Source organism: Muscardinus avellanarius (assembly GCF_963383645.1).
Source record: "Muscardinus avellanarius genome assembly, chromosome: 9".
Taxonomy (NCBI): domain Eukaryota; kingdom Metazoa; phylum Chordata; class Mammalia; order Rodentia; family Gliridae; genus Muscardinus; species Muscardinus avellanarius.
The window spans coordinates 24,827,020-24,971,198 of NC_137795.1; the positions used below are offsets into that span (position 1 = coordinate 24,827,020).

At 36.2% G+C, this 144,179-nt stretch overlaps 1 pseudogene across 1 annotated transcript; it reads left to right on the forward strand.

The window, feature by feature from the left end:
• The first annotated feature begins 112,306 nt into the window (after positions 1–112,306).
• LOC308267036 (heterogeneous nuclear ribonucleoprotein A3-like) lies at positions 112,307–113,437 on the forward strand (annotated as a pseudogene). Its single transcript has one exon. The product of its transcript is annotated as a heterogeneous nuclear ribonucleoprotein A3-like (transcript).
• Positions 113,438–144,179: the final 30,742 nt, after the last annotated feature.

Here is a 144,179-nt window from a genome sequence, read left to right on the forward strand (position 1 = left end):
TTGATTTTTGGAACAATTATCTGATAGCTGAACTTTATCCCATTATCTTAAGTACTTTTTGAACTTGTCATCTTGAATAATAATAGTTTGAACTACAAACAAAGGTGCTTCAAATATCTCCTGAAATGTTATCCTCTTTCTTTCTGTCTCTTTGCATTGTGAGTATTAGGTGTATTTCAGCAAGAATACTAAGCCATTATGGACATAAATTAGGTCATTTTAAAAATTGTCAAACCTGTACTACATATATTTATGATTTCCTAGGTTTAAAAGAAAAAATATTCTTATATATTTTCTTATGACAATGGTTATATTAATTTATGTTTTTTACCCTCCACAAGATCTGGTCTTTGGCTTCAACTGGGACATTTAACTGAAGCTCAGTCCTCGCTATCAAGTAGATGAGATTTGGATATTGTTATCTAGTAATTTGCTCTATGGATTACCAAAGGAATAGATTGAGTTTTCACTGGAAAGAGTTTGTGTTTACTCAGACTGATGCCTCCTTCTTGGAGGCCTGTGGGTCACCAAAATTGAGTGTTATAAAATGTGACCCTATGTATACTCATAAGAATGCAAGGCTGCGATGCTGCCTTTGGAATCAAGCACAACTTAAGTGAGGCTCTTTCTTGTGCGTGTCCTGCCCAGTGAATTGCCACCGGCCTGACCATAGTCACTGTGATTTTAACATAGAAAAGGAGTTCTCTCCCTGTCACCTAAAAAAATGAGAAGGAAATGCCTGCATTTAGGGACATTTTAAAACCCATTACAAAGGAGATTAAATTGTATTCCTTTATAACTTCTACTCATAACAAATAAATGTTCTCATCAAAGTTACCTGTGCCAAGTACGTCCCAGTTGTCGGACATTAAAGTTGTCACTTTTTATTCTTCAAAAATTGTTAACTCTAAAATATCTTTGTAGGCCTATAAATATCAATTTAGATAAGTGTATTTTTTGGTAAATGACAATATAGAGAAAATGCGTTTTTAAAATGTAGATAAAACAAGCATGTCTTGTGGCCAGAACTATCTGATATTGTTTGTATTCAACCCATGAGCAAAGTAATAACTCACTGTTCTCTTCTCTTGGTGTTCCCTACCTTTCTGTCTAGCCTTTATCCGGGCCAACTTTGCATGGGGGATTATGAAAACACTGGAACAGATGACACCCTTATGATGTGATCTCAATGACCTGCAAATAACGGTTCAGTCTTCGATCTAGAACAAAGCAATACTCTCGAGTCTAGGAGCTTCCCCTGAGAGTTGGCATGTTTTAATAAGAAGAGGCCGTCCTCACAGAGATGCTAAGTGGATGATGACTGCTCTAGGGTGTATCTGTTCTGTAAAGATATTTCCTTCCTTCTGTCATCCTCTAGGCTCTCTGGCCAGACCTCCCTGTGCCTTGACCCCCTTGCTCTCTCTCCGAGGCTTTAAATCTGGCTGGATCTTTCTCTCCGACTGGAGGGAACAGTGGAAAACTCCATTAAATATTAAAGACTTGACATCTGGCTTTTCCTCCATTTTCCCTCCTAATATTTGTTGGAATCCAACTATTAGTGGCAACTTGTTCTTCAGGAGACTACAGGTATTCACCTCTGCTACTTGGCATATACTTGGTGTTAACTCTTTAGAGAGAGGAAACAAGATAAAAGTAAATTATCTCTAACAAGGACTATTTCCCTATTTATATTAAGGGCGATATGCTAGCCCCACGGAGGCATGCATTTGTACCTTCTGCATTTTGTTCCAAGTACATAATATACGTGCATGTCTCTATTATGATTTTTTGTAGCATCCAGTCTAAAACTACCTTAATTTAATCAATCTCTTGAATGATTCATTTTATTGAAAGCAGTAAATTTTATGACCAAAAATAGCTATATCAGATGCAGGGAGCAGTATATAGGTGAAACAATAGAATAAAAGGTTGATTTTACTTTTTCTCATTTTATATGTAGTTATTAAGACTGTTGCTATTACCCAAATACCATATGATTCATGTGTGGACTCTCCTGATGTTAAATTCATAGCAAATATGCATGTGTGGCTTAGACATTCACAGAAAACCCAAATGATCAGTTTCACTGTCTTTCTAAGAATTGTGTTTGTGAAAGCAATGAAAAAAGGCAGGCATGGTGGCACATGCCTATAATCCCAGTACTTGGGAGGCTGAGACAGGAAGATCCCAGGTTTCAGGACAGCCTCAGCAAGTAGTAAAACTCTCATTGGCCTAGAGAAACCCTGTTTCAAAGTAAAAAATAAAATTGGTCTGAGGATGTAACTCAGAGTAGAATTCCCCTGGATTAAAAAAATTTAATCCCTGGTAGTGCACGCGCGCGCGCGCACACACACACACACACACACACACACATGCATGCACGCACACAAACAAACTTTGACAAAGTCAGTCCCTTGTCATTAAAGTTAATTAATGGTGGACAGGTGTGGTGACACACACACATTTATGTAATTGGAATACTTGGAAGGCTAAGACAGGAGGATCACAGGTTCCAGACTAGTCTCAGCAACTTAGATAGACTCTTGGCAACCTATCAAGAGCCTGTTTCAAAAACAGAAAGAAATAGAAATGGCTGGGAGTGTCCCTCAGCAATAGAATGTCCCTGATGCAGAAAGAAAGAGATAAGAAAGAAAGAAAGAAAGAAAGAAAGAAAGAGAGAAATCTAACTAGTGTGAGCTATTTTTAGCCCCATTATATCCTCCAGAGATCATCTAATGAAAAAGTCCAGTCAACTACATTAGCCTTAATTCTTTATTCTTGAGAGTAATTGCAGTTTTAATGAAAAAGTGTTCTTGACTTTACTGGGAAACATTATAGAATAGTGAAAAGACTTCAGAGATGTGTGTGGTGGCCCATGCCTATAATCCTAGTATTTTGGAGGCTGAGACAGGAGTACCACAGATACCAGTAATGCTTCCAGGTTAAATTCCAACTTGACCCCAGGTTTAATTCCACACACATGCACATACACATGCACGAAGCCTACTGTATTTCTCATCATTCCTGTGATCAGCTGTGAGTTTCACCACCTTCCTGAGCCTCTATTTCCACACATGTTAAATGAGAATCAGGATACTTGTTGCATCTCAGAGTTGGTATGATGATTAAACAATACAAGATGTACCAAGAATAGGTCCCACAGCAAGCCGATCAAACCTTTATCATCTGTGAAATAATTTCAAATCCCTCTACTAACACAAAGCAGAAAATTTAGGAGAAAGCACAAAATATATGTTGCTGCAGATATGTGATGATTTTTATTTGTTTGTTTGGTCTTCCCAATTTCACAAGATATAGAGACTATTTATTTCAATGTTTGCAGGTATTGCCCTCCTTAATAGAGAAAGGAACTGGCATCTTTAGGCTTTGAATTTCTCACAGAACTTGAAAACTTGCTAAAGAGAATACATATGTGTAAAACAATAGAATATTGGTTTTATTTTTTATTTTTAATTGTTGCAAATATTTAGATACATCTTGTAAATACATACTTACCTTCTTTGTAGATGAAAACCATTTCCTCCAGACATGTATACTTCAAAGTAGATTTATTGATATCATAATGGTAACTTTTTCTATTCTGTAAAATAATTAAATGCTATTTCTAATACTGTATACAGGGAATAGATTATTATTGCCTCTAGAAAAAATTTTTTATCTAAACTAAGTTTTGCAGTCCCTTGAAAGATGAACTTAAACCAATCAGAAGGTATTTAACCTAAAGTTATGCTTCTTCCAAGTAAATGCGTATTATTTGAATAAATGGAAAATGGAAAACTTAAAAAGAACACTTGTGCCTTTCTATATTACACACCAGTAACTTCATATATATATATATAGTTTTTGGCCAGTATCATTAAAGGAAAAAATGGGATTAGAAGGAGTTTTCATGAAATATGTTTGAGAAATAAAGACTCACATAAGGTTTTGCATGGTGGTGCATGCTTGCAATCTCAGTACTGGGAAGGCTGAGACAGGAGACGGCAGGATGAAAAACAGCCTCAGCAATGTAGCAAAACTCTCAGCAAAGTAGTGAGACCCTGTTACTAAACAAAAAATAAAAAGGACTGGGCAAGTAATTCAGAGATATAATGTCTCTAGGTTATATCCAAAGTTCTCACCCTGCAAAAAATCACATATTATCTATTTTCTACAATCTAACGAACTCAATTTGGGAATATTCATTATCAAATACATACATATAAAACTTTTTATAAAAAGAGTGAAAGTGAAAAAAATGTTTTTTTGGTGGTACTGGGGGTGGAACCCAGAGGCTTTCTACCTCTGGGCTATGCTCCCAGACCTATTTTACATTTTATTTGGAAACAGGGTCTCACTAAGTTATTGAGAGCCTCACTAAGTAGCTGAGGCTGGCTTTGAACCTGTGTGATCATCCTGTTTCAGCCTCCTAAGTGCTGGGATCACAGGCATGTTCCACCATGCCTGGCTAAAAAGAGTGAAAATTTAGGACCAAGAATTTTTAAAAGTAATGGATAAGAAAAGAGAGAATCGATGAATTACTATAATTGGTATAATTTTTAACTAGTACCCTTAGATTCAATCTGGATAAAAGAAGTGGAAAATACCAGAATAAAACTTCACTAACACCCTAACTGAGGGGTCTTATACAAAAAGAGATGTGCAAGTTCTTAGACAGTGGTTGTGAGAAAAAAAGAACGCTCTGGAAATTAGACCCTCTTGTTTAACAACATCTCACTTGAGCTAAAATCACAAAAGTGGACAAGACTCCCAGCATGAGATTTGAGTCACCTTGAGTTGTAATCTCTAATAGTAAACAGGCATTTGATGGAGAGAAGAGAAAATAAAAACTCAAGAGGAGTGAGTTCTGAGGGGAAAATATGTCCTAGCCAAAAGAAGAAGAAGAAGAGGAAGAAGAAGAAGAAGGAGAAGGAGAAGGAGAAGGAGAAGGAGAAGGAGGAGAAGGTGCTGCTCAGTTAAAGAACTCCCTCTCCTTCTAACCTGGAGTTGTGCCACAGCCATGAGTGGTACTAAACTTTGCCCCATACTTGTTGGGAGGCATGAGGACAGATGTTGAGAACCATAGAGGAAGTAGGTAATCAGAACACTGAGAGATACTTACATGGTTTTGAGGATCCACCTTGATGGGGAGAGAGAGAGTTCCTATCTCTCAAGGTGACCCAAAAATAATGCAGAGGTATCCTGGTTGAAATGAAGTAAATTTCATAAAACTCCTGAACAAGATCATCTGAGGTAGAGCAAAGATCCAGGACTTTCAGCCAGTGACTAGACATCATCTTCAACAAATGATTCTGGCAAAACTGGATATTCATATATAAAGAATGAAGTTACGTTCCTATTTCCTGGGGCTGAGAGCTTTACTGAAAGAGCTTTTTTTTTTTTTTGCCTACATTTTTAAGCATAGAGAATGCAAGAAGGACTGTAGCAATACCAATGATGTGTTTCACATAGCTAGGAAAACAATCCTAAAGTTCATATGAAAACACAAAAGATCCAGAATAGCCAAAGCAATTCTGAGCAATAAGAACCTTGGTAGAAGCATTATAATATCTTATTTCAAATTATATTTACAGGGCTATAGTAACAAAAATAGCATGGTATTGGCACAAAAACAGATACATAGACCACTGGAATATAATATATGGAAATAAATTCTCACATTTGTAGCAAGTTGATTTTTTAAAATTTCTTTTATTGGTGCATTGTATTCATACATCATAATGGGGTAAAAGACTTGTATGGATATACATGCACACATCACCCATTTAGCCCCCATCCAATTCCCACCCCATTTCCTTCCCATCCCTCCTTCCCATGTTTGGTTTAGTGGTTGATTTTGATATGCTTAAGTAAATTGTGTGCTTTAGAGATTTCCTTCTTCCCCCCTCCCATTCCCTCATTTAGGTTGTCTTGTTTGCTCCTCTATAGGATTTCCTTTTCCATCTAGAGTTCCTACTATGACCCGTTTCTCCTTAGCTGTCTTTCCATTTATTCAGGTCTTTCTTTTAAATGCTCAGTAATGTTACATAGTTTTTTATATACAAGTTGTATACTTCTTTTTATATATACATATATATTTTTTTAATTTTTTTATTGGTGCATTGTATTCATACATCATATTGGTATAAAAAACTTCTATGTACATACATGAACACATCACTGATTTAACCCCTACACAATTCCCACCCCATTCCCTCCCCATCCCTCCTTCCCTTGCTTGGCTTAGTGGTTGAATTCGGTATGTTTAAGTACATTGTGTGTTTTAGAGATTTTCCTTCTTCCCCCCTCCTTCCTCCTCCTTTAGGTTCTCTTATTTGCTCCTCTATAGGATTTCCTTTTTCATCTAGAGTTCCTCCTATGACCCATTTCTCCCTAACTCTCACATATTAGGGAAAGCATCTGATTTCTTATTTTTTGTGACTGACTAATCTCACTTAGCATAATGTCCTCCAGTTCCATCCATTTCCCTGAAAATGGTGTAATTGAGGTTTTTTAATGGCTGAGTAAAATTCCATTGTGTACATATCCCACAGTTTTGTAATCCATTCATTTGTTGATTAACAAAGCTAGAAGATATATATTTTCTGATTTCAAACCATATAAAGCTACAATAATTGAAACAGTGTAGTAATGTTCTAAAGGCAGATATATAAACCATTGGAGTTAAATACAAGCCTAGAGCTAAATTCTTCCCTATATTGTCAAGATATTTTTGACAAAGTTTCCACGAACATTTGGTGGTGGAAATAATAATCTTTTAACTAAATATTGTTGAAACATAATAATTAAATGGAAAAGAATAAAATTGGGCCCTTACCTAATCCCATATACAAGTATTAACTCAAAATAGATAAAAGACCTAAATATAAATCTTAAGACTATAAACTTTTAGAAGAAAATCTGGGTCATAAAACCTCACAACATTGAAATTGGCAGTGATTTCTTGGATATGATTTCAATGGCACAGGCAACAGAAGAGTATACAAACTCCCTAAAAAATAAAAAAAAATATTGTATATCCAAAGACAATGTAAACAGAGTTAACAGTTACTAATAGAATTGGATAAAATATTTCCAAATGCTATATCTGAAGGTATATTAATATTCCAACTAGGCATCCTAAAAATTAACAACAATAAAGGCAAACAATACAACTTAGAGATAGGTAAAAGACTAACATAAATAATGAATCTCCACAGATAACCAATCTTAGTTGTCTGTTGGATGGAAAATCTTGTTTCTCTGGTTCTGGTGTGTGTTACCTATTTCTTCTTTGTAGTTAATCTCTTTGAGTATTTTCTCTAGTGCTGGTTTTGAAGACATAAATTCCTTCAGTTTCTGTTTGTCATGGAAGCTTCTTTTTTCTCCATCTAATTTGATAGAAAGTTTTGCTGGGTAGGAAATTTTTGGCTGGAAGTTGTTTTCTTTAAGAGTTTGGAATATGTTACTCCAAGCCCTTCTGGCTCTCATGACTTGCTTTGGGAAGTCTGGAGTGATTCTAATTGGTTTGCCTCTGAATGTCACTTGGTCCTTTGTTTTTGTTGCCTTTAAGATTCTCTGCTTGGCTTCCACATTGGTCATTTTGACAATTATGTGGCGTGGGGATCCTCTTCTCCGATCCTGTCTAAAGGGAGTTCTATAAGTTTGCTGGACCTGTGTATCAACCTCTTGCTCTATGTTTGGAAAATTTACTGCTATTACTTCCTTGAAGAGATTGTTGATCCCTTTGGTTTCACTTTCTTTTCCCTCCTCTATTCCAATTATTCTTAGGTTAGCTCTCTTAAAATGGGCCCATATTTCTTCAATATCAGATTCCTGCTGTCGGATATTTTTTTCTAGATTGGAAACTATGCGTTCATTTTTGGAATGATCATCTTCTAAGAGCGAGATTCTGTTCTCCATGTGGTCTAATCGTTTGTTTGTGCTTTGAATTGAGGCCTTTACTTCATTAATTGCATCCTTTATCTCTTTTTGGCTCTCTCTGAGTTCTTTTCGAAGCACCTCTATTATTTCTACAGTTATTTTCCTGATCTGATCTTCTAGCAATCTCTGATTTTCTGTTTTATCGGGTTCTGATGTTGTGGGGTTGTGGACATTCATTGCTCCAGTGTTATTCCTCTTTCCCATGATTTCGGAAGTTTGTGCCTTCTCTGGGTTCTTCCCTGAGTCACTACGGCTTCACTTAAGGTGCTCTGGTTCTCGAGTCTGTAGTATCTCAGACCCCACCACTCCTTTACTGTGTTGTATCACAGAGTCTCCGACCCAGGGAGTCGATAGAGACTGCTTTAAACTATGGGGGGTGCCAGGTTGCACGTTCTCCTATGGTGTGATATCTCTGCCATGCCACTCCCACACTGGGTCAAGTCCCAGGGAGTACAGTACTGGTATTTCTCCTCTGGGGCCCGCAATTTGACTCACTGTTCTTGAGTTCGCAGATGTAGCTGTACTGGACTCGGTGAATTCGCTGCTACTGCCACTGGTGGCAATATGGCGCCGCTGCTACGCCCTTGGCCGTGAGGCTGGCTTATTTCTTCTTGGTTTTAAGTTCCACTCTGAATCCCTGCAGCGTGTGCTGAGCTCAGCCACTGGGAGCTTTAGATGCTCCCTGCACTGAAAAATCCCACCTGGCTCTTCCATAGCGGCTCACCTCGGCTTGCTGTAGCCATCCGGTGAAGTCGCCGCTGCCGCCGGCAGTATGGCGCTGCTGCCGTGTCCTCGGGCGTGAGGCCGGTGTATCTCCTCTGTGGCTCTGAGCTCTGTTCTCAGTCTGCTTACTCTCTGGAGCCTGGTGATTTTTTGTTTCTCTGGTGATGGTGTTTTCTGGCTATGAAAGGCGCTGATTTTGTGGTAATGGAGATTGATTGTTAGCGGGGCTCTTAAGCCCCGCTTTTCTCAGTTGCCATCTTCCCAGAAGTCTAGTGCTGGTTTTGAAGACATAAATTCCTTCAGCTTCTGTTTGTCATGGAAGCTTCTTATTTCCCCATCTAATTTGAAAGATAGTTTTGTTGGGTAGGAAATTTTTGCCTGGAAGTTGTTTTCTTTCAGAGTTTGAAATATGTCACTCCAGGCTCTTCTGGCTTTCATAACTTGGTTTGGAAAGTCTGGAGTAATTCTAATTGGTTTGCCTCTGAATGTCACTTGGCTTTTTGTTTTTGTTGCCTTTAAGATTCTCTCCTTGGCTTCTACAAAGCTGCTGTTTATCAAAGCTGCGCTAGTCCCTTTGTATGCAGTGCTGGGATTTCTTCTGCAGGGGCCCCAATTTCACTTACCTTTTTGTTGCATGCTGGTCAGTAGCTCTCATGGGTGTGGTGCACTCATTGCAGCTGCTGGTAATATGGTACCACCACTAAGTTCTTGGTTGTGAGGCTGGCATATTTTTTCTGGTTTTGAACTCTATTCTGAATCCCTAGAGGGTGTGATGAGGTTGGCTGCTGGAAATTTCAGAAGGTCTTTGCACTGAAAGAACTGCTAATTACAATCAACTTATCCAGAGCTGCTTGCTTCAGCTCCTTGTTTACCTTTTTCTCTCTGGAGCCTGGTGCTGTAGAGCAAGATAGTGCTGGCCTGGCACCCGCCTCTGCAAAGCTGGCAGGTTTCTTTTCTGCTCTCTGGTTGTTCTTCTAGTCTTATTTTTCTCTGTACCTTGTATTTCTAGTTTTTATTTCTCTACTGATATTGTTTTCTGGCTATGTAAGGTGCTGATTTTGTGGCAATTGAGATCGAGTGTGAGCAGAACTTTTAAACACTGCTTTTCTACGTCACCAGCTAGAAAAGCAGCGTTTAAAAGTCAAAAACATATGCTGGAGAAAAGACATCATTTTCAACAAGTGCTGCTGTGAAAAATTGATATGCATTGGTAGAAAAATGACATAAGATCCCAATCTCTCACTCTGCATAAAAGTCAAATCAAAATGGGTCAAAGACCTAGAAATTATACCAGAAACTTTCCAATTTCTAGAAGAACTCATAGGAGGACCAATTCTCCAACTTCTGGACACTGGTAGAAACTTCCTCATTAAGACCCCCAATGCTCAGAGGAAAAAAACTAAGAATCAATAAATGGGATGGCATCACACAAAAAAGTTTCTGCATAGCAAAGAAATAATTGATAATATAAGGAGAGAGATTATAGAATGGGAGAAATTCTTTTGCCTGCTACATTTTTGGTAGAAGGCAAATGTCTAGAATATATAGAAAGTTAAACAACATAAAAAAACATATAACCCAATGAAAATGAGCAGCTTAACTGAATAGATACTTACCAAAAGAAGAATTACAAATGGCCAAAAAAGTATATGAAAAGATGTTCAACACTATTATCAATCAGGGAAATGCAAGTCAAAACTACACTAAAATTTTATCTAGCTCCAATTAGAAAGTCAAAACTAGAAATGGAAGCAACAGCATTTTTCAAAAAAAGTATTTTTTAAAAAAGTAATTTTCTAGTATTTTCCAGAATATTAGAGTGATATATGTGTGTTATCACAGCACAGTTCACAAGAGCCAAGTTACAGAACCAACCTCGGTTGTCAACAGATGAACAGATAAAGAAAGGGTAGTATACACAAATAATGAAATTTTACTCGGCCACAAAATTATGTCATTTGCAAGAAATGGATGGAATTGAAGAATATTATGCTAAGTCATATTAGCAAATCTTAGAAATTCCAGGGTCATATCTGTCATAAGAAAAAGCTAGAAAGAAAATGGGAGTGGGAGGACTACAAGTAGAATAGTAGAAAGGAGGTGGTGGAAGGAGAGGAGAGGTGAGGAGAGGAAAGGAAAATTGTTGAAGGAAGTAGGTCAAATCATTATGTGTCCATATAAGAAGGTATCACTATTAATCTCACTAACGTACAGGGAGGGCAGGGAGCAGGGTAATAAAAGAATGAAATACACCAAGTGCGATGTGCATGTACTTTTATATGACTTGGACCTTACTATGATGTATAACTGCAATTGTACAAATAGAAGTATAAAAATAAATTAAGAACAAAATAAATGTGTTAATACTACATTTAAAAAATAATCAGGCCTTCTAAATACATTTGCCTTTTGAGGTAGAAAAGTTGCCTGCCCTTACTCCATCTAAGCTCTTAAAAAAAGAATGAATCATTCAAAAATCATACAGTATCCTGACTGCCCATGAAGCTCTAAGGATTAAGGCAAGAACATAACAATGGCCAGGAAGATTCTTCAGAATAAAGACTTGATAGATTCTAGTCTCTGAAAAGCCATTTTATGGTAACTATTTACATACTATCTATATATTATAATAACTAGTAATACACTGGAAAATATTTGACAACAAGTTCTCTGGAGGAATGAAAACAATGTGTTGCCTCTGCTAATCTCCATGGTGTAAATACTTCCACCTAGCAAATTTCATCCTATCAAAGTGACACTGCTGAATGCAGTGCTGGGAAGAGACATAAACATCTATCATATGACTCTCATGGACTGGCAACTCTGATGGTAACTAAGGGGAAAAAAAGCCCACTGCAATAAGGATTTAAAAGCAAAGAAAATATAAATGGACTAATCTCATTTACAAATAGTCAAAGATCTTTAGAAAATAGCAATTAAAATTCAGTAACAAAGCTGGGAATGGTGGCACATGCTTGTAATCCTAGTACTTGGGAGGCTGAGACAGGAGGATTGTCCTTTTAAGTACAGCCTCAGCAAGTAGTGAGACTCTCATCAAACTAGTGAGACCCTGTTTCAAAATAAAAAGTTGAATAGTGCTGGTATGCACTTGAAGGTAAAATGACTCTGAGTTCAATTCTAAGTACTATAGTAAATAAGTAAATAAATAAATAGGAAAAATTTGGTAGCACCTTGAAAGAAAATAAAATATATATTTTCTCATGAATGTGATTTTTTTGTGTGTGCCAGTATGTGTAAAACTATACATGCATGTGAATAAACACATACAATGAAACCCACTACTGTATTAAAGTACTAAACACATTCTTATTAAATATTAAGAGAGATATCCTCTGTAATTACTCTATTTAAAATTGCTCTGCAAAAACTAGAAAATACAATTATACAACAAATATAAATAAGGTATAATAATTGGAATGCATATACAAATATTATCATTATTTGCATAACATATTGTTCAATATTTAGAAAGCCCAAGAAAATCAAACAAAAAGCTATTTTAAAAAGTAAAATTATTATTTAATCAGAAGCTAGATAAAATGAAAATGAAAACTCAATAGTCTGCCTATGTTGTCGGGCATAGTGGTGCACGCTTATAATCTCAGCATTTGGGAGGCTAAGATAGAAGGATTTCAATTCATGGACAACCTCAGCTACTTAGTGAGGCCCTCTGCAACTCAGTGAGACCCTGTTCCAAAATAAAGAATAAAAAACAGGGCAGGGGGTGTAGCTCAGAGGTAGAATGCCCCTGAGTTCCATCCCCAGACCTGCAAAAATAAAAAAAATAGTCTACCTATGTGTAAACAATATTCAATTTATGTTTTCATTTATTTATTTTGCAGTACTGTGGATGGAACCCAGGGGCATGCTACCTGAGTTACATCTCCAACCTATTTTTTATTATTTATTTTGAAACACGGTCTCACTGAGTTGCATAGGGCCTCACTAAGTAGCTGAGGCTGTCTGTTAACCATGATCTTCCTGTCTCCGCCTCCTAAATACTGGGATTACAAGCGTGTGCCACCATGTCCCACTAACAATATTCAATTTAAAAAAGATCAGAAGGGAGGCTCAGACAGAAGGATCAAAGTTCGTGGCCAGCCTCAACTACTTAGTAAAGTCCTCAGCAACTTAGTGAGATCCTGTTTCAAAATAAAGAATAGCTGGGAGTACTGGTGCAGGCTTGTAATCCCAGTACTTGGGAGGCTGAGACAGGAGAATCGAAGGTTTGAGGGCAGCCTCAGCAAGTAGTGAGACTCATTAACCTAGTGAGACCCTGTTTCTAAATAAGATATAAAAAATCAGGATAGGGGTATAGCTTGAAAGTAGAATGCCTCTGAGTTCCCAGTACCACAAGAAAGAAGCAAGCAAGCAAGCAAGAAAGAAAGAATAAAAAGTAGGGCTGGGAGTGTCTTAAAGGTAAAATGTCCCTGGTTTCATCCCCAGTACCACAAAAATTTTTTTAAAAAAATTTTAAAAAGAGCTGGGCGTGGTGGCGCACGCTTGTAATCCCAGCATTCAGGAGGCTGAGACCAGAGGATAGCAGTTCACAGACAGCCTCAGCTACTTGCTGAAGCTCTCTGTAACTTAGTGAGACCCTGGTTCAAAATAGAGAATAACAGCCGGACGTGGTGGCACACGCTTGTAATCCCCGCTCTTGGGAGGCTGAGACAGGAGGATTGCACAGGTTCAAAGCCAGCCTTAGCTACTTAGTGAGGCTTTCAGCAACTTAGTGAGACCCTGTTTCCAAATAAAATATAAAAAAGGTCTGGGAGTATAGCCCAGGGTAGAAAGCCTCTGGATTCCACCCCCAGTACCACCAAAAAAAAAAAAAAAAAAAAAAAAAAAAAGAATAACGAATAGGGCAGAGGGTATAGCTTGGAGGTTGAATGCCCCTGGGTTCCATCCCCAGACTTGCAAAAAAAAAAAAAAAAGTATCCCAAATACATGACTTGGATTATTTAAATAACTCACAGTTTGTGGAGGATTTTTTGCTAAGAAAATAAAAAAATAATTTTATAATTCATTTGGCAAAAGTTGATGTTGAAAATTATTCATAAAAAGAAGGAAAAGAAAAAGTCAAATCTGAAATTAACATATCATGAAGGTACCATCATCAATGTACTTTCATACTGGAGTAGATCATGTGAATATGTGGATTTCAGTATTTGACAAATTCTGAATTCTAAATCTATTGACAATATAAAATAGTCAATGAATAATGTTGAGAACTGGCTAGATATTTGAAACATAAATGAAATACTTGTGAATTCCTGTGAGATTCTATACCAAAATAAATTTCAGGTTTTTTTTATAAAGTACACATCACAACTGGTCATGGTGGTGCATGCTTGTAATCCCAGCATTTGGGAGGCTGAGACAGGAGGATCACAGTTAGCAAAGAGTCTCAGCTACTTAGTGAGGCCCTTTGCAACTTAGTAATAGGGCATACCCTGGAGCTAGAATGCCCCTGGGTTCCATTCCCAGTACTGCCAAAAAAATAAAAGATACATATCACAGTAAACTCTCAAAAGGTCTAAAAGGGAATATGGAGGAAATGCATGTGTTTATATGTATGTTAATGTGCTGCAGTTTGGATCTTAAGTGCACCTCAAAGGTAAATGTGATAAACACTTGGTCACCCTGGGGGGCACTACTTGGAACTAATAGAAACCTTTGGAAAATAGTATGAAGGATCCTCAGAAGAATGGGAATGAACCTACCATATGATTCAGCAATACCACTTTTGGGTAGATACTTTTGGGTATCTACCCAAAATAATGGAAACCAAAATATCAAACAAATGCATGTGTATCTATGTTCATAACTACATAATTCACCATTGCCAAACTATGGGACCAGCCAATATTTCCATCAACAGATGAATGGATTACAAAATTATGGGATATGTACACAATGGAATTTTACTTAGCCATGAAGAAGAAGAAAATTACATCATTTGTGGTGAAATGGATGGAACTGGAGAACATCATGCTAAGTGAGATTAGTCAGTCACAAAAAATAATAAGTCAGATGGTCTCCCTAATATGTGGAAGCTAGGGAGAAAATGGGTCATATGAGGAACTCTAGACCAAAAAGAATAAACTACAGTTGACCAAATAAGGCGACCTAATTGAGGGGGATGGGAGGAGGAAGAGGAAAATTCCAGAATGTACATGATGTACATTCACAAACATGTCAGAGTCAATCACTAAGCCAAACATGAGGAGGGAGGGAGAGGTTATTGGGTGGGAATTGGATAAGGGCTAATTGGGTGATATGTGCATGTATGCCTCCACCATCTTATACTCCATTAAGATGTACAACTACAATACACCAATAAAAAAATAAGGGTGCACTAGTAGGATGCTTTGGGATTGTTGGGAGCTTTTCTTCAAAGGGTATTGTTGGTTGGACCTGAGACCTCTCTTCCTCCTTCTTTTTTTTTACCTGTCTATGAGGGAAATGGCTTTGCTCCACCTCATACACTTACCGCGATGTACTGCCCTGGGCCCAAAGCAATGGGTTAACTGATTATAGACCCAAACCTCCAAATTGTGAGCCAAATAAACCTTTTAGCTATATAAATTAATTTTCTTGGGTATGTGTTATACTGATGAAAACTGACTAACAATACTTCTATGTGTTAAAGTACAAAAAGTCTTGTAATTCCCATGCTTGGGAGGTGGAGACAGGAGGACTGCGAGGTTTGAAGCCAGCCTCGCTGGCATTAAGAGACCCTGTTTCCATATAAAATGATAAAATAGGTCTGGGAGTGTAGCCCAGAGGTAGAGGGTTCCATTCCCAGTACCTCCAAAAAAAAAAAAGTACATAAAATCTTTATATGAAGATATCTAAATCATGACCCTATCAAGGAAAACATTAAACAATAAAATTAGAGCTAACATTTTGTACAAATATAAAACTGAAATTAAGAGAGATAAAAACTTGAAAAATCTTAATGCAGGCATTTATGATTAGAGGTTAATTTAATAGAAATTGAACATTTAAAAATATAAAAATACTAACAACCTGATAGAAAACAAGATACAAAAAACAAATAAATATACAAAAACTTGTTCAACTCTACTTTTGAATTAAAATATGCAGTCAAAAACAATTTGGTAGGCCAGGCGTGGTGGCACACGCTTGTAATCCCCGCAGCTTGGGAGGCAGAGACAGGAGGATCACGCAGGTTCAAAGCCAGCCGCGCTGGCTCAAGAGGCCGTTTTCAAATAAAAAAGTATAACAAATAGGTCTAGGAGTGTAACCCGAGGTAGAAGGGTTTCCAGGAACCCCAGTACCACCAAAAAAAAAAAAAAAAATTTTTTTTGGTTACTATTTTTGAACTAGTAAACTACCAAAAATAACAATTAATAATTGATTATATCCAGAGGTAGGAAGTTGTGAATATGAGTTGTATATTTCTATAACACACATTTCTATGAACATATTGAATGTAGTTGGGCCCATTATTATAATCCCAGTATTTGGGAGGTGGAAACAGGAGAATTGCATGTTCATAGTCAGCCTCAGCAACTTTTTGAAGCCCTGTTTACAAATAAAAAATAAAAATAGGGCTGGGGATGTAGTCAGAAGTTCAATCCCCAGTAATACACACACACACACACACACACACACACACACACAAATTAAAATGTTTTTACCACTTGGTGAATTTGCTGAAAACAGTATAAAGATTAATAAGAGATCCAAAATCTAACATATTACAAATAGACTTATAATTTAGTGAGTAAAATCTGTTTTCTTCAATAAATGATGGTCATATAATTAGACATTGATATAGAATAAAACAAGGTTTGGATCCCTACCTCACAGTGTATAAAATACATTAAAATTTTCAAATGTTAAAAATGAAAATAATAACTTAAGAAACATTATTTGATTGTGCAATTCCACAAGTAGAAATTTACCACTTTTAAATACATTAGCAAAATATTCCCAAGCATTGTTTCTAGGGAAAAAAACGAGGAACATTCAAATATCAATAATTAACAAGAGTCTAGCTGAGTTTTTAAACTGTGCATCCATACAATAAAGTCTAGTCTGGCTATTAAGAAAGAAGGAGGCAGATCTGTGTTTATGAGAAAAGAACTTGCAGGTATTTTATTTGATGGAAAAAAAGATAAATAACAATGTGTTTAGTGTGTTCATGTTTGTATAAGTTTTAAAAAGGAGTTGCCATAAATAATAATTACATTAATTATAGCAATAATAATAAAATAATAATACCTAGTAGTTATGTAATTGTCTCTGTGTGCCAGCTACTATTTTAAATACGTTAGGTGCCTTATTTCTCAAAAACTGTAGTAGATAGACATGTCAATAGGCCCTCTGTGTCTCAGAAAGTCCAAGTAAATTGCTCTTGGTCTTAGTAAATGGGGTAGTCAGGATTCAAAGCCAGGCAGTCTGACTCCAAATCTGCATCATTAACCTTTACTACACTTGATTTTTTCTGGATACAAAAAAATATATTAGTTGTAGTGTTACCTGGGGTAGAAGAGTTAAGGTTGGGTCCTGGAATATAAGCCATTTATAGTCATTCTATAGCTAACTTTCTTTCTTTGATTTAAAAAATCAACAGGATTTTATATTTTTGATAAGCAAATAAGAAACTTTAGCTAAATGAAGAAAGGAAGGAAGGAAGGAAGGAAGGAAGGAAGGAAGGAAGGAAGGAAGGAAGGAAAGAAGGATGGATTCCCAAGCATCTTCAGGAACTTCAGGGAAAACTGACCCTGGCTGGCATAAGCATCTGTCCATGGCACAGAGCAATGAAACTTGAAGTTGCTGACCCTGACAGCAGCAGGGCCTTTGCCTCTGTGCTGCCTTTTGTAGGCTGACTGACTTGCTGGAGAAGAATCTGGGCGCCACTGGGTTGCATTTCCTATCAGCAAAGACATCAGAGAAGGATGCTGTCCTCTTCATCAAGTCTCTCCTATCTATTGATCAGATTCTCCCCTTTTCTGTGTGACTGACACCATGAAACTTAGAAGCTCTCAGAGTGCTGTTGGACTTGGGACAAACAACAATGCCAGGAAATGCTCACTTACAATCCCCTGAGAAAGGTGGCCTGAAAGCAGGCACTGGTTGTCTAAGTCCCTGGCAGAAGGGCTTGGTTTCTTTGGCAGAGAAGAAATCATCATATGTCTCCAGACACTGGTTAGTTTGCTACCTCCAAACGGGAGTTAACTATGTCCTTCACTAGTAGACTCTGGTGTCAAGCATGCTGGCAAGCTTCCTGGCTTGCTCCTGGCTGCCACCTAAAACCTCTAAGAAATAGGCATTGTTCTTTTCCAAGTCCTGAGGGAGAGAGAGACCTGGCCACTATTGTTGGGACACAGAAAAATGAAATCAGCCTTTCTGTAAGCCCACAGTCAGTGTGAACTGATAAAACCCAGTGCAAGGGGAAAAACATAAATAAACATATGGTTCTCCAGTTCTTTTCTCTCATGCATTGTTCAATAATGTTTTTCTAGCATCGTTCCTTAATTTCTCTAGGTGCTATAAGGACTGGGTGCAAAAGCTTTTGTTCTACCAGTGAATCTGTGACTCAGAGATGAGTGGTCAGAAAAATTACAAGTGGAGGATAGGCAATAACATTTGCATGGTGTGAGCATATGTGTGTATACTCTGTGTTTGTGTGTGTGTGTGTGTGTGTGTGTGTGTGTGTGTATGTATGCGTGTGTGTGTAAACAAAGAATTTACTATATTCTCTTCCAGAAGCAAGCCTGAGAGTACAGGTATACATTTACAAAGTCAGAGTATGGGAAGAAAGTGCAGAGGCAGATTTCACAAATTCAAGACGAAATACTTTGGGAAAAATAAACATAGTATTTTCATATATTATTTTGTGGCTGCTTCATGAATTAGACTTCTTTTAAAAAAGCAAAGTTAAGCTGGGCGTGATGACACATGCTTGTAATCCCCGCGCTTGGGAGGCAGAGACAGGAGGATCACACAGGTTTGAAGCCAGCCACGCTGGCTTAAAAGAACATGTTTCCAAATAAAAATAGGTCTGGGAGTATAGCCTGGAGGTAGAAGGGTTTTCAGGAACCCCAGTACCACCAAAAAAAAAAAAAAAAAAGGAAAGTTAACCGACTCATATTAGATTTTTGGCTTATTTTATAAGAAATATTTGATGTAGGTCTAGTTTACTGGTTTTCAAACTGTTTGGTCTCAGGACCACTTGAATATTATTGAAGAACCCAAAGAGCTTTTGTTGATATGTATTACATTTGTCTTTGTTTATCAAATTTTAAATTACAACTTAAAATATTTAAAAAATGCAATGGACTATCAAAATATCAATGACATTCTTCATATACCTAGAAAAATCAGTCATGATTTTTTTGGAGAAAGAAAAGACTGAGAATTTCCAAAGCAATTCTCAGCAATAAGAACCATGCGGGAGGCATCACAATTTCTGACTTCAAATTATACTACAGAGCAATAGTAGTTAAAAAGCATGGTATTGACACAACAACAGGCCCACAAATCAATGGAAGAGAATAGATATTACAAAAACAAATCCACACAATTATAGTTAATTGACCTTTGATAAAGGGCCAAATTTATACTGGAGAAAAAACAGCCTTTTCAACAAATGGTTGCTGGGAGTACTGGCTATCCATTTGTAGAAAGATGCAACTAAACCCTTACTTCTTACCATGCACAGGAATCAACTCAAGATGGATCAAAGACTTGGAAATTAGACCAGAGACTGTGAAGCTATAAAAGGAGGGCATAGGCTCAACACTCCAACATATAGGCACAGGCAACAAGACCTCCAGAGCACAGGAAATGGAAACAAGAATTAACAAGTGGAATGGTATCAAACTATAAAGTTTCTGCTCATCCAAGGAAACCATCAAGAATCTAAAGAGAAAGCCTACAGAATGGGAGAAGATCTTTACCAGACATCACTCTGATAGAGGGCTAATATCCAGAATATACAAAGAGCTCCAAAGACTCTACACTAGCAAAACAATTAAGCCAATCAAGAAATGGGCAACTGAACTGAATAGACACTTCACAAAGGAAGAGATACAGATATTTGTAGAAGAATGTCCAAGATGGCAGCATCTGCGGTTGGCTGCCTTGACGACCGCGGCCACCAAAAAGGACATGCATTCCTCAGAGAAGCCCTGGACACCAGAATTTGGTTTAATATGTGATTGGGACAACTTAAGGAAGCATTTCCGGCCGTGACTTCATATCTAAAATTCAGGAGAGAGATGGATAATGGCAAAATTAGAAGCAAGTTGACAAGGAGATGCACGCCAAGCAAGAAATGTGATTTTTGGAAGAAAATTCCAGAAGAGATTAGAGAAAAGACCACTTCAGCCGCACATTCTGGGGACTCTTAAAAACATACCTTGTAAGAAAAATTATCCGGGTGTGATGGAGGGAGCCGAGCAGTGCCGGGCGGGAAGCTGGGCTGTGCCTCCCAGGAAGCTCAGCGTGCCTGACCACCACACTTCTCTGTGCTGCGCTGGGGTTCCTGTTGTGCTTGGAAAAGCAGATCCCGCTCTACACAGTGAGGCTGTGGCCTCCTCTCTTGGAAGGGAGATAAAATTGCTGCTGAGTGTTCGATCCCACAACCTTTTCAAAACACACATACTGTCTTCTCTTATTAAAGAAAAATATTGGAGAGGGGCCAAGATGGCGGTGGTGGTAGTAGCCAGGATTCAGGAGATGCAGACAAATCCTATTCATTTCACCTGAAACAGTTGGAAAAAAATCCTGGTGATGGCGGACTGCTCTGGCCGCACATGCTTAAGAATTCTGGTCATGGGGCCTCTGAGGCCGGGATTGGAGCCTGCCAAGGCGTGAGGCTGGTGCTGAGGCCAGTGAGGCCAGGATCGGTCCTGCTGTGAGGCAATGTTGGTGTTGGGACCTTCGAGGCCAGTATCAGAGCCTGCCAAGGGGCAAGGCTGGTGCTGGGGCCAGCGAGGCCAGGATAGGAGCCTGCTGTGAGGCAAGGCCGGTGCTTGGGCTTTGGAGGCCAGGATCAGAGTATGCCAAGGGGTGAGGTCAGTGTTGGGGCCAGCAGGGCTGTGATTGGAATTTGCTGTGAGGCAAGGCCAGTGTTTGGGCCTCCGAGTCTAGGATTGGAGCCTGTCGACGGGGGAGGCTGGTGTCGGGGCCAAAGAGGCCGGGATCGGAGCTTGCCATGCCTCGAGACCAGTGCTGGGTTCAGCAAGGCTGGGATCGGTGCCTGCCATGCCATGAGGCTATAGCTGGAGCCAGCAAGGCTGGGTTCAGAGTCTGTGGGTGGCCAGGCCAGTTCTGGGGCCTTCAAGAGTGGGATTGGATCTTGCAGTGCGGCATATGCAGAGAAATATCACAGAAAATAAAAAATCAGATGCTTTTCCTAATATGCAAAAACTAGGAAGAAATGGGAAATAGGAGGAAATCTAGTGGAAGAAAGGGCCCTATGGAGGAGCAATTAAGGTGACCAATCAAAGGGGATGGGATGGGGGAAGATGGAATCTCTTTAAAACACATGATGTATGTAAACAAATATGTCGAAGTTAATCACTAAATCAAGCATGGAATTGAAAGAGGGGGAGGGAGAGGAATGGGGATTAGATAAAAGCTAATTGGATGATGTGTACTTGGATATCCTCACAAGTCTTGTATTCCATTGTGATGTTTGACTATAATGCACTAATAAAAATATATTAAAAAAGAAAAAGAAAAACAAGAGATACAGGAGGCCAATAGAAAAAAATGTTCAACATCATTAGCCACCAGGGAGATGTAAATCAAAACTACACTGAGATTCCATCTAACCCCAGAGTGGTAAGCATAAAGAAGTCAAATAACAACAAATGCTGGTAAGGATGTGGGGAAAGAAGAACTCTTTTACACTGTTGGTGGGAGTACAAAACAGGTCAGCCACTATGGAGATCAGTGTGGATATTCCATAGAAAAATAAGAATGGATCCACCATATGATCTGGCTATACCACTCCTGGTTATCTTTCCAAAGAGGTTGAAATCAGAAAACTACAGTAACATATGCACATACATGTTCATGCACATACATGTTCATAGCCAAAATATGGAACAAACCTAGGTCTCCATCAACAGATGCATGGATTGCAAAATTATGGGAAATACACACAATGGAATTCTACTCAGCAATAAAGAAAACAAAATCATGTAATTTGCAAGAAGATGGAAAAACCTGGAGAACATTATGTTAAGTGAGATCAGCCAACCACAGAAAGAGAAGGGACATATATTTTCTCTAATATGCACAAACAAGGGAACATTAGAGATACCAAAGGGTCCATTTAAAGGAGGGAAAACCTCAGCAAAGCTAGAAAGGAAGGGTAGGGAAAGAAGGAGGCCAATATTGATTAATCAAGGAGTTACATTCTAATATGTATGAATGTAGCATGGTTGACCTGGACATTCATTGGGAGAGGAGGAAAGGGGAAGCAGGGGCAGAGCACCAAGTACTGTTTGAATGTATACCATTATCAATATGATTCACATTATGATGTGAGACTATATAGTGTACCAATAAAATAAAAAATTTTTAAAAATTATCCAAATCCTACAATAAAAAGTAGTAACTCAATAAAGTAACAATAGCACATGTTAACATAATATTGTGTGTTAACATAAGTAACTTTGAAAGAAATTAACTATATTCTAAACAACAATAAGATCAGTGAGTAGTGGCATTGTTTTATGTTTCTCCACTTTATTTATTGCATGCTTTCATAGAAGACAATTGGATTCTTATATCTGCTTCTGCTTTCAATCCATGGTGTTACTGCATCCTTTGGGGAAACTTCACTGTACAGTATTTGGTGGAGGAAAGAATAAAAAGACAAGTCATGCTTTATTACTCTGACAATAGTTTTTACTACAAAGACCCTTCAAAAAAGTTTCAGGGACCCATAGAGATCACCAGGTCACATCTTGAGAACTACCACTCTGATTACAAAGCAGGTAACGAATTAAGTGATGTGAGGTATGTTAAAAATAACTGGGATTGTGGCTTGAATAAAATGCTATCAGCGTTATTATTTCCAAAGCTACTCACTGGATGATGAGTGCTCTAGATTTGAAGAAGGCCAATTATGATTTTTAAAATCAAGCCATACAAGGCTGGGTTTTGGGGAAATTATGTAGGAAAAAAAAAAAAACATGTTCAGTTCAACAACAACCTTGATAACCTGAGACACTATCATGGACAACCTTCAGTTAATATCTAGGCAATGGAATAATTTCTAATGAATTCAAAAGTTGAGAGCTTGTAAGCTTTTAGAAATTGGAAATCTAATGATTTTCCTCCTAAAAATAAGTGTTGTATTTGACGAACTGTGCCAAGGTTATTTTTGCATAAATAGTACTGCACTTGTAATTCAGCCACAGGTTAAATTGGACAGGACAGGACTTTTGGTTAAAAGTTTACTTTTATCTCTCAAGGATTTTTACAAAGATGATGAGGAACATAAATGGAAAATATCATTGGGAAGTCAGTGCAATAAAATGTAAGATTTATTTGTTTATTTCTGTGTTTGGTTGAATTTTGGAAGAGTCTATGTGGGATAATTGCCATGTAATGTCCAAAATCTAGTCTTCAGGGAATATATAGACCACACAGGAGTCTGACCCTCAGGGAATATATGTACCACACAGACAATCAAAAATGGAAGTGAGTTTTAAGAAAATTAACATACTAAGATTCAGTAATAATTTCTCACAATATCATCAATCTGAAAAATATGAATTGGTTTATAGAAAATAGACCCAAATAAACTATACAAAATACTAGATTATTGGTGATAATGATTTATTTCCCTTCCTAACTAGAGAGACTTCTATACATAAAGAGAATAGTGGATCTGCCGCACAATAATCCCAAATAATGAGAACGTGCGTGTGTACACACACACACCATCTGTGTCTAAATCTCCCAGTTTTGTAGGTTTGTTCAACCCCAGTCTTTCTATAGCTTCTAGATTCAAACTACTGAGAGAAAAACATAAAGATTTCTCATTTCTACCAATAAGCACAGTCTCATTAGTTTATAACAATGTTTACTAAGTTAATTGACCTATGAAGACAAATTTTATCATAAGATAGGTATAGTGACATATTATTTGCAGAACTTGGAGAATTCAGTGAGATTATATGTGCAAAGATCTTAGCTTGTTGTCTGGTACTTAAGTACTCAGAAAATTCACTTCACCCCCATCCACCCCACCCATCTGTTCCAAAGGAGAGAACAATCCATAGTCCTAAAATGCCTCTGAACTTTGTATTTTGTCCAGAAGATTCTCTGTAGAAGATACTTTCACAGAAATAGGAGGCATTAAAATTAATTCCTTTGTATTTGGAGATTTAATTTATAAATTAGAGAAAATACTGCTTTGGGATTTTATTGAAAGACATTGCTAGAGAAATAATTTGTCAGGAGAAATATGAAGGAAACTCATGTAGTTGAGGATTGGGTGGAATGTTGTAATTGTAGGTAATTGCATTATTTACACTTGTAACTGGTGTAAAATGTAAGTTTAACCGTGTGCAAGCAAACCAGACTAGATATGCTATTTTTCAGTCTTATTACAAGTACTTAAAATATATGTGTCAAACAATGCTTAAAAAAAATTGCACGATTATCTAATGTCAGTTCAAAAAAGGACTTTAAAGTTCATCTATACCGTTTTTCAGTTAAAGGAGTCCTGTCTTTAGCAGATTTGTATTTACATGGGGACTCTCTTATTGTTGGAAGGAGGGCTGCTAATACTGTACCAAGAGCTTCAGATGCTAGGTATACAAATTGTCTTGTAGGTAGGCAAGAGGCTTTGCCTCATTCTAAATACAAAAATCATCATTTCTTTAGACATTCAGAAGATTGGGGCACTTGCTTAATTTCCTAGTGCCCCAGAGGACTACTTGGTGAAATTAGGACTAGAATCTTTGGCTTGTGTACTTCAGTGCTTAACCTAGTAAACTTCAATAATCATGTTAAATATGTGCTCGAATTTTGGTGAATGAGAATTCTTACTCTAAGAATAGCACAGTACAATGTCTTATAGTTTAAAAATATTTTAGACTATTGTCTTGGGAAAAATAATTTATATAAAATGTTTCAAAGTTAAAACATTATTTACTGTGTAGTTACTTGCATATTTCAGTTTAAGGTTTGTTTCTGTTCTCCAGGTTGTGTAAGAGAGACCTGTCAGCTTCCAACCACAAAAATAAGAGATGAGAGCTAAAAAAACTAAAGTAATTTTGTGCTGTGTGCCATCTTGTTTTATATACTACATAATCAAATGTAAGTATTATTTATAGTTATTACTGAATCTCTGGCATACAAAAAGTTCCCAGTACACTTTTTTCTTCTGTGGTACTGGTGGTGGAACCCAGGGGCTTTCTACCTCTGAGCTATACTTCCAGACTTATTTTATATTTTATTTGGAAACAAGGTCTCACTAAGTTGCTGGGAGCCTCACTAAGTACCTGAGGTTGGCTTCGAATCCATGTGATCCTCCTGTCTCAGCCTCCCAAGAGCTGGGATTACAAGCGTGTGCCACCACGCCTGGCTGAGTTCCCAGTACTTTGTGTATATCAATATTTACCTGGTTAAAATAGCTGTTAAATGAGTCAGTGCATTTTGTTAAGCAATATTCTGCATTTCTGGGTTTTAATCTGTAAAACCCACAAAGACAGGACGTGTGGAAAACGCAAGAACAACTCAGGTGAATAAAGTTTTCTGATTATATAACTTCAGAGATAAAAACCACAACTCAGTTGCTAGAAGGACAGAAAAATGGGGATCAAAGTCTGGGCCAGGTATCTCCTCACTCAGCCTGCAAACTGTGAATCCTGTGGCTCAACCCTGTGCATGAAAATAATTCCCAGCTCCTTAACTGAAAAACCAGAAATGGAGACTCCACTAGTGAGGAAGGAAAAATAAACTGTTCAACCCCAGTCTTTCTATAGCTTCTAGATTCAAACTACTACGAGAAAAACATAAAGATTTTTCATTTCTACTAATAAGCACAGTCTCATTAGTTTATAACAATGTTTAATAAGTTAATTGACCTATGAAGACAAATTCTATCATAAGATAGGTATAGTGACATATTATTTGCAGAACTTGGAGAATTCAATGAGTATCATCTGTTGGTGGATTTTTCTCTTTTAGAGTTATAGATTAATTTAAACTTTAGACAATGTTTATTCTTGACTAGCTAGCATAGGGATAAATTTTTTTTTATTATTTTTTGGAGTATCTAGCTGTGATTTCTTTCTTATTAGGGAATGACAGGCTGGCATACAGGTAAAACGGGTAACTATTAAATTTGTTTAGTATTGGATGAGGAACCCATGGATGACAAGTCAGTCATGACCTTTACACTTGCTTTATCTGCTGTATTTTTATGATTTTATCAGTCAGAGTAGATCCTTGAGTAAAAACTAGTGCTATCTAATGGTCATCATAACCTGGCAATATTAATCGGCACTATACCTGGCCAAGGACATCAAATGCTAATATTGTCACGGCCAGGTTCAGAAGAAAACCTGAGATGAGCCAGATGCGGTGTATTCCTGTAATCCCAGAACTTGGGAGGCTGAGACAGGAAGAGCACAGGCTGGAGACCAGCCTCAGCAACTTAGCAAGACTCAGCAACAAATGAGAACCGATTTCAAAACAATTAAAAAAGGGAGGATCTAGCCAGGTGTAGTGGTACATGCTTGTAATCCTCAGACAGGAAGATCACACAAGTTCGAAGCTAGCCTCAGCTACTTAGTGAGGCTCTCAGCAACTTAGAGAGACCGTTTCCAAATAAAATATAAAATAGGTATGGGAGTATAGCCCAGAGGTAGAAAGCCCTGGGTTCCACCCCCAGTACTACCACAAAAAAAAAAAAAAAAAGGGAGGATCTGGGGATAGAGCTTAAAGGTAGAATGCCTTCAAGTTCAACCCCAGTAACACAAACACACACAGACACAGACACACACACACACACACACACACACAAACACACACACACACATACCAAGAAGGGACCTCCAACATTCACTAATCCACCCAGAAGCTCCAGAGCCTTTTCTTTATTTTAGCCTTACTTTGATCATTGTCTAGTGTTCTAAGTATTTGTCTTTTCCTACTACTACCCAATTCTTTTTGCATATAATCTTTCAGTGTTTTTTCTCTTCTCTAATTTCTGTATTAACTAATCATGTTATGAGATAAATACTTAAGATAATTACATATCTCAATATGGTATTTCCCTTAATCTTCCTTAACATAAAATGTTTGAATATAGCCCTATATAGTTTACATTCTTCCTAAATAACAATTTTCTATTCACTGAACACTCCCTACATTTTCACACTTTTGAACATATTGCTAGAAATGGCCTTTCTGACCTGTTTCTGTACTGACTGATATACTACCTATGTTTCAAGGCTCATTTCTGATGTCACCTTCTACCTGAAGTTCTTTGGAATCCTCTTGAAAGTCTTCCTTTAGGTGCTCTCTGTATTTTCTCATTTGGTGAGCTAATCTGATCTCCTTACTTTATTTACTACTATGTTTATTTTTGTGGTACTGGGGATTAAACTCAGGGCCATTCTACCTCTGAGCTATAACCCCAGTTCTATTTTATTTTGAAACAGGGCCTCACTAGGTTACAATGCACTGGCCTTGATCTTCTTGTGTTAGCCTCCTAAGTATTTGGGATTACATGAGTGCACCACTGCACCCAGCTTACTGTGAGAAGTACTCCAATCTACAATTCTAGATCTAACTTTGATTCTAATTTATTATCTCATTAGTGACCAGCTTATCCCAGAGGACAAATTCCCAATAATACACCAGCAACTCCTAAATTTGTGTACACACACACACACACACACACACACACACACACCCACCCCAGGATATAAATGGACATATTTAGCTGGGCATGGTGGCGCACACTTGTAATCCCAGCATTCGGGAGACTGAGACCAGAGGATTGCGGTTCGTGGACAGCCTGAGCTACTTATTGAGGCCTTCTGCAAGGGGATGTAGCTTGGAGTTCAAATGCCCCTGGGTTCCATCCTAAGATCTGCAAAAAATTAAAATAAAAATAAATAAATGGACATATTTTCCATCCCATCCTTAAAAGTAGTTGAAATAAATTTATGCACAATTGTTTTTAAAACTCTATATGTTCCAAGGGGAAATAGCAATTTTCTGAGCTGTCCCTTCTCTCCCTAAACTCTGAGGAACCTCCATCCATCCACAGGAGTTCTGAGCCTTTACATCTATTAGTAGAGCTGTGCCTTGGTAATGCACGAGAGTGAAGGATGAGATGTTCCGGGATGTTCCCAACACTCTAATATTCTGTCTGTAAAGAAGTGTCCAGCCAACTTAAAAGCTGTCCCTCATGAGCCAAACTATCAGAAACATAAAAGCCACAACACAGCTGGGGGGAGTGTGTTATAGATCACACCTTATAGACAAAGAGGTTAGACTGACACGCATCCCTAGTGCCTTCCAGATATACAACAAATAAATGGAGTCTCTTTTTATTGAAAATTGCTATGGTGCTCTCCACAAATAGTTGCTTGTGTATCCACACTTAATATGTCTGTCTGTGTGGCTACTTATATTTTAAGAGGACTTGCAAGCCTAAATGAAACTAAGGTACTCCATTATGTTCTTCTCTTTTATTAAGTGAACTATAAATTCATTATTTATTGATCATTTCTAAAAAGCTTTAAATTATGTGTTTAAACCTGAAGAACTAATAGAAAATTTAAATTTTCTATCATTAGTCCATACTTTGTGAGTTTAAAGCCAACTATGAGTGGATTTGTTTAGTTTTTAATATAATCAATCTTTTCTTAAATTACATTAAAAATCGAACAAATACATCCCATGTACATATGTAGTAAATAAAAACCAATAAACAAAAAAACTGTTAATTTTATCATTTGGTCTCAAACTTGGAATACAAAAATTTACTCAGAAGAAAGAAAATATTTTAAGAAAATTATTTTTGACAGATTCATGTCATTTAAATATGTGTGTTTGTGGGACCATATGAGGGATATTCAAGATGAGAAGTTTATTTCATCAATTCATGTCAAGATTTCTCACTACCACTTTCAAGCTACTTTCTGGATTTCTGAAAAATGCATTTATTTCTTTCATTAACTCCCTGAGAATCTTGAGAGATACTAGCTATGACTGTCCTATTTGATTAAAATATCAAATGCATCACTTGTGTAAAAATGTATGGCTGCACAATGATATAATGGTTTAATTCTCAGTCTCCTATCCTTCATGCAGTAGAAAAGCCAGTTTTATGAATAATTTCCAGCAATGCCCAAGTTAAAATCTTCTGGTGTGTTGGAAGCTAACACTGTGGATGAATCATCATATTGGTGAATGACCACACAAAGTGAGACCACACAAGACTTCAAACTGGACCTAAAGTAGGTCAAAGAATTGTCAAGTATTTTCAACTTCCTTGTTAAAAAACATTAATTGTTAATATTTTAAACTTATAATCATGAAGAACTGACAGATTTAATGTCTTTTCATGGTTATTTCCCACTCTCGTGGTTGGATTCAGTTAAATGACTGGTAAAAGTTACTACAGATTTGTTTTAAGTAAATAGTCTTTAAAGGAATGAAATTTTTCCTCTCCTTCAAAAGCTTAATACTGTAGTTTTTAACTCTTGTATTTGTTATATTCCATATTTTAGTTAAAATTATTTAAAGACTCAAAATCCCAATAGTAAATTGTATAGTAAAAATGCATGTAATATTGTGACATATAAGGTTTTTTAAAAGGAGGAACTGACCTATCAAGACCCCATGAGTCATTTATGGAGAGATGTCAGGACTATTATTATTTCCATTACTGACTGCAGTTTGGATCATATTACTTCTAAACTGGAAGACATTATTTGTAAGTTGTATTCTAAAATGATTGCATGAATTGTAATTTTTAAAAACTTAAGGCCTTGTAAGATTATTTATTATAATATATCATAACATTTGAATCTGTTTGTCATTCATAGTTGTACTTGGTCAAATCTCAACTTGTTAACTGTGGTTAGCTATTGCTTTTCCCTGGTACTTTTCTCTAGAGAGCTGTATTTTAAACTTCACAGTAAGGCAAGTGGGTACTTCTAGGCTTCAAGGGCCAGTGAGTCCCATTTATCCTAAAAATGTAAATCACACTAAGTATTTTTTAAAATAAATTTTAGAGCCGGGAATGGTGGTTCACACCTATAATCCCAGTACTTGGGAGGCTATGGCAGGAGGACTGCAGGTTCAAGACCAACTTGAACAACATAGCAAGACCCTGTTTCAAAATTTAAAATAAAAATTAAAAGGGCTGGGGGTGTGTAGCTAGGAGGTAGAATGAACCCTGGGTTCAATTCCTAATACCAAAAATAAATAAGACTTTTTTCTTAAAGAAGTTTTAGGTTCACAGAAAAAATGAGCAAGGATTTATCATACATTCCCCCCTGCCCACATATACACACCTCCAGCTTCTCCCATTGCACTATAAACAAGTATGTTGGTACATTTTTACAAATAATGGTCCTACATCAACACACCATTGTCACCCAGAATCCATTTACATTGCTGTTCATTCTTGTGTTGTATGTTCTATGGGTTTCAACCAATGTGTAATGACATACATCAGACATTATAGTATCCTACAGAATAGTTTCATTGAACTAAATGCCCTCTGTGTTCTGCCTATGCATTCTTCCCTCACATATTCCCTTTGCATATTTAATCCCTAGGAACTATTGATCCTTTTTCAGTATCCATGACTTTATTTTTTCCAGAATGTCATATAATTGGAATCACAAACTTTTTATATTGGCTTCTTCCATTTACCAATATGCATTTAAGGTTTCTCTACATCATTTCATGCCTGGAAGCTCATTTATTTTTAGTGCTTAATAATATTACATTGTCTGAATGAACCACAGTTGATTTATCTGTTCAATTAATGAAATACATCCGGGTTGATTCCAAGTTTAAGCATTATGAATAAAACTACTATACACATCTCTGCACAGGTTTTGGGGTCAACATAAGTGTTCAATTCATTGGAGTTAATAGCAAGAGCAATTGCTAACTCTTAAGGTAAGAGTATATTTAGCTTTGTAAGAAACAGCCTGTCTTCAAAGTGGTTTTATCATTTTGTATTATCATCACTGAAAATAAAGTTCCTCCAGTTCCACACCTTCACCAGGAGCTGGAGGTGTCAGTGCTTCTTTTTTATTTTTTATTTTGACACTGATTGAACACAGAGGCATTCTACCTCTAAACTCTGTCCTAACCAGATTTTTTATTTCTTGATTTGCAAACAAGGTCTCACTAGGTTTTGAGAGCCTTGCTACATTGCCAAGGCTGGCTTTAAACTTGCTATCCTCCTGTCTCAGCCTCCCAAGTAGTGGGATTACAAGGTGTGCCATCATACCCCACTGTCAGTGCTTCTGATATTGGCTATATAATAGGTATATAGGAGGACTTTGTTGTTTTAATTTGCAGTTCTCTATTGATACATTATCCTGAATAATATTGAGCTTTTAATGTAGGTTTACTTGCAATTCATTTATCTTCAGTGATGGTCCTATTAAAATCTTTTGCATATTTTAATCAAATTATTTATTTTCTTATTGTTGATTTTAAGACTTTTTATTATGTTTTATATTTCATTTGTCAAATGTCTCTTTGTAAATATATTCTTCTAGTCAGTGGCTTACCTTCTATTTCTTTTCAGTGTATTTTACATGGTGAGTTTTTAACTTTAAATAACTATAGCTCATAAATTACTTTTTTCAGGGATCATGCTTTTGATGATATATCTAAAAGTTCATCACCATAGAGATTTTGTCCTATGTTATCTTCTAGGAGTTTTATAATATTGCACTTAGGTCTATGGTACATTTTTAGTTAATTTTTGTGAAGTGTTTGTGGTCTGTGCCTAGATGATGATGATGATGATGATGATGATGATGATGATGATGATGATGATTACTTTGTGGATGCTCAGTTGTTCAGTAAAATTTGCTACATTGGAAAATATATATTATTTCCATATTGCATTAGCTTTGCCCCTTTGTCAAAAATCAGTTGGCTCTCTCTCTATATATATATATGGATCTATTTCTAGACTTTCTATTCTGGCCCGCTGATCTGTTTTTCTATTCTTTTGCCCATACAGTGTCTTGATCACTATAGCTTTATGGCAATCTTGGTCCTCCAACTTTGTTATTGTCACTCCATATATAATGCCAATCCTTACCTCTGATAACTTTCCTTCCTTTGATCTGAGTGTATTCAATTTATTTACTTTTATCTTCTTTTTATGTTTATATGATATATTTTTATGTTTATATGATATATCTTTCTCCATTCTTTTATTTTTAATCTATATTTGTTTTTATATTTAAAGTGGTTTCTGATAAGTAGCCTATAGCTTTTTTTTAATCTACACTGACAGCCTCTTTTAATTGGTATTTTAGGCCATTGATAGTTAAAGTGAGTATTGATATAGTTGGATTAATATGCTACTCTTTTCTATCACTTACTCTTATTTTTCTTGTTATTTTTGTTTTTCGTTCTTTTCCCTCCTATATTGTTGTTTTTGCAGTGCTGAAGATCAAACCCAAGGCTTTACACATGCTAAGAAAGTACTTCACCACTGAGCTATACTTCCATCAGTTTTGCTTTTAACATAGTTGTTTTGTACAATTACATTTTCTCAGCTTTCTTAGCATATTGATTATACTTTTGTCTTTATTAATTGTTGTCTTATATTTCACAATATATTTACAGCTTATTCACTTTAAATAACATTACAGAGATTCACAGATAGTGTAAGTACATTATAATAGCAAATTACTCCTAATTCTTTCCTCTCTTATATCTTCATTTCATTTATACAAAAGCATGTAAAAACATACATACACATATCACATATATATTTGTAATATATACATGCATATACATAAATAAATAATCTGCTACTATTATTATTTCAAAATATTATCTGTTAGGTCAATCTAAGACAATGAAATGTTTCTATTTTGTCTTCATTTGGTCTTTCTACAATGCTGTTCCAAGTTTTTCAATGAATATATGAATTTTTTTTTTGGGGGGGTCTGGGGATGGAACCCAGGGGCATTTGACCTCAGAGCTACACTCCTTGCCCTATTTGTTATTCTTTTCTTTATTTTGAAACCAGGTATCACTGAGTTGCAGAGGGCCTCACTAAGTAGCTGAGGCTGTCCGCGAACTGCGATCTTCCAGGTCTCAGCCTCCCGAATGCTGGGATTACAAGCGTGCACCACCACGCCCGGCTGAATATGTGAATTTATGATGTGCATTATTTTCTTTCTTTCTGAAGAATTTCTTTTAACATGTTTTGCATTAAAATCTACTGACAAAAATTTCCTCAATTTTACTTGTGAAAGTATTCATTTCTCCTTCACATTTGAAAGATAATGTTAAAAAGAACAGCATTCTACATTGGTACTGTCTTTTGCTCTCAATACTTTTAAGTATTTCTTTCTACTATCTTTTTACTATCTAACTTACATGTAACTACCTTTGTCAGTAAGTAAGGTGTTTTTACTCTGGCTTCCTTCAAGATTTTTTTTAATCTTATTTTTGCAGTTTAAAATGATATGTGCTGATAAAGTTTTTAGACATTTATCCTTTACAGATATTTACACAGTTTATTGGGTCTATATTATGGTATCTGACATTATTAATTTGGAATAAATTCTGTCATTAATGCTTTTTTAATGACAGAATTTAAAAAATGGTCCTTTTTCTTCTTTCTCTCTTTCTTCTTCTTCTGGTATTTCCATTACTTGTATGTTACATTTTTTGTCCCATAGTTGTATTTGCCTTAGAGTTCCTGGATATTCTACACCATTTTTTCCAGGCTCTTTCTTTACTTTTCTACTTGGAAATTTCTATCGACATATTCTCAAGCTTAAAGATTCTTTCCTTTACATTTTGTTCCTTAGTATATTAAACATAAGTTTTAAAAATCCTGATCTGATAATTCTAACATTCCTCTCATATCTCAGTCTGGTTCTGATCTTTTCTGTCTCCTTGAAGTGATTTTTTGTTTTGTTTTGTTTATTTTTGCTTTTAAATATGCTTTGTAATTTTTTTCTTGAAAACTAGGCATGACTAGGTAAAGGGAGTTGTGGTAAACTTTTTTAGTATGAGGATATGATGGGGAGGAGAGATGATCTAAGAGCTCTATAGTTTTCAGTTTCTTAGAACCTTTGCCTCTGGTCTGTGAAGTTCACAAGTAATTCTGAGTTGACATTCCTTCTCCTCCAGGTGAGAAAGATTGGCTAGAGTGGACTGCTTCTGTCTATTTTTCCTATGGAAGATGAAAAGAATCCAGAGTTAGATATTTTCTTTCCTTCAAGTCAATTGAGCTTTGTTTAATCCCCAATAAATAATAGTCTCATTAAATAGTTTCTCTTAGGAAGAGGTCTTTATATGAAGGACAAAATGTTCTGCCATATTTAAAAATGGTTACTTATCCCATTTTTATGAACTATGGCCAAGGAGTTTTTCTTTTTTCTTTTTCTGATCATTACTGTACAAACTGGTAGAACTTCTGGAGATAAAATTTCAAAAGTGTGAATGCTCCTCTTAGAGTTTGTATTTCTCAGATTTATCTACTTTGAGCCTCCAGAAACTCATCAATTCTGGTTTGGATTTTCCTACTCTTGCACTGGTTCCAGTGGAGATTTTTGATATTGAGATTTTCCTCTAATTATCTATGATTCTCATTCCCCTCCTTCCTGTTTCTTCAATTTTGGAGGCTCAAAAGTCAAATCAATAATATGTATCTTGCCTGCTTGCTCTCAAGAGCTTTAACTTTTACTAACGACCTCTGCTTTGTTTTATCTATAACATCCATCCATCCACCATGTTGTAAGCTGAGCTTGCTCTTTTCCCTCTAAACCTTTATTTGTGCTCTTTTGTTCAGTTAGTGTTATTATCCCTAATCAGCTACCTTGGAAAAAGAGGTATCTTTCATTTTTTAGCCCCAATATTCTATATTTACTTAGTATTCAGTTTTTCCTGTTAATTATACCATTGGTGTTTCTCAAGTTCCTAATGTCCATCCATATTTATTCTCACCACCACAGCCTTACTTGAAGCTCTCATCATCATCTTCTTTGAGTATTACACTAGCTAGTTTTAGGTTCACCTCTAGATGAGATATTTAACCATCATTGTCTCCACATTCTCAGTGTTGATCATAGCAGACTCAACAGAATTATTTACTCTACTCATTAAATCAAGATCATTTACCTTTCACTTGAAGGCAACATTCTATGGTTCCTCTTTGGCATATCTCAATTTCCAGAATCTTTATTCTTAAGCATTGGAGACATTCTTTAAAAAAAATGAACATAACTTGAACACATATGTACTGTGATAACATGAAATAACTACCAGGTGTGTAGCATATACAGTGTGGATACACTGGAAAAAGGGATGGTTCTCATTCAGGAAAGTATAAAGCAGGTTTGTGTGAAATTTACTTATGCTAATCACAGTGGTGCAGAGTTTAATTCTTCTGAATTATTTATTTATGGAGTTTTACACTTTATTTTTTTTAACATTTTTATTGAACATAAATAGTATACATTTAAACTATATTTGGTGCCCTCTCCCACCCACCTCCATTTTCCCTTCCCCCCTCCCACTAATGGTTGTCCAGGTTAACCATGTCATATTCATAATTTTACACATGTTCAGATGTAGACCCTCATTAACCAAGATAAGCATTTCTCCTCTCCTATCTTTCCATTCAAACTTTGCTGATATTTCCCCTCCATTATCTGGAGTCCCACTGGTATCCTCTGTGTTTCCTAGTTTGGGCATATTAGAGGAAACATATGTACCTTCTCCTTCTGTGCTTGGCTGATCTCACTTAACATAATGTTCTCCAGGGCTTTCCACCTTCTTGCAATTGATATAATTTTGTTCTTCGTTATGGCTGAAGAGATTTCCATTGTGTGTATTTCCCAAAGTTTTGCTATCCATTCATCTGTTGACGGAGATCTGGGTTGGTTCCATATTTTGGCTATTACAAATTGTGCTGCTATGAACATAGGTATGCAAATGTTCCTGTATTTCTCTGAATTCAAACCCTTTGGAAAGATACCCAAGAGTGGTATAGCTGGATCATATGGTGGATCTATTCCCACCTTTCTTAGGAATCTAAACACAGATCTCCATAGTGGCTGAACTAGTTTGCATTCCCACCAACAGTGTAAAAGAGTTCCTCTTTTCTTACATCCTCACCAGCATTTGTTGTTGTTTGATTTCTTTATGCTTGACACTCTGACTGGGGTTAGATGGAATCTCAGTGTAGTTTTGATTTGCATCTCCCTGATGGCCAGTGATGAAGAACATCTTTTTATGTATCTATTGGCCCTTTGTATCTCTTCTTTTGTGAAGTGTCTATTTAGTTCATTTGCCCATTTCTTGATTGGGTTGTTTGTTTTGCTAGTGTAGAGTCTTTTGAGCTCTTTGTATATTCTGGATATTAGCCCCCTATCAGAATGGTGGCTGGTAAAGATCCTTTCCCATTCTGGAGGCTTCCTCTTTAGGTTATTGATAGTTTCCTTTGATGAGAAGAAACTTTTTAGTTTGATGCTATCCCACTTGTTTATTCTTGCTTTAATTTCCTGAGCTTTGGAGGTTTTGTTGAGAAAGTTACTGCCTGTGCCAATATGTTGTAGTGTTGAACCTATGCTCTCCTCTACTAACTTCACAGTCTCAGGTCTAATTTCTAAGTCTTTGATTCATTTTGAGTTGATTCCTGTGCATGGTGAGATATAGGGGTTTAGATTCATCCTGTTACAAATGGTTAGCCAGTTCTCCCAGCACCATTTGTTGAAAAGGCTGTCTTTTCTCCAGCGTATGTGTTTGGCCCCTTTGTCAAAGATTAATTGACTAAAGATGTGTGGGTTTGTTTCTGTATCTTCTGTTCTAATCCACTGGTCAGGATATCTGTTATTGTGCCAGTACCATGCTGTTTTTTACTACTATTGGTCTATAGTATAGTCTGAAGTCTGGGATTGTAATGCCTCCTGCATGTTTCTTTTTGTTGAAAATTTCTTTGGCTATTCTAGGTCTTTTCTTTCTCCATATAAAGTTCATGATTGATTTTTCTAGGTCTCTGAAGAATGTCGCTGGTATTTTAATGGGAATTGCATTGAATCTATAGATCAGTTTTGGCAGAATGGCCATTTTGATGATATTTATTCTGCCTATCCATGAACATGGGAGATCTTTCCATCTTCCAAGGTCTTCTTCAATTTCTTTCTTTAATGTTTGATAGTTTTTGTTGTAGAGGTCCTTTACATCTTGGGTTAGGTTTATTCCTAGGTATTTTATTGGTTTTGAAGTTATAGTGAATGGAATTGTTTTCTTTGTTTCTTTCATTGTGGATTTGTTGTTGGAATAAAGAAAAGCCTCTGATTTCTTTAGGTTGATTTTGTATCCTGCGACTTTGCTGAAATTGTCAATCAACTCCAGAAGTCTTTTGGTTGAGTTCTTTGGGTCTTCCAGATAAAGGGTCATGTCTTCAGTGAATAAGAATAATTTTAATTCCCATCTTCCTATTTGAATTCCTTTGATTTCCTTCTCTTGTCTTATTGCTACAGCAAGAGTCTCAAGGACTATACTGAAAAGGAGTGGTGATAGTGGGCATCCTTGTCTTGTTCCTGACTTTAGTGGAAATTCTTGCAGTTTTTCCCCATTCAATATAATGTTGGCTTTGGGTTTACAGTATATTGCCTTAATGATGTTGAAGTACTTTCTTTCTATCCAAATTTTTTTGCAGTGTTTTTTAACATAAATGGGTGTTAGATTTTGTCTAATGCTTTTTCAGCATCTATTGCTATGATGATGTGGTTTTTTTTCTTGGTTCTATTTATGTGGTTAATAACATGTATTGATTTGTGTATGTTGAACCAGCCTTGTTTTTCTGGGATGAAACCGACTTGGTCATGATGTATTATTCTCTTGATATAGTTTTGAATGCGTATAACTAGTATTTTGTTTAGAATATTTGCATCTATGTTCATTAAGGATATTGGTCTGTAGTTTTCCTTTCTTGAAGTATCTTTATTTGGTTTGGGGATTAATGTGATACTGGCCTCATAGAGGGAATTTGGGAGAGTTCAATCTCTTTCGACTTCCCAGAACAATTTATGAAGTATTGGTATTAGTTGTTCACTGAAGGTTTTTTAGAATTCAGCTGGAAACCCATCTGGGCCTGGGATTTTCTTTGGTGGAAGAATTTTTTATTGCCATTTCTATTTCCTTGGTTGTTATTGGTTGGTTTAGGCTTGCTATGTCCTCTTGGCTGAGAGTAGGAAGGTTAACTGTGCTTAGAAATCTATCAATTTCTTCCAGGTTTTCAAGTCTATTGGAGTATAAATTTTTAAAGTAGTTTCTGATAATCTTTTGAATTTCTTCACTATCTGTAGTGATATCTCCTTTTTCATTTCTAATTTTGATAATTTGAGTTGATTCTCTTCTTCTTTTGGTTAGGTTGGCCAGGGGTTTATCAATTCTATTAATCTTTTCAAAGAACCAACTTTTTGTTTTATTGATTCTTTGAATTGTTTTTTTGTTCTCTATTTCATTTATTTCTGCTCTAATTTTAATGATTTCTTGCCTTCTGCTGGCTTTGGGAATAGACTGTTGCAGAATTTCTAGGTCCTTGAGTTGTGTCATTAGGTTCTTTACTTGGTGGTTTTCTGTCCTTATGTGGGCACTCAATGCAATATACTTTCCTCTTAATACTGCCTTAATGGTGTCCCGTAGATTTTGGTAGGTTGTATCTCTGTTTTTGTTTGTTTCCATAAATTTCTTTATTTCTTCCTTAATTTCTGCTCTTACCCATTCATCATTCAATAGTGTATCATTCATTCTCCATGAATTTGAATACTTTCTTTTAAGTTTCCTGTTGTTGATTTCTACTTTTATTCCGTTGTGGTCTGAAAAGATGCACGAAATTATATTACATTTTTTGAATTTGCTGGTATTTTCTTTGTGTCCCAGGATGTGTTCTATTTTTGAGAAGGTTCCATGGGCTGCTGAGAAGAATGTGTATTCTGTAGTTCCTGGTTGAAATAATCTGAAAATGTTTATTAGGTCCATTTGGTTTATGGTTTCCTTTAGTTCTAAAGTGTCTTTTCTCATCTTTTGCCTTGAAGATCAATCCAGTGGTGTGAGAGGCATATTAAAGTCTCCTAGAATTATTGCATTTGGGTCTACTTCAGATTTTATGTCCAGAAGGGTTGCACCCACATTTGGGGCATAAATATTTTCTATCATTATATCTTCTTGGTATATTGTTCCTGCTAATAAAAGGAAGTGCCCTGATTCGTCTCTTTTGATGTATTTTAGTTTAAAGTCTGTTTTGTTGGATATCAGGGCTGCTATTCCTGCTATTTTTTGGTCACCGTTGGCATGGTATATCTTTTTCCATCCTTTCACTTTCAGTCTGTGAATGTCTTTGGCTGTAAGGTGAGTTTCTTGCAGACAGCATGTATTTGGATTATGTTTCCTAATCCACATTGCCAGTCTATGTCTTTTGATTGGTGAGTTAAGTCCTTTGACATTAGGAGATATTATTGAAATATGATTTTTGTTTTCTGCCATTTTGTGTTCTGTCTACTCTTGGGTGGTTTGATCTTTCTTCTTTACTTAACTTCCGCTCTTCTCTAGTTCTGAAGTCTGCTTCTTTTTTCTTCCTTATGGTTTATTTCTTTTAGAATTTTCTCTAGTATTGGCTTTGAATTCATGAATTTTTTGCGATTCTGTTTATCCTGAAAGACTGGTTTCACCATTGATCTTGAATAGTAGTTTTGCTGGATATATTAGTTTGGGTTGGAAGTTATTTTCTTCCAGGGTCTGAATCACGTCATACCAGTCTCTCCTAGCATTCATGACCTGGGTTGTATAGTCTGGGGTGATTCTTATTGTTTTGCCTGTATATGTCACCCATCCTTTTGTTCTCACTGCTTTTAAGATTCCTTCCTTGGTCTCTATATTGGCCATTTTGGTTATTATGTGGCATGGTCTTTCTTTGGTCCTGTCTCAGTGGAGTTCTATATGCCTCCTGGACATAAAGGTCCAAGTCTCTTCCCATATTTGAAGAATTCTCTGAGATTATTTCCTTGAAGATATTACAGATGCCCTTGGTCCGTACCTCTATCCCTTCTTCAATGCCTATTATCCATAAATGAGGACGCTTCATATTATCCCATATTTACTGGATGTTAAGGTTTTGTTGCTTAAAGATTTCTGTATATCACTGATTTGTTTTCAGTTTGGGATGTACTGTCTTCTAATATTGATATTCTGTTTCCCATTTCATCTAATCTTCCAGAATTTCTTTCTATTGCTGTCTGCATTTCACTTATTGCCTCTTTCATTTCATTCCAGACCTCTTTTTGATTCTTTTTTAGTGTTTCTAACTCACCTTTCACCTCCTCTAGACTTGTTTTAATTTCTTTCATCATATTGTACATCAAGATTCTGAACTCCCCTTCTTGCATTTCTAGTAGGTCAGTATTCGTGATTTCTGCTGTCTCTTCATAATTCCTGGTTCTCATATTTATAGCGTTCTCTGTCCTGTTTTTCTGATTTCTACCCATTGTTCGTGAGTATTATGCTTAGTCCAATCTTAATATTAGAGTTTAGTGTTATCGGCAAGTCAGCAGAGCTTTTCCAACGTTTAGGGTGGGTGATGTGGGAGGAGCTGGGGTGATGGGTAAAGGAGTCAGATTAGGTAGAGGATATATTTAGGTTGAGAAAGACTTTAAGTATGATAAGGTAATATCTTGCTGAGAATGAGAGAGAGTTAACTAGTAGGACTGTTGTCATTAGTAGAGTAATATGGAGATATGAAATACTTTGAGTATTAAACAAGGAGGTATATTATGGGGAAAAGTTTTGGGGGAGAAGAGTATATAGGTTAGTGTGGGGAAGTTTGTAATAGGGGTAATAGAAGGAGCAGACAAACATAAAAAAAATCCACACAAGATACCAAGACTATTATGTAATTAGTAGAGTAATATGGAGATATGAAATACTTTGAGTATTAAACAAGGAGGTATATTATGGGGAAAAGTTTTGGGGGAGAAGAGTATATAGGTTAGTGTGGGGAAGTTTGTAATAGGGGTAATAGAAGGAGCAGACAAACATAAAAAAAATCCACACAAGATACCAAGACTATTATGTAATCCAAGAAAAAGAAAGGAAAAACCAATCAAAGGAGGAGAATGAAAAAAGGAAGGAAAGAGGAAGAAAGAGGAAAAAAGGACAAGAATAAAATAAAAGGAACTAGCAGCTGTGTGAAATCAGAAAACAAGGCAAACTATCAAATATATATTTAAAAAACAAGTTAAAGTAAAAGAAGGATGGGGAAAAAATAAAACAATAATAACCACAACAAAACAAAAGCACTGTAAAAGCAAAACAAAATAAAACATCCACAGTACAGTAAAAAAAAAAGTCCTACTTATTTACAAATATGGGGTCAGGTCCATATAATATTTGCATATCTGATTGCTTTGGTAGTTTTCAGAATATAACCCAATGACTCTTAGTTTTCTTTGTACTCTATTTTTATCTTCTTAGGTCACTCTGGGTGTTTGGACACCTTTCTTTCCTTTAACTGCTTTGGGTTTATGTGCCAGGATGTCTGGTGTCACAGTTATTAGATTCTGTACAATTCCCAGGTTCTGCATAATTCCAACCTGTAGTCAGCACCTCTGCACTCACCACCCTAGCCTCTGGCCTGTGCTTCCCTACAGCAGGAGTGAAGGATGTCCAAAGTAGACTTGGAACCTCCCCCTGCGGTCCTATGCAGATATTGTGTCTTGATTGATTTTCCTGTGTCTCTGGAAATTCTAACTGGGCTAGCCAGTGTGGTACCAAGATGTGCCCTGGGCAAAGGGTTGCTGGTTCCTGGATGCCCACACTTACTGCCAGAGCTCTGCCAGTTCTAAGAGTGCAGGCTGGGTGCACTGCTATTACTGGACCCAGGTGTGAGTGAGTGCAGCTGCCTAGTGCCTGCTGCTATGCTCCTCCACAGTGCATTGGGCTGTGTTTTAGACTAGAACTGAGTATTAGGCTGCTGGGTGGGCGGGAACTCCTAGCGGTGGGCCAGGGGCGCGGGATAGGTGCACAAGTGTCTGGGGGACAAAGGCGCTGTGAGATGTCCAGCAATGATCTCTGCCTCCCGCGGGCCGTAGAAGCTGGGGGCCCGAGGAGATCTCACGGGCGCAGAGCTTTCACCGCCTGGAAAGCAGGCCTCCAGCAAGGTGGGTCTCTGGGCTCCAGTGGGGGGCGGGGGCTAGGCACACAATGTAGGCTCTGATTTAGCGGTGGGGGTGGCACAGGCACTGAGTACTAGCGGGGGTTCGGGGCGCAGACAGGGTGCATGAGGACTTTGCTGGGTTCTGAGGCGTGGGACAGATGCCCCGGGCCAGTGCTGGGCCTGGGGCGCACGCTAGTACCCGCACTTTCCCTGGACGCACTCAGGTACCTGGCTTCCTTGGTCCAGGCGTCCGTGGGAGTCTCTGTGCCGTTGTGATTCAGTCACTGGTGAGCACACAGAATTCTGATGTCGGTGCTGCTCGCTGCTTAAGATGAGTCTCTATGTCCATTTTTAGTCTCGGATTATCTTGCCGCGGTGATTTCAGCCAGGGCTCAGGAGTGCAGTTCTCGGGAGTACAGTTTGGGTGGGCAGGCAGCCCGCGCCAGCAGACCGCCGGCGGAGGTCCTGATTATATCTGCAGTAGGTCTGGTGCCCAATCTTTGTTCTTCTTCTTCTTCTTCTTCTTCTTCTTCGAGTTCAGAGTTTCCGCTGAGGTACCTGGATCTGTTTTGGTTCCTGGGATGTATTTATTTTGTTGATTAAGACACTGCTATCTAAGTAGTTGAACTTTATTTGTTTCAGCTACTGAGAAGTGCTGTGTCCCTCAGTCACCACTTTGAATCCTCTCTCGATATTTCCATTAATTTTACATGATCTATAATTAGCAAAGTGTTAGAAAATTAGTAACTGCCTAATATATTACCGTTAGTAGATTATTAATTGGGTAATTTAAGTAATATTCAATAGTTCATGACAGCAAGAATTTTGAAGGAATGGTTGCAGCTAAGTGTATGTCTACCAAGAGGAAGTCTTATGCCTAGGGGAAACCACTTCATGGAACTGAGTTTCCAAAGTATTGATCCAGTTCTTTCACACTTATTACTAAATTGTAGGTGTATGTTTAACATTTTTAAAACTACCGAATTACTTTACAAAATAACTGTACCATTTTTTTATTTTTGTTTTTTTAAAGAAAGGCAGACTGTCACGTGCAGCGCCTCATTTGGATGTGTCTGGAGTCTTGGAAGCTTGACAACCCTACATTCTTCTACACATGGACCTTGAGAGCTTGTTTGGAGGTTCTATCAGGGGAGCGCAGCTACTCTTATACTCTTGACTGAAGACTGGTCCTCCTCTATTTGGGGAAGGTCGTCCTCTTTGCCGAGTGTGCAGCTTTGGGAGGGATGCACATGGAGTGATGAGGGAGGAAGGGGACATCCGCCTAGCCAGCCAGATCAGCCTAATCAACTCTGGTGTTCACTGGGTGATAGATGTCACAGCCAGATCGCCCTCACATCCTAGCTGTACCATTTTAAACTTCCACTAGCAATGTAAGAGGGTTCCATTTGCTCTACACCCTCAGAATTGGTAAGATTAGACTTTTAAATTTTAGCCATTACATTGGGCACATAGTAGAATTTCATTGTAGTTTCAATTTACATTTCAAGAACAACTGATGGTGTTAGGCATCTTTTCATGTGCTTATTGCTACCAACATGTGTGGAGCCATTAAGGTCTTCCCCTTATATTTACTAAAAGAATACTTCTGACTGTCCTTCCATCCAGAGTCAACAAGGTTTGAGGTCATGGAGGTTTCAAAATAATTAAGACTCTTTCAGAACTAATGATGCTATTGTTCTGTCTGAGCTAAGATTAGGTTTGTGTTGTTTGTGTTGCACCACAGTACTGTTTGAACTGCCCCCTGTTATATATACTTTGGACTTGTCTTTCTTGTATTCTGGGGTAACCTGAAGCTAGAAACTGTATAAATAACCACAAGAGAATAAACCCAATAGTCGGCCAGTAGAGATATTGGCTCAGTAGACTGGTGATCCTTCCATGCTTGAATTAAATTCTTTGGATTGAATTCTTAGAATTGAATTATTTCATCCTCACTTCTCTCTTCAGAACCCGTACTTTTGCCGGCTGGCTCCAGCAGGTGGTGGCCCATACGGGGAGATTCTGAAACTGAGGATCCAGTGAAGGACACCACTGAATAGAAAAAGCGTGTGCTTGAAGACTCATGGTGGCGGTGAGTAACGTGGGAGTGACAATGGGTCAAGGGATTAGTCTTTTGCTTTTTGTACATATGTACATATGTCCTCCTATCTTAGTCTCTCAAGTACTGGGATTACAAGTATGTGCCACCATGTCCTGCTTGTGAATATACATTTTTAAAAATATTTTCCTAGTCTGTGATTTGCCTCAAGTTTAGTGCTATTTTTTACCTACTACTGAAGATGTATCCTTCTAAATACCCAATGCCTTGTGAATTATGAAGTTGTCCACTTTATATGCATGATCTGCAGGAATTCCTTTCTCTATTTCTTTTGTCTGCTTCTTCCCTCGGCCCTGGGAATCTTTTGACTTAGAGGTACTTAGGAGCACTTTCCTGGAGACTTGAGGGCAGAGCAGCACAATTTGTAATAGCCAAAATATGGAACCAACCCAGATCTCCATCAACAGATGCATGGATAGCAAAACTTTGGGAAATACACACAATAGAATTCTATTCAACCATAAAGAAGAACAAAATTATATCATTTGCAAGAAGATGGAAAGTCCTGGAGAACATTAGGTTAAGTGAGATCAGCCAATCACAGAAGGAGAAGGTACAAATGTTTCCTCTAATATGCCCAAACTAGGGAACATATAGGATACCAGTGGGACTCCAGATAATGGAGGGGAAATATCAGCAAAGTTTGGAAAGATAGGAGAGGAGGAAGGCTGAACTTGATTTATGAGGGTCTACTACTGGATATGTGTAAAATTATGAATATAGCATGGTTACCCTGGACAATCATTGGTGGGAGGGGGGAAGGAAAAATGGGGGAGAGGGCACCAAGTATAGTTTAAATATATACCATTTATGTTCAATAAAAATTTGTTTAAAAATAAATAAATAAATAAATAAATAAAACAGTATGTGTCTTTTGCAGAAGTTGGGAGCCTAAGTACTTATCATCAATGGATTTTATCTCCTCACTAACAGTGGAGGTCCATGGCTTTACCATGGAGATTGGGTTCTGCTGCTCTGAGCATACCCTGTCCCCCAATGCTGTGCAGAGAAGCATGGAGGCCAGGAGCACTGATGTCTCCAGGAACACTATGCCAGGCTTCTTCTAATGTGCCCCAAACATTTTCTTACATAGTATGTTGTCTAGAGTTCGTGAGCATGTGGGGCAGGAATAGTCTACTTTTGGGGAGATTTATCCAACAGTTCATGGTGGATTGGATTGGGTCTTTCTGCCTCTCCAGAATACTGGCCATCGCTGCTGCCATCTTGGTCCATCTCTTCTCTCTCATGTTTTAGATAGAAAGTCATGACTGGAAATGTCTCTGTATGATGTTCCAATCAGATATTAAACCAAAATATGTTGTCCAGGGTTTCTCAGAGGAATACATGTCCTATTTGGCTGCTGCCAACTGTCACTGATGCGTCCACAGACACCACCATTTTCCATGCCCTCTCATCTTATAATTTTTAAAACTAATATTCATTTCTGCAAATGAAGGGTAATTTATATTATCTAATATATTTCAAAATTAATGAAAAGATAGATATAATTATTGATTTATTCATTCATATATTCATTTACCAAATACTTTTTTTTACCTCTCTACAAGCTAGGAAAAGTATCAAGTGAAGGACACGGGATTAAACTAGAAATATTCAATACTTAGATTCTAGTTGGAGGGATAGGCACTAAAATAAACAAATGATTTAAAGATCATAAAGAGTGCTAAGAGTACAATCATAAAACATTTCTGAGAAGGTAAAATTTGATTTAAAAGCTGAAGTATGTTTGGGCATGGTGGCGCACGCTTGTAATCCCCGCACTTGGGAGGTGGAGACAGGAGGATTGCACAGGTTCCAAGCTAGCCACGCTGGTTTAAGAGACCCTGTTTCCAAATAAAAATGTATAAAATAAGTCTTGAGTGTAGCCTGGAGGTAGAAGGGTTTCCAGGAACCCCAGTACCACCAAAAAAAAAAAAAAAAAAAAAAAAAAAAAAAAGTTTTCCAGGCAGGGGGAATTACAAGTCTAAAGATGCAGAGGTACTCTAAGCTTGTTGTTATTTCAGAAATGAAAAAATAAGAGATAAGCAATGGTAGAAAATGAAACTAGAACGTCTGGCTTAATGGACCACGGTAAAAATTTTCAATTTAATTCTGAGTATAAAACATAATCCAAGAACATGGAAGATCTTTCCATCTTCTAAGGTCTTCTTTGACTTCTTTTTTCAATGTTTTCTAATTTTCTTTTTAGAGGTCTTTTACCTCCTTGGTTAATTCCTAAGTTTTTTTTTTGTGGAATATTCTGTGTGGAAGCATTTTCTGGATTTCTTTATCAGTTGATATATGGTTGATATACAAAAAAGCTTATAATTTTTTAAGATTGATTTTGTATCCAGACATTTTGCCGAATTTGTTGATCAGTTCTATAGGCCTTTTGGTTGAGTTTGTTGGATCTTGTAAGTGTAGTATTATTTCATCTGCAAATAGTGAGTGTTTTATTTTTTTTTTTTTAATTTGTACTCCTTTCATTTCCTTTTCTTGCCTTATTTCTCTGGCTAGACTCAAATACTATATTGAAAAGAAGTGGTGATAATGGATATCCTTGTCTTGTTCCTGTTTTTAGGGGGAAATATGATGTTGGCTGTGATCCTATTGTATTGTGGGCCTTTATGATGTTGAGGTATAGTCTTTCTATTACAATTCTTTGCAGTGCTTTTAGCATAAATGGATGTTGGATTTTATCAAATGCAAATAAAATAAATAATCTATGGAAGGATCACAAATGAAGTGGTGACATGATCTGATTTAAATATAAAAGAAGAAAAAAGGGAGATAACTAAGTTGTTCTATGGAGAATTAAAATTGAAAAGTAAAAACAGGCCGGGCGTGGTGGCGCATGTTTGTAATCCCTGCGCTTGGGAGGCGGAAACAGGAGGATCACGCTGGTTCGGAGGCAGCCGCACACTGGCTTAGGAGACCCTGTTTCCACATTAAAAAATAGGTCTGGGAGTGTAGCCTGTGGGAGTGTATCCCAGAGGTAGAAGGGCTTCCAGGAGCCCCAGTACCACCAAAAAAAAAAAAAAAAAAAAAAAAGAAAAGTAAAAACAGTATTCGAGGGTAAATTAAGAGGCTATTTTAGCAATCCAGGTAAGAAATAATAGGGTTTTCAATTAATAGACCAGTGGAATTAGAGAAAATTGGATATTTTGAGGTAATATTTGAAAGTAGCTCTTAGGAGATGTCCTGATGGATTCAATACAAAGGCAAATAAGAAAGAAAAACTAGAGAATACTGCTTCAATTTTGGCTAGGTCAACTAAGTGTTTAATAGTATATTTGTTGAAAGATGTAAAAGACAGCATGAGGTCAATTAGGGAGTGAATGGAAGAAACACAAAGAAGTTCATTTAGCTGGGTGTGATAGTATATACCTGTAATTCCAGTACTAGAGAGGCTGAGATGAGAGGATTACAGATTTGCGGCCAGCCTTAGCAACTTAACAAGACTCTCATCAAATTATTGAGACCCTTTTTCAAAATGAAAAATAAAAAGGGCTTGGGAAGTATTTCAGTCATAGATTTCCTCTAGGTTCAATTCTTAATACCAAAAATAAATAAAAGGAAAGACAGAAGAAAGGATTCATTTGATGCATAGTAAATTTGAAATGTTTAATAGACAAGAAAAAAAAAACAAGTACTAACAAGTCCAGATATTTATTTGAAAGACATCAGCATATAGATGGTATTTAAAGATATGAGATCAGATGAAATCATCAAAGGAGAATTTGCAGATAGAAAATATGGCCTAGGCCTAAGCCCAAGGATCATCCAGATCAGGCACAGAAGAAGGAAATAACAATAGATTAAGAAAAAGTGATTGGAAGACAGAAGTAACTAAGATATGCTAAGGAAGCCTAAACCAGTATTGAACTGTAGGAAATACTGCTAAGGGGTTAAAGGACAAAGATAGAAGGTGTCAGAGCTTTACTGAATAAAAAAAAACAACAACAACAACAACAAAAAAAATCTACTCTGATGCAAATTAGGCCACCTGTGAAGCATGAATACATTACTGGAAAAAAACAACTATAATAAAATATGCAAGACAAGGAGACATATGGATTTTGATGAACCTTCTAAATATGTCACCCTGCTGGGTGTGGTTACACATGCTTATAATTCCAGTACTTAAAAGGCTGAGACAGAAGTATCCCAGGTTCACATCCAACCTCAGCTACTTAGGCTCCCTGAAACTTAGTGAGATCCTGTTTCAAAATAAAGAATAAAAAATAGGTCTGGGGTATAGCTCAGAGGTAGACTGTCCCTGGATTCCATCTCTAGTACCACCAAAAATTAAAAAATTAATTAAAAAATTAAAATGTCACCCTACAAAGACAGTCCTTTAAACATTTTTCCCTGGAAGAATAATAGCTAGAATTGGCAGGTACACTTAAGTAGGGATCTTTACACGTACTCTTGTATATAGAGAACATTCTATTGCCTTCTGGGGAGGTTAATTTTTGTTGACTTAGAATGTTCTAAGTACAGACAGAAAGGTGAGAGATATTTGATAGAAAAAAAGGGTATTTTACAGTATGTTCTCTTTGAATACTTTACCCAATAAAGGCTGTTTGTGGTAAGGTGGTGAAAGGAGAGAATTAGGTTACAAGGAGGAAAAAATTCAATGATAAAATTCAGAATGATTTAAAAAAAATTGAAAATGTATCCTAATTATTGGCTGATTAGATTCCATGTAAAGAAATGTCAAAAAATAAAGATAGAGTCAAAGTTCCAGAAAAAGGAACTATATAAAGCCTAGCAGCATTAGCAGGGACAGAGTTCTGAGACAGTTGAAAAAATAAATTCCCTAATCTCCAGGAAAGATTGAGAAAAAACAGGTTAAAGGAAAGACTGGGAAGCCAAAGGAGTCTGATCAAATACAAAGGGAAGAAAATAGCTACAGGCTTCTATAAGGGATTCATGGCACTACAAAAAAACCTGTGGTTACTGCTTCTTGTTACACTTTGATGAAATATGTGCAGAGATGGGCCTCAGGTCTCTAAGGCATTCAGTCAGGTCAGAGGAAAGTACAATATTCCCTGGCCATTGTTGGATTAGGGTAGCCTATCTATGTAGTGAGTGATGCCAAAGGATGATGTCATTGATAGTGGTGCGTTTCTGTGGTCTTTTGGAAATTCCTGGGTGAGGAGAAGGACATAATACCATGTAATTATAAAGCTTCAGGTAGGGGGCAGAGGTCGTTGATTCAGGTTATGAATCCCTGACCCTTTTACTTTTCATGGTACCTTGTTACCTGTCTCCCTAACACCTCCCCCCATTTGAGGATTATCTTACACTGTTCTCTTTTTTTGTTGTTGCTTCTGTGTTCATCCATGTATGTCCACCTAATTCTATTGCCTCATTCCGTGGGGACTGGAGAATTTACATTAATCATCTTAATGTCCACCCAGCTCAGGCTCTTAAATGTAGAAGAAAATCAACAGAATTCATAGACTCATCTCTCACCAAAATATGAGTGGCTTTTCACTGAAGAGGTTTTTCAACCGCTTGAAAGAAGCCATTTGAGGTTTTGAATGTGCTGAATCTACATTTTTTGGAACACTAAAAAAATACAAGGTCAGTCTATTTTAGTCACTACTCAAGATGTAGTCATTCTTATGAGACATATGTTTAGAAAGATATTTTCTAAAATTTCTTTTAGAATATCTACTTCAGAGGTGTGTGTCATTGTGGCTAACCAGTATTAGTATGACTGATGATTACTGTTATTCTGTGTTTGTGTGCCCTTACATGACTGTGGATAAGAGCCCACAGACTGCCTAATTAATGTATTTAATACTTTGAGAGTAATTCCTTCAAAGACAAGAAAGAACTTGTTCAAAATTATAATGAAATGCCCTCCTAATACAAATTCCAGCATTTTTTTAAAGTTTGCTTAAAATTGTATACATAGCACTCTTATCTACTGAGTAGTCATTTATTAGACTTCCTATGTCTAGGAATAGCAACTGGAGTTGCTATTCTTTTCCCTTTATCCAGCGTAATATTCAAAGGATCGGGAACTATTTTTTTCAGTTAACAGATGAAGAAAATGAACCTCAAAAAAGTTATGTTCCTCAGAATAACACTATGAGTTAGGAAGAGCTGACATTCAAAACCAGGTTTTCTGATTTAAGCCACCTACTCTTTATGAAATTGTACCAAGTTGCCTTGTAATAAGAATTTAATAAATACTTAATAATATATTCAATAATCCAAATAAAAATTAATAGGTGAGAATTCATGACCAAAATGCAGCCAAAGTATTACCAAATGAAACTTTGTTGTCTTCTCTTATTCTTTTATTCATATACAATCTATATGGGGTAAGGGAATTATTTTTTTCTATAACCAAGACTTTTCCAGCAAATTTTATATCACAAGTAACCCTAAAATTACTTTAAATTAAAAACTAGTTAAGTGATAAATTAGCATATTCAGGTTAAGATAATAATTACGTTTTTTATTTTTACTCTAAACTTAGATTCCTCCATTCTTTCTTCTTGTTTAGTCCTACTTTAAGCAGTCAAATACCATCTTGGAAAGGGTATGTTTTGCTTCTTCTCTCTTTCTCCTCAAATTTTTATTTGGCCTGATACTAGTACTAAAGTATAGTGGGCCATCCCCACTCAGGTTCTGGTTCTCAGATGATCTGGTCCAGAACCTGAGTGGGGATGGCCCACTATACTTTAGTACTAGATGAAGTTAAACACACCCTTTCCAAGATGAATCTCTTTCCTTGTATGCATCTTCTTGAATTGGACTTAAAGAACTCTAGGCATTCTCTCTTCTGTTTGATCCATGGGAAAGGACTCACATAGCTTTTGCCTTGTCATGGATGAGAGGCTAATTACTTTCCAAATGCAGTCCTCTATTCTCCTTATCCTGCCACAGACCACAATAAATCTCAGGCAAGAATGAGCCTCTGATCCATGATGGGTCACATTCCAGGAACTAATTCAAGACTCCCATATGGCTCTATACTTGAGGTAGAGTAGGTAGCAACCACCCACTCTCAATCCTACCACCTAAAAAATCCCCTTAAAGTTGGAAATGACTCACCCACATATCAAAGAATTGCAATTCTTTTTAAGCCTCACAATTCTTTCTCTGCACTGGGATCCCCATTTTGGTCTTGATTTAAGAAGGCTTTGGAGGAGTTGGTTCACCACTGTTTCCTTCATGAATTCTGCATTTTGGTCAATGGATTGATTATGAAAAATAAGACCAAAAGTCAGAAGCCCATTGAAGTGCTGATTCCATTCCTACCTGATATGCTAGAGAATTCCATGACTCAGTTTGTTTTCTTGGGTGGTAATCTATCTGACCCTTCTCATGGAATCTTTTCTGCTTCAGTCACTAAAGAGGCAAACAATAACAGCACCTTTTTCATTTGAGGTTTATCTTTAATGGAGCTGGTTTAACTTGCAATCTCTCACAAGGATCACCAAATATCTCTGGGACTCTTATAAAAAGGGCTATTCTGCTCTTGTATAAGGCTCTCTGTGCCATAAACATTTCTCCTAGCCTGGGATTTAATTGAAAAAAATAAAAAGATCTGTATTTTCATATATGGGTAAAGTGAATGGGAAATCCTGAAAGACTCTTGGTGTCTATTTTACTATTCTACATTTCTATTATATTCAAGCAAGCAAGATTTTTCATGTATCAAGGTGGCAAGTAAGGGTAAAGTTTGCACCTACTAAACTTTTTTTTTGTTTTTTTCCTTTACTGTTTGGTAATACAGTACAGGACACACTGGCAGAGTAGAAAGACAAAACAAAAGTCAGTTATCAAAGATAAGGATGAAAGATGCCCAGTATGGATATCAAAATTAGAGTTGAGTATAGAAACGAAGTTCAGATATTGCAAGAAGTCAGGAGGAACAGGATAACCTTGTCTAATTTGGTGAGTCATGGTAACTTTGCATCATTCAATGAACAAAAAGGTCAGAAATTATTAAAATAAAAGGATAAAGAAGAGAGATTTAATAAAGTTAAAATTGGCATGATATGATTGATTCCCTTAGGAATGGTGAAGGGACAGAATGAATAAAAGTGAGTGACAAAATTTCTAACCCAGGTAATCTGAATGTTGGTGGAGTGATTAATTTGAGCGGGGAATTGCAGGATCTTGGCTATTTATGAGAAAGAAATTCAGTTTGGGATATGATAAATGACAGGAAATGTATAGATGGAAATTAAATCCTGAAAATCAGAAGTAAGGGTAAATTTGAGAGTCCCAGTGTAAAGGTGAGACCTGAAGCTATGGCTTGACTGATGAAGTAGAGATAAAATGACCACAGTAAAGAACCTTGGAATTAGGTGGAGGAAGCAATACAGAAATGCTTGAGCAGAAGACAATAGAGAGGGGAAGAACGGTAATAGTCTTTCTTTGTCATGTTAATGAAAAAGTCAATTTAATTTCTACAAGACCAAATACTTCATGTCACCATAATATTTGGATAATAATGATTAAGTTTTAAATATAATTCAATAAAACTGATTTTCTTCCCCAAACAGTTAGTAGATTGTCCTTGTATATGAGTGTGTGTGTGTGTGTGTGTATGAGTGTAGAAGTCTGTAAACCAGTTGCCAACTGTCTCAGTTGGCCTTCTTATGATAATCCAAAGCAACTGACCACCCAACTTTGAGGAAGAAAGATTTATTTGCCCACAGCCTTTTGGAGATCTTAGAGTTTCAGTCCATGTCAGGCCAAGTTATATCTGCAGAGTTCAGAGTATGGTGACATGAAGAAAAAAGAGGGAGAAAATAGTGCTCTGCTTTCACATCAGAAAAACATGGAAATAAACAAAACATGCTACTCCTAGTTCTTAGGTTTTAGGAATAAACATTTCTTATTGTAGAAAAATTGCTAAGCAAATGGCTAAAGATATATAATAAAATAAAGCTACTCAGAATCCTACCAATTTCCTGAATGATTGAGGACTTATCTTTTAATATTTATGACCGTTTACATCCTACTTTATTCTGTACCATTCTCTTCATTCTCATTATCTCATAAGCATTTGTTTTATGTATTAATGTTTCTTTTCAAGTGTAATAGTTTTTGATTATATGATATTGAACTGGAATTTTTTAGATGTTCTTTTAGTTCATCGACCACTGGACGCATAGGCTTTTCGACAAATTTTCAGCATGTCATATTGCAGCAAATACCTTCATTACTTAAATTTTCATCTTTTTTATTATTTAAAAGGACTATATTATATGGAATTTTACTCAGCCACAAAGAAAAACACAATTACATAATTTACAGGGAAATGGATAGAACTGGAGGACATTATGCTAAGTGAGATTAGTCAGTCACAAAAAAAGAAGAAATCAGGTGCTTTCCCTAATATGCAAAAGCTAAGGAGAAATGGGTAACAGGATGAACTCTAGATGAAGAAGGAGATCCTATTAAGGAACAAATAAGGCAACCTACCTGAGGAGATGGGAGGGGAGAAGAGGAAAACTCTCTAAAGTACATAATGTACTTAAGCAAACATATCAAAGTCAATCATTAAGCCAAGCATGGAAAGGAGGGATGTGGAGGGAATAGGGTGGGGATTGGGTAAGGACTAATGCAGTGATGTGTGCATGTATGTCTCCACCATCTTTTATCCCACTAAGATGTATGACTACAATGCACCAATTTAAAAAATTTAAAAAATAAATAAAAGGACTATTTTATAAATAAGAGTTATTACATGGAAAGGTTTGTCTGTCTAATAGGGCTGAAGAATACTCTTTGAATAATTTTCTGTGAATAACCCAATCAACCAAAAAATGATTGCAGAGATATTAATACATGAGTTTTTCCAACAGTGAAACTTAAAGTCAATATGATACCACATATATTTTCAAGATTGTAATCAGTCTTTTAGTTGTTTTTTTTTCTTTTTCATTAGCGAAGACCCAACAACTATCAGACAACTGATGAAAGCACTTAATATGGCTAAAAAAAGCAGTTTAGAAGGAATAGAGATTATTGAAAGAGAATAAATTTATATTTACATTTATATAGACACATACATATATGTATGTGTACATATATCAATATACACATGTACAAAAAAAGTCAAGCTTCAAAATCTAAAAAAAAGAACATATATATTTACACACATAAGTGTGTGTATATGTGTGTGTGTGTATTCACACAAAAATAGCTCTTGGAAATAAAAACTATGTATATATATTGTTTTATTATATATGTATTATAGAAGAAATTGAAAAATCATTGTTGAAATAGAAAATAAAGTTAAGAATTTTTCAGGAAAAAGAAGAAAAATAAAAAGAGATAGAAACCAGAAAATAAGTTTTAAAAAAGTAAAGGACAAGACTTGGTTTAACATCTAAATAATATATCTTTTCAGAAAAGACAACACACAAAATTGATTAAAGAACATAATAAAATTTTTGAGAATTAAATGACATGAATTTTCAGATTGAAATGATTACAGAATGTCTAACACATAAAAATATATGCATACCAAGATATACCATTGTGAAATTTTAGAATTTAGAGATGAGGAAGCAATTTAAAAATCTTCCAGAAAGAAGTATATATCTATATATATCATAAAGTCCTCTAACCTGTGATTATAAAGGATTGAGAATCAGAATAGAAGCTAACTTCTAGATTAGGATGGAATATATCCATATTTTATATGTTTATATTATATATTTTCTTTCTCTAGATTTTATATTATAATTTTACTTGTATATGATACATTATATTTTATATTATGTGTTTTATTTCTCTCTTTCTCTGTCTCTCTCTCTCGAGGGAGATGCCTTTAAAATTCTGAAGGATAAAGAATCCCCAACTATAATTTTATACCTAGCAAAACTGTCAACCAATCAAGTATAGAGGTAAAAATGTAGGCTCTCCAATATTTTCCATCCTTTACCCCTTTTTTTCAGGAAATCATTAGCAGATATTTTCCACAAGAGAATGTTATAATCTAGAAAGGAAAGAACACAGGTTTGAGAAACAGGAGCGTCACATGAGAAAAGAAGCAATGATGAAGGGAGATTCCAAGATGACAATATTGCCTCAGGGATTGAGGTAAGAAGTCCAGATTTAAACATTGTGACTCAAATATAGGCATGTTGAAGTATGTTATCACTATGATTTCTACTCTAGTAGTATACTTTTTAGTCTGACATAATGTCTAAAGGAATTGCTCTTTCAAAACAAATAAGTATGTCAACAAAAAAATAAGTTACAAAGCATGGGGATTAGTAAACCCAAACAAAAATAAGACCAAAGGAATTATAAAGATTATGAATAGAGGGAAGTCCCAAAATGACAGGTATAAAACAGGCCTAGAGAAGTCTCAAAACAAAACAGAACAAAATAAAACAAAATGTAACACCAAGAAATTAAAAGATTATAATGTAATTTATCTTGTCAAAAATTAATTTGTTAAACTTTCAGAAGGTACTTAAATAAAAGCAATATATACAAAGAAAACTGAGTAAACAAAAAGGTATGTATTCATTCCAGTAAAAATTAAAAGAAGGGAACAGAATCAAGGTACAATACACTATTAAGTTATGAATGGTAATTTCATAATCCTAATAATTCTAACCCTGAATGTTGTTTCAACACAAAACACAAAACTATGAACATGGGAGAGAACACAAGGAAAATTTTAGTACTAGAGAACTAAATCCTAATCTATCACTATAGGAAGTTACCAGATAACATCCAAAATTTATGAGTCAAAATCATTAGTATAATATTTCTTAAGAAATATAAAAATGTGATATAATATTATATAATAGGAGTACTATTAAGAATCAACAGAGGATGCCTTGGAGTAGAACTATAGCAAATGAAGAATGGGGCCAGAAATGTGTATATTTTTTTATAAACAAAGCAAGCTTCCTAGTTTCGAAATTTGTACTACATTTCTTATTTAAATAAACTAATAATAGACCTGAACATATTGTACCAGTTCACACATCTTCCAGTAAAGGTAGATTTATTTTTGGTGATATGAATTGAACCCAGAGACATTCTATCTTTAACTACACCCCCATCTTGATTTTATTTTCTATTTGGAAACAGGGTCTCACTAGGTTACTAAGGGCCTTGCTAAGATGCCATGGCTGCCGTCGAACCTGTGATCCTGGCTCAGCCTCCTAAGTACTTGTAAAAGGTACTCTTTAAAATTCACACCTGATAACAGTATTCATGGAGGTCTGGATTGGTGTGATCATCTGGTCCAACAATTTGAACAAATAGATTGCATACTCTCCAGGTACCATGGATGTGCTTGCACCAACTGTATAACAAAACTTTCTGGACTTGGACTGCAGCTACCCAGACCTCCCAGTATTCTGGCTAAGAATAGCCTTCACTTAACAAAGAATTATGAGCAGGATTGGATTGCAATAAGTTAACCTTTAATTTAATTTTTCATGTTGGATTGGTACTAAAATCTATTTATGGGGTTTTCTCTTTTTTACTTTATTCCAGGAACATTATCTGGCATTCTAAACTCAAGGAAAGTCTGTATAAGGAACCTCTAAATCTTGGCAGAAAGTATAAATTGTTAGAGATCTCATGAGTAAGACCAAGCTGTGGGATGTCTCAGAATTGACCTTCAAGATCATCTTTTCCAACCCACTCATTTTACATGTTATAGGAAAAGGCAGCCAAAAAAGGGCTAAGTAATTTATCCAAGCCCATACAGCTTATTAATGGTGCATAAAGGATGAAAATTCTGGTTTCCTGACTTCTGGCTCAGTGTTTTTTATACTGCACCATATTGCAGCAAACTATTCTATACTACACAACACAAGAAAACATCACCTCATACCACACAGTTCTATCTACATAGTACTTCACCCTCCATTATGCCGTACCACAACGTACTCACTACGCCACTCCACACACCGCTGTACTACTCTGTTCTACACTGCTTGGCACTATACTATACTATACCACAGTGTACCTCAGTACACCACATACTTCAGGCTAAACTGTCTGGGAGAATGTGACATTCTCTAAGACGTAACCTAGAATGACTTTTAACCTTCCGTCCGTGTTCTGGATTTAACCTGCTAGAGCCCACAGACATTCCCACCTTGCAAGCTGAGTCCTGCTTGTCCTTAAGCTGATACTGACTCTGTCTTTGCCCCTTATTTCCCAAGCTTCCTGCACTACTGCAGTGGCCTTTGGGATTCAGTTGCCTTTCATGGCAGGGTCTTCCCCCATTTTCTAGGTTGTGTTAAATGGTAATCTAGAGTCACTGTTTTAAGACATTATCTCTGGGCTTTTCCATTATTATTGGTTCACCTGCAAGGCCTCAGTTTGTTTTTTGTTTTTACTGGGGCTAGAAACCAGAAGCACTCTACCTCTGCACTATACCTCCAGTCCTTTTTATTTTGAAACAAGGTACTGCTAAGCTGGGAGGGTCTCACTGAGTTGATGAGGCTACAACCTGTGATCTGCTGTTTCAGTCTCCCAACTATGAGATTATAGGCATCGGCCACCACATCTGACCAAGTGGCCTCATTTTGAAGCCAGAGTTCTACGGATGACTCTATGTTCTTATGTTCCTCTGCGTCCTGCAGTCCATAGGGGTGAGCTTTGATTTGGGTAACCTATCAGACTGAGACGTCCCTCAGTTCATTCTTTCAGCTGAGAAAATCAGTCTTTCTCTCACCCTGCCCCTCCTCTACCTTAAGGAACGATTACCATGAACTTCAAGCATGGGCATCATTCCCATCCTTAAAGCAGCAGTGGCCGTGGAAATGACCATGGCAGCTCACCATCCCACTATCAGAAAATAGTTAGGTTTTTGAAATATTGTGCATTTGGCTAAAATCTCAGCCCTTGAATTCAGATTTAGATTTACCATTTGCCAACTGGTCACCTGAGTATCAGTTTCCTCACATATGAAATGGAGATATAAAAATAAAACCTATCTCATGGTATAGTTTTGAGGATTAAATGTAATTACATAGTGGATTCTTTGCACAGTTTTTAACATATAGTAAGTGCTGAATAAATGTTAAATATTGCTATTATTCCATTTTTTATTTTAGAAACAAAATAAAAGTCCTTGGTAACATTATCTGAAGAAGTTTGAATAACTTGCCTGGAATCACAGTTAGAAAGGGGTAGAAATGAGACCAGGCTCCCAAACTTTTTCCCCTTCTATATCCTGCCTCTCTTATAATCAAGTCCCTAGTTAGTCTGATTTTCTGAGCAATGCTCTGCCCACCTGTTGGGTGGCTTCAACTTGGATCCCCCTTGGTGCCAGGCGGCTGCCTGAATCGTGACAAGAACATGTTGATCCCTGTTGGACCCATGCCTAGCCCACCCAGCAGAAACTTCTCCGCCAGCCTCTGCAGCAAGGACAGCTCTCAGCTCCTGTTCCAACCTACAGAGCAGGGCTGGTGCCAACTCTGCTCCCTGCCCCAGGCCTGTCTGCTGCAGGTAGGCTGCTCTGACTCACTGGAGAATCCTGGATTCTGATTCATCTTTTACCTAATGTATTTTGCAGGGTCAATGTTATAGCCACATATGGAAGGGGAGAAGGAAGAAAGGAAAGGGAAAAAGAAAGTTCATGTTTACCATCTGCCCTAGGAAGCCAACAGGAAGTGGCTCACAGTAGACAAACCACCATACTGTCCAGAGTAATGACAATCTCCTGAGTGACTGAAGAGTTAATCATGACCCAGTCCAGTTTATCACCCAGGGTTCAGTGTTTGCATTTTGAAGAACTCCCTTTGTTCACTGCAGCACACTCACCTCAGTGCCTGTGTCTATTTTAATACCCTGGAATGCAATCCTGCTGCCCATTATTCTCTTTCACTATGGGTTTTTCCGACCCTCGGGGTAGATTTATGCTTCTAGCTGAATGATTACTCAGTGAGTCTTCTCCAAGGGATGTTCTGTTCCAAGAATGACACATCTCTTTGGGGATGACTCTCTACCTAACAGGGGTGGGTGGGAGGTCAGGGGAAGCCCCTACCAAGGAGAAAATAGTTTCTTTGTGTGCTTGAAGAAAAACACTCAGATGATGAACAGCCTGATTTGGGGGCTGTGTGTGGGTGAGCCACTCTAGTGAAGTCGTCCTCAACACTCCCTCATAAGGAGAGATTATGAATTTAATGAGCAGAAGAATTCTGACAAGCCTTAAAGCCAAAGGCAATTAACAGAGGATGAATAACTTGAATTCCTTGCAGTTATGAAATCATTTCATCCTAATGAAATTATACATGTATATATCTTTACAATATAAATTTTATCTATATATCTAGATTATATATGAGACTATATTGTATTATTTTATTTTCATATGTAAACATTTTTTACTATTTTTTTTTTCAGTGGCACAGTAGTCCGGGAGATGATACATGGGAGCAGAGGGTCCTGGTCAAATCCAATAGGAAATGTTGTATGCTAGGGTACCACCATGGAGCTATGCACAGAGAGCATTAGGATAGTCCGGTGCACTGAAACACACTTGTAATCTTAGTACTTGGGTAGCTGATGCAGTAGGATCGCAGGCTTGGGGTCAGCCTCAGCAGTTTAGAAAGGCCCTCAACAACTGGGTGAGACCCCATTTCTTTCTTCCTTCCTTCCTTTCTTTCTTTCTTTCTTCTTTCTTTCCTTTTTTCTTTTTTTTTTTTTTTTTGGTGGCACTGGGATTCCTGGAAATCCTTCTACCTCTGGGCTACACTCCCAGACCTACTTTTTATATTTATTTGGAAACACTGTCTCATAAGCCAGCAAGGCTGGCTTCGAACCTGTCTGTTCCTCCTGTCTCCTCCTGCCAAGTGCGGGGATTACAAGCGTGGGCACCACGTCTGACAGTGAGACCCCATTTCAAGTAAAAAATTTAAAAGAGGGCTGGGGATGTAGCTCGGAGAGAAAATGCCCCTGGTTTTAATCTCCAGTACCAAAAGAGTGGGGGGAGCATTGGAATATTATGTGTTCTAAGAAATTCTAAAATAAGAATTTTGTTTAAATTAATTGATCCCAAAACTCCAAATATAGACATGAAATCCTTCTCCTTACCCTATCATCATAATACCTATCATCAACCACAAGGAATCAATGCTTTATACAATATACTCAGAAATGTTGATATACTATGAGAGTTTAAGTCTTTCATGATAGGCCAAAATATTTACTTCTTTAATAATGCCAATGCCTAAAAAATGATGTCAATTCTTATTCTACATTTGCATTAAGATACTTTTTGGTGATCAAACACAACAATGCATACTGTAATTTCAGTACTTGGGAGACTGAAATAGGAAGATTACAGATTTGGTAATTTAGTAACACCCTGTTTCAAAATAAAAAATTTAAAAAGGCTAGTGGTACCAGCTTAGAGGTAGAATTCCTCTGGGTTAAATCCTCATTAACATAAACACAACACACACACACACACACACACACACACACACACACAGTACTTTGTAGTGCTCTTTAGAACATTCTAAATGAAATTTTTTGAGGTGGTTTGGTTTTTACAAACTGCCTTAACTCAAACCTATGTCTGTTAAATAACATAAGCTAGGCCATTGTCAATTCAATAAGGGAATATCTTTTTATGACTGGAAAATAATTTTTAATGTCTATATCATTTACTCACTGGATATTATGCCAAATTCTAGGCTGAATTCCTCAACTCTACCTTTTATGTTTTATTCCATGTTACAACCAGACCTACATTTCTAATTTTAATAATAAGCTATCAAGCTCCTTGATCAAAGCCTTGGGTGGCCCTAGGTCAAGAGTCTCCTGCATTCCTGGCTTTTAAAGATCTTCTAGAATGTCCGCCCTTCAAAATTATTATATTCCATTCTCTGAATCCATGACATTGCCAGTCTACTATTTTTACTGTCTCACAATTTTGTAGGCCTTCTTTATTCTGTGCCAATTGTCTGAAATACTCAACATTTTCCCTTCAACTAATATATATTTATCTTAGATCCAAATTATTCTTATCTTTTCTTGTTAAGTTTAATGAATATTCAAAAATGTACAATGCAAATGTTCTCTAGTTGTATGATATTTATAGGCTATGTCATTGGTGAATATGTTTTCTAATCCCAAAATTAAGATATTCAATATATTCAATATGATGCAAAGGGACCTATGTTAAATTAACCTATACATATCAAAAATCATTATAATTCTGGGATATATGAAATATTCCAAAAAACCTGGGATAGTCTCAGATTTATGCTATATATTTTCATATGGTATAATTTAAAATTTTCTACTCTTGTAGGACAATTATTTTGTGTTGCTGAATTTCAACTGATTTGTAAAATATTAGACACCAAAAAGACATTCTTGAGTCCTTCAGACTTCCTTTTTCTCACAGCACATGAGCAGATTTCTTAAATTGTTTCTAGTATGAGAAAGAGTAAAAAATAAATTGTAAATACTTACTAAAATGTCTCTGTTATTTTACATTTCAGAGTTACAGTGGGAACAGTAGAGTTGGGTAGTTTCTATATAAGTTAGTGGTTTGTTAATTTCTTCATTTCCACATTCTTTCTTATAATTATGACCTCCCCTTTACAGGTGCTATCCATTAGGAAGAGAGACAGGGTGTCTTATACAATTCAGAAATTTCCACTTACATGGTACTTTCCAAAAAAAGAAAAAAAAGAAAGACAAGTCCAGATGATATAAAGAAATAAGAATGCATATCCCCAGCCCTTGTCAGTTCAACACCTGGCTGGCTATATCCTCTGTATACATTTACCACACTCCTCTAAGGGTGTGAACTATGACTCCTCTCTGGAAAAGTCAGCTTTATGTAATGTGTTATTGAGCCTTTCAGAATAGTTCTTTGGTAGGGGAGGTGAAGTATTTGTACTTTAGCATAAACTACAACATTTGGATCATGAAATGCCATTCTTGATTCACTTTCTCTTTTATTTGCATTGTTATCTTGCTAGTAAAATAATTTAATGATTATTAAAAACCTGTGAACTGACATATTATCATAACGGCAAACCTAAGTTTTACCCAATTGCCTTACACATGTGGAACCATTTCAAAATTGGAATAGACTTATCTAATATTTTATCTTCATGAATCCCACATTTCCTATTGAAGATCAAAAATTATAGAATTTGAGTAACTTCACTGGGTCAAAAGAAACTGGTACCCATTGCTGGCCCAAACCCACATTTGTGTTAAGACTAGCAACAAGTGAAATATTTATTAACAAAATGTGTCCTAGTGCATACAGCCTGTCACTGATATCATTGTGAATTATGAGGATTATTACTAATATGTCTATAAGATCCCACTATGCTTTGGTGACTTGTAAAATTTTTATTCTGGAAAATATTTTCTCTCAGGCCTCTGAGGTATGCATATAGAGCTGGAAGTAAGGGTGGCAGAAGACAGGCACTGGGCTAGCTATCCCAGCCATCTGTGGTATGACAACCAATAGGATCTTAGCAAAGCTACTGATCTCTTATCCTGATGAAAAGTAAAAAGATTGCAGTTAACCAATCTCCAAATTATATAGAAATCTGGAAATTCCTATGTCATTTAAAATGTCACCAAAATTTAATCCACCCATGATTAAGCAAATTATAAAGAAAATAAAACTATAAGATAAATAAATTAATATATTTTTTATGGACAGAGAATCTTTACACTTAAGGTCATAGTATAATTTACTTTCCAAATTAAACTGATTTTAAGAGGCAAATGAGCTACTGTTAATACTTTAATGCTGGACCCACAACTATAAATTCAAATATAAATTGGGATACTATACGAAAATGGGACTTAGAATAAATCCTGAAAAATCAAAATGCTTATGGTAGTTCAAAGAAAGCATGGGATATAATAAGAGATGCAAAAATCAAATAATAAATAGAACACTAGAAAGTACATATCAGTCTCAGATATTAAAATTTCCTCTCTGTGTCTGAACTCAAGCCAGTCAAATATTAAAACACATGTCTCATTGAGAAGCAATCCTGAGAAGGTCAGCCCAATGGAAAGTGTTCGGTGTGCATAACTCCTTAGCCTCAGTACTTCTCAGAAATGTGGAAGAGGAAGACCCTGACTTTGCCTCTAACAAGACTTTCCTCCCCAACAGCGATTAGTCACTCCATGTTTAAAACTGAAACGTTCATTTTAAATACTACAAAAATGTGGCACAGAGCTCGGGCAAGGCATCTGTTCCAGCAAAATGTTATGTTTTGATCATTTTCAAAAATGATTTTTCTGTTTTTAAAGAAAGTGTGTGGACATGGAGATGAGTCAGTCAATCTGAGGGGTACTGTATGCCGGGTTATTTTGAAAGCTGCAACATTTAAAAATACATGGAAAAAAATAATTTTCCTTAAATATTATTTCAATTTTATTCCTTGACTTAGTATTTTTTTTTTCTTTTTTCATCTTTCCATAGCATCAGATTCATGCTAGGGGAAAAAATGTGCCATGCTTGAAGGCAGCTATAGAATTATCATTATATGGAATTCTAAATACAGGCCTACAAAAATGTTTATAGTTGTATTCATGGGCCTAGGTAGTCTATATTTAGAAAAGTGGCCTATCTTATGCAAAGGTGATTCACTTAGATGTATAGTTGCATTCATTTTTAAAATAGTTCCTTATTACTTTAATAATACCCCAAATCATTCTATTTCCAGATCTACCACTTGATATTTAAATATATTCTACCACTTGATATTTAAATATATTACTCAAGAGAAATTGTATAAAGATTGCCTCAGAATCTTAGTGTTTTCTATCTTGGTCTATATGCCCTTTCACATTATAAAATGAAATGCATTTAGTTTATGAACTTTGATTGATAATTCCCTCAAACATAAGTGTAGGTTGTTCTACAGAATTATAATAGTTGTAAACCTCTCTGTAATATATAATAAGACAAGATTTCAATAACAATTCATCTATTTTGTTTTTTTTTTCTTTATTATTTTGCAGAATTCCATTTCCAAGGAGTCTTAAAAGTACACTGTCGTGCTCTGTCTCTGTGAATACTTATGTGTAGTTTAAAATGGAGTCGCAGTCTGCCAGTTTGACGTATTACTGAAGAAGGAAGTCATGAGTTCTACTGGAGAATGAGCACTAACCTGCTGTGTTTTCCAAAGCCTACCACCTGAGTTCTGATGTCTCTATGTCATCATCTGGATAAAAGCAGAGAGTAGGTAAAATTATCTCCTGATACATTGATGAATTCCAAGACGTCAGAAATTATTTACATTTATACAGCGCTTATGAGTTAAGAGTTTGTAATTCCACCATATTGATTGAAACAGATCAGAACAGCTACCCAACCAACTATTTTTATCTTGATCTGTTCATTTTGGCCATCTAAAGCAGCACAATCAATTGGACCAACCATTCTGAGATATAAATTGGCTAGCAGGAAAGCCAAAACACCAGATTGGCTGCTTTTTATAATTGGTGTTTTTCACGATATGAAAATATTGGGTGAAAATGGAAAAACTGAGTCAAAGATCCAGATGTTTGATCTGCCTGTTGCCAAATAGCCACACATTTTGTAACATTCATATTTGCAACTGAATTTCTCAGCTTTCACCAGAAAGCCTGTCATCATATAGATATAGCCTTAGAAGGGCTGTAAACATGAAACTGATATGGTCCCAAGAAAAGGATCTCTTTTACCCAAGATGACAGTTGCTTGTGCATCTGCTGTTTTCTCCTCACTAGGCAGCTTCCTGGACAGAAAGGGGACAGGGTCCATTGTTCAAAATCCTATAGTGTTCTCTTCTAGGCCTAATGCTATCTAGAAAGAATAGTTGTATAAGTTGAATAGTGGCTATGATAAGAACTTCTTCCTTGGAATGATCCAATTAGTTATTCAAATGTATAGATGCAAAAGCTATCACTGCAATACTTGACAAGGCATGACCCAGACACATATCCTCAAAATTAGTTTGTCTCATCACATGCTATTTACTTGGCATTGAAATGGTGTGCCTTCAAGCTACTTTATGTAGTCTAAATCTAGTCTGCTAACAAAACTTACATGGTTTAAATGAGCTTAGCAAAAATAAATATTACTATTATGTATGGGGGGAGGGAAAGGACTGGGAGTGAAGGCTGCAAATTAAATGTGGTGCCTTTCTGATGGCTAACTTGGTTTTCTTTGCATCTTTTGCACCCAGGAACATATTAATTCAAAGTTACAACTACAGTATGTATTATCTGTAATTTTTCTTGGATTCACTCCTTTTGAAATATCACATTTTAATTATGTGCATAGCAATGACTTCATTGCTTCTTAACTCAGCAACAGCCAACTCATTTTCCCCCGATGGTATGATGACCTGTCCTGTGGGAGAAATCCATCTGTTTATATTCTTTAAGCTGTATCTACACAAGGAACAGGTTTTGTATATTTTGAAACCATCTTTCCTCATTTCACTTCGTATTGCTTGCCTAGAAAGGAAAAACCAGGGAATCAAGGGGAAATCACTTCAATCAATAAGTAGCTCTAGCAAAACCAATAAAATTAGCACACTTGCATAAGAACATGACAAATATTTTCAAAGGTCATCGATTTTACTCCATGTAAGTATTTGATCTCAATGTCAAATGCATATATAAAGCACACAGTTTAGTATATGGTATAATAAATAATAGCTATATTTTCTTCATCATTACATATGAAAGGACCAAGGAATAAATGTTTGACTGTTAGCAATGTGTGAATTTTAGTGAAAATTCTTTTTGTAGACCTGGTTACCTATCTGATGCTAATAATAGGTTTATAAAGGAAAGTGATTCTACCTGTCTGGTATGAATTCCTGGCTTGACAGTAAACATTGGTTGAAATGTGCTTAATAGAGCACCTTCAAAAGAAATTTTGTACTGTCAACGTACTTTTACAAGTAATTGGGGAAGATTGTTATCACCTGTCATAAGAAATGTTTCCATGAGAAGGGTTTATTCCAGAAAGAATACAGTGTTCATTTGTAGAACATTTAATTCACCCATTTCCAGGTTAATCTACTAAGAGTAAAATGGTCTTCACTAATGATGGACCACAGTTAATTATGGGAATTCTACACAATGAGATAATATCCTAGATTCACATCCGAAGAAAACCCCATGTTCAATCCTGGGTACTGCTGGTAAAAGACTGGAAATGCCCTCTTTTTGATCTGTAGAAAAGGTATGTACATATTCACAGGGGAAAAACAAATAAAATTCTTCTAAGCCAGTATTTTGTCAAAGAACTGGGTACTGCCCCTTGAAGAGATGAAGTAATGTCTAATTTCAGCATTGTCAAATTTAGCAAGCCCCAAATGGTTCATAATAATATTAAAGCACAGCTTCATTCAAACACAGAATCTCAATCTTGGAAATCATGCAAATTTAGATTAGTAGGGTATTTTTAGGTTTCTTAAAGAGAGTTAGGAACTGGATGTAGTTTATTAGTGTCCTGTCTCTAGTACTCAAGACCTTGGAGGTTAGTGTGGTGCTGGGTTCTGAGTGTATCGGTAGGGAGAAGGCTGCTTCTGTTTCACTTCCCATCCTACCAGGGCACACACACTAGAGTTTTCGCCCTTTTTGTCCCAACTGTTTTTTCTAACAAATCCATCACACATCTTTCTTCTTGCTTAGTTAAGACATATGTAAACCTAGTTAAGGCATATTTAAGCCAATCTATGGACCTAGCCACATTACCAAGCTTGTTTTCATTATTTGAAAATGGGGGAAAAGCATAATAAATATAGTAGCAGCTAAGAGAAAGAAAAAAATTGCTTTGGGCTACAACATTCAGAAAAAAATTTCCAGGGGGAAAATAATGCATTATAAGTTTTTAAGGTATACAAAGTTAATAAAGACATACTAAGAAAGCAGATGATGAAAGAGAAAAGAAACTCAGAATGATAAAGAATGACCTGCAAATGAATAACTTCAACTAGAGCTCAGAAAGTTTGTTTGAATTCCATCAGTGTGGAACAAGATCTAAATACCTCTACTATTGTGTCCAGCAGCTTTCTATCACCAGAAAAAAGGACATTGTGTTTATTAAACAACTAATTTTCAGATATTTTTAGACTTATATCAATTATAGCATAATTATACATTCCCAAATTATATTTACTTTTTAATTTAATTATATTTAATTATATATAATTCCAAGTTACATAGTCCCCAAATCCTAGTGAAACATGTTTCTTTATATAGTTATATATTGTGCCAATTATTAAGCTGTTGTCTCTGAGCTTCAAACCCATCCTTCTACCATGAACTTTGTATTAATGGGTCTAGGATTTTGGAAAACACTTTCCTGCCCAGGCTGAAGGCTTCATCCACATTAGGTTTTACAATAGAGGGGCAAGTGCACGAGGCATGTGAGCTGCAGGAAGAACTTGTTTTCCCTAGTTTGCTTCTTCTTCCAACACTTCTTCAGCCCATCAGATTCCTTCCTGAAGCAGGAGCTGAACCAACAGGGAGAATCAGACTCATAAAACTTCCCTCAAAGACGCTGTCTATTACTGAGCAATGCCTTTTCATACGCCTGAATCTAGCCCCACAAAGCTGCTCCTCCAAGCTTCTAAGAGTTGATCATTCCAACTTCTTTCCTGAATTCCAGCAGCCCTGAGCATGGTGGCTCTTTTCCTCAGGTGCCACCTTGATAAGACTTTAGAATTCTCCTTTTACTCTTTCAGTTCTTCCATACAAACTCAACAGTTCTTTATGTAGAATTCTCTATGTTAAAATAACTAGGATGTTTTCTGTTTTCTAACTGGACCTTCAGTAATAAAGAATGGACACTACAAAAATGAAGAACTTAAGAACTTAAATTGACTAAGCCAGGCCTAGTGGAACATGCCTGTAATCCCAGGATTTGGGAGGCTGAGGCAGAAGGATCACGGGTTCAAGGGAAGCCTCAGCAACTTAGTGAGACTGTCAGCAAACTAGCTAGACCCTGTTTCAGAATAAAAAATGAAAAATAAAAATGGCTGGGGGTGTAGCTTGGAGGTAGAATGCCCTTGGGTTCAATTCCACGTAACCCCAAAAAGGGATACAAAAAGAAAAGAAAGTCTTAAATTGACTAATTTATTAATTTACTTTTTTAAAGTTGCAAATAATAACTTGTAATGATAGATCTGAACTATATAGTTTATTTGGCTAAGTCCCTTACTGTTTCAGCTTCACTATAATTAGCCTCTTCATAGACATTTGCAGAGTCAGAGTACTTTATTTTTCTAACTAATTACAACCCACTTGAATTAGTCAAGACTTTTATGGTTTTAGGCAGTATAAATCCAGGAACTAGATCAGGACAAAGGAAAATTTTCTTGACACACAAAAAATTACACTGGGAAAGGCAGGTGAATTTAGTTGGGTGTGCCACTGGACCCTAAATGGAATGTAATAGTCTCTCTTCCATGGCCCTTGGCTTCACCACAATAGACAGACAGACTCATACTCTGCTGCCTGTTTCATTTTTTTCAGATTGTAGGAAATTCACGGTAGAAGATAGATTATGTGTGCCAATTTCACTACCAGAAAGGGCAAAGATTTACTTTTTGTCTTTCTGGTATCTAGCGCAAAACTCCCAGAAAGGAGCTCTTTTAGTAGAATTTGGATCAGGAGTCCATGCTTATTCCAATCAAGGATGATCAGTTGCAGAGAAGGGCTGGAGAGTGACAGACACCGCTTCAGTTTGGCTTAGGTACCGTTTCCCAGTAACAATAACTGTAGTCATTGGGGAAGAATTTGCAAACCAAAAAAAGCTACCATTTAAATTCCACAGTTAAGTGGAGGAAGGATTTCCCAGCAGAAGTCTGTATGCCAGTCTAGGCAAGCAAAACAATAGATGTCTAATATCTTGCTCTTGCCATAAACTTTGCATTTGTACTGTGCTTATCTATAGCATATAATAGTAGAATACATGTCTATGTTTTATAGAAACAAGTTATAAGTTATTTTTAATAAAATGCTTGAATTGTGTTGGCAAATATCTAGTCCTATAATTACTAGATTTTGAAACAACTTCCTTTTTTAGTTTTCATTTTTATAAGTTAGTTATATAAAGGTTTTTCAAAATATTTTCACTGTGTTAAATAATCAATATATAAGTCATAGTTTCAAACACTAGAGATTTTTTAATCTGTGTTTCTGAGGCCAACACTAGCATTTTTTAGGGTGGAAAGAATTTATTTTTAAACAACTTAAGAAATATTAAGCACCATGTCCTAGACATTGGCTTTACAGTTTCAGAAATATACTTAACCCTTAAAATGACTGTGTAATGAATATTATGATTCTTCCTTTTTGGAAGAGAAAATTAAGGTTTCCTGAGACTAATAATTTACTCACCTCAATGAGATTAATAAGTGTTAGTTTCAGGGTTATAATGTAGATTTAAATGAACTATATCTCTGAATTATCTATGAATTATATCTATGAGTTAAAGAAAATTACATTTTCATGATACCAGGGATCTCCTCATTATGTTCTGTGGAGCACTGTGCATGGCAGGCACCCCTGGAGGGCCATGATCTTCCCTAGTCAAGTTGTCTGGTGTATTTGTCTCCAAATTGTCCCCACTTCTGCATTAGATAGCAGTCCTGTCCTCATGCTGTGCTCATTCAGGACTTTCCTTAAAGCTTCCCTTATAATAAACAAACCATGTCAAGTATATATTAGCAGCATGTCTGCTCTCTATTCACCAAGTGCTAGCTGTGACCACCAAAAACATCTCTAGACATTTTAAAATGTTTTCTGGATGGAAAAATTCACCTCCACTCCTACGCAAACACACCAATGGTTGAAAACTATTGTTTTAAATGCATCTATCTCTCATTAATTAAAAAAGGTAAGTGGTGCTGTTAGTATATTTTAAAATGGGTTTTAAAAAGTGGGACCACAGCATAACTCTGTGTCACATAAACACCTCAGTACAGGATGATGAAAAGCCTGTTGTTTGTATTGCAGCCTTATCTCTGTCATCCCATTTTTGAATCTTTAAAATGCTATACACAAGTTGGGCATGTTGGCACATACTTGTAATCCCAGCATTTGGGAGGCTGAGACAGGAGGGTCCAGGTTTGTGGACATTCTCAGCTACTTAGTGAGGCCATTGCAACTCAGTGAGACTCTGTTTCAAAACTAAAGAATAATAATAAAAATATATTGTTTTGGAGGTATAGCTCAGAGTTAGAATGCCCCTGAGTTCCATCCTCAGTACCAGAAAAAAAAATGTTATACCCAAAAGCTGAGCCATTATGTCAGGAGTTAAGAAACTGTATTTCCCATTTGTGTCATTTGATATAGTTCTACGGTAATACCTAGTCTTGTTTAGGGAATCAGAGTAGATTATTACTAAAATAATATTAAGAGATAATTTGTTGTACCACTCTGCTTCCCCACAAATCAGAATCACAACCATTCAAGGTTCCTAGGTAAGTTTTGAGAGCAGAGAATTTTGGGCACTAGTCCTACTAACTATTGCCAGAATAAAACATTATATGAGTTAGTCAGCTTTCCATTACTGTAACAATATACCTGAGATAATTGTCTCATACATGAAATGGCATATTTTGGCTCATCTAACTAATATTTTTCATTTTATGAGAAAAACAAATGGTGCAACAGCCCATATTTTTCTTGTCTTGAATGTAGGAGAGCTTACTGCTAAATTTGTGGCCCACCATTTAGCAGTTATTTGGGGCTCTGTGGTATGCATGTTTAGATAAGTCCCACTCCTGGCTCCATTTTCTGTCCCTGGGGTTGTTTTCCCCATCTTTTTCTTAAAATCCTAATTTTTTTTTTATTACTGTGCTGCATTTTATAGGTTCTGAATCCTTTTTTTGAAACAATGTAAACTCTAAGTAAATACATCTTCATATTAGTAACAAACAACACAAAAAATAATGGGAAAATAAACAATGCTGTTTCATGATTGGCAAAGAAATTGATGATAAAAAAGAACCTTGACATATAAATAGAACACTTCCAATAGATAAAGGAGAAACAGAAGCATTGCAGGAGGTGGAATTTCAGTGACATTAACATACGACAGGATTAACGAGCTTAAATCAAGAGAGTGACCCTCTTTGAAGGAATAGAGAATAGAGAGAGCAAGAAGAACAAAAAGATGAGAAAGCCAACTCAGGTTGTGAAATGCCTGGTACACTATGCTATGAATAAAAACTTACTTTATATAGACAAAAGAAGTGCTTAAGTGATTTAAGTCACAAAAGTGGTGTGGTCAATTGTACCTCAGGGGAAGCATAACTCTAGTGTTTCTGAGTAAGAAGGAATGGAAGTAAAGCAGAGAATGAAGATATGAGAACCTGTTAGTGTCAGCCACTTTGAGCCCCACCTCAAAATCCATGAGTACAGTTTCTGCCAGCTTACAACCTGGTAATAAAAACTTAGCTAGGTGAAATATTAATATCCTTTCTGTCTCCAGAACATAAAGTCTGAAAATATCTGGTGACATGATTCTGGATTTCTGTGCACACGAGAGCCTAGACAAATTCAGAAAGCAGTCCTCCTGTCTCTGGATTCTGCACTCAGGTTCTAGGTGTCTGTCTATTATTGCTCTTCCTGCTGGTCATTGATCAAGGTGGTTTGGTTGAATGTGGTAAGAAATATCACAATTATGCAAATACTTGGAGTGTCAGATGATGGTGTGTGTTGATTGGTTAGATGTGGGTGTGAATAAAGAAAAGAGAGAGAGAAGTCAAGGATGTGTTACAGTTTTTTACCTGAGCAATAAAAGAATGAAGCTGTAAACTGAAATGGAGAAAATAACAAACCATGTTTGGGGAGGATGATGGGAGAGTTTGGTTGTGGAGGCAGTGTACTTGCATAATTAACTATTTGAGTTTGGGGAGATTTTCTAAGTAGAGACCCATTTGAGAAAAAACAGTGTATGGATGGATTTGAAAGCTATGGTTCTGAATGAGACCACCAAGAAATTGGGTTCTGAAGACAAGGGAAAAAGTCTGAGCATGGGCGCACTCTCAAGCACGGCAGTCTAGCTGGCGTTTGTAGAACACTTAAGATCTAAACCATAACATAAAAGTCCTAAGCCCTCTTCTTATTCTCATTTCTCTTCCTCTGTGACCTCATTCTCATGATCGGAACTACAACTTCATGTTGACAGTTTCCAAATCAAATGCTTTTTTTTTTTTTTGAGTCTGTCTTGAACTCAAGATTTCAAATGAAAGTTCCAGATCCAAATAGCTTCTTAAATGTACATGTAACGAGATCTTACGCTTACTCTCAAACTGAAGTTCTGTACTCTTCACAAAAACCACTTGTGTCTCCTGTCTTCTCTGTTCTGTATGTGGCACTTCATTCTGTATCTGGTTACTCAAGCCAGAAACCTAGTAACCATTCTTGGTATCTCTTTCCTGCTTGTCTCTTCATAATCCACTCATTGCCAAATTATGTCAAATTTACCTTAAAATACAAAGACTATATGTTTATCAGCCCTGGATTCACTTATACTCAGATTCACTTTTCATGTTGTATCTTCTCTATTCTATAATATAGGAAATTTATCGTTGAAAGCTATATTCAGTTACTCATGTCAGTAGGTTTCTGGGTGTGTTCCATTCAGAAATAGGATATTGGAGATAATATAGAATATTGATACAATACGTAGAATATTGATACAATACGGACAGGATATTGAAAATGAGGAGCAAAACAGAGAACAGAGCATTTATTCCTCTACTTCTTTGAGGTGGTATCCACCCAATGTTTTCTAGCTACCAACCAGGTAACTCGGGAACCAAAACTCTAGCAATGGCACCTGCTCCCTCCAGCCAAAAAGGATGAAGGTGCCTTGTTACTGTGCAATCTCTAGGTTACCTTCCCTTCCCTCAGCTTCTCAGCTATTCCATCACCTGAGTGGTAACACCACAGATTAAATTTTCTCTTTTCCTCCATTTTAAATAAAATACTTTATCTTTCCTTTTGTCGTTGTTTTAGTTGGATCCTCATGAATAAATTCATCTGCCTTTCACCTCTTCCTGCATGCATTCTAAGATTATATCTTTTATCTGCCATGCCCTTTAGCTTGCCTTCTCCACCTCTATCTTTTCTTTCTCAATCCATTCACACTGTTGCCAGAGTCACCTTTATAAAACTCAAATCACAGCTTTGCATGGTGACGTACACCTGTAATCTCAGTATTGGGGAGGCTGAGACAGGAAAATTACAGATTTGAGGCCAGTGTGTTTTTAGTAAGATCCTGTTTCAAAATAGAAAAGAAAATAGAGCTGGGGGTAAAATAGGCTGAAAATAAAATAGCTCACCACTCAGAGGATAATAGCCCTGGGTTCAATCCCTAGTAACACACACACACACACACACACACACACACACACACACACACACACACACTTAAAATCATCCCATTTAATGGGTTTCTGTTCTATGTAGAATAATAGATACCACATAATCTTACAGGCCACGCATACTTAGGCCTCTATTTCTTGAAAATCGTATTACTCATTTTGTGCCGCATCCTTCTCCTGCTCTCCTACAGACCATTCCCTTTTTATAAAACTCCTACTCATACATTACATGAAATGAGTTCCCTTTCTCTACCCTGTTGTTCTCTCTTTTGGCTTTCTGATCTTTGATTTCACATAATATAATTTTTTATTATATATTTACCTGCATGTATACTAATTTTCTTTTTCTTTTCAAATAAAAGCTTTCAAGGGTCAGAGAACAAGATTGTAATGTTCATCCTCATTTCACCAGTACCAACTTGACTTGTGTGATGTATTGCTAGAACAGTAGGTAGCGTTTAAATGAATAAATAAATGAATGCATGGTGATTATTCACACCAGCACTTCCTTCACTGTTAGGTTACAATGGTTCAGAGGCATAACTAGTAACCAAATCATATGTTAAATTTGGAACTAGATTTCGAGTCAGAATGTCTCAGTCCCTACTCTACTAGATAGTAATTGGTATTATGCTGTAAGAAAACTAGGGAGCTGATGGTTTGTAGAATCAGAATTTAAAGTCACAGATCCTTTCCAACCTACCTTCTCTTATTTTCGTTTAATCTTACTACTTTTTCTCCTCAACTCTTTCCAATATGCTCTACCTTCCAAAACCTCAAATTCTCTGAATAAAGTATAAGGCACTTGTTAATCCAGTATAAGCCTCTTTCCATATCCAGGAAGTTGATGACCACTTTCTGTCCACATTGTCTATTCTCAGGCAGGATGGCTATCCAAGAAATATCACTGTCACACAAGCAGGCTCTTCCAACCTTGCATCTCTGTATTGCCTTAAAGTCCCCTTCACTGAGGATTTCCCCCTTGTCATATCAGAAATCAAATTCCTGATCCAATGCAATCACCTCTTCTTCTATTGAATTCCCCTAACTGCCAACCCACATCAGTCCTTCCTCTGTGTTCCTAGTGTCTCCCTACAAGGTGGTTTACTGTGTTCTGTTTTACTTCCATTTTAAAGATCTCACCACATACTAGACTGTGATCAAGAACCACATCATGTTCTTATTTGCATTTCAACATACACTGCAAGGTCTGAAAAGCCTCGGATGGCTGACTGAATGAATTGTAATTTCACCTTTGCATACCTTTGTCATTTAAAGAAACATTTTTGCCACAATAAACTATTTGTTCATTTTCTCCCTTTAGCTCCCAAATTACATTTATTAAGGGGTCCTTGCTCTTTTCTAAAATTCTTCAATTTGTAGCTTTGGGTTTTAGCTGTGACCCTTATGATCCCCCACCCAGCTGCCACCTTTTGCTTTCCTCCCTTCTTAGTAGCAAATCCAGCCCTAGAGCTTCTACTCTCTACAGGGACAGGAAGAAACCGTATTAGGACTGTGATCCTGCTGGAAGTAGGAGAGACATATAGTTGCCCTACAACCCACTATCCACCCTCACCCAGTCTTCTTCAGTTCTGAGAGCAGTCAGGGCCTGATGAGCTAATCCATTCCTTCTCAACCATGAGGGTGCAGTGGGAGGAGACATTTTGTAAATCAAAGAAATAATCAGAGATTCATTTGTATGCACTATTGATTTTGGTTCCAGGAAATGTTAATAGCAGCAGAGTCAGACCTTCATACCTCTCTATGCTGAAAAGAAACTCTTTTGCCTTTTCCATTTCAGCAGTATTACTAGAGAGTGCTTCTATCATTTAATAAATGAGAATATGTAAGGCAGAATTCCTTTCTGTGGCATAATGGTGACGAACTCTAACCTTTTCTAATAAGACAATCTCTTACCATCTTTTAAATCTGTTCATTTAAAAAAGACAGACATGAAGCAATGATATGTTTTGTATATGTATGTCCTATTTCTAGGACTCCCACCAGGAATTATCTGTTTTTCCTTCCATAGTACTCTCCTCAGAAGAAAGGATTAGGAGAAAGCCCTGCAACCCCACAAGTCCGCCCGTTTATTGAAATCAGTTCAAGATCATCCAGGTCTGCAAAACTCGGCTGAAGCAGCTTGTTGCATAATTTACCAGAGAAGAGAGGGCCATCTGGAGAGCCAATCTGGAGAACTCGAGCAAAGGCAGAGACTTTTTTTTTCTCCCCTCTTAAGTTATCCTGATTGACTCCCTGCCTATATTAGGCCTCTGCAGTCCTTGGCCTGCATCCTGAAAGATGGTGGTGCAGGTCAAAGGGCTTGGCCTTCTGGCATTGAACCCTGGCAAAGTACTACCTGGCTCATAAATGCTAGTAGCCCCACCTATCATAGCTGTTCAAGGTTCTCAGTCAACTCCCACCAGTCTTACCCCATGACACTGTGGGGGCCTGTGTCATTCCAAAGGACAGCTGGTTTACACATATGCAGAGGAGGCAGCTACCCACAAAGTGATGTGGGAAAGCTCTACCAAATGAAAAAAAAATAATAAAAACAAAGAAAAGAAAGAAATCTGCCTTAACCTCTAATCAAGGAATAAGTCATCGGTTCCACATAGATTAGATTCTTTGTGTTAAAAAATCTATTTCTTTTGAATTTAGAGCCTGTTAATGATTCTACAGGATAGTTAACACACTTATATCAGAGAATAGTATTATCTCAGTTATTTAGGAGACCTTTTAAGGGGTGTAAAGAGTTCCTATGGAATTATTCCTCCCTCCATAGAGTCTGGAAAAGAAGTAGACCCCAGGGAAGAAGGTCGTCTACATCAACCAGCCCCTACATGACTCCTCCAAAGTCCTACCCTGTATCTGTACAGTGGCCCCAGAGCTCTAGGTGTCACCTAAATTCTGGCTCCAGTTGACTTGTAGTCATTTCCAGAAATATTTCACAGAGCAGTTTTCAGGGCTGGGAACAATAAAGACATTGACACAGGTTTGAGATGAGAAGATGTGCTAGGAATTTTCCAACTCTATCCTTGTCATTTTTCTTAGTCTACCTGTTCTGATATGATCATATATAAATATCATCAATGTCCAGCCTAGAATTTGGCCGGTTAAAAATAAAATGCTGTTGGACGTGGTGGTGCACGCTCGTAATCCCCATGCTTGGGAGACAGAGACAGGGGGATCCTGCAGGTTCAAAGCCAGTCTCGTCGGCTGAAGAGTTCCTGTTTCCAAAAAAAAATATAAAAATAGGTCTGGGAGTGTAGCCCGGGGGTAGAAGGGTTTCTAGGAACCCCAGTACCACCAAAAAAAAATATATATGCTTTAGAGTTTGACACTGGTTAAGATATATAACTTCCTTGACTTATTTTCTCATCTAATAGAAATAACAACGCTTATTTGATTTTATTTTTTAAAAGCCAATATATGCATTAGTCCTGCCACATAACTTTATGGCCAATTAAAAATATGTGTTTTATTTTTCTCTCTTATGTGGTTTAAAGTGCATGGGTTTTACTCAAACCAATTTTTCTGGTTCAGCAGTATAGAATTTCCTCTAAGTGTGCCTCCAGGGTACTGAAGTTCAGGCTCCAGGGTTCTGTTTCCTGAATGGCAGGGCAACTTCAGCTTCTTTTTCTGCCAAAATCTTGAATTTGGGTGTGTGGAGTAGAGGGAGGATTTGTGCAGTCTTGCATGGATGTCTACAGTGCCTCAGATGAACAATGTTTTAATTATGGTTCTTCAGTCTCAACTGCACCTACCCATTTCACTATCAGAAAAAAAATCTCTCTTTTCTTCCTTGCTTCACTGTTATACTTGAGAACCAGATTATTTTGCCGAAATAGATATTGACTAGAGAAGGCCAAACCTCAAAGGGTTTGGATTAAGTTCTCTCTCTGATAAACATGATGGAGTTTGAATGCTCCCGGGAATCTTATTTAAGCTATCTTAACCTTTGGGGCCCGTGAAAACTAGAATAAAAATTTCCTCCTTGCCACTTTCTTTGGTCTGCTGCTCTCAGAGACCAAGGTGCAAGCACATGTCACTCCAAGGCTTTTAACTGCAATTGTTTGATAATGTATTGAGAGCCTCAAAAGACAGTGCTTATGTACATGCAAATATGAGTAATAAACGGATCCTTGGCTTATCAGGGATTCTTAATCTTTTTTTACCTTTTGGACTATCAAAGTGACAGTCTAGTGAGGTGAATGTATTCCTTTTTAAAGTGATATCTTTAGGTATATTTATTAAAACACATATGATTTTTAAAAAGCCAATTACACTGAAATTGTTTTCTCTAGGAGCAAATTAGTTTCTCTTGGAATGCAGCAAGATCTATAAAAGTAAATTCTGCTGTCTTTTTATTACTAAAAATGCATGATAATTATATAGTAATGGTATACAATTTGGTAATTATAATAAAGGCATAAAAAGAAAATTTAAATCACCTATAGTTTCAACTTCAAAAGAATCTTTGAACTCTTCTCTGATAGGTGGTCAAATTGCATAAAAGAATTGTTTGACACTTTCAATGCTCCAAACACAGTAAAGTTATACTGAATGTGAGTATAACCTTTGAGAAACTTTAAGTCAACATCTAGTCCTGGAGTTTTTTAGTTGAATGAGACAAAGGGAGCCCAGCTAATCAGACAGGACCTAGTATAAGTGTCAGTCATCTGGGGAGATTTTTTATAATCTAGACTTTAGGTTTTAATTATAGGTCTCTGGACCAAGAATTTCCAGAAACAGGTTTCAATAATTTACATATATAGTTTTTTGGTACTGGGGCTTTCTAACTCTGAGATACACCATTATTATTATTATTATTATTATTATTATTATTATTATTATTACAGAATTGAGAATGGAACCCAGGGGCATTCTACCTCCAAGCTATAACCCTGACCTATTTTTTATTCTTTATTTTGAAACGGTCTCATAAAGTTGCAGAGGGCCTCACTAAGTAGCTGAGGATGAATTGCGATCCTTCTGTCTCAGCCTCCCAAGTACAACAAAGCATGTAAAACCATGCCCAACTGAGATTTCATACTTTTAAAAGCTGGTAAGAGACATCTGATCATCACAAAGTCATGAGAACCAATAATAATTCCCCCACCTCCCTCATTTGCAGAATGTTCTCCTACCAGAAGTCTAATGCTTCTTTCAAAGCATACTTGGGATTGGAGATTCAGCTCAAATACTCCAACCCAGACTGTCCTAAATTGGTATCATCATAGCCTGTCACAGTATTGAAAAACAGGTAATATTTCCCATTCCAAAGTCTTGAATTCTGCTTAGTTACATGCACATCAGACAGCTACTTTCTATTCCCATGCCCAAGTGCTCAGGAGAAGGGGATAGCAGGGGCTGGGTGAAGCCTGGCCTGCTCCAGCATGTGGCTGGACAGAGTGAGAGCTATATTTGAGGGGGAACTGGGGTGGGGGGCTGATTCTTGGAGTGACTCTCTGTATCTGGATCGTGGGCTTTTTCATCCTCATAAAGTCTACGTGCTGCGTTTTATTCATTAGCACCTACGAGGGACTAATTGCCATCAGGCATGTAGGTGGAATTCCTGGCAGGGAACAAGAAGTGGAATAGGTTTGATGACAACCAATGATCTGCCAAAGCCCTGTCAGAAGGAGAACAGAGTCTTGCTGTCACTCATCCACCCCTTTAAATTCAAATGAAGATGCTTCTGGGTGGGGAGGGGGAGGGGGCTGGCATGTGTCCAACTTTGCATTGAAGATACTGTACATTTTACTGTATATGTGAACGTCCCTGCTCCTGGTAGTGCTGTTTCTAAAATGAAGGAAAGAAAGAAAGAAAACAAAATTCTGAGGCCTTGTGTCAGGCCAGCTGCACTAGCTACTTTCTATAATATCAGTGGCTGGAGGTGACTCAGACATTCACCCATTTACTGAGGGCTAGCAAGGAGAATGCAAATGTCTTTTCTGTCTCATTTGAATTATGTACATATTTTCAAGGGGGTCCTCACTCTCTAATTTTCCCCTTAAAAGACAAAGGCTATCATGGGGCACTCACAGGTCACAGTCATGAAAACTGAACTACAATCCTCTGGCAGGGAGCATTTCAAGGTACTAGTAAAGCCCCACCAATCCAAACTGCAGTTTTGTATTTAGTAATAATTTCATAAAGTTAGACACATGAGGCATGAGCTGCCTGGGTGTGTAATCACATCCCCCAATGATAGTGGGCAGTAGTATCAGTGGGTAGTAGTGCTCACATCTTTAAATCAAATCTAGTTATACCTGAGAAGTGCCAGGCATGCTCTGAACTCTTCTAAGGAATAGATTTTCTCAACTCAAATAAAACTCAGCCTTTTCCACAGGGAATAGCCCCATCTTTCCTTCTTATTCTTTCAGCCCATTCTCCTCCTTCCTGTTATTTTCTGTGGCAAGGAGGGAATAAACCAGTTCCAACCTCTGCAGTGCAGATCAACTGTTACTCAGTAAAGTGAAGGTATGACTCAGCTACCTCATGCTGATTTACTGAAAGAAGCTGCAAAATCTCTGTTCTCAAATATATCCAGAAGAATGAAAGAAAATAATCTATCTTGGGTAGTTCTGTGTTTGAAGAGGAGCTCAACTAGATGACCCCATAAAAGTCTTTTGAAGTTAATAAGTCAGTGATTTTTAAAATTATCACTACAGTCTATATAATATTATGGGATTCTTTTTCAAAAAATCTGGTTTCAAGATGTTTATCTTACTGATTGATTTACTTGTCTATTTATTTCACAAATAATTTATTTTGTTTTTCTATGCTTGGAATGACTACATTTTCTTAAGATGACTACAAATGTTATGCCAGTGACATTTGTAGGTGGATTAAAAACAGCATTAATTAGTTTTATTGAAGAGTTCTCTGACTTTAGCCTATCTGTCAGCAACAAAGATACAGTATATTTTCCTCAGCCATCATGAGTAACTAGCCCTTCATGGATCAACATGTTACCTTAAAGAACCTCTACCTGCAACCAAAGGAATTCATCCTTTAGAGAGATTCTGTATGGGGACCTTTTATTAGAAAAACTGGTGGTTTGTGAGCATGTTTATTATTTTTCTGCTGGAAAATGCTTTTATCCAGTCCCAAGTGGTGCCCCAGGGCTTTATATTATGCTATTGTAATCATGTGGAGTTTACACATATTTCAAGCAGGGGCACTGGAATATAAAATATTCGTTAATTCCTTAAAACCACTAGGATTAGTCGAGATGGTAGAGGATAAAGAGGAATTCAGGCTATAGAATTAGGAAAAGAAATTTGTTACTCTGCATCCAACCCCCTTTTTCCTAATAATTAGAAAGAAAAATAACTTTATCTTGCTCTGTTATCTAGAGGTATATAGACATTATCAATAATGTGTAACAGGAGGGAGATGAAGAAACAAAGGAGAATGAAAATGAAAAAGCAAAGACAGGAACAGTGTAAATATACAATTACACCAAACTGGCTACAATTGGGCTCCTCTAAGAGACTGCAGAGAGACAGGGTAGGGACACTTAAGGGTAAGCCTTCAGAAAACCTTCTATTTGAACTTTTTCTTTCAACCCATTTCCACTGAGTATATCAACAGTTCCTCTTATTTTCAACCTAATGAATGGTGGGTAGGTGTCCCAACAGAGCCCCAACCTCCCAGTGGGTTGTATAAACTGATAATATGATATACTATTAAAATAATTGCTCATAAAATTGCTAGGGGGAGGGAATAGCTAAGGAAGAATATATGCTGAAAGTTAAGATTAGGTATGTTCAAATAAATTAAGGGAAAAAAGTAGCAAAATATGATCTAGACCCAGTGTTTTAAATATGGATCCCGCAGAAAAACAGGATTAGCTAATTATTTCAAGTAAAGAGAACTCATGAGCAGAGATACAAAGATAAAAGTATCCTGGATGTTCACAAACCTGTGAATAATCTGGTGTGGAGTACGTTTATGATATATAACTCTAAATATCTATAAAAAGTATAACAAAATTTTTTACACAAGATTTAAGGTGAAGATGGAAAAAAAGTGAAAATCTTACAAAAGGAAATCTTTTTCAAATGTTTTGCTTTACTTTAATAATTACTATCTGAAAATCTACTGTAAGCTATACTTGCATTTGTTTATTAACAATATTTCAAAGCTGCTTGTCATATAAATTATTAACTTTTTCTAGAGAAAGTTTTTAAGTGTTAAGAAGATGTGTCAAGTTTATTCTGTGATTTTCTGTATGTCCTGCTAACTTCATAATTTTTTTGTATGTCCTGGAAGCCATATAAATTACTATAATTTAGCTATGCCATTGTTTTATTTGAGAAGCCTAAGTAAATGTGTATGACTTAATCATATCTAGATATAAATCTTTACAGATGGATCTGGGTGTAATCCAGTACTTGGAAGGATGAGACAGGAGACTCGCAGCTTTAAGACCAAGACCTTGTTTCAAAATAAACAAATAAATAAATAAAGATGGCTGAGCTTGTAACTCAGAGGTAGAATGTCCCTGGGTCCAATTTCCAATACAAAAAGGAAGCTTTTTATTATTATGAAATAATAATAAGCTTTTTTATTATTATAAAATACTCAGATCAATGATATAAAAGAGTCAGATCCAGTTTTATATAAATTTATCAAAGTAATATTTTACGTAATATGTGTTCTGGTATATAATCTATGCAAAACAGTTGGTTAAAATGAAAATGAAAGCAGATTATTTAATCAACAATTTCCTAGAGATAAGTTGAGTGTATTTTCTACATTGGCCATTGGCCATTATTTTTTTCTTCCATTAATCTCTTTGTTGCTTTTGTACATGTAACCACATCTTATTCAGGTGTATAAAATCACTCCTTGATCCATACCTTTAGTACTGCTGCCTAGCCTAATGATGTAGGCAGAAAGGATGAGCAAATTCACTTTGAAAACAGAAATGTGAGGCAGTTTGCAAAATAGTTTTCCTGGAACAAATCAGCGTCTGTAACAAGAAATAAATATACACATCTGATTTATAGCCTGCCAATTATGGTGTAAAAATTCTTTGAAATAAATCAGTTCTACTGAACTCCATTCATACTGGATAAAGTTTGTTCATACCCCTGGGCCCTTCCAAACCAACACACACACACACACACACACACACACACACACACACAAACACACACACACACATACACACACACCTTGGACCACGTTGGTTCCTATTATCAAGGCTGGCCTCACCCCAGGTCACTGGGAAGGCCCTCTGCCCCCTCTCCCACCTTCAGTGATGCCTGAAATACTTTAAGTAGGAGACCAATCAATCAATTTTGCCTCCACAATATGAGTAACACCTAGACCTAAATTCATACAAAAAGATAAAAATCAGACATTTCCTAAGGCAGCAAGTATGGGACAACAGGAGAGAACAGAGCACACAGGGGTGCTCAAGGCCAGAAGGAATACCAGCTGTACCAGGTCTCAGAGAAAGCAAAAAAACTATCATTAGCAAAGCCAAATGTCATCTATGCCAGTTTACCCAAGGCTTGTGTTAATGAAACCCTACTACTTTCACCATGACCTCATGAGGTAAAACATGCTATAAATGCTGGTAGCTTGTGTGTCTAACCATTAAAAACATTAACTTGCAATAAAATTCACAAAGACCCTAATAAGAACTTTTTATTCTCATTCACTAATCCAACTTATACTATCGCCAACAAATCAGTTGTCAATGCCTAGAAAAATCTTTACATTTGGTCCAAAGTCCCTCAAACAAGAAACATAGCAAAATAATAATAACTCAAATAAAAGCATCTTCCAGTGAAAGTGGATATGATGAGAATATATGCCACAGGGTTCACAATTCAAATAATTTTTCTTGTTTTTTCCAACACTATTAAACATTAAAATAAAGAAAAGTTTGTGATTATCATTCTTCTAGAAGTTTGATGATTTTCATAAAAGAGCAGGTAGATTGGATGTGGAATATTGTTAGTAACTAAAAATAAAGGAGGAATAAAAACTGCTTTGCACCAATGATTTTTTTATGTCTTGGGAGAAGGATAACTTTAAATTTACAAACCAAAACAAGTTTCCTCTTTTTACCGATTACTAGTTCATTTTTGTTCTAAAGGCCATAGTGACCCTAGGGAAGGAAATACTAAGTGTAACAAGGGTACTTGTAGAAGCTAGAGTAATGGTAAGATCAATGGCAAATACCAGTTTGCCACTAGTTTGCCTTGTCTTGCCCTTGAACTTGTTGGAGTACTCAGTGGAGGAAATATTCAGCACTTGTACAGTTTGTGATAAGCTTCACAACTGAAATACTGGAGCTTCCCTCAATCATACGAAATTGAACATCATTGCACCTATTTATATGATTGAAGCATAATTTCTAAAATCTGGTTTCAATTGGAAAGTAAACCATATTGTCAGTACTTGCTCATATCTTTCTTGCTTGTACATCCTAGGAAGTCAACCACTGGCTTTTGATCACCACGTTGCTCTCTTCTCAAATTTTTTCTCTTTTATCAAGCAAGTACAGAGTTAGAAAAAAAGAATAAAGCACTAGAAAGATCCTCTTGATTATGCACTAGTTGCAAAATAAAGAAGGCAGTGGTGGAGGGAAATTAGTTTTTATCTTCTGTTTTGAGACATATTAGATGAAATTCTAAATAAATAAAAAGTATATCCAAAATAACAAACTCTTGGACTAATATTTAATTTATTTGGCCAAAATGTTCTGTTTGGTATAGATTTTACCTGTGCATTTTCTGAGTTAAAAAGGTATAAAATACTAGTAGACACTTAGATTTTCTGGTGTTTTCAGGTTAGAACCAATTGGTACAACATTGCTACAAAGAATAAGCTGTTGAATAAAAGTAGATTTTTCACTTGTGTGATCATATGGTTTAGACCTAAATGTCCCCAAATGCCCACATGATAAAGATTTGGTCGCCAGCTGTGACTTTCTTGGGAGGCCGTGGAACTCTGAGGTGAGGCCTAGTGGAAGGAGGTCAAAGGTGGTGAGTCCTAGAAAGGGCTCTCTCTGTCTCTGTCTGCCTCCTGGCTGCCACGAGGTAAGCAGTTTGGTCTGCCATATTCTCTTCATGATGTACTACCTTGATATAAGCCTAAAGGCAACAGAGGCAAGCAAGCATGGTCCAAAACCTCTGAAACCATGAGCCAAGATAAATCTTTCTTCCTTACAAAGTGATTTTCCCAGCAACAAAAATCTGACAACACTTCTGAGATTCATTACTTTGAACTAGCCTCTTTCCCAAATGTTTTAATGGAAATTTATTGAAATGTGTTATTCTAATCATGGTTAGATCTCTTTTTAATGACTAAGAAAAATACTTTTTCACTATTGTCTTATTGAAGTGTGAATTGTTACTGTAATCCAATGTCCCTGTGCTTTTTCCCACTGTTAAGTCCAACCAAGGTGATGCCCTGACGATGCCTTCTTGCCCTAGCCTCCTGAAATATGCTAATAGTAATCCTCATGGGTTGAGAAACCAGAGTCTCAAACTTGTGGAACTGAGTGTAAAGCAAGAGTAGAGAAATGTTCAGTGAAAACTAAAAAGAGCATCTAGACTTTGTGATCATTTTTGGCTACCTTCAGTTCATTTTGGATTTGCAATCACAGTCCAGAGATCTGGGCTGGTAACTAAAGTGAAACCTGATTGAGTAAAAGAAGATTTTGTCATAATTCAAAATACCACTCTGATTTTGCAAAAGTAGCATTTCATATGTAAAAGGTACCATTTGATTTTGCAACAATGATATAAGTGTGATTATTAAATTAATAAATCTCCTGAGTTTATAAGATTGATTTTCCTACAAAAGCCAACCCTATCTAGGAATATAATGGATTTTTCAGTCTTTCAGGTGTCTGAAGCAATGAAAGGAAAACATTATGTTTGAATCTGATAGTGCTGTTTATTTCTCTGATGATGCCATTCCATCCTGGGTACTGGGAGGGGTCAGCAATGTATTTTAAAAATAAAAAGTAATTTTTAGTTTTGGTGACGGGATGAACAAATGTCTGATAGTATCTCTGAGGTTAACAAGATGAGTCAACTTGAGAATGCTAAGTTAGAATATACTAGGCCATTTTAATGGGACAGGACTCTGAGAATATTTCACTTTTCTAGGTTGGTGTTGATGATAAACTAGGATTACAACCTGCCAGACCTATATACAGCTAAACACTTATACAAATAAGCTCAAAGACAAAAATTATGCAAAATTATCAAAACATCTGCATGTACATTTGCATAATTGGCTTAAAAGTCATTGTTGGGAAAATTTGTTGTCACCTAAGGGTTTTTAAATAAACCATCAGAGCCACTGAGGCATCTAATTTTCAAAGTATTAATGTATATACAAGGAAGCAGAATTAAAATGAAACTGCATTAGAACAGAATATTATTAATTGGGTAAATAAAATGTTAGCTATTTTTTTTTGTTGTTGTTGCAGGACTGGGGATGGAACCCAGGACCATTCTACCTATGAGCTACACACCCAGCCCTATTTTTTATTATTTATTTTGAAACAGGGTCTCAATGAGTTGCAAAGGGCCTCACTAAGTAGCTAAGGCTATCCTTGAACTGTGATCCTTCTGTCTCAACTGCCCAAATGCTGGGATTACAAGCATGTGCCATCACAAATGTTAGCTATTTTAATCTCTGCAAAACAACTCTGTTTCCTAGAGATGGAATAGTTCAACATAAGTATGTTGAGTATGTTGCTACTATTTACTATTAAGTGGTTTGTATTGTTGTGATATTAATATGGTAGGTTTTAGGTTTATGGTTGTTTATTTTGTTTGCTTTTTTGTAAAAACAAATGAAATAAGCTAGGTTTGACAAAAGAAGACATACATGGTATATCTTTGATAATTCATAAACAAATAGAATCAGCAAAATCCAATGTCCCTCTGTATCTGGTTGAGAGTTTGAGTCAATTTCATACTGCAATTCAAGGGGTAGGTTTACTTGGAATACATGGGCTCTTCAGGAGCAGAAAGAACTATGTGTGCTTAAGCAAGAAGGAGAAATATATCTTCTCTCACGACTTTATGGAGATGTAGAGATAAGCTTACCAAGCTGAGTACATAAACACCAGCTACAAAAATGTAAGCCTGACAACCTAAGCCTCCAACAAAACACAGATTTACATGTCTAAGCACTGGCTTCTGTTAGTCCATGCTGAATCACTGTTTCCTTTTACCAGGCCTCAGGTTGTAAAGTGCTGCTAAGGTACCAGGTAACCTAAGACACACATAGTATTTGCTCAGGAGGATGCACAAGTGAATAATGTCACTATGAATGACAGTCTATTGAAAGAAGCCATTTCTCTATATAATTTAAAAATAGTATAACAGTGAAGATGTGTGCTGGCTCGGCATGGTGGCACATGCTTGTAATCCCTGTACCTGGGAAGTTAAAATAGGAGGATTGCAGGTTTGTGGCCATCCCCAGCTACTTAGTGAGGCCTTCCACAATTTTGTGAGACCATTTCAAAATAAAGAATAAAAAAAAATAGAACTAGGGGTATAGCTCACAGGTAGAATGTCCTTGAGTTAAATCCCCAGTACTGCAAAAAAAAATAAATAAATAAAAATAGATATGAGCTGAATGATGCAGAACACCTTAGAGCTCTTTGGAGGGTCACAAGGATACTTGTTTACCTTTACCCTCCTAAGACCTCCCTTCCCACGTATGACAGTCAAAAGATAAAGTTTCTAACCTGATAAATTTGGATAGAGAAGCAAAGAAGCTGACATAACTAGTCAGAATTATTTCGCTTTTCCCTATTTTACTTTTCCCTGATTATAGAATACAATATTTGCATATTAACAACTGCCTTAAAATAAATATATTTACACATAGGTTATTATACATTATAGTGGTTAGGATTTGGATTTAGAATGCTCCCTTAGCCCTCATGGAAGCCAGGCAGTCATGTTGTAGGTAGGGCTTGGTTGCCAAGGAGGAGAACCTGGGGGTATGGCCTTGGGAATTATATATGGTCTCTCTCCCCTTGCTTGTTCATTGCTTCTGGCTCTCATGATGTGAGGGAAAAGCCCTTGCTCTCTTATGCTCTATGCTTCCCACTGCCATGTCCTGAGCTCTGCAGATCTGGTCTGATATGGATTGAATCATGGATATCTCCAGAGCTGTGAGCAAATAAATCTTCCTTCCTCTAAATTTAGAGGGAGTTTAATCCTGTGTGGTCAGGCCTATTGGTTTACAAGAAGTGAGAATATTGACTGAAACATATATGTAAAACATCATTAGTCATTAGAAAAATTCTAATCAAAACTACAATGAGAGATTGCTACACACATAGAATGACAAAGAGAACAAAACAAAGCAAAAACAGGATAATACCAAGTGCTAGAGAAGATGTGGAGTAGCTGAAATGTTCATACCTTGCTTTTGCAAATTAAACATTAGCTTAGCCAAGTTGCAAATGTTTGACAATTTATCATGATAAATATAAACACATAAACATACAATTCATTCCTAGGCATTGTATACAAGGGAAATGAAAATATTTTTCTATACAAAGACCTATATATAAATGCCTATAGATTTTTTGTATTAACTCCAAACTAGAAATAGTCTTAAATTCTATCTGCTAATGAGTGAGTAAACAGTTGTGGCACATCTATACCATGAGGTGGTACTCAAAAGTATTAAGAGAAGAAATTACTGGTATATGTAACAACATGGAGGAATCCAAAAAAATTTAAATGAAAAAAGTCAGAACAAAAATGCCACATAGTGTTTTATTTATTTTTATGACTTTCTAGAAGAGGCAAAGCTATGGAGTCAAAAATCTCATTAGTTATTGCTGTGGCTTGGAGTAAGAGAAGAAACTTGACTCTTAAGAGACACAAAAAATTTTATGGATAAAAATATTTAGTATATTGATTTTAGTGATAACCACATGAGCGTGCATGTTTGTAAAAATTTGTACTTATACTATGCAGTAAAAATAATGGATCTCAGTATACATTATTTTAAAAGGTATAGAACTGTACACCTAAAAATTATGATTTTCCATATGTAAGTTTTTTTTTTTTAGTGGTACTGGGGTTCCTCGAAGCCCTTCTACCTCTGAGCTACACTCCCAGACCTCTGGGCTACATTCCCAGACCTATTTAAACTTTTTTAAAATTTGGAAACAGGGTCTCTTAAGCCAGCGCAGCAGGCTTTGAACCTGCATGATCCTCCTGTCTCCGCCTCCCAAGTGCAGGGATTACAAGGGTGCGCCACCACGCCCGGCTTTACTCAAAAATTCTTACTGCCCACTTACACTTCTAAAAGTTGTTTCTTGAAAACTGTATTTTAATACAAAAGTAAATGTTTATGTTTAATGTCTTTGAACAATTCCTGCTTTGCCCTTTTTACAAATCCTACCCACAAGGTACCATCTTTTATGGCAGATTTTGAAATATGAGTAAGGTTACCAGAAAACAATAAGTTAGTAATTTGTTCCATCCACCATCGCCCTGTTACAGATGCAGACAAAGCATCTGAGTGTGGAAGGGTTTGAGCCTGTTACCACAATTAATGGAAACCCAGATGAGGGGCTCCTGAAACAGAACAACTTCATCTGAAATCCAGTGGAAAAACAATGTATTAGAGTCATGTGAAATGCTATAAAAGCTAAAACTTATATCCAAGTCCTACTGCCCTTCGGCATGGCTTGAGAGTCTTGTGGGGTTTGAGAGCAGCGGCCTGAGAACAGAGATTTATGCCATGAATTAAGCTCCTAAAATCCCAGTGGAATATTTTGTGAGCCCTTTGGTCATAAGTAACTGTACTGCTGTCACTACATGACAACATTCTAAAAATGAAGTAGAATGGGGTGTAGGATGGGGAGTATTTAATTGAAAAAAAATACAGTTTAAAAATAAAAATAAAAATTTAAGAGCTATTTTGCAATTCTAAAACTTGCTTCATGTCCCAGTGATGTCTGAACATGCTTGGGGCCATCATTTAAATTATTTTTTTCTAAACCAGTGGGGTGCAGTTTTTAAATTACTGAAGTTGTCCAAAGACAGTTATGTTTTTTATCTTTGAAAAATGTAGGACTTTTTCTGAGAACTTCTACTTGCCCTACCTATTACTCATTTTTAAGTTAGCTAAGATCTTTGAGGTTAAGAGGTGTAAGTAATATAAATAATGACCTTAAGCCAAGTTAAAATGAAGAACAGGACAAAACCAGAAATTCTGCCCAAATTTGTCTTAATAGAACCACATGGGTTGGGCTATGACATATTACTGAACAGTTCATGGGATTCCAGTCCACTGCTTTTCTCTGCTCTCACACCTTGCTCAGCAAAGTCAAGAAAGTTAGCAAGAGGAAACACTTTATTTAAAAAAAAAAAAAACATTGAAAGAGGAAGAACTAGAACAGCGGATAAGCAAGTGGAGGCAGGTATATTACAAAATTCTATGCATTTTGAACGTTTATATCAATATGAACAGGCTTTCTCTTTAATCCCAGGGCAGGATTTCAAAATAAAGGCTTTGTTGGAATATTTATCTAGTTTCTCATCACCTGACAAAGCCAAATCCTAACCACAACAGATAATTGGTCCATTAAAAGATGTAGTTTTAGCAGTTCTAGCTGATGAATCATTCAGATATATGCACAATTACACCCCTCTTGGCTATACACATAAGCAAACAAAATGACAAAACAGAAAAAGGATGTAAGAAATTCCCACATAATTGGTCCCTCTATACCTTTAATATATAGTTAAGGCTAAATTCATATAAATGGCTGTAAGAAGAAAGAGTCAAATAATTCAGAAACATATTCTACGGAAAGATGAACCTTTCCTAAATGGGATGTATGTGAAGTTCCTTTGGAAGAGTGGAAGATATTTTGTTGTGCAATCCATTTCTTTGACTTGTTATGATGTTTATTTTTACCTATCAGCCTCCTTAAACTTGAAGTATAAGTTTTCCTTTGAGTTATTTTCATTTCTTCTCCAACATTTTATATCTGTATCTTATTTTGTAGGCTATGAGACTACAAATATCCAGTGCTTTTCAACAGATAGTGGTCTCCAAAAGGGCTTTGGAAGAACACACACACACACACACACACACACACACACACACACACACACGCGTGCGCGCGCTCTCTCCCCACTCTCTCTTCCCTTTTCTCTTCTCTCTCCTCCCTCTCCTCTCCTCTTCTCCCTCTCTGTCTCCTCCTCCTCCTCCTCCTTCTTCCTTCTCTCTCTCTCTCCCTCCCTCCCTCCCTCCCCCTCTCCTTCTCTCTCTCTCTCTCTCTCTCTCTCTCTCTCTCTCTCTCTCTATGAAAGTGCTTCTGTTTTGTCACTGCTGCTCCACTGACAGTGTCCCACGGCTGCCTCATTATATATGCCCAAGATGTGACTCTGATGTTATGGAAGACCTTCCTGAAGAGACCAAAAATATGACCAGAACAAGATGTGGCTCAGTACCTGTCTGGGGCTCAAGCAGTTTGCTTCAAACATCCACTGACAACCGCGAGTTTCCGTGGCCACCTCTACCAGCAACTGAAGAGCCTCGCCTGGCAAGGTCTGGCAGGGCCCTCGCTGGTGCCATAGGCCTGGGCGCCCAGGGTGGTGCCGCTGGAAAGGCAATGGCCTTGCCAGGTCCAGCCAGCAAATACCCAGCAGGCTTTGCGCCTCTGCAGGCCCCACCCTTCCTGAAGGGGCTGCTGGGTAGTGCTTCCGGTGCTCGCTTTGGCCTGTCTTGGCGTCCTCATCCCTTGGCTGCGAGGTTCTGATTCCTTCTAGGTAAGACCTGACCTGTATGGGTATAACTGGTGACTTAAAAGCTTCAACACGCCGGGCGTGGTGGCGCACGTTTGTAATCCCCGCGCTTGGGAGGCAGAGACAGGAGGATCACGCAGGTTCGAAGCCAGCGAGCTGGTTTAAGAGACCCTGTTTACAAATAAAAAAGTATAAAAAATAGGTCTGGGAGTGTAGCCCGGAGGTAGAAGGGCTTCCAGGAACCCCAGAACCACCAAAAACAAAAAACAACAAACAAACAAACAAACAAAAAGCTTCAACACGAATATTGGTCTTTCTCTCTACTCCTGCCCATCCCCCGTCGCCCCATCCTCGCCCTGCTTTCTGCAGTTGCTTTTTCTTAGATTACTGTATTTTTCCAGATATAAGTGCAACTCAGAATTCTAACTTTAACAGTGCCAGTGAGAATAATAGAATGTTTCAAGGTGACACAGCCAGTTCTTCCTCTGAACTAGGACAAAGATAAGACCTTGCTTATCTTCTCCCAGACACAAGAGAAGCCAGCTTTCTTGTCCAGAATTAGCATTAGATCTAGCACCATTCCCATTTCCAATACTCAGGAAAACAGCCTCAATTGTTAAGTGGGTGAGCAGGCAATGATATGTTTCATCAACAATCATGACATGGTTTGTTTATTTATTTGTTTATTTACTTATTTATTTTGGTGGTACTGGGGTTCCTGGAAGCCCTTCTACCTCTGGGCTATACTCCCAGATCTATTTTTTATACTTTTTTTTATTTGGAAACAGGGTCTCTTTCCTAATATGCTTGCTTCAATTTTTTTAAACTTTTGCCTAAATATTTATTAATTTATAATGATTATACAAACAATATTGTTTTGGTTGGGCTAAAACAAGGAAAAATGTTATTGATTTTAATTATTCTCCCATAACAAAGACATTTGTTTCTCCAAAGATAGTAATAATTTAATGTATAAGAAAGTAGGTCAGTTTTGAGAAGTATTGCAAATATTGGGTGGTAAAATTTCCTACACAATGTAGGCTTCTTTTATTTTATTTCTGATATGGAATGTAGTTGCTTCTACTTGAATACCAAATACTGATTCACGGGTAGTGGTGATTGGTTCATGGGCCAAATTTGTTAGAAAGACTCAAAATTATAATTGGGAAAAAGAAAAAAAATGTACATAAAATGAAAAAGCAAGGCAAGGACTGGAGTAAAGTGGAGAGCGAAGGTGATAAGAACAGGCAGCTAGGAATCAGAATGTCTTTTTAGTGTAGCACCTGGCCTCTTAGAGACATGCAGAATATACCTCGAATGAGTGTTACTGAACTTAACACTAAATGCATACTAAGTATCACAGTCATCAGACTCTGTTGGATAGATTAGACACCTGTATTGCTAGTGTATAAATATCTAATCTCTCTCCTCTAATCATTCATTTTTTTCCCAGTTTTGACTCTGATACACCACAGAACAAATCTATTCTCTTAGCAAACAAGTATTTCAAATATCAAAATCAGCTAGAATCTTTTCTTTTAGTATTCTAAAAACTGTACCAGGCCCATCATGTATTCTAATTACAATATAATCTATGGAACTATTACCATTTTAGCCTATTTCACTTTCTCCAAGTCTATAAAACACAGACTTTTACCAAGATTAAATGTGAAAACTATGAGTTCTATTATCTGGGCAATCAACTTATGTTAACACAGTGGTATCTACTATTATGATTAATGTCTTAACTCTAACATATTATTAGCATACATCAACATGAAGGGTAAAAAATAAATGTGGTAAGAGATTGTCCAAACTACTTAAGCAGGCATTGTATATGTGTGTATGGGAGTTTACCTGTTATTGAACCCAGGGGCATTCTACTTCTGAGCTATACCCCCAGTGCTATCTTATTTCTTACTTTGAAACAGGATCTCACTAAATTGCTGAGGGCCTCACAAAATTGCTGATGACAGCCTTGAACCTCTTGTTTCAGCCTCCCAAGTACTGAGATTATAGACTTAAGCTACCATGGCAGGTCAAGCAGGTCTTAAATTGGAAATTTGTGAAGAAGGTGAATTACAACCTAAAATGTAGAATGGGATACTATAGTGCAGTTCATAGAAATACCATAGTGAATTTCTGAGCAGTACCTCTGACATCATCTGAGTTCATCAGGATTCTTAGAAATCCTTGGTAACTCTGAAGTTACCAAGGATTTCTAAGGAGGATCATAGGTTTAAGGGCAGGCCCAGCAACAGCAACACAACAAGACACTCCACAACCTAGGGAGATCCTGCTTCAAAATAAAAAATAGGGCTAGGAGTATAACTCTGAAGTATGATGCCCCTGGATTATTAGCCTTCAGTACCAAAAAAAATTGGCCTTAGAGGAATTTAATATTTAATTTAATATTTAATGTAACTTCAGAAAATATCTCATTTGCCTAAAATTCTTGCTACCAGTTCTTACTCCTTTGTTCCTAATTTCCTTCTCATGTTATGGTTCCCCTGTGTTCTCAGCTTGTGATGATTCATCTTCCGCTGTAGATCCTCTCTAGCCTGTTTGATCTCTTGCTTTCCCATTCAACTTAAAACACATGTCCTTTATTCTTTTATCTACCACTCCCCACTTTTCTTAGTATTTTGTGTTAGCAGGATATCACAGATTGGGTAATTTATATAAACAATAGAAATGTATTTGGTTCATGGTTCTGGAGCTTGGAAATTCCATGAGCCTGGCACCAGCATCTGGTGAGGGTTTTCTTGCTGTAACAACCTATGGTGGAAGACAGAAGGGCAAGAGTACCTGCATGAGAGAAAGCAACCGAGGACCTAACTTGCTTTGATAGCAAATCCCTTCTTGTGATAAAAAAAAAAAACCTAGTCCTACAGTAATGACATTAATCCATTTATGAGGTCAGGGCTCTCAGAACCTCATCACCATTGAAGATCCCACCTTCAGTGCTTCACTGGGGATTAAGTTTCCCTCACATGGAACTTTGAGGACACATTCAAACCATAGCACCCCTCATTGGGGTATCTTGACCATTGCTATGGATTCTGTCTTCCTTAGTTACATTTCCACCTCCTTTTTCTCTGTGTACCATTCATTATAGGCACTGGTATAAAAAGCACCACATAATATAAATTGTCCTTTGGGGGTACATGATCAACTAAATATACTGCATTTGATTAATATGCCGGTATTTATATAACTGAAATTTGTACCATGACTATCACTAAGATTTGGTGGGATGAATCTCCGGTATGTGTAACAACAGTGGAAAGGAAATAAGATCTGTATTAAAGGAAATATATCTAATATGCAAAGTGGGTTATCCATTAAAAGAACATTGATATGTTAAACAGTATGTAAAAAGGATATTGAAAAATAGAGAAAAAAGATGTTGCTGGGAGATACCAAAGATATCTCAGAGAAAGAGAAGCTACAAGTGATGGTTTCCTAGTAGAGATCATAACTCTAGTATTTAGATCATAGGTGTCAGAAAACCTTTCTCTTTCATCTTTGACTCACACCTAGATTTTAGCAAATGCATTTGAATTAAAATTGTGGTGATGTTTTTCTTCTAAATGCTGAATCGTTGCTATATTCTTGATGTACTCAGAGGATATTTTATGATTCAAAAGCTAGAATAATCAATAGGGGAGAATAGTAAATAAAGTGGGATAGAAGAGCTAAGATTGATCAAAATCTTTAGGCATTATGCAACTATCATCTCATTGAGTCGTTATAAAAATCAACGAAAATATAATTAATAGCCCTGATGGTACCAGGAAAATCTGAAAATAAATCTTTATAAAACTACTAAACATAACCAAATACATTAATAAATAGAAAAATAGAATTATCCCACATACTTGGAATATGAAAATAGGCAAAGCACAGATAGCCTAATTATTTGGAGAAGGTTGTTTAAGATTTTGCAATTTAAAGAAAATATAATATGGCTTAGTCTCTACTAATTTTTATTCTGCCACTGAGTGAACTATCCTTCCAAATTGAAATTGATAGCAACAACTATGAGGTTGTTGCTCTCCAGGGTAAGAAAGAGTAGAATGAAATGGCACTAGGAAAGTTTTGGTAAGTTTTGTGATCAGATGTGAATAGAACATGTGTGGTAATATGGAATCATTCTTGGTATGCATGTAACTAACACAGAGAATTAGGGTGCTGTCATTAGGTCACAGAGGTGAGTAGCTGTACCTCAGTATCACTGTGCTTGAGACAGGGAGGTTGGCATATAGAGCTGGAACTGGAACTTTTCTTATTTTGTAATTCCCACAATACTGGTCATTCAGCCTGGCATATAGTGGCACTTAATAAATATTTCTTGTGTCCTAAATGGGAATAATTTTCTAATTAAGGAACATGTGAGCATGTTTATTATGTAGTTAGCAGGATTTATATAGAATGCTTTCAGTTTAGCAGATGAATATGTATTATAAAGCCAAGATATCAACATAAACTCTAGTGTGTTGCTATCATCATCATCACAATTAATAATATATTTTCTTTTTCTTTTTCTTTTTTGGTACCATGGATGGATCCCAGGGGCATTCTACTTCCAAACTATAGTCCAACTCCTTTTTTTATTTTTTGTTTGGAAACAGAGTCTCACTGGGTTGCTGAGGGTCTCCCTACTTTGCAGAAGGTGTCCTTGAACCTGAGATCCTCCTATCTCAGCCTCCCAAGTCCTGAGATTACAGGCATGTACCACTGTACCTGGCTACAATTAATAATGTATTTTTCAATCTAGCTGATATTTCCCATTATTACTATTTTCTAGATGCTTTGTAAAACACGAGGGACGTAGAGATAATGAAACACTCTTTGTTCTCAGTGTACTTGCTATCTTCAGCTAATAACAAGCAGAGCATGTCTTAACAGAGACCTTCCTCTTTAGAAAAACATGTGGCTATGAACAATATGGTATCTTAGGCAATGGAAACCTTATTCATGAGTGAATGTATGTGTAATTAGGATATATAAAAGAGAGGCAAGTGAAGATTTCAACTGCAAATACTTTGTCACATGAGGACTATGATTCTTGAAGTTTATTTATTTATTTATTTATATGTGTGGTACTGAGGATTTAACTCAGGGTCATTCTACTTCCAAGCTATACTCCAAGCGCTTTTCATTTATTTATTTTTTGAAACAGAGTTATGTTAGGTTGCTGAGAATCTTGCTGTGCTGCTGAGACTATTCTTGAAACTGCAATCCCCCTGTCTTAGCCTCCCAAGTACTTGTATTACAAACTCCTAGTACATGGGCCACCATGCCTGATGAGCTGCATGTATTAAATGAGGCAAGGCAGAGAAAGCAAGAGGAGTGTTTATTCTATACCATGTGTATCAAATTTAATGTTCACCACAATCTTGTGAGATAGGTACATTATTTTTATTCTATAAATGCAGAGATTGAGGCACAAAAAATGAAATAATTTGCCCAAAGTTATAAATATAGTAAATAATAGAGCCTGGATTTTGATCAGAGCATTTTGATTTATAAACTCCATAAGCTTTGTTTTTACACAAAACCAAATATAGTTAGGTTCTAAATATGGAAAATCAAAGGAGGACAATGATGAGTTGGTTTCATTTTGGAATCTTCTTTTCTCATCTTTTATTATTAATTATTATGTGTACTAATTATTATGTGTATCATGTACTCTGTTGAGAGAGCTTTTGCTTCAGGGACATTAGTCTAATAATCTTATTATACCAAAATATCAGTGTCTAATATTAGATCATCTTCATAAATTTCTATTTTAAAAACAATATCTCAAGGAGAGTGTTATGCACAGTCCAAAACACAAAAACAATTACTATTTAACAACAAAAATATAAGTAGATGTGAAAGAGAGTTTTGTGGACTGTAAAGGATGTGAATCACTTTCCTAGGAATAAAATCCACTTCATAACCTGAGAATAGTCAACAGAGCAAGAAATTAGACTTGGGGAAAATTTAGAAGGGCCTTCTTTAAAAGATGAGTTGTCGACCAACTCATGAAAAAATTGGGTGACTGAAATGGATTCTCAGAGTAAAAGATGAGGGCCCTCATATTTTCAGAACAGCAAAAGTCAAGATTAGAATTTATAAAATATAAACGTAAAACTAATTAACCTGAGCAATTGTGCAGTCATGGAGTTCATTCTGAAGTATATTTTCTGAAGGTAAAACAAGTGGATACGTATTTTTATATCATCTTACCTTTATACATTTTCTATTAAATACAAAGCAAGTTGAAGTTAACATGCTTGTTTTGTTTTGTTGGTGATACTGGGGATAGGACCCAGGGGCATTTTACCTCTGAGCTACAACCCCAATCCCACTTTACTTTTACTTTGAAATAGAGTCTTGCTAAGTTATTGCATGGTGGCATTTAAATTTCAATCCTCCTGTCTCAGCCTCCCAAGTACTGAGATTATGGTAGTGTACCACCATACTTGATTCAGAAGAGTAATTTTTAAACATACTTTGTTCTGAAAATATACAGTTTCTTTTTCTTGAATATTATTGAGCCAATTTCAAAGGCAAAGTCCACCTTTAACAAAGTCCACCAATAACATGGGCAGAACTGGAAGGATACTTAAATGAAATAAGTCAAGTACAGAAAGACAAATAATGCATGTTCTTACTCATATGGAAGTTAAAAAAGTTGATCACATTAAAATAGAAAGTAAAATAGAGATCATGAAAAGATAGGAAGGGTAGGAGGAAGTATAGAGATGGATGGACAACTAGTGCCAAAACATAGAAATGGGGAGTTAGTCCTAATGTATTTTAGAGTAGGGTAGCTATAGTCTAGAGAAGAAGCATTTGAAGATTCCCAATATATAGAATTGATACTATTGAAGGAGACAGTATGCTGATTACTCTTATTCAATAATAAAACATTATACATATGTACTTAATCTGAATACTGTACCCCATAAACAAGATTGGTATATATTAATTTAAAAAGAGAAATTATCAAAAGAGCTGTACAGTAGTGCTAATGGTGATTGTAAAAATTTTTAATGATGTGGAAATTTGCACAATATAACAAATTAAAAAATAAAGTCTTTCTTTTTTTGTGGTACTGGGGTTTCTGGAAACCCTTCTATCTCCGGGGAAAAGTCTTTTATAAAAATATGTTTTACCCAAGTGTGATGGCACACACTTGTAATCCCCACACTTGGGGCTTGGGAGGCAGAGACAAGAGGATCGCAGGTTCGAAGCTTAAGAGACCCTGTTTCCAAATAAAAATATAAAATACGTCTGGGAGTGTAGCCCAGAACCCCAACCCCAGTACATACATATATATATATATATATATATATATATATATATATATATATATATATTGGACTCTAAGAGGAATTTTATTATTAAAATATTTAAATTTCTACTATATAGTTCCATTTATAAGACAAGAAATTTTTATGCAGCATTAACATGTGTAGTATTTTAATGTTATCTACTTTTAGAAAAATTTCCTAGCCTTACAAAATTATTACAGTGTATACTTAATTTGAGAAATAGAATACAATAAATAACTATGCACATATACATAAGTTGCAATTATTCCAAATTCTTGATCCAATCTCTGTCTTAGGAAGAGGGTAGGATCCTCTTGTGACTCATTCTTATTCTCTACTTTTCAATTTTCTTACTTTCTAGAAACTATACTATTCTGGTGGTCTAGTAGGGAAGCATTCACCCAGAAAATGAGCTCAAAAGTCTCTCCCATGAGTTCTTAGTTTGATGTTTTGTTTTATTTTTCCCATGGACTTGCCTTGAAAGAAAAGCCAGAAAGAACAAGACAAACAATAGAAACAAGTTAATTTTGGTATATTATTTGTCTATAACATTGAAGATTAGTAATTAAAGGAATTTTTATCTCTTTAAAATTTTCTAGAGGCATTTTAAAAATATGTCTATATTCTATTTCAAATATGTACAATAAATTTGAGAAGGAAATGAATAATACCTTTCTGCTTAATCAAAAATCAAAACCAGTATACCAATATTTACTTCCAATAAAATAAAACAGTTATTAGGAAATAATGAAAGAATGCTCCTCATAGTATTTGTATGGATAAAAATCATATAAGTTTTCTAATGTTTTTATTGGTATATTATAATCTCACATTGTAATGTAAATCATGTTGACAGTGACACACATTACAGCACTTAGTGGTCCCCCTGTCTCCCCATCTCTTTCCCTTCTCAAAACAGAGTAGTGAGATTAACATTGGTATTTTCAAATTTGTTCACAGTCAATGATAGTACATTTTTGTAGATCAAAAACTAGTTATATATTTAATTAAAAGTGAAAAAGGAACATAGGAAAAATTAAATAATGCAATAAGAAAAAATTTATCCATAACCTAGTAAAAAATATCCAGTAATATAGGTGTTTATCTATGAAACTCCATCAATATAATACGATCAGCAAAAAGTTTCTATAGATGCCTTGTAAAGTTACATATATATTCCTAAGAACATTGATTTCAAGAAAAGAGGGAAGAATTTTCCACTTACTTTTAATAAATGAAACACCATTCTTTGTAAAAAAAAATAGCTAAAGTTATTTGTAATAGAGAAATACCAAATTAAAAATTTCAATATGGAGAGAAACACATCTACACACTGTGCTGCACACCTGTAATCCCAGTACTTGAGAAGCTGAGAAAAGAGGGTTACATGTTGGAGGCCAGCACACAGTAACAGTGAGACACATTTCAACATGAAAGTAAGAAAGTCTCAGTGGTAGAATAACATGGACTTGATCTCCAGTGGGCCCCCCCCACACACACACACACAGAGAGAGAGAGAGAGACCTGAAAATATTTAAATATTTTAATATATGGCATGATCATCCTTCCCACCCAACTCTGTAGATGCCACATATGCATTAATATTATAGAATAAAACATTATATTGCTACATTCTAGAAAAAACATGGGAAAGAAAAGGTGGAGTAAAGCAAGGGGTGATGCAGCAGCCCAGAGGGAAGAAAGTCCAGGAATCAAGGGTTGGTTAAGTCTTTTTTTTGGTATATGTAAATGTGTGATTTTGCAAAGTCCCTCCCACACACCTTTTTGAGTGAACCATTGCCCTCTCCCATGCCTCTTTGAGAGAGAAAACAGGCCAAACCTGCCAAGAGCAGGCCAGGGATTATTTTCTGTTTTGTGTGTGGCTAGTGAGAGGATTATAACAGATACTAATGGTCCAGTCAAATTCTTAGTAATCTTTTTCATTACTCTCCCATTAATTACAAAGTCTAATTTATAAGAAGTAGACATAGCTTTGGGGAACAGTCCATGCATGCATGGGGATACAGGGAGATTTTCTATGTAACAATGCCATTTTTGAGGGTTTGTTCAATAAGGATTAATGAAACTTAGGTTTGGATAAGAGAGGCTCCTTTCAGTGAACCTTATACCACTCTTATGCTTATCAGGAGGGGTACAAGTTAGAATTTGGTCTCGAGTTCTTCCCTGTGAGTAAATATCATCAGCTAAGGAAATATGAAATCCTAAAGAATAATAGCCAAACCTCTGAGGCATACATTTTCTCTTAGAGAAAGGCAAAAGCTGAACAAATATCCTCCATGGAACAGGACTGTTTAGAGAGAACTTTTTATAGTCAGTATAGTAAATATCTCACAGAAGTAAGCAAGCAAAAATATTGATAAGAACAAGGAATTAGTAGTTATAAAGAACCAGCTGGAGAAGTTAAGTATGAAAGCATATAAATATAGCAAATTAAAAATCCAATAGAAATATATTAAATAGTAGAATGTATACAGCAATAGAATGAATATTTTTATCAAATCAAATGAATTAATTATGAGCCAAAAAGAAAAGAGAAAGGAACATTTAAAATTTAAAAGCTCTGAAGGGTAAGGGTGGATATATCAGCATTTATATAATAGGAGTCTCAAATGGAGAGAAGCTGGGCATGGTGGCACATGCCTGTAATCCTAGTACTTGAAAGGCTGAGAAAAGAGGATCATAGGTTTGAGGACAGCCTCAGCAATTTATCAAGCCCTGTACAACTTAGTGAGACCCTGTTTCAAAATTAAAAATAAGGGAAAAAATAACAACATGAAAACAGTAAGGTTCAGTTGCTCTGAGACTCAGAACTCACCTACCAGGAGGATTGCTCCTTGATAAGAGAAGAAAAGCTTATAAAAACAGAACAAAACCACAGAAGTTGAAATGCAGTGAAATCCAAGCTAGAAGAGAGAGGATAGAGGACTGTAAAGCACTCCTTGCATCTCTCCTGGTGAATGAGAGGCGATGGCACCATCTTAGCCCGGCCACGCTAGGGTTGGCTGCTTACAGCACCACAGCTCACAGAGACCTTCACCAAAGAAACAGTAGATGACTGTGAAGCCAACGACTACAGACAGTTTGTCAAAAACAGTTGTCATTGTGCTCCACACTCAACAAAGACCAGATTACCCCGACTATCCAGTCAGATCCTGCAGCTATAGCTAAATCTATCTGACCCAGCCAGACCCCGTGGCTACAGCTGAACCCACCTCTTCCTGTGGAGATCCAGAGCAGTACTTATAAAAACTGTAAGTTAAAAATCCATCCCAGTGGGAGAGCACCTTTCATGGCCAAAGGAACTTGCATGGCAAATAAGTAGACTCATTAGGGTTTGAAAAACTTTGCTAAAACCCCTGCATAGGCAGGGTTCAGGGACTCTAGTTGAACACAGCAGAATCATGAACCAGCAGATGGCCCTAGAGACATTCAGGAAGAAGACACCTATAGTTTTCAGTTCCCTGAGCACTTGAAGGGTCTCTTGGGAACCTTATACGGCATCCAGCTATGGTGTCTGGGGGGAAGTAACTCAGCCTACCAAGTTGCAGGCTTAGAAAGCAAAAACTTGCACTTGGCTGTGTGTAGTGCTGCATGTAACAATGCCAAAGGCCAACAAGGGATCATGGGATGCCAACCACCCCCAAAATAGTGGTGTCCCTCGAGCTAAGAAACAGCAACCAAAGCCCCAGGCCTAGAATTGTACAATCTCTCCTTCCAGAACTTGGGCTGTGCTTGAAGAGTGTCAGTGGCATCATCTTGGCCAGGCTGTGCCTGGAGGTGGAGAGGCAGGGTTTCAATCAATAACAGCTACGGCTTAAACTTCAACACTTTATCTGCCAACAGAGTTCATGCCGGGAATGCAAACATGCTAGCAACTGACAGAGGCTGTGTCCCAGGGGCCATCAAATTTAGTAATCTTGGGCCACAACTTGGAACTTAGCAGCTACTGGCTTTGCTGAGCTTAAGCCTATTAGGCACAGAGGCCAGATGTTATAGCTATGCAGTATCATGGCACAAACAGCAAAGCAGTGGTGGTGTCTGTGGGACACTAAATCTCAACCAGCTGGCAGCCAACCCTGAACAGAGTTTGGGTCTGGAGAGCCCGGCAACCAGGAGCCAATCAGAGACTCCTGTTTGCCTGCACTAAGAACTATATCTAGTTAAAAAGGCTCTGGGGAACAAACTAAAAAGTTTGATTATATAAGTCAGACTGGTAAAGAGAAGTATATACCCATAGCATACACCTTATTATAAAGGGATAACAAATAGACAGGAGTCACACACACAAAGAGAAGGAAGATGGCAAGACAACAAAAATACAAACCCAAGAATCCCAAAAATATGAGGATGAGGAACAATGAGGAAACAATAAATGCCCACAATTCAACAACAAGGGAGATCACCGATACTGATCTACAGAAAATGGCAGAAGGAGAATTCTGAATTTTGATCTTTAATATGACAAAAGACTTCAAAGAATGTGTATAGGAAATGAAGGAGGAAATTGAAGCTCTAAGAAAGAACCAGAAAGAGACTGAGTGAAATGAAGTTGTCAATAAATGAATTAAAGACCAGAGTAGAAGTCAACCATGGCATGCTAGACCATATTGAAAACAGAGTATCAGTCTTGGGATAAAGTTCATTCAAAACTAAACAAACAAAAAAACCACCAACAAACAGAACATATTAAAACAATACAACCTAAACATCCAAGAAATATGGGACAATATGAAACACTCTTAACTTACATGTAAAAGGCATTGAAGAAGATCTAGAAGCACAAACCAAGGATATAAAAAACTTCTTCAGAGAAATAATTCCCGATAGGCTAGTATCACATTAATAACAAAACCAAATAAAGATATCTCAAGAAATGAAAATTTTAGACTAATTTCATCAATAAACATAGATATAAAATATCTAAACAAAATACTAGTTATGCACATTCAAAACCACATCAAGAAAATTGTATACATGGCCAAGTTAATTTAATCCAAGGAAAACAAGGCTGGTTCAACATATGCAAATCAATTCATGTTATTCATCACATAAATAGAACTAAGGACAAAATCATATGATCACTACAATAGGCACTGGAAATGCATTTGACAGCATCCAACACCCATTTGTGTTAAAAAAAAAATGCAGAAGATCCGCTGGGCATGGTGGCACATGCTTGTAATCCCCAAGCTTTGGAGGTGGAGACAGGAGGATCCTGCAGGTTCGAAACCAGCCTCGTTGGCTTAAGATACCCTGTTTCCAAATAAAAATATATATTAAAAAATAGGTCTGGGAGTGTAGCCCAGAGGTAGAAGGGTTTCCAAGAACCCCAGTACCACCAAAAAAAAAAAAAAAAATGTAGAAGATAAGAATAGAAGGAGCATATCTCAACATCATTAAGACAATATGGAGTAAAGCCAAAGTCAACATCATATTGAACAGGGAAACACTGCAGGAATTTTCTTTAAAATCAGGAATGAGACAATGATATCTACTATCACCACTCTTTTTAATATAGTCCTCGAGACTTCTGTCAGAGTAGTAAGACAAGAGAAGGATACTAAAAGAATTCAGATAGGAAAATAATTAAAATTATCTTTATTTGCAGATGACATGATTCTATTACTAGAAGACTTCCCCAAAAAAGTCATCCAAAAGACTACTAGAGCTGATTAGCATATTCAGAAAAGCAGTGGGATATAAAAAAATCAGTAGCTTCTATACACCAACCATGAACTCATTCAGAAAGAAACCCAGAAAACAATTTTATTCACAGCAACCTCAAAATCAATAAAATATCTATAAATAAAACTAACCAAAGGGGTAAAAGACCTCTATAATGAAAATTAGAATAAATCAAAAGAAAAAAATTGAAGATTTAGAAGATGGAAGGATCTCCCCTATTCTTTGGTAGACAGAATAAATATTATATAATTGGCCATTCTACCAAAAGTGATTGACAGAGTCAATGCAATCTCTATAAAATACCAATGTCATTCTTTATAGACCCAGAAAAATCATTCATAAATTTTATATGGAGAAACAAAAGACCTAGAATAGCCAAAGTGTCAGGTGTGATGGTGCATACTGTTTTAAAAACATGATGGAATCAAAATAGTAAAAAACCCTAAATCTATTGTCTGATGTATTTATGAAAATTGAAAGCTTATAGCTACACAATCATAGATATTTTAATAACTCTACATATTACAGAATGTAGACTGATGTAGAGCTTTTTCTGAAGGAATAAAGAAAATCAAAAGTAAACAAAAGGGGACCTTGAACAGATCAATATATATAATGCAAAGTGAAGAGTTTGATTAACTCAACCTTCTGTGCCTGAATTCTGTATTTTAAAAATTCTGAAGAGCTTTTTCAGTTGGCATCTTTATTTATTCATCTCTATCCTCACTAATTTTGGATTCTCAAATCTAGTGATGATAGATTATAAAACTTCCCCAAGTGATTTTCAAGCTCTGAGGCTGGTGCTTCCTCTAGTGAACTGCATATGGATACTAGAGCCACATGAAGGTGTATGCTGAGTGAAAGTTTGTGGGTTTTCAGAGAGTTTATGTAATATTACTACATTAGGATCCAGGCATTTGAATATTTGACAAGAATCCCCTGACAGTTGGATGTAGGTTCACACTATGTTAAGTATCACTTTAGTACACTACAAGTAAATTCTTTTTTCTTCATATAAAATATAAGCTCAATTAATTTTAAAGTTTCTCATGTTTTAATATTTTTATGATGCTCTTTTTGAGAAGAAACAGTGACAGTAAGCAAAAAGGATGTTCACTACATCTATTTTTAGTTTTTAATTAACAGAATAACTGTACATATTTATGAGGTACAGTTTGATAGATATATGTGTACAATGTATAATGATAAAAGACAGTGTCATTAGCATTTCACCTCCTTAAACACTTATTATTTCTTTGTTTGGAGAACCTTTGAACTATTCCTTTCTAGTTATTTATAAAATATATAATAAATTCTGAAATATCATCATGCTACTGGGATATAGACTATTACATTTATGCTTCCTATGTAACTATTTTTATAACTGGTGTCCTCCTCTTTTTCTTTTCAACCCCCTACACCATTTAATCTCTTGTAGACATTATTCTCTCTACTTTCCTGAACTATATTTAGCCTTCACATATGGGCAAGAAGTGTTTGTCTTTCTGTGTCTGGCTTACTTCACTCAGCACAATGTCTTCTAGTTTTTGTTTTTTCATATTACCTAAAAAGACAAGATTGTGTTATTTTTTCTGGAATTTAGCTACTGTGAATAATGGTACAGTAAATGTGGAGAAACAAGTGTGTTTTTTTATATGCTGATTTAAATTCCTTTAGATACATTCCAACTATAGGGTAGCAGGATCAGATGGTAGTTCTACTTTTAATTTGCAGAGGAAATGCAATACTGTTTTCCATAATGGCTGGACTAATTTTCATTCTCACCACCAGTAGCATATGAGTGATTTGCTTTCTCCATATCCTCACCAGCACATTTTTTTCTTTTTGATGATAACCATTCTGAATGAAGTGAGGTGATATCTCATTGTAGTTTTGTCATATATATCTCTAGTGATTAATGATGTTGGATATTTTTCATATACTTTTTCCAATTTAAATATCTTTTTTTGAGGAAAGTCTATTTGTATCACATTTTTTATGTTTCATTTTCTTAGTTCCTGGGATATTCAGATATGAATCCATTCTTAGATAAATAACTAGCAAACCCATTCTCCCACTATCTTCATTCTGTTGTTTGTTTCTTTTGCTAGACACAGGCTTCTTAACTAGATGTAATCCCATGTATCTATTATTGGTTATGCTTTGGGGCAAAAAAAAGTACCTATACCAATGTTTTGAAGTATTTTCTTCATGTTTTCTCATGTTTTCTAGTAGTTTCATTGTTTCAGGTCTTACATTTATCTTTTTGATCTGGTTATAGTTAATTTTTATGTATAGTAGAGGTAAGAGTCAACCAAAAGTCAAAAGAATGGGAGATTTTTACCAACTATTCCTCAGAGGACTCGTATCTAGAATATACTTGTATCTAGAATAAACTCAGCACTAAGGAAACAAAAAAAAATGGGCAAGTGAACTAAATAGACACTTCATGAAGGCAGAAATTCAAAAGGGCCAATAAATGCATGAAAAAATGCACATCATTAGCAATCAGAGAGATGCAAATCAAAACAACCCTGAGATTCCACCTAACTCCAACTAGAATGGCAATCATTCAAAACACAAACAACAACAAATGCTGGCAAGAATGTGGAGAAGTGGGAACTCTAATACATTGTTGGTGGGATTGCAAATTAGTATAACCACTTTGGATAACATTATGGAGGATCCTCAGAAGAACGGGAACAAACCTACCATATGATCTAACAATAATACTTCTGGGTATCTACCCAAAAGAAAGGAAACCAAACTACCAAACTAATGTATGAGTATCTATGTTCATAGCTACGTAATTCACCATTGCCAAACTTTGGAAACAGCCAAGATATCCATCAACAGATGCATGGATTACAAAATTATGGGATATGTACACAATAGGATTTACTAAGCCATAAAGAAAGACACAATATGTCATTTACAGGGCAATGGATGGAACTTGAGGACATTATGGTAAGTGAGATTAGCCAATCACAAAAAATAAGAAATCGGATACTCTCCCTAATATGCAGAAGCTAGGAAGAAAATGGGTCATAGGAGGAACTCTAGATGAAGAAGGAGATACTATAGATGAGCAAATAAGGCAACCTAACTGAGGAGATGGGAGGGGAGAAGAGGAATTTTTTCTAATGCACATGATGTACATTAACAAACTTATCAATGTCAAACATTGAGCCAAACATGAGGAGGACTGGGGAGGGAATGGGGTAGTAATTGGGTAAGGGATAATTGGGTGATGTGTACATGTATGTCTCTACCATCTTGTATCCCATTAAGATGTGTGACTACATGCACCAATAAAAAGTTAAAAAATAAAATTAAAAAGAATATGAGCAAGAATAGAGCTCAATGAAAGCCAAAAGATAATTTAAGAAGTAGAGGCAAAGGATTGTGTGATCTATACTCAGCTTATGCTTAGAGAAGACAGCATGTTTGAGGATTTAGAACTTTTTGAGATCCAGGATATGACTGTACTCAGTAGAGGCTGCAGGTCACTGGAGTGGAAAGTCAAAGAAGTGGAGGAGATACATCATGCTGTGTCAGAATATCAAATGTAATGCGTAAGTCACTCATGATGATCTAAGAAAAGGAGCAGAAAGAAACATGGTGAATCAGGCACAGCAATGGTGAAGAAGGAAATGATGAGTTGTGGTGGATGATCAATGGTGAACAGGCTGATAGAAATGGACTCTATTGGCTTCCAGTGTAGAGAAGCTGAGTAATTCAGTTTGACTCAATCAATGATTAGAAAGTAGCCCTGAGGACCAAGTCCCAGACTCTTAGTACATTAAACAGTAGGAGAAGGAAAGGGTTGAAGGCATTCTCAGGCCTTAGGAGTCAAAGCAGGTGCACAGCACAGGTGATAATTTGAAATAAAAGTGATGAACATTTATGGGTATGTATTAATTTTCTCATAAATGAACACTTATATGCACCTCAAAAATATGGATTGAATTAGTTTGGAGTGAAAATAAAGGAAAGTGAGGGTATGGTGTTGGGTGGAGATGTCTAGGCAAGAGCTGTTAAGTGTGGTTATGAGAATGAGGGTTAAAAAACTAAGGTTTCTAGGAACAAGAAGTTAAGCACCTGGAAAGGTCTGGTATAAGTAATGGTGTGTGACTACTTCCAAACTCTAAAAGTAGACATACACATATGCCAAAGAGAGGTTTTAAAAAGTAAATCCAGTCTCTAATACTATGACTCTCCAAATTGTCAAATATATTTTTAATTGTGTAATGTGGATTATTTTTATATACTGGACATTTCAGCTTTCCTAATTAAAAATTTTTATTTTAATGGAAAAGCATCAAAGTTCCTAGATGTAAATATAATAACTTATTACATTTTTGTAGAAATAAACTTCATGACATGTTTCACAGGATGACACTTGGTAATTTCTATGGATTTAAATGGAAAATAGTTACAGATTAGACACTCATCTATCCATTCTTCTATTTGTTCCTTGTGGATTGATGTATTAAACATTTCTCTACTTAGCACCTATTATATACCAGTCTCCAAGTTAGCATTTGAATGTATACTGGTGAATAAAATAGATTAGTAATTATAATCAGTTAGGCACAGACATTGAATAAGAGAACAAAAATCTGTTAAGATAATATATTTTATGTTAAGTATTGTTACTACAATAGAATAAAAATTCTATTTTTTCATGCATATCCCATACATAGATGTGTGTGTGTGCATATACATATGTTATGAAAAGTACAATAAAATAAAGTGATGCTGTGATAGAGAACTCTAAGAATTGTCAAATAAGGATAATCAGAAAAGGCCTCTTTAAAACGGCAGCATCTAGTTGGGAATGGTAGCACATGCCTATAGTCTTAGTACTTGGAAAGTTTAGACAGGTGAATCACAGGTTCAAGGACAGCCTCAGTAACATAACAAGACTCAGCAACTTAACATGACCCTATTTAAAAATAAAATAAAAATAAAAAGAACTGAAGGTGTAGCTCAGAGGTAGAATGCCCCTAAGTTCAAGCCCTAGTGCCATACACATGAGTGCATGCATGCACGTGTGTGTGTGTGCGCGCACACACACACACACACACACACACACACACCACCCATACACACAAGCATCATCTACACAGAAAGCTGAACTGAAGGAAGGAGTGAGCAGTTATATAAAGGGGGTTCCATGCGTATGTTAAGTCTCTGGGAAAGAACTAGTGAATTTAAGGAATATATTGGAGGCAAATCTGACTTTAGTCAAGAAGAAGAGATAAAGATAGGAAAACCAGAGTGTACAGAGCCTGGTTAGGTTACTGAAAAAAACTAAGATGTTAAAGATTGTGTGTGTGTGTGTGTGTGTGTGTGTGTGTGTGTGTGTGTGTTTGTGTGTGTGTATTCCTGGCCTAGTGAAATATGGCTGCTTAACTACAAGCTAAAACCTAAACTTTTTCCTACTAACCTTGGACTATTAGCATAACCAAAATATAGATTTCTGTTTTGTTGTGCTTCCCCCTACACTTAAAGCATAGAGCCCTTAGTGACTTACTATCGCTAATAAAAACTCATGTAGGCTGAGGGATAGAATGCTGTTCCGGTTAGATTTTCTGTGGTTTAACACAGATGGGAAAAGTATTTTAAGAAGCTTAGCTATTTTGTTAAATGTTTATGACTTGTAAATTCCCAGCCTTTTAGGATTATCTAAATGTGTTGACATTGATGGTGAATTTGAAGGAAAATTAGCCAAATATGTTTTTGTCTAATTAAACATTGAGATCTAATAATAGCTGTCAAGGTTGGTGTGTAAAGCAGGGCTGCTTACTTATTGCATAGAGATAGGTTCATATTTTTATTTCCCTTTGAAGTTCAGATTTTCAAATTATTCCCCCCCAACTCTGAAGAATCATTGAATCAGCTGTCAAAGCATGGGTCTCCAACCCCACTTCTTTCTTAAAAGAAAAAAATAGTCTACTGGTAGATACTAGTTGCATTTCCCCAGAATTCTCATGTTTGACTCTTCCAAGCTACTATTTCTCTGCTTTTCATTAGATACAGAAGGAAAATCAGTTTTGGCTTCAGTTTTCATGGGGGATGAGAAAATGTTTGGAGTTTCTTGTGATAGTTTTTAATCTCTTGAGCTAATGGCTTTATAATTCTGCAATTATGCATCATCCTTGTTTAAGCAACTGTAGCAGTCAAATATGTATGGTTGCAATAATTCTGTCAGACCCAAATGGTAATTATTTAACAATATACTGCAAGACCTTCTGGAGTAAGTAACAGATAAGGAGAAAGAGTGGTTTCTTTCAGTAAATATTACCTAAAATACCCTACCAGGTATTTTACATACAATCTCACCAATATTTTACATATAATTTTACCCTTCTTTACAATAATAATGTGATATCTTACATTATAAATTTGTTTGGTGCATTAAAAAATTGGTTCATGAGCTCATGAGCTGCGGAAAGAGTTCATTTAGAATGAAGTATTTAAGACTCTGAAGTCTCTGTCCTTTCTCACCTTTGCTCAGTTTTAGTTAACTTGTCATATGTATCATCCAAGTGAAAATATTCCCATACTGTTAGTGTATAAGGCACACAGTTTTGTAACAAAGTATATGTTATTTCTTTTAAATTGAGCATGATGGTGCTTATGACAAAGAGTAGTTATCATCTGTTCATATTTCTGGACCATTCGTTGGATGGTTCAAATAGTAGAAGAATTCCACATGACTGGTACTGGTTGTAGTCTAGACTAGTCTAGAATTAAATGTTAATATATTGATTGCACAATACAAATAACATTTAATCAGAAAATGTACCATAAGTTTTACCGTTTTAAACATCTTATAATTGACCTCCCCAACCCACCTGAAATAAAAATAATTTCAATATAACTCATTCAACACTATAGGTAGTCTAAGAAACTATTTTAAGAGTTATTGTCCTGATTCTACTTCCAGTGAATATAAATCACTTAGCTCTTCTAGATGTTTCTTATCTATAAAATAAGTGGGTTTTATAATGTCTTTTACCTATCAAAATCTTAGATTTGACCTGCGTGGGTGAATCAAAATGAAGCAAGACATGACACATTCTTATTTAAAATACAATGGACATTTGTCCTCTTGTTTTTACATAATTCTTAAATAGTTTTTATGTTTGAAATTCATGGAAGGGAAAAGTACTGCTTTTTATTTATCTTATCATGAAGTTTGTTTTCCATGTCACTATTTGCAGTTGTTTAGCAGATTTTAGTCTAATAAAATTGTTAAATAATAAGTTTATATAAGTTGATTTATTTATTTTAACTTTGGCAAATATATTTTAAAAACTCTAGGTAAGTTTGTTTTGTGTGTTTTGAGGGTTTTTTTCTTACTATTGCTGACAATGGTATGTCAACTTGGCCCCAGGATAGCAATTAACAACCCAGTCAGAGGTTGTTAGTAATTTCCCATTTATTTGGAAAGAAGATTGATTTTATTAAATAAATTGAAATCAATGAATACTAGCCAGAAATTTATTTTAAAATATTAGTATGTATAAAAAAGAAATGAGCAAAATACAATTAAAACGAAGTGTAAAAGTTAAGAAAAGAGAAATTTTCAAAAGTAGGCAATATTTATAGAAAGGAATATAAAAGCTTTTGCTTTTTTGCTTATTAATCCACTATAATATGTATAGAAGCAATTAAAATGTTAACTAAAATTAGTAGTAGAAATTTAGAAATATTTTCCTAACTTATATGTAATTACAACTTATTGCATATATTGCATACATTGCATATATTGTTAACCTCTCAATATGTATGAGAATGTGATTCAAGTTTTTGGTTAGCAAAAAAAATCAAAACAAAATAAACATTAAAAATCCATAATAGATTGAACTCGAGTTGGAAGAGGTGAGTCCGGTCTCAAAATGGAGGTAAAACCGCCGCCTGGTCGCCCCCAGCCGGACTCCAGCCGTCGCTGCCGCTGGGGAGAGGAGGGCCATGACCCAAAGGAACCAGAGCAGTTGAGGAAGCTGTTTATTGGTGGTCTGAGCTTTGAAATGACAGATGATAGTTTAAGAGAACATTTTGAGAAATGGGGCACCACTACAGATTGTGTGGTAATGAGAGACCCCCAAACAAAACGTTCGAGGGGTTGGGTTTGTGACTTACTCTTGTGTTGAAGAGGTGGATGCGGCAATGTTGCACGACCACACAAGGTTGATGGGCGTGTAGTGGAACCAAAGAGAGCTGTTCTAGCGAGGATTCAGTGAAGCCTGGTGCCCATCTCACAGTGAAGAAAATTTTTGTTGTTGGTATTAAAGAAGATACAGAAGAATATAATTTGAGAGACTACTTCAAAAAGTATGGCAAAATTGAGACCGTAGAAGTTATGGAAGACAGGAAGAGTGGGAAAAAGGAGGATTTTGCATTTGTAACTTTTGATGATAATGATACAGTTGATAAAATTGTTGTTCAGAAATACCACACTATTAATGGGCATATTTGTGAAGTGAAAAAGGCCCTTTCTAAACAAGAGATGCAGTCTGCTGGATCACAAAGAGGTCGTGGAGGTGGATCTGGAAACTTTATGGGTCGTGGAGGAAACTTTGGAGGTGGTGGAGGTAATTTTGGCCGTGGTGGAAACTTTGGTGAAAGAGGAGGCTATGGTGGTGGAGGTGGTGGCAGCAGAGGTAGTTATGGAGGAGGCGATGGTGGATATAATGGATTTGGAAGTGATGGTGGCAACTATAGTGGTGGTCCTGGTTATAGTCGTTCGAGGAGGCTATGGTGGCGGTGGACCAGGATATGGAAACCAGGGTGGTGGATATGGTGGTGGTGGAGGAGGATACGATGGTTACAATGAAGGAGGAAATTTTGTTGGTGGTAACTATGGTGGTGGTGGGAACTATAATGATTTTGGAAATTACAGTGGACAGCAGCAATCAAATTATGGACCCATGAAGGGGGGCAGTTTTGGTGAAAGAAGCTCTGGCAGTCCCTATGGTGGTGGTTATGAATCTGGTGTTGGAAGTGGATATGGTAACAGAAGGTTTTAAAAACAGCAGAAAAGGGCTACAGTTCTTAGCAGGAGAGAGAGTGAAGAGTTGTCAGGAAAACTGCAGGTTACTTTGAGACAGTCGTCCCAAATGCATTAGAGGAACTGTAAAAATCTGCCACAGAAGGAACGATGATCCATAGTCAGAAAAGTTACTGCAGCTTAAACAGGAAGCCCTTCTTGTTCAGGACTGCCATAGCCACAGTTTGCAAAAAGTGCAGCCATTGATTAATGCAGTGTAGTGTCAATTAGATGTACATTCCTGAGGTCTTTTATCTGTTGTAGCTTTGTCTTTTTCTTTTTCTTTTCATTACATCAGGTATATTGCCCTGTAAATTGTGGTAGTGGTACCAGGAATAAAAAATTAAGGAGCTTTTAACTTTTCAATATTTGTATAGTTCAGTTTTTCTACATTTTAGTACAGAAACTTTAACAAAATGCAGTTTTGAAGGTGTTTCCTTGTAAGTTAACAAGTAAAGATCATTATTAATTACTATTTTGTATGAATTTTGCTAAAGTTAACTGTAAAGAAACACATACTGACTTGCAACTTAAAGGGGAATCTATTCTCCCTGTTTCCAAACCATGATATGAATGGGCACTGACTTGTGGAGAGAATAGATATTTGTATGTTTGAAATGTGTGTTTTAGATAAATAGGATTGGGTATTTAAATTAGCATATATGTGGATTTAATAGCACTAAGATTATCTTCAAATGAAGCATCTCAAAATTCCTATTTGGTTTTTGTTCATTTTCTTTCAAAATGTAATCATGATTTTAGTGTGTTAGATTTGCCGAGTCTTCATTCTACATTTACCCTGGTCACATTAAAACTGCTGCCATAGGTTTTGGTGTTAAAAAAATGTCTATAGACCACTATTTAAATTCTGGAAAAGGTAGTGGATGTTTTCTCCTTTGCCACCTTGAAAACAATTCTTTTCAAGGTACAGGACCACTAAGCCTGCTACAGCAGAGCAAATTAGTTGGTACCTGGTTTGTTTTTTCCAAAGCACATGAGACCCATAAATCCTGACCTTCTTTGGTTTAATTTTTTTCTTTTTCTCTCACATAACAAGCTTTTATAGCAAGAGAATAAGTCACGTGTTATCAAACCTTTAACTGGCTGGCATAGTTTACTGTTTTTACTCTATACATTTTGCTGAATGACACTAAATATAGGTTAGGTATAATTGTCCAGAACAATTTAATGCAGCAGAAATGTAGCACAGGTGCTTAGTACCAGCTTCTCACTTCCCAGAGACCTGGATTTAAATTTGGGTAGTCTTGAGTTCCTACTTAAATTCCCAAAGAACACACTGGTATTCCTTGTTTATATTTCAACCTAAATCATGTTGGTGTGCATTATCAATTTGTTTGGAAGACCCTGGTTGAGAAGTTTTAGATAGCAAGGATATATATATCCAATGTCTACTGTGTTGCGCCAGCTACTGCTTACAATTTCACTGGAGGCCTAAGTTTGTGCCCTGCTGTTGTTCTTTCTTTGGCAGATGAACGTTGAATTCAAGATTTTTATTTGGTTTTTTAAAGTACTAAGCAAAATAAGCAATAAAAAGGGGAATGGGGCGTGCTAGTGTTTGAATATGCTCTCTTGTTGCTCTAATTCTGTGCCTCTGTGCATTATTAATATATGGATCCATGCAATGCCAGCATGGAAATTGGTCTTCACAGATACTGCAGTTTTCCAGAAAACACAAATCAATAAATGTAACAGGCAACATTCCATTTGTTAATGGGCATATGTGAATAAGCAGTGTAGAAAATAGGCTCATAATAGAAAATGGTTAAGGCCTTCATAACTTAAAGTGTGGATATATAAATGGACACTCTCAATGTTCATAACTTAAACCTTGGTTACCTGGTCAAAATAATGCTTGGGAAACATTTTTATTAAAATTGAGCTAAATTGTCTCAATTTTTTTTAAATCACATTTAATAAAGGTTGAAGGAATGGGAAAAATAAAAATCCATAATAATAGTTTAAAAAGTCTAGAATATTCTAAAAGTGTGAATATGTCAGAATTATATGTTGATATTTAACTGTCTTCTCTTTCTTAACTGTATAATGAAATGTGAGGAAAAGGGGAAAATGTGGGTTTTAGCAGTAATAATAGTGATAACTTAATATACATAGATTTGAGACATGTGGATCCCTACTGAGATGGAGGATCTATCACAGTGTAATGCACTTGCCTAGAAATTTGAGGACTATGGCAGGATGAGGTCGAGAGGGAGGACAGGGTGTTAGCAGCTTGTCTCAGGGGGAATCCTCACAATGATCTGTTAGTATATAGCTGTAAGAAGATTTTACTTTAGTTACTTGTTCACCCACTTTGATATGAATAGAAGAGCTAAATGTTAACTAAAATTAGTAGTACACTTGTAGAAATAAATATTGTTTTAACTTAGAATATGATTGCAATTTAGATATAAATAGAATACTGCCTCTCTTTTAAAAATAGTATGAATGGAATATTTTCAAATTGAAAGTTTTGTTGATTTGCTATGTTAAAATAAAATTCAATAGAAATTTACTTGGAAGTCTTCTAATCTTTAATGTATATTTAAATGCTATAGTATAGTCTGAATATTCACATTTCCTCAAAAGTCTTTTGTTGAAACCAAATTCCGAATGTGATGGTATTTACAGGTGGGGCTTTGGGAGGTAAGTAAGAAATGGTATTAATACCATTATAAAAGAGACTCCAGAGAGACCCCTTATACCTTCTGCCATTTGAGTGCACAGCAAAAAGACAACAATCAGGAAGAAGGACTTCACCAGACTCACTGTGAAGCTAATGGCACATTTATCTTGGACTTCCCAGTATCCAGAATAGTGAGAAATAAATCCTCCTCGTTTATAAGGATGCAGTATATGGTATTCTGTTACAGCCACCAGAATGTGCTGTTAAAAGCGAAGAGATCACTGTGTTTGCTTCAGGCCTATGTACACCTTAACCATTCATGTTGTAGAGATTTTACCTCAGGTATCATTTGGTTATCATATTTTTATTTTATGTACTGAGTTATACAGAACCTGTAGTATTTCATAGTAGGCATAAAGAACCAAATATATTCTATTAATATACTACTCCAACAAATTTATAGCCAACAAATTTTTGACTCATGAAATATTAAAGAGTAAGGGGCCTTAGTAATCATGTAGATGAAGATTGGCAAACTACTACCTGGTGCCAAGTCTAGTCCTGTGCCTCTTTATTTGTAGCCCAAGACCTAGAAACATTATTTTTCAATTTTAGGGTTTAAAAAACTGCAAAGAAGAGCAATATTTCATTTCATGGGAAGACTATATGAACCTTAAATTTCCACTGACCATAAAGTTGTAGTAGGACATAGCTTCACCAATTTGTTTATATATTGCCAGTAGTGACTTTCTGATTCATTGGTAGAATGAGAATTTGTGACAAAGACATTGTGACCCATGATATCTAAAATGTTATTCTTTGCTACTTTACAGAAAATGTTTGTCAAATTATAATAATAGTGAATAAGTTTATTTTCTGGCATTGATTTTTATATAAGAGTTGGTGGGAAACTGTTTAGGAAGGATTCTATGGGTGGGTAAGGTAGAGAAATACACATTGGTTATTGATTGACAGAACACATCTACCCAAACAAGAAAGAGGGATGATACACAGGTCCAGCATTTCCTAGTTAAAGTTTTAAAATAATCTATATGATGTACTGTTTCTGCATTTATATTAAAATTCACAGAATGCAAGATCTTTACCTTTTTCATTATTTATGGTACCATATCAAGCCTCTTTTAAATTATTCCTGGTACCATATCAACTATCTAATACCATATTAGTGCATATTAAGAATCATTATCTTTGACATCTATTGGTGCTTATAGTCTCACATCAAAATGCAGTTCACAGTGATACATGTACATAGCACTTGGTGGGCTTTCCCCAGCTCCCCAATCCCTCCTCGTTATACAGGACACTAAGATTGGCATTGCTATTCTCACATATGCACATAAGGGCAGTGGAAGTGCTTTTTCATGGGTTCTCCTTTTCCAACCCAATCCCTATAAATAAGCCTAACTGAGTAGGTAAAATAAAACCTCTACAATGAAAATTATAAAACACTAAAAAAATTGAAGATCTTATAAGATGGAAATATCTTCTATGCTCTTGGATAGCCAGAATAAATATTATCAAAATGGCCATTCTATCAAAAATAACCTGCATTCGTTGGGTGTGGTGGCACAGTCTCGTAATCCCCATGCTTGGGAGAGGGAGACAGGAGGATCGTGCAGGTTCAAAGCCAGCCTTGCTGGCTTAAGAGTTCTTTTTCCAAATAAAAATATAAAAATAGGTGTCTAGGAGTGTAGCCCGGAGGTAGAAGGATTTCCAGGAACCCCAGTACCACCAAAAACAAAAAGTGTAACCTGCAGTCAGTGCAATCTCTATAAAAATACTAAAGTCATTCCTCTTAGTCCTAAATTTCATATGGACAAAAGACCCAAAATAACCAAAGTAATTCTTTAACAATAAGAACCATGCAGGAGGCATCATAACTCCTTATTTCAAATTATACTGTAGAGCTAGAGCAATAAATACAGAATGGTATTGGCACAAAAACAGACACATAGACCATTAGAACATAATTGAAGGTACTGAAACAAATCCACACACTTATAGCTAATTGATTTTCAAACAAAGTGCTAAACATATACATTTGAGAAAAGACAGTCTTTTCAACAAATGATGCAGGGAAAATTGGTTATCCATTTGTAGAAAAATGGAATTAAATCCTGACCTCTTGCCCTTAACAACAATCAACTTAAGATGGACCAAAGACTTGGAAATTAGACCACAGGTTTTCAAATTACTAGAGGAGGGCATAGGTCCAATACTCCAACATATAGGCACAGGTAGAAATGTTCTCTTTGCTTCTAAATGGCAAGATTCTTGTATTATTGTTCTCTGTGGTGTTACAGGTACCACACACCGCCTATAAAAAAACATCTTCATGAATTTAAAATGTAGTCTAAAGCTGGATGTGGCAGTGCACGCTTATAATTTCAGCATTCAGGAGGTCGATACCGGAGGGTCATGGTTCACGGACAGCCTCATCTACTTTGTGAGGCCCTCCACAACTTAATGAGACCCTAATTCAAAGTAAAGAATAAAAAATAGGGCCCGGGGTATAGCTCGGAGGTCTAATGCCCCTGGGTTCCATCCCCAGACTCACAAAAAATAGTAAATAAATAAATAAATAAATAAAATGTAGCCTAAAATTATTATCCAAAATATAATTCTCTGTATAAATGAAGACTTAAGAATGTCACTGTTATTTTAGGATAGTGCAAATTGAACCAAAAACTTAAAGTCTTACTTCAAAAAAAGAAACTTTCTCAATAAGACTCCCCAAACTCAGAAAATTAAAGTATATTACAGATACCTAGAAGTGGTTTTGCTGGATCATATGATAGGTTCATTCCCATTCTGCTGAGGATTCTCCATACTGTTTTTCAAAGTGATTGTACTAATTCGTAATCCCACGAACAATGTATTAGAGTTCTCAGTTTTCTACATCCCTGACAGCATTTGTTGATGTTTGTGTTTTTAATTATTGCCATTCTGTTTGGAGTTATGGTGAAATATCAGGCTAGTTTTGATTTGCACCTCTCCGATTGCTAATGATGTTGAGCATTTTTTCATACATTTATTGGCCATTTGAATTTTGTTTTTTGTGAAGTGCCTATTTAGTTCCCTTGCCCATTTTTTTATTGGGTTATTTGTTTTCTTAGTGCTGAGTTTCTTGAGTTCTCTGTATATCCTAGATATCAGTCCTCTGTCGGAGGAATAGTTGGCAAAAATTTTCTCCCATTCTGTGGGCTCTCTGTTGAGGTTCTTGATTGTTTCCTTTGCTTTACAGAAGCTCTTCAGTTTAATGCAATCCTATGTATTGATCTACCTTTTAGTTTCTTGTGCCTTTGGTGTCTTGTTGAAAAAGTTTTTACCTGTGCCTATGTGTTGCAGTGTTGGGCTATGTCCTCTTCAAGGCGCTGCAAGGCCTCTGGTCTGATTTCCAAGTCTTTGATCTATCTTGAATCTAGCAGTACCACTTCTGGATCTACTCAAAAGAATGAAAACAAAACCACTAAACTAATGCTTGCATATCTGTGTTCATAGCCACATAATTCACAATTTCCAAACTATCGAACCAGCCAAGATGACTATCAACAGATGAATGAATTACAAAACTATGAGGTAAGTACATAATAGACTTTTACTCAGCCATAAAGAAGAACAGGATTATGCCATTTTCAGGGAAATGGATGGAACTGGAGAACATTATGCTAAATGAGATTAGTCAGTGACAAAAAGTAAGAAATCAGATGCTCTCCCTCATATGTGGAAGCTAGGTAGAAAATGGGTCATAAGAGGAACTCTAGACAAAGAAGGAGAAACTATAGATGAGCAAATAAGGAGGCCTAACTGAGGCAAAGGGAGGGGGAAGAGGAAAATTCCCTAACGTGCATGATGTACATTCATAAACATATCAAATTCAATCACTAAAGCAAACCTGAGAAGGAGGGAGGGGGAGGGAATGAGGTGGGAATTGGGGAAGGGCTAAATGAGTGATGTGTGCATGTATCCCTTTATCATCTTGTACCCCATGAAGATGTATGACTACAATACACCAATTAAAAGTTTACAAAAAGAATTACAGAGAGCAGTTTTTTTTTTAAAAAATATAGGCCAGGTATAACAGTACATATTTTATAAGTTTAGAATGAAGCCTAGGTACTTTCATTTTTTAAGATGTTGAAACTTCAATAAGGTTGATATAAGACATGTTTAACTGTTAAATGTACTAGACATGAGGCACTTGTGGCTATCTAAATTTAAATTAATTAAAATTAAATAAGATATACAATTCAGTTCCTCTCTGCACTAGACACATTTTACATGGTCAACAACCACATAAGCCTAATGGCTTTTGAACTGAACCACTTAGAATAATATTCCATTTAGTGTAGAAATTTATTTTGGACAGAGCTGCTTTAAGAGATTTTAGGATCCTGATTAATGTTAGAAGTTCACTAATAAACTTTAAGAAACATGGCATTAGTTCATTTTTATACTTTCAGGGTATGCAGAATAAAAAAGGCAGAAAGAAGGGAAGAAGAAAGGAAGGAAGGAAAGAAGAAAAAGTACAATGAAAGAACAGTAATTGAGAATAAAATGGGGATGAAGATGGCAGTCTTTACTATATAGCTCTCATCTGCTATGTAACGCTTATCTGTTCATCACTGAGGTAACTAAAAACATATATAAACTGACAAAATCCAGAAACACTAAAGGTAAGAGGAGAATGTTTTTAACGTTTTTTGGGTGCATTGCAATTATACGTCTTAGTGAGATTCAAAGAGATACATTGATACACACATGCATCACTTGGTACATTACCTTCTGGGTAACATTTTTGTTTTTGGTGGTACTGGGGTTCCTGGAAACCCTTCTCCTCCGGGCTACACTTCCAGACCTATTTTATATTTTTATTTGGAAAAAGGGTCTCTTAAGCAGCGAGGCTGGCTTTGAACCAGCACGATCCTCCTGTCTCTGCCTCCCAAGCGCGGGGATTACAAGTGTGCGCCACCATGCCCGGCATGGGTTACGTTTTTTAATTCAGGTTTCTTGGAGGGACTTTTATTAAATAAAGTGAAGGAGAGATGGGATTGATCAACCCACGAGTCAGCAGAAATAATAGAAAAGTTTACTTGGGATGAAATTTTTCCTGATGCCACAGTCAATAGAAAGTCCAAGGTGACATAATCTGCATCAAGCCTAAACTTCTTTTTCCACTAATTTGGTATAAAGGAGCAACGCAACACATTTTATAGTTACAATATGTTCTCTGAGCATTGAAAAACAAAGTAGAAATATGTAGACAGTTAATTTTTAAGATGAGACATGTGACCAGGTAGATGAAATAGCCAGTAGTTTGATGAAAAACCTGTGGAAAAATAAATGCTCCTACACTTACTGAAAGAAATTTACTGAAAGAAATTAGAGAAAATCTTTAAAAGTTCTTCTAAATTCTGAGAGCTGCTATGTCTCTGAATAAAGTACCCATCCTAAGAGATATTTTTTAGTTAAAAAAGATCAGCCGGGCGTGGTGGCGCACGCGCGCTTGGGAGGCTGAGACAGGAGGATTGCACAGGTTCGAAGCCATCCTCAGCTACTTAGTGAGGCTCTCAGCAACTTAGTGAGATCCTGTTTCCAAATAAAATATAAAAAAGGTCTGGGAGTATAGCCCGGAGGTAGAAAGGCTCTGGGTTCCACCCTCAGTACCACCAAAAAGAAAAAGAAAAAGAAAAAAAAAAAAAAAACAAGGATCATTAACAAAGTTGATAGTGACATCAAAGCAGAAAACATTAAATACACCAAAAGCTAAATCGGTGAACTACTATGCCAGGTTGAGAAATCATTCCAGAACTTTGAAAAAGAAAATAAGATAAAGTGCTAACCAAAAATATAAGGAACATCAATGACAAATGCAAGAAATAAACGATAATATACAGAGAAAACAGAACAGTTACATGGGAAGTAATCCCTAAGTGAATGAAGAGAAGATTTTTATTTTTATGTGTAGAGAATGAGAGAAAGGGAATGGATCTTAAAGCCCATGCACAGTAGCTACCCAACAATATAAGAGTTCTGGATTTAAAACATGAATAAGGCATCAAGATGCCAAGGGAAAAGTTTCTTTACAAGAAGAAAAGACTTCAAGTAGGCATCATACTCTCTCTCCATAATTTGAAAAATACAGAAGAGAAATGAATACAAGACTCTTGAGAGAAATATATTGAAAACCAAGAATGTTATAGCTAGACAGGCTATCAGTCATATTTGTGAGCAACAGAGAGATATTAATAGAAATGAAAGAAACTGCAAATGTTTTACCCACATTGCTTTTCTGAAAAAGAAGAGAAATTAATAAAAAAAATTTTTAAAGTATTCCAGCTGACTGAAGAATGAATCAAACTAAAAAACTCAATAATGAAGATTATGTGTAATAAAAGAAAGCATGGTGAATAATTAAAACCAATTGGGATTAGATTAGGTTGTGTTATAAGAGAAAGGCTAGTGCATAATTAATACCAGTCAAATATTCAATATTTAAAGCATTGCTTTTAATATAGTAGAAGCTTAAATCAATAGAAAAAATTTAAGTAATTCTTCTAAAATATATTTAATGTGATTTAAAAATGATAATATTCTGGATGTGAAATCTCACATTATACCAGCAAAATCTTAGAGTAGGAATGTGAATAATTGCTTGCAAAATCTTTCATTTTATGTGTGTGGGGGGAATTCTCAAATTCATATATTTTATTTTTGAAGTGATAAATATATATTTAGATAGAATTAAGTAAAGATATTTTAAATGTAAATTAACCATTAGTTGAAGAAATAGAATGTGTAATTTCCAAATTATAAGAAGTAAAAGAAATAAAACTTGGATACATAGGAAAGAAATCTGAAAAATGCAAATAACATAGAAAGGAAGAAAAAAATGTAATTACTAAAATAAAACAAAGTCATAAGTAAATAAACATGGCTAAAATTTGATGGATGTTTTTTACTCTCCACTTTTTTCTAAATACAAAACTAAATTCAATGATTTTATCTCTTAAATCCTTGGCAGCTATTTGTTTTTATTTAAAATTTGATATAATTTATATTTAGTTTCCCTTGAAAACATCATGAAAGAAACAGAAATACTTATCTATTATACTGTTCTCCATAATTCTGATTTTTTTTTAGTTTGTTTATTTATTACTTTTTGTGGTACTGGAGATGGAACCCAGGAACATTCTACCTCCCAACTACTCCCCCATCCCTATTTCTTATTCTTTATTTGGAAACAGGGTATTACTGAGTTGCAAAGGGCCTTACTAAGTTGCTGAGGCTGTCTGCGAACCATGACAAGCCTGGGCCACCACGCTCAGCTTGATTTTATTATTCTTGATACTACCAGGAACAGTAAAAAAGCCATGAATGTTTTAGGATAGGTTTTTTGACTTAATTTTAAAATTCATAATTCATAATAATCTTTTGGTTGGTGTCCCAGTGTTACTTGGTAAATTGTTTGCCCTGCATATTTCTTTTTTTTTTCTTATTTTACTACTTTTATTTATTTTTTAAATTTTATTTATTTTTAATACAAATTTTTTATTGAACATAAATGGTATACATTTAAACTATACTTGGTGCCCTCTCCCCCTGCCCCCATTTTTCCTTCCCCCCTCCCACCAATGATTGTCCAGGGTAACCATGCCATATTCATAATTTTACACATATTTGGATGTAGACCCTCATAAATCAAGTTCAGCCTTCCTTCTCTCCTATCTTTCTATTCAAACTTTGCTGATATTTCCCCTCCATTATCTGGAGTCCCACTGGTATCCTCTGTGTTCCCTAATTTGGGCATATTAGAGGAAACATATGTACCTTCTCCTTCTGTGCTAAGCTGATCTCACTTAACATAATGATCTCCAGGACTTTCCATCTTCTTGCAAATGATATGATTGGCCTGCATATTTCTTTTTTTCTTTCTTTTTTTTCTTTTTTTTTTTTTTTGCTTGCAGAACTGGGGCTAGAACCCAGGGGCCTATTTTTTATTCTTTATTTTGAAACAGGGTTTCACTAATTTGCAAAGAGCCTCACTAAGTAGCCGAGGCTGTCCACATATTTCTAAAGCATGAAATATAAGGGATAATGGATATAGAATTGTTTAGATAGACCTGTCATTTGTTTGGCAAGTATAAAAGGCCTACTGGTTACCTGATATTGGGGAAAAAAAATCCAGCTCTCAAGAAATTTAGAAATAATCCAAAGTAATGTGCCAGGATGTCATCTAAACCCTCCTAGCACTTGTGCTAAACCCCACACCCCAAATATGTGCCTCATTCCTATGAATTTACCAATAGGAAACCTTTTTATTTCCCAGTTATCTTAGGCTTTTTGGTTCTCCAGCTGAGAACCAAAAAAATTAATTACTAAAATAAAACTGAAAATCATGCTTGCCATACTTTGTATTTCTGTCTCTACTTCAATGTGTGTGTGTGTGTGTGTGTGTGTGTGTGTGTGTGTGTGTGTATGTGTGTGTCTGGGTGCAATTATAAAAATAGATAAAGAGGCACTCCCTTGAAGAAATTTCCCATCACTGACATTGTATAGAATCCTCTCAAACCATAATTTTTGCTTGCAGCATCACCTTGAACATTATCAGCTGGGCATGGTGGGAAATACATGTAATCTCAGCATTTGGGAGGCTAAGACAGGAGGATCATGGTTCAAAGACAGCCTCAATTACTTAGTGAGGCCCTTTGCAACTCAGTGAGACCCTGTTTCAAAATAAAGACTTAAAATTAAAATAGGGCTGGAGGTGTAGCTCAAAGGTAGAATGCCCCTGGGTTCCATCCCTGGTACCTAAAAAAAATTATCTGGCTGTTCCTGTATTTTTATATCATTCTAACTAGCCCTTAAAGTATCTGGAATGAGCTTTTGACTGGGGGAGACTTGGTCACTTGCTGCCTGCGAAAGCACAAAGAAAGGGGTGGTCAAATTTAATCTTCTTGTTGGTGTCTTCTCAAAGGGTTGGATCCTGATAACTAGTAATGCATATATGCATGTTTTTGTGTGAATACTTTATGTGCCTGAACATATGTGTATGGATATTATAAGAATATTATGGATATATTTATGGTTCTTTTAATCTTCCAGTCCCTTTTTTAGGATTAAAAGAAGGGCTCAGATTCCTGTGTCCATTTCATATCATGTTCTAGATTCCAAGATTTTCTTGGGATTGGCTAGAACTAGTGCCTCAAAACCCCAGGGGTCATTGGAGAAGAGCTAGCCTCACACCTGGCATCACTGGACGTGCACATGCGTGTTTTGAGTTGTTTTATAAAACTTGATGGGAAGAAAGTGTTTTGGGATTCAAAAATCTTTGAATCTCACTGTAATAAATTCTCGATTCTCATGGACTTAACAGTATCAGCATCACCTGTGACCTTGTAAGAACTGCAAAGTTTTGTCTAGGTCTTTCAGACAGAATCTAAATTATCACAGTATTACTAAATGACTGATTGCAAATTAAACTATGAAGACATTTATACTAGAGAATCCCCAAATTTACATTCAGCTATATCATTGTGATCACATGCATATAAAATAATATAATACATATGATATATATTTTCTTCTCCTTATTTTGCTTTATTTCCCCCTGTGTGCTTCTATCAGAGAAAAATCTATCAAGATATTTGGCAGAGGAAGACTTTTATTGAATGTTTATAAAGATGTTTGAATTAGATTCAAATTTTATTTCACTTCTTTTGATAATAACTATGGCAAAATGAAAATTACCTGGCTTTTAATTACAAACATAAAAGGGAAATCTCAACTATTTCTATAAGAAAATAATTGAATCTAAATGAAATTAATAAAGAAAAGAATCTTCCAAAGATAGTTCAGAGGCGATCGGGGGAGAAAAAGAGGAACATGTTGAGTATTGGTAATGATGAAATAAAAAAATGATCATGAGCTTTAACATTTGTAGAGTGTTTGAACATTTTCGAGCACTCAACAACTTATTAAAGTCATTATAACAGTTCAGAGAAGAAAGAAAATTAAGTTTTTTTAAACTATAGTTTAAAATTTTTCATAAAGCTGACCAGTCGTCTGTAATATCCAAGGCTGGCACATCATTCTGTCCTGTTGTTAGTCTCTAATGCTATTGAAATTTCATCTTAAAACAATGTTTGTGCATCTTAAAGCAATGTTAGAGCAAATGGGCCAAAGAAAAGGATGTTTTATTATGTTCACAATTCCTGAGGTCGACATTTTTCTGGTTATAGATATGCTTTTGTTTGGATCTATTTTCTTTGTGATTCTCTATAATCTTTCTTCAATCTTTTTGTTTTCTCCTTCCATATTTTCTCACCAGCTTCTTCTTTCCTCTTCAACTCCATCAGCATCCAAGGAAGTCCAGACTCTCCTAATTTCATTATCTTCTTCCATATAATTTCATATAATTCCAAGCTTCTTCTATATAATTCCATTCCCCTTCAGTAGCTTTCTCATTTCCTATGGTCACCTGCCTCCATATTATCCTTGTGGGGACTCTGTGGTTCAGCTATCTGTTCTACCTCCTCCTCTCCACCTGGCCCAACCACTGCTCCGCCAGGCCTCCCTCGTTTGCAGAATATTGTTATGGCAACCGACAGTCAGTGGGCCTGGGAGACACCATACTGAGCCAAAACTGGCAGGAAGAGACAGTGAGCAGCATCTGCGGGGGCTGACAAGGCCAAAGTGTTAGATTGGGCCCCTCCTGTAAGGAAAGAGAGAGGGAAACAATGAGATCATGTTGGTGGTGATGTATTACCAGAATCATTCCCAAACTGATGGAAAGGCTAGAGGATGGTTCACAGGCCTTAGTTGTATTACGTGAGTCTTCCTTAAGCTTTAAATCTCCAAACCTAGCCTTTTGAATCAATCCCTGCATTCCCAATCCTAATCCCACAACCATTCAGAAGAGCAAGAGAAAAGACGAAATAATTTTAGATTCTGTGTAATAAAGTATATAAAAGAAAATACTGCCTGTTCTATTTAGTGCAACTGGATACTGTATCTTAGCTTTATTCAAACTGTTTGCTCTAGGTATTGTGGAGAGGAGTAAATGATAACTCTACATGTTAAAATTCACACATTAGAATGTAATAGGTGTGTTTTGTTTTTTGTTTTTGTTTTTGTTTTTTACTGGTGATACTGGGGTTCCTGGAAACCCTTCTACCTCTGGGCTACACTCCCAGACCTATTTTATGTTTTTATTTGGAAACAGGGTCTCTTAAGCCAGCGAGGCTGGCTTCGAACCTACAGGATTCTCCTGTCTCCGCCTCCCAAGCGTAGGAATTACAAGCGCACCACCACACCCAGCTAGGTGTGTTTTTTGTAACAAACAAAAACAACCACTAAAGATGGTTGCCTCATACTTCCTAAAATATCTCCAAATTTAAAAAATGATAAAGGCATTAAGAACATATCATTGGCAATCATTCAAAGTCTCTTAGTACTGTAAATTAGGAATGTTAGAATTCTACTTTGAAGGCTACAGTTTCACTGTATCTACAATGCATGTTTATTTTATGATCCATACTTTAGAATATTAAAATTCAGAATCTAGCAGAGCCATACTAGTTTATCTCTCAGTCTAGGAATGAGAATAATGAGGAGCAGAAAATGGAAGAGCCTAGCTCTGGGCCATACAGAATCTGAGCTATAGAGCCAGGACCACGTATTGTTTATAATACTGTCATCTTTGTAAATAAAATTAAGGAAGTTAGATAAGACAAAAGGAATAAAGTCCTTTCAGTCTCACTGTGGAAATTGTGTTCGTGCCCCTATACATGGCTTCTCTTCTCATGGGCCCATAGGACCACATAGTCCTGCTCTCAAAAATCAGCACAGTCACCATGCCATAAATGCTGTCTCACTTGGCTTGAACTTTTAAGCTCAATTTATGCACTAGTTAAAGAGCATTTAAATATGCTTAGTAAACAAGACTAATGATATTAAAAATATGTTAAAAAGACAATGTTCTAAAATGTAAATATTTTAACAAATATTAAAATAATTTTGTACTGAAGACTAAACCCAGGGCATTCAACCTCTGAGCCACATCCCTAGCCTTTTTAGTTTTCAGTTTGAGACGGGGTCTTGCTAAATTGCTGAGGCTGGCCTTGAGCCTGTGATCCTCCTGTAGCAACTTCTCAAGTATTGGTACAGGCATATACTACTGTGCCCAGCTTATTTTAACCTCAAATTCGTAGAATAATAATATAAGAGTAAAAGGGAAGAGACCATAGGAGGTAGTTTTAAATGTACTATTATCTTAATTTCTATTAAAATCAAACACTATGTCAAGTAACATACTAGGTAATACATGTTTCAGTTTCATACTTAAAAGTTATAATGTGGGCCATCAGAAAACAAAAACACAGTTCAAATTTATCTTTTGGAGGAGGAATGGTGGGCTTAACTTTTTGTTTTAAGTAATTTCACATGGCTTGAATTTTTAAATATATATGTTCTTGTTTGAAGTCAGTACTCACTGGTAGGGATTTGATTAAATAAAGTATGATACAGCCATAAAATGGAATACTTGGTCTTCATTGGGAAGAAAAGAGTTGCTCTATTCATACTCTGAATATGTTGATGATGAAAGGATGAAAGAAGAAATGAAGAAATAAAGTCAAAGATCACATAAACAACATTCTTTCAATATAAAATTATATACACCTACCTGTGCATATGTATGTATTTAGCTATGTTTCTATATTATAAAAAGAAATGTAGAAAGACATATCCCAAACTCTTAGATTTCAGAGAATAGCTGAAGGACAATAAATAATAAAAACTTCTGAATTAATTAAATATTTAAATAAAAAGCATGTTAGTTTTTTAGCTATTTTATTTAAAAATATTGAAATGAAAATTGTGAAACCAGAAGACAGAAAAAAATTGCAGCTTCTCTTGATTAACTGTTTCACAAAAAATATCACATTTATCAAAATTTAGAATGAACTCTTAAAAGTATAATATATAGAGAGATCCTAAATTATTTTATTTGAATAAATTGTTGACATTTAGGGGGATGAAAAATAAAAATAAATGTATTAAGAAAAATGTAGAACATTAGAATTTGGTTTGAAAATAAAAACTAATAATGAAGATCACTCTTTGGGAACTAATGGATTTAGAGAAGTAATTATTTTGAATTTTTTCTTTAAATAGGAGTAATTCCTCTGACTAAACTCCTATTGAGATAATTATAAGATTTTCTTTTTCCCTTTCCCCAGAAATCCAGTTTATTATTTAAAAAGTTTAGTGAATGAATATAAATGTATAATGTAAACTGTTATGATGTCTCTTGTCTTCCATATTTATTTGTAGTTGGGCCAATTCCAACTGGATGTGACCCTCTTTCTTTTCTCAAGCCAGCTTTGAATATCAAGCTCTTCATTTAATTAGCTCAGGCAAGGCACAAAGGAAAATAAACAGTGGGCTGAAGTTTCAACTCAGAAGTGTGGAGGGTTTTTTCTTTTCTTTTTCTTTTTCTTTTTTTCCTGACTTTGTTTCAAAGTATTGTTGAAAAGGCAACCTCACTCTTCCTAAGACTCTTTACTTGAATACTGTCAACTCTGAAGCATATGAGCAGACTATTTTGGTAATAAAAATCAAACACTCTGTTCATCCTATAGTATTCTATAATACCCCTCTATAATTTCTTTCTTTCTCTTTCTTTCTTTCTTTCTTTCTTTCTTTCTTTCTTTCTTTCTTTCTTTCTTTCTTTCTTTTTCTTTTCTTTCTGTACTGGTGATAAAGCCCAGAGACATTTTACCTCTGAGCTACACACCCATATTTATTTACTTATTTATTTATTTATTTATTTATATTTATTTGTTTATTTATTTATTTATTTATTTTGCGGTACTGAGGATAGAACCCAGGGACATTGTACCTCCAAGCCACAACCCCAGCCCTATTATTTAGTCTGTTTGTTTGTTTGTTTGTTTGCTTATTTTGGTGGTACTGGGGTTCCTGGAAAACCTTGTACCTCCAGGCTACACTCCCAGACCTATTTTATACTTTTTTTTTAAATTTGGAAACAGCGTCTCTTAAGCCAGCGCAACCTGCTTGATCCTCCTGTCTCAGCCTCCCAAGCGTGGGGATTACAAGGGTGTGCCACCACGCCCTGCTAGTCTGTTTATTTTTTGAAACAGGGTTTCACTGAGTTGCAAGGGTACTCATTGAGTAGTAGCTGAGGCTTTCTGCAAACCTCAATCCTCTGGTCTCAGCCTTCTGAATGCTGAAATCATAAGCATGTACTACCACACCTGGCTATTCTTTCTTTTTTCCTTCCTTCCTTCCTTCCTTTCTTCCTTCCTTCCTTCCTTCCTTCCTTCCTTCCTTCCTTCCTTCCTTCCTCTTTCTTTCTTACTTCTCTCTCTCTCTCTCTCTCTCTCTCTCTCTCTCTCTCTCTCTCTCTCTCTCTCCTCTTTCACTGAGTTGAAGGGCCTCATTAAGTAGTAGCTAGGGCTATCCGACTATCCGAGAACTGCTATCCTCCTGTCTCAGCCTCCCAAATGCTAGGATTACAAGCGTGTGCCACCATGCCCTGCTCCACAATTTCTTAAATTGAGAAAACCCAGTGGGGATCTATGGGGAAGCGACAATGTGTGTAAGGGGTGGGGGAGAATGAAGGAAACACTTCCATTGATGTTATGTACTCATGTACTCATGCATTCTACTTCTGAGCTATACCCCCAGCCATATTTTTTATTCTTTACTTTGAATCAAGGTCTCACTAAGATGTGGACAGCCTCACTAAATAGTTGGGGCCGGATTCTCCTCTCTCCACCTCACAAGTATTGGGATTGCAAGCATGGTCCACCATGCCTTGCTTTAGGAACACTTTATAGTCAAATTGTTCAAAATGAGTCATGTCATAAGTTCTCAATGAAGATGAAAAAAATTTTAGTTTTACTGCCAATATTGTCTTGAAACACCTCTTTTCCAAAAGAAGTTACTCAGAATTGAATACATACTGTAACTTTTTAATTTGAGGGTTGATAGTGGTGTGGATTTATTATTTTCTTATTAGCCTGTTTTGTACAGATATGTTATGGTCTATGCCTAACATCTAGTATCTTCCTTGTTTGCATTTACCTCTGTCTTTTGAATACTAAGTCTTGTTCTTTCCCAGTGGATAAAGCAGCTTGTTGTTTTGTATAGCTTGAGGTTGTGCATATTTCTCTATTTTACCAAATCACCATAGTTTTCTTCAAAGGTCTATAATAACATCTTCTTTGATAGTTAGGTGGCTCCACCAGGAGACGTTCACACTTCCTTTGATAATAGCAACACTATTTACTAATTAAAATTATTCCCTCCCTTTGCCCCCACAGCCATTCAAACATACAGCACCACAGCTATCTATGCTTTATGCACACATACTCACCTCATGAACTACAAATTTCTTAAGACTGGAAGCACAGAAACACCAGTTTTCATTCCTGAAAAAAAAAAATAAAAGATGATCTAGTTATTTGGATCTGTGGATCAAAAGGTTTTTCTAAAAGCTGTGGACCCTGAATTATAATTTTAAGTGTATATTCACGATATCCTTTTGTTCCATTCTAAATCTCATCTGGCATTTTGCTTTATAATGTGTCTTTCAGTAGTTAAAAAAAAAAAAAAAACTTTGGAGCCAGGTAGTGCATACCTGTAATCTCAGTACTTGAGAGGCTGAAACAAGAGGATTGCAGATTTGAGGCTAGCTTCACCATCATAGAGATGCTCTCAGCAACCTAGTAAGGCCCTGTTTCAAATAAAAACATAAAAAAAAAAATTGAGGCTGTAGCTTGGTGCTACAATACCTCTGGGTTCAGTCCCCAGTACCTCCACCACACATTGTTTTCTCACAGGACTTTCTCTCATTTGGGTTAATTTCACTTTATACATAATCATCATTATTACTATTACTGTACTGGGGATTATGCGACACCCCCAACCCTCAGTACAATTTATTTTGAAACAATGTCTCATTATGTTTCTGAGGCTGTCCTCTTATCTGTGATCCTCCTGTCTCTGCCTACTAAGCACTGGAATTACAGGTATGGGCAACCATGCCTGGCTTTATTGCATTTTTTTGTGGTTCTCAGAACTGAACCCAGGGGTACACTACAACAGCAGCCTTATTTATTTATTTATTTATTTATTTATTTATTTATTTATTTTTGGAATTTGAACTGTTTTTTCCAAAAATGTTTCAGATAATTTAGAGCAAAGAGAATGACAACCATATAGATAGCTATTACTCTGAGCTTTTTAAAAATAGCAATATGTGGAAACAGCTGCAGCTTTGATTAGGTCCACTTATTTTGAAATAGGATCTCTCTAAATTTCACTTGTGCTGTCCTTGAACCTGCAATCCTACTGTCTCAGCCTCCCACATGCTGAGATTACAAGTATGTATGTACTACCACACCTGATCCTTAATTTCACTTTATAATAAGAAAATTTATGAGAAGCTATTTGCTATTTGCAAATTATATTGTGTGAAATGTTACACTGAGATTAGTGAAGTAAGACATTTTCACTTCAGAAATTGAAGATTTTACACAAATTAGGCGATTTTATTTGTTTATTTGGAGTATTAAGAACATGGTGGTTTATTTTTTCTTATCTCTTACTTAGGCATTTTTCAATATTAAATTAATATATGACCAGTGTGTACAGTATAGAATTAGAGATTTATTTTGAAACAAAATGCAATCACTCATTATTCCACTTAGAGGAGGAAATGCCTATTTTCTATATTTTCTTTGTCTCATATACATCATTTTAGCTGAAATTATACTATATGACAATTTTATAATGTGATGTAACCCCTCTGAAATTACAGTTTATTAAAAACTTAGATTTACTGAATCATGAGAGATACACATTACTGCAGAAAAAATGCATTCATAGGAATTTGGAGATTTGAGAAATATATATTATATTGTGTATAATGCTACCATCCTGGGGTAACTGTTTTAGTACATTCTTTTTTACTACTTAAAAACTATACTTTAGCGGGGCACATTTATAATCCCAGCACTTGGGAGGCTGAGACCAGAGGATCGTGGTTCGAGGACAACCTGAGTTGCAGAGGGTTCTGAGGCCCTCTGAAACTCAGTGAGACCCGGTTTCAAAATAAAGAATAAAAACAGGGCAGGGGGTGTAGCTCAGAGGTCGAATGCCTCTGGGTTCCATCCCCAGACATGCAAAAAAAAACCAAAAAAAAAAAAAAAAAAAAAACTATACTTTTACATAGTAGTAAAATATTACAGTTAGTTTTGTATCCATGGACTCTGTAAGCATGGATCAAAAATAATTAAAATAATTGTATTTGTACTGAACAGACATATTCCCTAAACCTCTAACTACTACTTACATAGCACTTACATTTAGTTAGGTATTATAAGTAATCTAGAGGTGATTTAAAATACATGAGGGGTTGTTGAGTGAGATATATTCAAAAACTATACTGTATTATTGATGAGATTTGAGCATCCCTCAATTTTGGTGTCTGCACGTAATCCTGGAATCAATCCCTTGCTGATACACAGGAATATATATATATATATATATATATATATATATATATATATATATATATATATAGTGTGTGTGTGTATGTATATACATACACTTTATGCTTACATTAATTTTTTTGTCATAAACATTTTAGTTAGCTGCATCACTATAACAAATTTAGAAATTATCTGGGACTTTTTGGTTGAAATTGTTTGCTTACACATAAACTTGGAGAGTATTTCCTTCATTTGCCTTTTTAAAATGGAAGTTATTTAAGAAGCAAATGAATAGAGGGTATACCAGATGACTAAGAATTCACAATAAGCTCTCAGGGCAAGCCCAGGTAGCCATGTGTGAAGAGAGGACAGCTGGAGTGAGTGCAGGAGGAGCACTTGAGTCCATCCAGCACATGAACTGCTGCAGGACTCCAATCTGTCTTCCAAGAGCTCTTTTGCCAGCAGGCCACAAATAACTGAGTAAGAGTGGAATTGTTGCACCCATTTTTAAATACAATTTTGTAATCCAAAAGATTGCATTATGGAGCGGGAGGGACTGAGTTGGTCTGCAAAAACCTTAACAAACTGTCATGCTGTAGAAAGTGAAATTGTTAAAGCCACTCTAATGTTTCCACAGCTAGTCTGGCATTAGGTTACTCAGAAGCCAAGATGGATTTGGGGTTGTTGGAAACCCAGAGGATGAATTTTGTAGACTGAAGAGTTTATCTTGGATCATGAAATTAGACAAACACCAGTACATTTTGTTTTACTGTAACTTTTCCTTCACAATATTTTAATATTACATAGTAGGTTTCACCTCTGCTATCATACTATTCTCACTTAGACAAAATCAATCATTGTAAATTCGCCAGTTACTTTGATGTTCTGATAGCTTTATGGTCTGAATTCTTTCTGTACCCCTTTTCCTATCTTTTTTCTTATCTTCATTTCACTTTTTTCTTTTTTAGAATCATAGTATAAAATTATTTTATTTAAAGGTAATGGTACTATAATATCAAAACTAATGCAGAAATATAGACTTTCAGTCCAAGATAATAATTGGATACTGTGCATCTAACCATCTAACATACTCTACTTTAATATCTCTATTGAAACTACCAAAGAAATAAAAAGTGAGTATAATCAGATATTTCATTAAAAATAAAGATTTTTAAAGATTTCTTTAAAAATAATGATCTGATTATACTCACAAAAATAAATAAATAAACAACCCAGAAAGAGAGAACACATACTCACTATTTATAAAGAGAAATATGGAAGAATATCAGAAAGGTAGGACCCAGCTAAGTTCCAACCTAGTTAAAAATCAGTTAGGCAAATCACCTGCAAAGGAAAAGCATATATGATACTTTAAAAGACAGAAGCCACAGACACTCCTAGAATAAGAGAGATGGGAGCTGGAAGAAATAGTAGGCAAGGGGAGGCAGGAAGGAGAACTTTTTGCTTCATAGTATCCATACTCAGAACTATGAGTCAAAGTCTTCATTCTGCCCTGACCCACAGAGGGTAGGTATCCTAACTATGTAAGACACTGAGGTAGTGAGCTCCATTTAGAGCAGTTTTTAACAGTTGGGGTAAGTGAGCATTGTACCAGTTAGCTTTGATTTACTGAAAGAAATATGGTTACACACACACACAAAAAAAAACTAGAATAACTCCTATATTTCCTTTAGCATAAATTTAGAGAAGCAGCAACTATGTCTTTCATTTGATGAGGAAGACCCATTCAATCAAGTGTAACTTGCTGCAGGGACCACTGACTAAGGCATTACACTGATTAGAGAAGTGGATGGTACCAAGCTCTCTTGGGGTTACCAACATAAATATGGCATATCAGTGGATCCATCTGATCACGGTTTCTTCACTACTAGTCACATAGGAAATAAAGTTCTTAAGAGTACCCCTTCACCCCAATTTACTTGGAACTATTGAATATGGGGACAATTTCTGGGACAATTCATTCTAAGTAACAGAATTCAACAAGCATGGAATGCTACACTAAGGATGAGCAAACTTCAAATACAAAAATGTTGCTGTTAAGGAAACATTTATTAGTTCCACATATTAGCACCAATATAAGAAATTTAGAGCAAACATCATTCCAGGCAATAAGCTTATTAAGATTAACAGGAAAAATGTTTCTCAAGAAATGTCAAATTGTTTGCTTTAATTGATGCTTAATTATATCAAGTAAATATCACAAAAACTTAGCACATGTGCAATTACAGTACTTGGGAGGCTGAGACTGGAATGATCTCAAATTCCAGGACAGTCTTGGTAACATAGTGAGACTTTGTTTTAAAATAAAAAATAAAGTAGGGTTAAGGGTATAGTTCCGTGCCAGAGTACTCCTGAGTTTCATCCCCAGTACCAAAAGGTAAATTAATAAATAAATAGCATAAATTTGCCTCCAGATATTAAAATTTTTTCAAATTAAAATGTAAGATGCTGCCAGGTGTGGTGGTGCACGCTTGTAATCCCTGCACTTGGGAGGCAGTGACAGGAGGATCACGCAGGTTTGAAGCCAGCTGCGCGTGCTGGCTTAGGAGACCCTGTTTCCAAACTAAAAATGTAAAAATAGGTCTGGGAGTGTAGCCTGGAGGTAGAAGGGTTTCCAGGAACCCCAGTACCACCAAAAAAAAAAAAAAAAAAAAAAAGTAAGAGGCAGTGAATTGGTACTTCAGACAGACAAACTTAAGAAACATTAGTCTGCTTTCAAATTTTTCTATTACTTAGAGGAAAAGCATGAAATAATTATGATGGAGAAAAAATAAGAGGAAGAAATATAATAAGAGGTGAAAAGCATATTTAAAATAGAAATTCACTTTATTTCATAAGGCACATGAAGTAGGGGCAAAAATTATTAAATCCTTGATAAAGATTCTGAGTTGAAAACTGGGTTTTCAGAATATATCATAGAAAAGTAATTATTAATGAGACTGAACATAAACAAGTTTGGGTAAAATATTTTAATTTCTGATAAATTTAAAAAAGTAAGTATCCAACAAGGAAAAATAAGCTGCTAAAAAAAAGGAATAATATTTCTAGTTAGCATTAGATATCTTAATAAGTACCAGGAGTGGGAGAGAGGGAGAGAGAGTGAAAGAAATAGATAATGCCTCTAGTTTTTCATGTGAAAATATATTCAGCCGAGCGCGGTGGCACATGCTTGTAATCCCCGCGCTTGGGAGGAAGAGACAGGAGGATCGCACGGTTCGGAGCCAGCCTCACTGGCTTAAGAGACCCTGTTTCCAAATAAAAAAATGTAAAATAGTTCTGGGAGTGTAGCCCGGAGGTAGAAGGGCTTCTAGGAACCCCAATACCACCAAATATATATATTTAAACCTAGAATTTTATATCATTAAAACTATTATTCATGTATGAAAGCAATAGAAACATGTTATTAATCGTGAAAGTTTCACAGAGCAGTGCATTTCTGCTAGGTTATTGTACCCTATATGAACCAAATTATGAAATTAGGTTTCTTCTATATCACCAATAATCAGTTTAAAACTGCAAAGATACATTTAATGAGAAGTGTGCACAGTATGGGAGTATGGTAATATCTATTCAATAAATATAGTCATGTATCTCTTAATGGCAGGGACATGTTCTGATTAACACAAAATGATTTTGTATTGTGCAAATACCGTACAGTATAAATACATAAACTAAGAACTGCCACAATACACTAGGCAATAGAATATGTCACATTCATATATATTTAGTTTCTCATTGACATAAATGTTGGTATGTGGCACATGACTGTATTTAATGCTTTCCAAGTTCTCAGTGTTGGGGGTGGGGCATAACTAGGGACTACCAGTCTGTTGTCCATGTTTTTTCTTTCTTTTGCTTAAACTGATTATTTTAGAATCGAGAAAGAGATTTGGAGAGATAATTATGTAGAACAATAAATGAACATATAATGGGATATCTTTTAAAAATTAAGGCTAATTTGGAGGTGAAGCAATGAAAATAGTTTAAATAATAGAACTGATATCTAAAATATTATGCTATGAACCAGGACAAAAAAAAAAAACAACAACAACAACAATATAGGCTACAATAAAGTTCAAAACAAAGCACCAAGTGTATATGCTGTATATGGTGTATATGGTGAATGTAGTGTATATCCTGTATAGAAGTGTCCTTTGAAGTCAGTAGGAACAAATAATACAGTACTTACATGGTTAGTTGTTAAGGTTTAGGTACCTAGTTTAAAGAGTAATGCAAAAGTGTCAAATTTGTGAATATATAATTCCTGGGACTTCTGGGAAGATGGAGACCTAGGGTAGCAGCACATATCAGTCCTGCTGACACTTAGTCTCTATTGCCTTAAAAACTGTATTCTGACAAATAAAAAGAAAAAAAGCATAAATTTAAAAAGAGCACCACAAGTGGAAGATAGCAGAAATAAAGGTAGAAGGCTGATAAGAGAACAGAAAAAGACCCTGCCCACTGCCAATAGCTGTGGCCAAGGATACTGTGACTGGTGCCTTCTTGCCTCACCACCATGCCTGAACTGCCAGAGACTCACAGGGAAAAAAAAGGGAAAAAAAAACCAATGACTTAAAATGAAATACGCGGGTGTAACTCATTGAAATTGTAAGCCATCCTTACATCCTCCTTAGAAAACACTGGTTATGACTTGTAGCAGTGACTGCTGAACTCACCGTGCCCTCCAGAGATCCAGAGTGGTGCTCAACACCTTAAGTAAATGCATTCTTCCTATGAGAGACTGCCTGGCACAACCATAGGGCCTTCTACAGCCAGCAATAAACTCTCAGGGTCTGAGACTTTGAGGTCCAAAATAGTGAAGGTTGGGGTCGAGTCTGCTGTTGGACATAGCAGAGACTCAGATTAGCAGATAGCCCCCAGGGAAAATTAGGCAAAAAGCCCTACAGTCCCCAGGACTCAAAGTCATATCAAGACCTTCAAGATCACCACAGACCACCCAATTGTGGTAAACATGGAGAAATCAAACCAACCCATACCTAGGTGTGGAGAACAGGGACTGGAATACAGAGTCTGGTACCACCTGCTGCCTATGAAGGCAGGGAAAGACTCAAGCTCAGCATCAGTGGAAAGCATGGAGGTAGACCAATGTTTAACACTAGATCCAGTCTCATGGACACAGGCCATCTACATAGACTGACAGAGACTCAGAGATCCAGGCTTGCATCAGAAAAGGTGCCAGTGCCATTGGGCGTTTTCATAAAGAGGGACTTCAGAGGCCAAGTCTGCTGAGTATTCATATATTTGTAGGATTATATTATTGTGGGGGTTTTTTGGTGTGTGTGTGTGTGTGTGTGTGTGTGTGTGTGTGTGTGTGCTTGTTTGGTTGCTTTCTTCCTCACCCCTTTCACAAGCCTCTTCCCTTATACATATCTAGTCTCTTCTCTACTTTCTTTTTTCAAATTTTCTTTTCTTTCTTTTTTTCAAATTTTCTTTTCTTTTCCCTACTTTGTCTTATATTAAATTCATTTCATATCACTATATTAATTACACTACATTGGTTATTAGAATCCTACTACATATTCACTATCTCTAATCTCTACTACATACTACCTTACCAAACTCATAGTCTCATTCTTTTTAATCCTATCTGTGGCTTTACCCTATTCTTACATTTACAACTTCAATTTCCTTTTCAATCAGCATTCACCACTGAATACAACACAACTTGCCCTTGTATATACAAGCTGACAGCTACAGAGAGAAATCTATCAAAAGAAACAAAGATACAAACTTCTGATATCGTCAGAAGGACAAATAATAAGAAAGTAATGAGCTCTGTTAGCCCCACATAATAGAAAGTGACAACACAGAATTGCAGAGATTTCCAGAAGAACAAATCAGAAATTTAACAGTAGAAATTATACAGGATTTCTGAATAGAATTTAGAGAGCCTGAAAGAAATAAAGGATATAATCATTGAAGTGAAGGCATCTATATAGACTATAAACAATAGATTATACCATATGGAGAATAGAATCTCACTCTTAGAAGATGATTGCGCCAAAAATGAAGCATAGTATATAATTTAGAAAAAAAAATCCGACAGCATGAATTAGACATTGAAGAGATATGGGCCCATCTTAAAAGAGCTAACCTAGAATAATATGCATAAAATATGGAATAGAAGGTGAAACCAAAGGGTTCAACAACACTTTTAAAGAAGTAATATTAGAAAAGTATTCAAACATGGTAAAAAGAGGTCCATACACAGGCACAGGAAATTTATAGATCCTCCTTTAGACAAGATCAGAGAAAAAGATCTCCATGCTACATAATATTCAAACTGGCCAATGTAGAACCCAAGGAGATAATCATAAAGGCAATAAAAATAAAAGATCAAGTGCAATTAAGAGGCAAACCAATTAGAATAACTCCAGAATTCCCAAAACAAGTCATGATAGCCAGAAGGGCCTGGAGTAACATATTCTAAACCCTGAAGAACAAAACAACTTGCAGCCCCAAATTTTCTACCCAAAAATTATTTGACTGGGAAATTTGACTGGGAAATAAAAACCTTCCATGACAAACAGAAGCTGAAAGAATGTCTTCCAAACCAGCACTAGAGAAAATACTCAAAGAGATTAACTGCAAAAATAAGTAATACAGACCAGAATTTCCATCAAGCAAACAACTAAGCAAATAAGAACAAATACTACCTCAAACAGAAGTTAAAACTCAAAATGTTAGAAATTAAAAATCATCTCTTAGTAATCACACTGATCATAAATGGCCTCAACTCCCCAATAAAAAGATATAAGGTGGCAAAATAGATTAAAAACCAGAATCCATCTATGGGCTGCCTGCAGGAAGCACACCTTAAAAGAAACAAGAGTAACAAACTAAAAGTGAAGTTTGAAGCAAGGAAATCAATGCCAGTGGAACTCGAAGACAAGCAAGAGTAGCAACTCTTATATCAGACAAGTTAGACTTCAAGCCCAAGCTTATCAGAAAAGGTCAGTTTTACTAGTAAAGGAACAATACAGCAAAATTAATGTTACAATACAGCAAGAAAACAATACATTAAAAAATGTTAGTAGTAGTTAGCATTTATGCCCCAAACATAGGTGCAGCTAATTTTATGAAACAAATTCTTTGTGACATTAAGTCACACATAGATCCCAATATAATAATGCTGGGAGACTACAATACCCCTCTCATACCACTAGACTAATCTCCTAGGAAAAATGTCAGTAGAGATGCCTCAGACCTAAAGAATGCCATAAACCAAATAAACCTATTATACACATACAGAGTATTTCACCCAATTACAGCACAATTCACATTTTCTCAGATACAGAACCTTCTTCAAAAGTGACCACATCCTGGGCCACAAAATGAACACTAGGAAATTCAAAAAATGTGACATACTCCCCTGTGTCTGGCTTCTCAGACCACAATGAAATGAAACTAGGAATCAACTATAAGAAGACCCAGAGTAGCCACATAAACATGTGGAGACTGAACACTACACTGCTGAATGAAGAATGGGTCGGAGAAGAAGTAAGGGGTAAAATCAGGAATTTCCTAAAAACAAATTAAAATAGATACATACAACATATCAAAACATCTGGGATACCTTAATGGAGTAGTAAGAGAAAAATTTATAGCACTGAGTACCCACATATAAAGAACAGAAAATCACCAAATAAATGACATAATGACACACCTCAAATGCAAAGCCAGTAGAAGACAGGGAATTATTAAAATCAGAGCAGAAATCAATGAAGTAGAGAATAAAAAAGCAATAGAGAAAATTGACAAAAACTTAAAGCTGGTTACTTGAAAAAAGAAACAAGATAGATAAGCACCTAGCCAACTTAATAAAAAAGAATCAAGTTATGACAATAAGAGATAGAAAAGGAAATATCACCAACAGTATAGAAACACAGAGGACTATCAGAGACTACTTTGAAAAACTCTATTTCCATCAAAATGGAAAATCTGGAAGATATTGATAACTTTCTATATAAATACAACCTTCCTAAACTGAGTAAATAAGACATAGAAAATTTAAAGCAATCAATAGCAATAAAGGAGATTGAAGCAGCAATAAAGAGCCTACCATTAAACCAAAGCCCACAACTAGGTGGTTTCCCAACCAAATTTTATATCACCTTTATTGAAGGACTGATCCCAATATTCCTCAATTTATTCCATGAAATAGAAAGAAACAGGACTCTTCTAAATATATTTTATGAAGCGAACATCACATTAATACCAAAACCCAATAGAGACTGCTCAAGGAAAGAAAACTACAGGCTTATAGCATTGATAAACTTAGACACAAGAAATGCTAAACAAAATACTAGCAACATGAATTCAAAACCACATCAAGAAAATTATACACCATGACCAAGTAGGGTTTATCCCAGAGATATAAGGCTGGTTCAGTTTATGAAAATAAGTCCCGGTAATTCATCACATAAGCAAATCTGAAGACAAAAATCATATGATCACTTCAATAGACCCTGAAAAGCATTTGACAAAATCTAATGCCCATTTATGCTAAAAGCACTTCAGAAAATTTAAATAGAAGAAATATACTTCAACATTATATAGGCACTAACAATAGGCTAACAGCCAACATCATATTAAATGGGGAGGACTGAAAGAATTCCCCTAAAAATAGGAACAAGACAAGAATGTCCATTGTTACCACTTTTTTTCAAGATGGAACTTGAGACTCTAGCTAGAGCAATAAGGCAAGAAAAGGAAACCAAAGGAGTACAGATAAGAAAAGAAGAACTAAAACTATCACTGTCTGCAAATAACATGATATTATACATAGAAAACCCAACAAACACAACTATAAAGCTTATAGAACTGATCAACAAATTCAGCAATCTATCTGGATACAGAATTAATCTTAAAAAATCAGAAACTTTCATGTATGTCAACCATAAATTCACTGAAAAAGAAATCCAGAAAACATTTCCACTCATGGTATTCCACAAAATAAAAATAAAATATTTAGAAACAAACTTAACCAAAGAGGCAAAAACCTCTACAAAGAAAATTATAAAACACTGAAAAAAGAAATTGAAGAAGACTTTAGAAGATAAATCTTGAGGAGGTGGGGAAGATGGCGACCTAGAGCGGCAGCATTTATGAACGCTGCCAACATTAGGTCACCATTGTCCCCAAAACAGAGCACTACAAAACCAGAAAATACATTCAGCAGAAGAAAAGAAATAATAAATACAGAGACTGAAAGGGAAAAAGGAAGAAGAAAGAAGGAGGAGGAGGAGAAGAAGGAGAGAGAGGGAGAAGAAGAAGAAGGAGGAGGAGGTGGAGAAGGAGGAGGAGGAGGTGGTGGTGGTGGTGGAGGAGGAGGAGGAGGAGGAGGAGGAGGAGGAGGAGGAGGAGGAGGAGGAGGAGGAGTGAAAAACAGCCCTGCCCACTGCTGGGACTCAGTTTTCCAGCACAGCACACCAGAAACAAGGATATAAAGAGAGAGAAGGCAGACCCACCAGCTGCTAGCCAGCTTGCGCATAGATATCCTACAATTTCCAAGGAGCTAAACAAGCTACAGAGGGAACCTGAGAAGAGTTTAGGGCCTGCCACTCTCCTGGTGCAGACTTGACATCATTGTCATTAACTCATTAACTGGGCAGGGGACAGCCCAGCCTTCCACACATACCCCCCCCCCCCAGCCCCAGCCCTGCACCTCCTACAGTGTAAGTGATTTGCATCTCAAAAGGGATTGCTCAGCACCTTGCCCCTAGGGACTTGAACACCTCAGGAATCCCAGATACAGCCAGGAGAAAGTGAGAGAGGAGGCTGCTGTTGGACATAACAGAAGCCCTGAAAAACTCAGACTTTGATCTGCAGAAAGGGGGGGGGGGTATCTAGCTACACCCATTTAATAGAAGCTCAGAGACCAACACAGACCTCTCATTTGGGGCAAGCAGGAATCAAGACTATACCAGCAATAGTTGTGAAGATCAGATTCTCCAACAGTGAGTTTGGTCTCAGAAGCAAGTGTCACCAGAAGTGGTAGGGAGATATCTAGTCTCCAAACTGGTGGAAAGCGTGAGAGCGACCTGTGCATAGTGCAAAAAATAGCCCAAATAGTATCAGCCATCTACATAAACTGAGAAAATCGCAGAAAACCAAAGCCACAACAGGAAGGGGCCAGGTGGTACTTGATTTCTGCATACAGAGAGACTGCAGCAGATCTATCTGCTAAGTAGACATTAAATGGTAGACTTGCATTAAATTGTAGTGGAGGTTGTTTTTTTCTTTTCTTTATTCTTTTTTATTTTGTTTTGCTCTTTTATTGGTTTGGGGTTTTTTTGTTTGTGTTTTTATTGTTTGTTCATTCTATTTTATTGTATATGAGTGTGTATACCTGGTTGGTTTTATTCTTATTTTGATTTTGGTCTGTTTTTTTATTTTTAACCTACTCCCAAAACCTCTCCCAAATTCTTCCTTTGTACAAACCAACCCTTCTCTTACTGTCCCTTTCCTATCTTCCTCCTGTTTTCTATCCC